The 144179-nt window shown below is 40.5% G+C and overlaps 1 protein-coding gene across 3 annotated transcripts; it reads left to right on the forward strand.

Annotated features, from left to right (window-relative positions):
* Positions 1–21723: 21723 nt before the first annotated feature.
* Positions 21724–68235, forward strand: LOC132824532 (SWI/SNF-related matrix-associated actin-dependent regulator of chromatin subfamily E member 1-related-like). 3 transcript variants are annotated; one of them, XR_009645671.1, is made up of 11 exons: positions 21724–21826; positions 24504–24585; positions 27145–27268; positions 32697–32906; positions 36512–36632; positions 36877–36914; positions 44020–44101; positions 49199–49414; positions 58008–58143; positions 61711–61837; positions 65250–68235. XR_009645671.1 is itself a non-coding variant. In XM_060839169.1 (10 exons), the coding sequence occupies exons 2-10, from the start codon at positions 24563–24565 to the stop codon at positions 61721–61723; spliced, it is 963 nt and encodes a 320-aa protein (XP_060695152.1). In that variant the 5' UTR covers positions 21724–21826; positions 24504–24562; the 3' UTR covers positions 61724–62364. The 3 variants fall into 3 exon arrangements, 2 of the variants coding, with proteins under 2 accessions (XP_060695152.1, XP_060695161.1); XM_060839169.1 differs by lacking the exon at positions 65250–68235 and having other exon boundaries at positions 61711–62364; XM_060839178.1 differs by lacking the exon at positions 65250–68235 and having other exon boundaries at positions 32700–32906; positions 61711–62364.
* The last annotated feature ends 75944 nt before the right edge of the window (positions 68236–144179 follow it).

The following is a 144179-nucleotide window of genomic DNA, read 5'->3' on the forward strand; positions in this document are numbered from 1 at the left end:
CCCCTTTAATTGTACAAGATTGCTCCTCAGTCTGCTTACAGCAGAAGGGTATGCAACTCCAGGCATAGTTAAAAGGCTACCTCTGATCTGCACATCTCTCAAAAGTCTGATTTTTGGAAAGCAATTTATGTTTCACCTATGATTTGAAGTACTTCCCAGGTTACAACTATTACAAACTCAAATGCATCCGAGCTGCGGTGAAAGGGAACTCTACACAGACCCAACTGAAAGAAACTCAACTATCATTGACTTACTGTACACTTTAACTAATGTGAACTAATGCTGATAAATGTAATTTTAATGATTTTTTTTCAGTTGCATGTGTGTGAATTTGTATTGCAAAGCATTTCCCCAGGATTTTAATGAAATAGTAAACCTACTTTGTTTTCTCTCAAGTAATTTACTGTTTGTAAGTTAACTTCAAATAGGGTTTGGTGATGCACACCATCATTTATTTTTAAAGTAGAAAAGAATGTAAGAAAAAAACTTCATCAAGAGGAGTGGACAAGTTAAGGAACCTGTGACAGACAGTCAGCCAGCAGCACTGTAATATCAAGCCAGGTGTTGGTGGGGGGCAGCCATGTGACAGGTGGTCAGAATCACTGAGAGGAGTGGGAAGGGTAAGGACCTTCCAAAAGGCAGTCAATATTATTCAGCTGGAACTGTATAAAATGCTGCTTGGGCCATAACAGGAGCACTGTGTGTAGTTCTAGTCATCAAATTATAGGAAAGATGCAATTGCACTGGAGAAGGGTCAAAGGAGATTTACCAGGTGACTACCTGGACTGGAGAATCTGAACTATGTGGAAAGATCAGATATATCATCTTTCATGACCTATTAATATCTCAAAGGGTTTTACAGCCAATAAAACCTTTCTAAAGTTTCAGCACTAAAGTAAAGGAAATGGGGCTGGGTTTAAGTTTGAGTACACTGGTCCATTTGGTCAGCGAGAACAACAAAGACTTCAGTGGTTAGAGCATGCATCTGAAAAGGAATCTGCTGGATGCAGAGAAAATGGGGCAGCTTCCTTTACAGTCTACACCTGATATTAAACTTCTCGTCCTCATTTTGAAATCCCTTCATGGTGTTGACCCTTTTTCTGTATAATCTTTCGTACAATCAATGTGTCCTTCAGTAATACTGATTGCTTGGATGTTTTGATTTTGAATGTTCCACATTTGTGATTTTGCCTTTATGTGTCAAGGTTCTAAAGACTTTAAGTACCACTCAACATTGCCCCATAAAATTACATTTATCAGCATTACTTCACTTTAGTTAAAGCGTCTCCGGGACACCCGCAGCAATCAACCCCACCACTCCGTGGCCGAACATTTCAACTCCCCTCCCAGTCTGCCGAGGACATACAGACCCTGAGCCTCCTTCACCCCCACTCCCTCACCACTCGATGCCTCATCTTCTACCCCGGAACACTTCAACCCCAGGGCATCAATGTGGACTTCACCAGTTTCCTCATTTCCCCTCCCCTCACCTTACCCCACTTCCAACCTGCCAACTCATGACCTGTCCTACCTGCCAATCTTCCATCCCACCTATCCATTCCACTGTCCTCTCTGACCTATCACCTTCATCCCCACCTCCATCCAACTATTGCACTCTTGGCTACCTTCTCCCCAGCCACACTCCCCTCCCATTTATCTCTCCACCCCGGAAGCTCCCTGCCTCATTCTTGCTGAAGGGCTCTTGCCTGAAATGTCAATTTTTCTGCTCCTCGGATGCTGTTTGATCTGCTATGCATTTCCAGTACCACCCTAATCTAGACTCATCACCCCTTAAACCCTCAGGCACAAATATGTTTTAGATATCATATTGTGTTGATGGTGCTTTTCTAACGTTTCTGATTTCACAAAACTCACTATGCCCAGGTAATCCAGTGATGAAGCACAAAGTAGAAACATCTCTTTTACTTAATTAACAAAGTGGCAGCTAAACCCCATGACAGCTGTGAAGTGATAAATAGAACAAAAGGTATTTTCACACAACTATGACTAGAATGGTGTGGCAGTGCCTTTGTTGGATTTGGGCAAAAAATATAATCACTAGCTGCCACCTGTTGAAATTCCATAAAACTAGCAGCCCATGCCGAGAAGCTGCATGCCTTTTTATCTACGTGTTTGTTTCAAAACGTTGAAGCTTGCTTCAGACTATTCCTATGTTTTATGCAACCAGAATTTTCTGTGGTAATTTACATGGTCAACAAATTAAAAGGTGTTGCATGCATTTCCAGAACAAATAAAGATTGGAACTAAAAGCAATTTTGCAATAGTTTTTCATCAGTTTTTGGACAAACCTTGATTCAGTATTTGCTGATATGGGGGATCACTAAGCATGTGTCATTTGTTGGATCTTTCTTCTTCACCTTTCAGTTTAGGATATATTTGCTCCTCAAATTTCCAGAAGTGTTGCCTGGTAATGAGGTGGCCATGGAAACAGGGCATCACACTTTGCTGCATTAAATTTGAACACCCACTTGTTTACCCATTCCACCAACCCGTCTTAGCCCTTTTTGAAGTTTACCGCTATCCTACTCATAGTTCACAACACTTCCAAATTTTGTGTCATCCAAAATGTTTGTAATAGTGCCCTAAATACCATTTTGTTCAGAATAATGCTTCAAGAGACAAAGCCAGACTTAACAGAGAAGTATATATTTGCTTCCGAACAAAGAGAGGTTTCATCAAGATGTGACAATTGGAATGTTCCAAAAGCAGAGAGGATTCTGCCATGATATTTCTGTTTGTCAGAAGTTGAAGATTCTGACCCATACTGGGGGGGGGGGGGGGGGGGGGCAATGCAGCTCATTGTAAATGGATTCTCTGAAATATCAAATCCTTTTGCTTTATCATTAGCCTAAAGAATACAGGAAGTACTGTAGTAACAATGACAGTGAGGAAAATACAATCCATTGCAGGTCAGAAAATGCTCGAGATCACAGTGGGTCAGGCTGCATCCATGGAGAGAAAACAAACTAATGTTTCAAGACAAAAACAGAAGCTGCTAGAGAAGTTGAGTAGGTCTGGCAGTATCTGTGAAGAGAACTCAAGCTTAACGTTTTGGGTCCCGTGACCTTCAGCCTGAAGACCTGAAATGTTAATGTTGATTTCTCTGCAAAGATGCTGCCAGACCTGTTGAGCTTTTCCAACAACTTCTGTTTTTGTTTATGATTTACAGCACCTGCAGTTCTTTTGGTTTTTAATCTAATCTTTTGACTTTAGATGACTCCTCATCAGAGCTGACATGAAGTGTAGGGGAGAGGCAGCAATTTTGCAATAGTGGGGATGGGAGGGGAGGGAGGTATAGTGCTGTGGGAGAAATGATGTTGATCGTTCAGATTAAGTGATTCTCCCTCCCAGGACCCTCCCATTATTATATGAATGCTGCCCCCTTCACACTTCACATCAGCTGTAATGAAGAGTCGTCCAGACCCAAAACATTACCTTGCTTTCTCTCCATGGATGCTGCCTGGCCCATTGTGATCTCTAGCATTTTTTGTTTTTAGTACAGATTCCAGCACCTGCTCAATTTGCTCTTCCACTGCAGATCAGTGCACATCAGAGGCATCAAAGATGCTAATGCAAATAAAGGAAGAAAGATTGTAAAAAGGGGGAGAAAACAGCCTTGACTAAGCAAGTAAGTTAAAAGCAATGTAAAGACAAAAACTAGGGCATATAATATTGCAAAGGCAAGCTGGAAGATTGGGAAACTTATAAAGAATGATGAAGGGTTGCTAAAAAAGTCATAAAAATAGCAAATGTAAATGATGACACAAATAACACAAATTATACCAGTGGATAGCAAAAGTGGTAAACAGTATACATAACAGGGAAAAGAGTAGTTAAAGTGAATGATGATCCTTTGGAGGATGAGACTGGGGATTTAATCGTGAAGAACACAGAAATGATGGAATCACTAATTCAATATGTTGCTTCAGTTCACACAGTGGAGGACACTAGTACCATCCCAATAGTAACAGGTTTTGCAGAGGTTATAGAAAGGGAGGAGCTTAGAAGAGTCTTCGTCTCTAGGGGAAATGTATTGAGCAAACTATTCGGATTGAAGGTAGACAGGTACCTGGACCTGATGGCCTACATCCTAGGATCTTAATGGAAGTGAAGCAGAGATAGTGAATCCATTGGTTATAATATTTCAAACTTCTCTGAATGCGGGCCAGTGGATTGGAAAAATGCTAACATAACACCCTTAATCAAAAAGGGTGGGAGGTAGAAAGTAGGAAACTATAGGCCAGTTAATTTAACATAGATAGTTATATTCCATTAGTAAGGAAGTAATAACAGGACATTTGGAAAGTCAAAATACAATCCATCAGAGTCAGCATGGTTTTACAAAATGTAGAACACGTTTGGCTAATCTTGTAGAATTCTTTGATAAATGGGTCTTTTTCCAGTTAGCAAGATGCAACTAGTGGGGTGCCACAGGGTTCAGGCCTTACATACCAATTATTTACAATCTATCTTAATGACTTGGATGAGAGGATAGAAAGTATTACACAAAATTTGCAGGTGACGCCAAAATAGTTGGGTAAGTAAGTTGCAATGAATAAATAAGTCATTTACAAATAGATATAGATAGATTAGGTGAATGAGCAAACAAGTGGTAGATGAAGTTTAACACGGATAATTGTGAGATTATCCATTTTGGTCAGAAAAATAGAATGACAACTCAGTATCTAAATGCAGAGAAATAAAATAAAAGGAATAGAGTATAAAAGTTGGGAAATAGTTGCAACTGTACAAGGCATTTGTGAGACTAAACCTGGATTATTGTGCATAGTTTTGGTCCTCTTACTGGAGAAAGGATGTAGTTGTATTGGAGGCAGTTGAATGAAAGTTCATTAGATTGGTTCTGGAGATGAGTGTTTGTCTTTTAAAGAGAGGTTGAGCAGATTAGGCCTATATTCTCTGGAATTCAAGAGATTGAGAGGAGATCTATTTAAGATATATAAAATGTTGAAAAGGATTGATGACGTAGACTTGGAAAGGATGTTTACTTATGTGGAACAATCTAGAATGAGAAGTCAAAGTTTTAGGATAGAGGTTAGCAGATTTAAAACAGAGAAGAGGAGAAATTACTTTTCTTAAAGGGTTATAAATCTGTGGAATTGCTGAGACATTAAACAAACGTGAGGAAATGGCCAGTCTTTTAATTAGCAGTGGGTTGAAAGGTTATGAAGAGTGGATAGTAAAGTTGAAGCTTGAGCTGACATGAGATCATCCATGATCATCTAGAGTTCTAATGTTCCTAAGTTCTTATGCATTTAGCATTTCACTATTTGAGGCATGGCAATACATGCAGATTCAACACAGATAGGTCTGTCTGTCTGTGGATGTATAGAGTCATGCTGTCATATAGCATGGAAACAGACCCTTTCGTCCAACCAGTTCAACTTTGTACCCGCATCGACCACTTTCCCTGGAAGTTCAATCCACACACGAACCACTGTCTGAGGAAAAAAAATTGCCCTCATGTCTTTTTAAAATCTTTCTCCTCTCACCTTAAAATTATACTGACAGGCCATGAAATCTCCAATCCTAGGAAAAAGACACCTGCCATTCACTTCATCTATACCCCTCATGATTAAGTCCCAGCCTATCCAGTCTCTTCTTAAAGCACCCTCCATCCCAGAAACATCCTGGTAAATCTCTTTTGAACCCTCTCCAGCTTAATAATAGCCTTCCTATAACAGGGAGATCAGGCCTGGACACAGCACTCCAGAACAGGCCTCACCAATGTCCTTTACAACCTCAACATAACATGCCAACTCCTGTACTCAAAGGTCTGAGCATTGAAGGCAAGCATGCTAAATGACTTCTTCACCCACTCTATCTTATGTGATGCAAACTTCAAAGAATTATGTACCTGAGGTCCTGGGTCTCTGTTCAACTGCACTACCCAAGGCCCTGTTGGGATGTTTTTCTTCTTGCTTGTCCCAGTCTGTTGACTCATCATGTCCATTGAGATTTTAGCTTTGTCAATTTAACTTTAACATATACAAAACTTGTTTGTAGCTTTAAGTCTTCAACTCCAATGGACCCTTTTATAGCCCCCAACTTTCCAGCCTACCTTAACTGCTGAAGCCACATGGGTTACAGCTCCTTTACACTTTCCTTCTGTTCCCTCCTTTAGTTGAGACAGATTTCACTTTATTCTCTCTGAAGGCAATTACTTTAGCCGTAATATTGGATCTCTAAGATTTAACTCCATTTTGGATTCTTACAGCATTTCTCAGTCTATTTAAGTTGCTACTTGATTCTTGTAGCAAAATATAACAATAATAGTCACTGAGGCAACCATCCAGGTTTCCCATAAAATAAAAAAATCACTATTACTTCCACTACCTCATATCCCAGGTACTCCAGAATACCATATCACTACAATTACACAGTGATATTTCACACCCATCCATATACTAAACAAAATCACTTACTTCAGTTTCTCCTTACAATACCACACCATATCTTTTGCAGAACCTCAGAAATGTTACAGCATGGTAAAAGGTCATTCAGCCAATCATATCTGCACTGGCTCCCAAATGAGTATTACTACTTTTTGTCATTCTCCTGCCTTTTTCCCCACATTCCTATACATTGTTGTTCTTCAAATAATCATCTTATGTTCCCTTGAATGTCTCAATTTATCTTAGCTCCATCACAAATTATTTTCAATTTCTGCTTTCAGTTTCTTGATCCTTGAGAAGAATGAGAACCATTTCAAATATTGCACTCAGTCATTGATGTCAGTCATTTTCCATACTACACCCCAACAGATCGACCCAAACGTGATCCTTCCATTACACTGGAGATATTTAAAAATAGTTTAGACCAAATTAAACAATATTTTTTGTCTTGACCTTTAGAAGCACATATTCAGAGATTCAATCTTGAATAAGGCAGAAAATGATGTATGAATTGCTAACATCTGACAAGTATGGAGAATAAAAACTGGAACTTTTCATTGAGAAGGTCATGTCTGAAGGTTCTTCATCAGTGACACAGAGGGAATAGCAGCATGCAAGTCGTGTGGATTCCACTACTACTGCCTGTTCCTCTCATGTTTTTTATTCAGCCAAAGAAAATAACTAAGCAATTATGGAAGCTTGCTTAGTAGAATTAATTGCATGTGTCAGTTTAATTTTGGCAGTTGAGCATAAAATATTCCCACTGGGATTGTGCTCAGCAGTTATGCATTTATGGTTTTAATACTTCAGACAGACGATGCTGAAGGTTCCAGAGAGTTACAAAAATGTTTGAACTTACAGTTACTTAGTTTGCAAACAGTGGCTTTGGCCTGGCATGTAGTGTAAGTTTAATTTTGTATTTTTTTTATAACACTTAATCAAACCATGAAATAATACAATGTTGGTAATTTAAAATTTCATATAAAGAATAGTTTTGAAGGGTACTGGAATTGACATCATCATCTTCTATACTCAGTAACTGTTAAAGGAACTAATTTTGGCTAAGGGAAAGAATTTGAGAACATTGTTTGCTGAGGTAATTGTTTTATAAGAAAGTTGCTGAGGGGTTAATTGAATCATAAGATAGGCTCCACCCATCATGATATGAAGAACTGTTTGTTGAAGGAAATAATCAGTTCCAGCACCAGAACTGGAATTATTCATTTGTCTCTCAATTATCTACGAGAATGTATCAGCAGCAGTAATGAAGTTTTATTCTCAAGTTGAACCTTTTGTCTCAATAGACAATAGGTGCAGGAGTAGGCCATTCTGCCCTTTGAGCCAGCACCACCATTCATTATGATCATGGCTGATCATGCTCAATTAGTATCCTGTTCCTGCCTTATCCCCATAACCATTGATTCCACTATCCTTAAGAGCTCTACCTAACTCTTTCTTGCAAGTATCCAGAGACTTGGCCTCCACAGCCTTCTGGGGCAGAGCATTCCATACACCCACCACTCTCTGGGTGAAGAAGTTTCTCCTCAACTCTGTTTTAACTGGCCTACCCCTTATTTTTAAACTGTGTCCTCTGGTTCGGGACTCACCCATCAGCGGAAACATGCTTCCTGTCTCCAGAGTGTCCAATCCTTTAATAATCTTATATGTCTCAATCAGATCCCCTTTCAGCCTTCTAAACTCAAGCCCAGTCGCTCCAATCTTTCAGCATAAGATAGTCCCGCCATTCTGGAAATTAACCTTGTGAACCTATGCTGCACTCCCTCAATAGCCAGAATGTCTTTCCTCAAATTTGGAGATCAAAACTGTGCACAATATTCCAGGTGCAGCCTCACCAGGGCCCTGTACGGCTGCCGAAGGACCTCTTTGCTTCTATACTCAATTCCTCTTGTTATGAAGGCCAGCATGTTATTAGCTTTCTTCACTGCCTGCTGTACTTGCATGCTTGCTTTCATTGACTGATGTACAAGAATACCTAGGTCTCATTGTACTGCCTCTTTACATAACTTGACTCCATTTAGGTAGTAGCTGAAAATGTGTTGCTGGTTAAAGCGCAGCAGGTCAGGCAGCATCCACGGAACAGGAAATTCGACATTTCGGGCAAAAGCCCTTCATTCCTGAAGCCATTTCACCCTGCCACCCAGCTTTATGTCATCAGCAAATTTGCTAATATTACTTTTAATACCTTCATCTATATCATTAATGTATATTGTAAAAAGCTGCGGTCCCAGCACTGATCCCTGCGACACACCACTGGTCACCACCTGCCATTCCGAAAGGGAGCCGTTTATCAATACTCTTATTTTCCTGTCAGCCAACCAATTTTCAATTCATATCAGTATTTTGCCCCTAATACCATGTGCCCTAATTTTGCTCACTAACCTCCTAGTAGGACTTTATCAAAAGCTTTCTGAAAGTCCAGGTACACTACATCCACTGGATCTCCCTTGTCTCCCTTCAGAGTTACATCCTCAAAAAATTCCAGAAGATTAGTCAAGCATGATTTTCCCTTCATAAGTCCATGCTGACTCTGACATATCCTGTTACTGCTATCCAGATGTGTCATAATTTTGTCATTTATAATTAAATCCAGCATTTTTCCCATCACTGAGGTCAGACTAACTCGTCTATAATTCTCTATTTTCTCTCTCCCTCCTTTCTTAAAAAGTGAGACAACAGTAGCCACCCTCCAATCCGCAGGAACTGATTCTGAATCTACAGAACATTGGAAAATGATCACGAATGCATCCACGATTTCTCGAGCCACCTCCTTCAGTACCCTGGGATGTAAACCATCAGGCCCCGGGGACTTATCAGCCTTCAGACCCAACAGTCTCTCCAACACCATTTCTTGCCTAATATAAATTCCCTTCAGTTCAGGTCCTTCAGCCACTATTACATCTGGGAGATTGCTTGTGTCTTCCACATTGAAGACAGATCTAAAGTACCAATTCAACTCTTCTGCCATTTCTCTGTTCCCCATAATAAATTCACCCATTTCTGTCTTCAAGGGCCTAATTTTAGTCTTAACTTTTTTCCTTTTCACATACCTAAAAAAGCCTATACTATCCTCCTTTATAGTTTTGGCCAGTTTACCTTTGTACCTTATTTTTTCTTTGAGTATTTCCTTTTTAGTTGTCCTCTGTTGTTCTTTAAAAGCTTCCCAGTCCTCCGATTTACCACTCATCTTTACTATGTTATACTTTTTCCCTTTTGTCTTTATATAGTCCTTAACTTCCCTTATCAGCCACGGCTACCCCTGCCTCCCCTTAGGATCTTTCTTCCTTTTTGGAATGAACTTATCCTGCATCTTCTGCATTATACCCAGAAATATCTGCCATTGTTCCTCCACTGTCATCCCTGCTAGGGTATTGCACCATTGAACTTTGGCCAGATCCTCTATCATAGCTCCATAGTTCCCCTTATTCAACTGAAATATTGTCACCTCCAAATCTACCCTCTCCTTTTCAAACTGCAGATTAAAGCTTATTGTGTTGTAGTCATTACCTCCTAATGGCTCCTTTACTTCGAGATCCCTGATTAAATCCAGTTTGTTGCACAACACTAGATCCAGAATTGCATTCTCCCTGGTAGGCTCCAGCACAAGCTGTACTAAGAATCCATCTCGGAGGCAGTCCACAAACTCTCTTTCTTGAGGTCCAGTACCATCCTGATTCACCTAGTCTACCTGCATGTTGAAATCCCCTATAACAACTGTAGTAATATCTTTGCGACAGGCCAATTTCAGCTCCTTATTCAACTTACACACTACATCCAGGCTACTATTTGGGGACCTGTAGATAACTCCTATTAGGATATTTCTACCCTTAGAATTTCTCAGCTCTATCCATACTGACTCTACATCCCCTGATTCTAGGTTCCCCAGCGCAAGGGACTGAATATGATTCCTTACCAACAGGGCCACTCCACCCCCTCTGCCAGTCAGTCTGTCCTTACGATAGCACATATAACCTTGAATATTCATTTCCCAAGCCCTGTCCACTTGAAGCCACATCTCAGTTATTCCCACAACATCGTAACTGCCAATTTCCAAATGAGCCTCAAGCTCATCCACCTTATTTCTAATGCTTCATGCATTCACATATAATATTCTTAATTGTTACTCCCCTCACCCTTCCTATCAATCCCTATTCCACGACTGCCCTTACGGCATCATCCTTTTTTGCGTTTTCTGCTCCATTGATTCCGTTGTCTTTCTTGAATTCTCTTGTTCTAGCTTTCCCTTTAACTTCTTTCTTAAACTTCCAGTTTGTCCCCTTCCCCCTGCTATTTAGTTTAAATGCAGCTGTGTTGTAGTGGCAAACCTACCTGCCAGAATGCTGGTCCCCCACCTATTAAGGTGCAACCCGTCCCTCTTGTATAATTTATCCTTACCGCTAAACATACCCGAATGATCCAGGATTTTAAATCCTTGCTTCCTGCACCAGTTCCCCAGACACACATTAAACTCCATAATCTCCCTGTTCCTGTCCTCTCCAGCCAGAGGAACTGGAAGCACACCAGAGATAACCACCCAAGCCTTCTTCCAAGTTCTCTGAAGTCCCGCTGTAGAATGTCCTTCTTCTTCTTCCTAACAAAATTTGTGCCGACACGCACCACCACCTCTGGCTCTTCACCTTCGCCATTGAGGATTTCCTGCACTCATGTCTGTGCTGTCCTTAATCTTGTCACCAGGAAGGCAACACACCATCCTCAAATCCCACCTGTTGCCGCAGAAACCCCTTTCAGTCCCTCTCACTATGGAGTCCCCTGTTACCACGGCTCTATGTGATGTCTGACTCATCGGCTCTGCCTCCAATCCAATTTCTGATTGGCAGACCTGACCACCTCTTGGACTGACAGTGACGTCTGTCTCTATGGTTTCCAAGAGATTCAACCTGTTCCTGACAGGTACTTGCCCCGAGGTCTCTTGCACTGGTCTCATCTCTGCCTTCCTCATCGTCTTCTCCCTTCTACTCTCTTCTGGTATGCTTGGTGTAATAACCTCGCTGAAGGTCCTGTCTAGAAAGATCTCGTTCTCTCGGATGAGCCTGAGGTCATCTACTTCTTTCTTCAGTGCTGCAATATGCTCTGTCAGAAGCTCTACGTGTACACACTTTCCACAGTTATACGAGCCAGCTACACCAGAGTCCCTGAACGTCCCACATCATGCACGCAGTACACTGAATCAGCTTGGCAGTCATGTCTTCACCCTCTTCAACTGTAGCGTAATCACTTCTCTCAACTTCTTTGTCAAAGACTCCTGAGTCAAAGACTCGCTCTTTTCTCAACAGAAACTTCCCTCGACCCCCGTGTTTTGTTGCAAGTCTGTGGACTTTTAATTGTGTAGGACCTGGGGCCTAGAACACACCTACTTAAATAACACTCACCCACCTTCCCAACAGCCTCTGTGCTCCGACTTCACTTCCGCCCAGCTCCCGCTGCTCTCTGCTGCAAAAAGTCTCACAGGAAGCCATCATATATTGCCGATTTGATGTAACTAATTATTAAGTATTGTTAGTCCTTAGACTAAAGTGTCAACTGATGTGGTGGACAAAGAGACACCCAAACTAGTGATTAGTACAATGTAACATTTATTAGTATTTAAATCACTTATAACATACATGTGTCCCATTAGTTCTTAACAACTTCATATTCAACTCACTACTCTAGTTTGCTGCTAGCTACACTGTAAGCATTATGACTTGACCTTTAGATCTATCCATGCATGATGAACTGGCCAGGTTCATTCCTCCAAGTTGTAGTCTTTTTCTCAATTCTGATCTAAGGGTTTCCTTTCCATTATGGTGAGTTCTTGAGTTGTCACTCCCAATGTCCCCTTTTTGTGTGTTTTCTTCCATGCTTTCAGAATGTTTGATGACATATATCTTGGTTAGAAATCCCATGACTCTAAGATTCCAAGGGTCATGTAAACAGGAGATATCTGCTTCCATGGTTCCTCTGGTAAGTCTTATTTTATCCCTTTTTGCAATCAGAGAGGTTGAATAATATTTAGCACCAGTCATTTCCCCAATCATGTGTCTAGTCTTACTACTTCCTTTCAGAGCAAGCTGCTCTAGCATTTATGTAAAGTTAGTATCATTTTCCACCATGCCTGTTAGGCTTCACTGCTACTAGCTACAGGGTAACAATATTATGAAATAAACTTGTTTACTATTCATCAAGGTTGACCCTAGATTCTGCCTAAGACTTCATCAGAAAAGCAATGAAGATAATTCCAAATGGTAATAATTTACAAGAGCAGAAAAGTCAAGGAATTTCACTTTCTTCCTTGAAGAAATCCACCTGGAAGTAAACAGATCATGAAATTTTTGAAGATCGTACCATTCAAGGCCAACTTCAAGATGGCGGCAGCGGCAAGATAGGAAGTGTTTAGGCTCAAAGTTTGTGCGAAGATTTGTAGCTCGGGTGCTTGTTGTAGTGGTTCTGTTCGCCGAGCTGGAAGTTTTTGTTGCAGACATTTCGTCCCCTGGCTAGGAGACATCATCAGTGCTCTGGAGCCTCCTGCGAAGCGCTTCTTTGATGTTTCTTCCGGTATTTATAGTGGTCTGTCCTTGCCGCTTCCGGGTGTCAGTTTCAGCTGTCCGCTGTAGTGGTTGGTATATTGGGTCCAGGTCGATGTGTTTGTTGATGGAGTTTGTGGATGAATGCCATGCCTCTAGGAATTCCCTGGCTGTTGTCTGTCTGGCTTGCCCTATAATAGTAGTGTTTTCCCAGTCAAATTCATGTTGCTTGTTGTCTGAGTGTGTGGCTACTAGGGATAGCTGGTCGTGTCGTTTCGTGGCTAGTTGGTGTTCATGTATGCGGATTGTTATCTGTCTTCCTGTTTGTCCTATATAGTGTTTTGTGCAGTCCTTGCATGGTATTTTATAAACTACATTAGTTTTGCTCATGTTGGGTATTGGCTCCTTTGTTCTAGTAAGTTGTTGTCTGAGCGTGGCTGTTGGTTTGTGTGCCGTTATGAGTCCTAAGGGTCGCAGTAGTCTGGCTGTCAGTTCTGAAACACTCCTGATGTATGGTAGTGTAGCTAGTCCTTTTGGTTGTGGCATGTCCTCGTTCCATGGTCTATCTCTTAGGCATCTGTTGGTAAAGTTGCGTGGGTATCCGTTTTTGGCGAATACCTTGTATAGGTGTTCCTCTTCCTCTTTTCGCAGTTCTGGTGTACTGCAGTGTATTGTAGCTCTTTTGAATAGTGTCCTGATGCAGCTTCGTTTGTGTGCGTTGGGGTGGTTACTTTCATAGTTTAGGACTTGGTCTGTGTGTGTTGTTTTTCTGTGTACCCTTGTGGTGAATTCTCCGTTCGGTGTTCTCTGTACTATCACGTCTAGGAATGGGAGTTGGCTATCCTTTTCTACTTCTCTCGTGAATCGGATTCCTGTAAGTGTGGCGTTGATGATCCGGTGTGTTTTTTCTATTTCCGTGTTTTTGATGATTACGAACGTGTCATCGACATATCTGACCGAGAGTTTGGGTTGAATTTGTGGTAGGGCTGTTTGTTCTAACCTTTGCATAACTGCCTCTGCTATGAGTCCCGAGATTGGTGATCCCATGGGTGTTCCGTTGATTTGTTCGTATATCTGATTGTTGAATGTAAAGTGTGTAGTGAGGCACAAGTCCAGTAGTTTAAGTATGCCATCTTTGTTGATAGGTTCCGCCTCCTGTTTTCTGTTCTGTATGTCCAGTGGGTTGGCTATTGTTTCTCTGGCTAGGGTTTTGTCAATCGAAGTGAACAGTGCCGTCACGTCGAATGAGATCATGGTTTCATCTTTGTCTATGTGTGTATTCCTGATGGCGTCCAAGAATTCCTGTGCTGATTGTATGGTGTGTTTGGATCCGCTGACCAGGTGTTTCAGTTTCTGTTGTAGTTCTTTGGCCAGTTTGTATGCTGGCGTCCCTGGTAGTGATACTATGGGTCTGAGTGGGATAGTAGCCACACACTCAGTCAACAAGCAACATGAATTCGACTGGGAAAACACTACTATCATAGGGCAAGCCAGACAGAGAACAGCCAGGGAATTCCTAGAGGCATGGCATTCATCCACAAACTCCATCAACAAACACATCGACCTGGACCCAATATACCAACCACTACAGCGGACAGCTGAAACTGACACCCGGAAGCGGCAAGGACAGACCACTATAAATACCGGAAGAAACATCAAAGAAGCGCTTTGCAGGAGGCTCCAGAGCACTGATGATGTCTCCTAGCCAGGGGACGAAACGTTTGCAACAAAAACTTCCAGCTCGGCGAACAGAACCACTACAACAGTGTTTAGGCTCTATATCCGTATGCTTCTGCTCACCTAGCTGACCATATTCTTTTTTTTTTGTTTTGTTTCTTCATTTGTTCATTTCTCTTTTGTATAAAAGTTCACCTTCTCTTCTTTTCTGTGACTGTGGTGGAGGAAGGGGATTATGAGGGCCTGCAGCAGTGTGGTGGGTCTGGATGTCCATTCCTTGTGGGCCATAGTGGTCGTGGCTTTAGCGAAGGCTTCATCTTCGGTGGGTCTGGTCCGTTCCTCCTGGCAGTGGTGCAGCGGTTTCAACAGTGGCAACATGGTGGTTCCAGTTTGTTCCCTATTTCCTCATGGCTATGGCAGCATTGGAATGGCTTCAGACAGCCACTGAATTGCTGATGCTTGAACATTGGTGACTTGCTGGGTCCAGTCTGACTCTCCTTGCTATGACAGCGATGTGATGGTTTCAGTGCCAGCTTTGGCAGTGGCAGTGTGGTGGGTCCGGTCCAGAAATCCTTGCTTTGAGCAGCTTCAGCAGTAGTGCCCCATTGCCATTCTAGAAACCCAGGTGCCATGGAGGGAACAAAAGATGAACTTTGTTCTAACTTTGTCTCAATTATTTCTTTTCATAATTTATGTGATCAAAATGGTGCCGAATTGGGGTGACTTATACACATCTCACTGTATTTTCATAAATACAAATGACAATAAATTGCTTTCTTTCTAGACATCCTTCCCACAAGGCATCAGTAGATAAGACTAATACCAGCAAGTATGATTGGTGGCAGTTAATCTATTCTAAATGGCTCAATGATTAGCATTGCTGCCTCACAGGGTGAGGGACCTCGGTTCAATTCCACCCTTGAGTGACTATCTGTGTGGGGTTTACATGTTTTCCTTGTGTCTGAGTGGGTTTCATCTGGGTGCTCCAGTTTTCTTCCACAGTTTAAAGTGGTGCAGGTTAGGTGGATTGGTCAATCCAAAGTGTCCAGGGATGTGCAAGTTAGGTAAATTAGTAATGGGAAGGGTAGGGAGTTTGGGTTAGTGTGGACTTGGTGGGCCAATTGGCCTGCTTCCACATCTATGAAAAACACAGGTGCACCAGTGTAATAGTATTAACTTATTTTGATTTATAAAAAGTGCAGGTTGTTTTTGTCAGCAATTCATAATTCATTAGTCAAATCAGAGACAGTCTGGAAGACTGACGGGAAAAAAAATCAAACTCACCAAAAACTGACTAGGGGAAGAATACTTAATTTTGATCAAATTTAGTTTATGAGACTGACTGAAGAGTTCACAAGATTGACCAAACGATCCCGAAGACTATAATGCGGGACATTTGTATAAAATTAATTTCTTGGTCTCCTGAAGGACAAAAACTGCCACTTCTGTGTTTCAAATTGTATGAATATCTTTCCACAAAATTTGCTATATTTTTCTATTAATAAGCCCAATGGATTAGAAGAGTTTGTGTTTTGACTGATTTTACCTTTGTTTATCCTAAAGAGAGTTGCTAGAGAAACCATACAGAAAACAGTACATCTACAGAAAATCGGGGTAACACTGTTAAGGGCACAGATACTGTGTATACAATAGTTTAATGAAAATCATGAAATTTGGATTGTGAATGTTCTGACCACATTTCTATAAGAATTTTACTATTTCCCTATAATAAATGCTAATTTTGTTCTATTTCACTTTTTCCTTATTGTCATTCAAATCCAAATAAGTATTTTTTAAAATTCTTTCATGGTTTGAGGGCATTGCTGGCTAGGCCAGTATTTATTGTCCATCTCAGAGAGGGCAGTTAAGAGTCAACCACATTGCTGTGGGTCTGGAGTCACATGTAAGCCAGAACAGTTAAGCATGGTAGTGTCCTCCGCTAAAGGATATTAGTGAACCAATTGACAATGGATTCGTGGTCTTCATTGGTCTCCTAATTCCAGATGAGTTGAACGCAGATTGCCAAAAATAAACCTCGATCCATGGATTGATATTGGGCCATGATCTACCTTCGATATATTAAAATTAATGTGAATATTTGCCTGAACTTTTGAATGAATAGCTCTCAATATTCAATGTTGATGACGTTCTCCGCAGATTTTTCACATGGGCTTTTGAACCACAACCTAAAGGAGATAGACATCTTTCACACCACTGTTCCTTGTACAAAAACTACGCATTGAATGTGAAAGGACAAGCATCAGTGTATTTCTTGAACTAGTCACATTGAGCAATATTCATTGGGACATGCTAGAGGTTAAACCAGGAAATATAATCTGGAATATACGGGATTTAATTCTTTGTAAAATTATATTTGGAAGGTGAACTGAGCAGAGGGAAAAATGAATTGAAGAGAGATAAATGCATTATTAATAAAAAAAACTTTTAAAATGTCTGACAATAATTATTTTCTGAAGGAATGAGGCTCCACTCGTGTAAAATTATCATTTTTCAATGTCAGAGAGGTTGTTCAAAAATAATCATGCCTTAGCACACCCTTGAAGAAATCACATGAAATTGAATGGATAAATCTTACTTTTTCCTCCAGGGTGTACTCAGTGGGTAACAGTTGGGCAGATACAGAAGCTTCACAGCTTTACAACTGCAAATTTGTTCATGTGATACCGATGTAGTGAAGCTTATAGAGTAGCAAAATAACTGAGATCACGATATCCAAATTCTCACATCTAACTGTATATGCATGGATTCTGGATGTTGTTGTCTGTTTTATTCCGCAAGGACGGTTAACCCCAAAAACCTCAACCTTATTTTTAAAATCCGAGCCATTAATACAATCTTTTAAAAGCAGATGTGCAAACAAAATCATTGGTTAGAAGTGCAAAAATGTTGTGATTGCACAAAGAATTGTACAACATATTTTTAATTTTATTTTGTTAAACTTTGACAAGTTATTCCTCTCTTTTTGGAACTTCACTAAGTCACTTTATGATCCAGCTCCTCAACAATATTCCATTTCAAGTTAATGGCATGTACAAAATGATAATGTCTGCTTATTGCTAATGGTAACTTTTCAGTATACCCTCTAGGATTTCAACATAAACTCACCAACCCAACATTCTGACAATGAGAGGTATTGCCAATTTTACACAAAGTGAAAACTTACACCTTTGGGCAATAAGGCATTATTTGCTTTGAAAAGCATGAAATAAATGTACTGGGATCATTTTCACTTGAGTAGAGAAGTCTAAGAAGAGTGTTAATAGCGAATTCCTAATTTATCAAAGGGTGTGATTGTAGTATTTAGGCCTGAGTAACACAAGGATCTCAAATTTAGATGATCACTTCAAAAATGAGGAGAAATGTTAGGAGAACGGTAATTGAAGCCTGAACTGCTTTGTCACAGGGAATAGTAGAGAGAAAGGTCACTTCACCTTCTAAACAAAGAATAGGTTAGCATTTGATATTGACAAATACACAATGTTTTAGAGGGATAAAAAATAAGGCACTAATGCAGAAACACTCAGCTGAATTGGAGAACATCAGGATAGAGGACATGAGTTAATATTTCAGATGTAATTACTTCATTAATAATATAAGCAGAAAGATAGGCAATGGAATAAGCTATGTCTCTCTCTCTCTCTAATAGACAGAAGTATAGACAGAATAGATAACTTGTGACCTGCTACACTCTAAACTTTAATGGTTGGCTAGTGTTGCTATGACAATACTGAAAACGTCGGATCCCGGTGTGAGACTTGATGTCACTTTTTTGGTTGGCTGCTGTGGTGGTCGGTCACTGAAACATATTCCTACAAACTAGTAGATGTTTTTGCAACAGAAGATACTTTTTTATACAAAAAACCCCAAATAAACAGAGCCTTATATCTAAGATAATTACAAAGATGTCGGTGTTGGACTGGGGTGTACAAAGTTAAAAATCACACAACACCAGGTTATAGTCCAACAGGTTTAATTGGAAGCACTAGCTTTCAGGGCGCTGATGAAGGAGCTGTGTTCCGAAAGCTAGTGCTTCCAATTAAACCTATAAGCAAATAAATGTTGATCCATTTCTCAATACTGTTGCTTTACATCATTCAATTCAAAAGCCATTTTGTTTCAATTTCTATTCTTTAACTTTTTACCTAACTGACTCCTCCCTTTTGTCTTGGGCCTGCAGAGACAGTTTAATGATTTTTTTCCAAGTCTGCAGTTGTGAAGCTTAACTCTTCTGCTAGAATAAATCCCTTCAGATCTAAACTCCTGGTGCTGCTAATTGAACTCAAAGTTAAAACTAATGACTTTCTGGTCTGTTTTAAAGTCAGCAGAATAAACATTTTACCAATTAATACCGCAGGGTTTTTACCAGGAACTTAATTTCAATCACATGTTTTCTTGGAATTGGTGCATTTAGATCACTGATTCAAATTACTTTCTTACTTATATTTTTAAAAAATCACAGAACATAGCATAGGGATGTCCCCTTCAGCCCAATATGTTGTGCCAAATATGACGCCAAATTAAACCGATCCCTTCTGCCTGCCCTTTGTCCAAATCCCTCCATTCCTTGCATAGTCATGTGCTTATCTAGAAGTGCCTTAAACACCCCTATCCCTCTCCAACACTACCTCTGGCAGTGTATTCCAGACTCCTATCATTCTCAGTGTAAACCATGTCCCTCACATCTCCTTTGAACTTTCCCCCTCTCACCCTAAATGCATGCCCCCGAGTATTAGGCATATCAACGCTGAGAAAAAAAATCTGACCGTTAACCCTTTTTATGCATCACATAATTTTATAGACTTCTATCAAGTCTTCCCTCAGCCTGTGCTGCTCCAGAGTTTTTCTGGCCTCTCCTTACAGTTTATACCCTCTAATCCAGGCAGCATCCTGGTAAAATAACTAACCCACATCTATCTGCCTCTACATTGAAATCCAAGTCCTAAAATCTAATATATATTGGATACCTTATATCAGAGTAATATTTAATGTTGATTAAATGGTGTCAAAAAGATCTGCCATTAGAGCCAGAAGTCTACTTCTTCTAAATATCTTTTTTTACATTATGCCACATTATGCCAGAATTAAGGCTGAAAAAGCAAAACAAATGCACGTTATCCAATTACTACAAGCCTACATTAATCAAATAAAGGTGTTGGTATAAATCATCTACAGTGCTGGAAAGATCAACAATACCCTGTTCCCTCTGGGTTACACCAAAGACCACTTGACCCCAGACCTCATTACAGACTTGATGCAAATGTGGATTTAAAAGCAAAACATGACGAGTGGTGGAAAACTGAATTAACAGAACATGAAATACTTAGCTGTATATGGTAACACCTGTGGAGACAGAAAAAGGAGTTAATGTGACCTGCTATTTCATGGACAGAAGAGTTGAATTCCAATGATCAGGTACAAGTGATCACCCTTAATACTTAGGGATAATTTGACTGACAGTAAACCAAGGAAATTTAGTAAAACAAAACCAAATGGAAATTAGAGAACAAAAACTATTCAAGAGTTGGAGTCATATCTACCCACAAAAGTTGTGATTGTTGGTGTTTAATCATATCAGCTTCAGGACATTGCTGCAGAGTTCCAGTTGTCACTGTTCCAAGGCTATTTCATTTTATATTGTTATAACAAATTGTTCAGTCACCTAAGTTAAGTATTTTTTCCATAATGTTTAATTCAGCGTCTTTCTCAATAATGACACAGGACGAAACCACAAAGCTCTCACTGATTGTCATAAAATCCATCTGATTCACTAATATCCTTTAGAGAAGGAAATTATCTGCACCACATATAGATTCACAGAAATGGCTGAGCATTCAGTTCAAGAGCATGTGATAGTTGCATCCCAACAAAGAACTAAATAAAATGTAAGCTCAAGGTCAGAATTCCATACAAATTAAGGTCCTGCCTGTCTTCTCTTGGGGACACATACTTCAAGCCATTGTTTTGTAGAAGATTTAAGGGAGTCATCCCTTGGTACTCTGGGCAACTTTATTCCTAAATCACTAGAATCTTTTGCTCTACATTCTGTGTCCTACGATTCTACTACACTAGCTACCTGATGAAGGGGCAATGCTCTGAAAGCTTGCACTTCCGAATAAACCTGTTGGACTATAACCTGGTATTGTGCAATTTTTAACTTTGTCCACACCAGTCCAACACCAGCACCGCCACATCATAAATCAACATTACACAAGTTATCATCTTTTAATTTCTGTTTGTCAATTTTGCTGTGTGCAAATTGCCTATTGTGTTTCATAGTAAAAAGTGAGGTCTGCAGATGCTGGAGATCAGAGCTGAAAATGTGTTGCTGGTTAAAGCGCAGCAGGTCAGGCAGCATCCAAGGAACAGGTAATTCGACGTTTCGGGCACAAGCCCTTCATCAGGAATTCCTGATGAAGGGCTTGTGCCCGAAACGTCGAATTTCCTGTTCCTTGGATGCTGCCTGACCTGCTGCGCTTTAACCAGCAACACATTTTCAGCTATTGTGTTTCATACCATAGTAAAAAGTTCAATCATACTTCATTGGCTGTAAAACACTTTGAGACATCTGGTGGTCATAGAAAGCAGATGCATGTGTTTCTAATTTGTTCTGGAACTTGAAGGAAATTTCTAGTCAGAGTTTGAGTGGTGTTTAAACTTTGGGAGACAGGACAAATGTTAAAATTTAGATCATTCAGTTTTTTGTTAATGGGAAGGTTTCTACATTTGGGGAAAGGGAACTTTTATCGTTTCTGTCTTTGTCTCTGCCCAACATGTAAAGTCAACATAAATGCTTTGTAAGTAACTGCAAAATCTGTGTGATTGTGCAATGTGTTGCAAACACTGGTGGGAGGGGAGGCTTTATGATCCGGAGTTACTCTCTCAGGCATTGCAATACAGCCCAGAGGCTGAGGCTTTACTGCATTGTTGGAGTCCTCCAGCCGCCGGTGGCGCACGTAAGCCGCACTGCACCGGCCCGGACAAACAGCGTGCGTGACCTTGTGGCGCCCGCCTTCCGGTTCGGCGGAAGTAAAACACTCGGCTCGGGTTGCGACGTCGTTGTGTTGTTTACGAATGGATTTAAACAGAAAAGACCGGTAAAAAAATAACATCAACAGCGCCGCACAGGCTGGCCTGGGGACTCGGAGAGTCACTGTGAGTAACAGGCACAAGACTGAAGTATGTGTAGCGCAGGGAGGTGCATTAAAATAGTGCATTATAGTGAATGTAACACAACATGTGCAGTTATGGTGTAAATAGCACAACAGCACTTAAAACATGCCCCAACTTATAGGGCATCTAACATTGCAATGTATGCAAATGCATAAATGTGTTGTGTATAATAGTAATACGTACATTAAATATATAGAATGTACCTAAACCCTCTTTATCACAACAAAACTTACAAGGATGCAGCTTTCCTGTATAAATCATTGCAATCTACATTATATTAAAACTGTATTAGCGCGAATATGACTATAATTACATGTAACTATATAAACATGCTTAATCTATACAGTAGCATACAGAAGAGCACCTGCTAAAGTATGGGTTAACGGTGGTGTAAATGTAATGATGTACACATTACAGTATGTGAAATAGGAACATAAGAATGTTTAGTGTGCAGTGTATTGTAAAACAGTTAATAGAGTTATCATGGCAAGATATTAATCTTGTGTTAGTGCATGAAGTACTGCTTCAAATGTATAAGCTTTGGTGTATATGCCAATGCTATAATGGTATATTACCATAACATGTGTAAGACATGGTGAAATGTATGTAAAGACAACTCTTGAATGAATAGTAATATAATATTGCAACTTTCAAAAAGCATAGTTATAGTCCATGCATCAGCAATATAGCCAAATGTATATTTTGAATATATCAAGAGACCCTTCCAAAGGAAACACTGCCATCTATGAGTAGTCATTAGGTATACAATGATCATGCCTTCGAAAAAGTATTACTTGGTACTATATATGGTTGTTTAACTTTTCAATATATTTAGCAAGAGAATTACTTAGATCATATTGATAAATGATACAATCTATGGTGTCATCTCTCAAGGCATTGTGTATTAAAGTATTAACTCATTGTTCTTTGTGGATGCTTGTTATTTATCAATTTGCTGCCATGTTTCCTATATTATAACAATGTCTACACACAGTGTATTGTCTGCAAGTTTTTTTTAGGATATCCTGGGATTGTGAAAGGTTCTTTTAAAAAAAAGTTAAGACTCTTTAAGTTTATCAGCATCTTTTGATGCTTCTTATTAAACAGACAATACATCAAAGCCAAATAAAGATCGAAAGAACTGTGAATGCTATAAATCAGAGACAAAAATAGAAATTGCTAGAAAAGCTGAGCAGGTCTGGCACCATCTGTGGAGAGAAATCAGAGTTAACTTTTCAGGTTGATGCATCAAAACCAATCAATCAAATTGCCCTTTTTTTGTACTCACTACATTTGAGTAGTCGTGTTTGTTCACACAATTAAAATCTGTAAGAACCACATTATTTGGTTAGGGATAGAACTTAACTTAGCTGTTATGTGTTAGAAAGATTTTTTTCTTGCATCCCCTTCGAACTTCCTGCAGCCTGATAATTGGATTTTGATTTGTTAGCTGATATTAATCACCCATCCTGAATTACCCTTGAGAAGCTGGTGGTGGATCACCTTGAGCTACTTATAGTCTGTGAGGTGTAGGTGCACTTACGTTACAGCTAGCCAATAAATTCCTGGCAATTGATCTAGCCATGAGGAAAGAATGGCAATAAATTTTTAAAGGTGGTGTAGAATGTGGAAGGGGATTGGTCATGCTCCAGCTGTCTATGTTCATCTGGGGAGTAGAGTTGAGGATTTGGAAGGTTCTATTAATCATATTTGTTTTGAGAGAGATGCACATGCACCTCTACAGCTTTCTAAACACTAGAGAGCTATGCAGAAAAGAATTCTACTCTTGTCACTGGAAGTTATTTTTTTCCACTGACAAATTGTTTATGGATTTGCAGCCAATATGTTGATAACAGTCTTGTACAGGAATTTTTTTTTCAGAGAATTTAGCATGAATTTCATAAACAAACATGTTGCATACCCTGACATTTTAAAAAGACCAATCCTAACCAGTTATTTTGAAATCTATTTTGCCTTCTCTTGATGTTAACACCCATTTCCACATTTTTTACTGAGGTTGACTGGTTTTAGTTGTTTGGCAAACAGGAAGACCAGAAGGTTTGATTATGTGAAAATGCAAGCATTTTGTCAAAAACTGGAAGCAACTTTTCATCCAAGCAGCATAGGTACCTGGTTGTACATTAGCGTAAGCAGTGAGGGAATAAGCTGGCCACGGACCCAGAGTAAAGCCTTTAAGGTGTATAGATCTATACCTAAGGGCAGCCTTAAAAAGAGTGAACAGTTCATCAAACAGGTTGCATACCCTGAAAGAAAACTAAAGGGAGCATTGTACATCAAATAGAGTTATAGAATGATACAGCTTGGACTTAGACCTTTTGGTCCAACCTGTCCAATACAACCAAGTTTCCCAAACTAGTCCCATTTGGCCCATATCCTTCTAAACCTTTCCTATTCATGTAACTGTCCAAAGGTCTAGTAAATTTACTTTTTTTTTAAGTGCCAATGAAAGATTGTGTTAAAATATTAAGTTGTGAACCTTAAGATTTGTAAGGATCCTCTTGTGGGTCTTTTCCATGTACTTAAAAAGAGTGACCCAAACCTGATGGTTTGGACTTGCATACTTGACAGGATTGAATTTTAACTTGAAAATTTAACCATCAAGTAATAACAAAGTTTGTTTTTTGAATTCTCCTTCTAGACATTTTATTGTAATTCCTGCTATTCCAGATCCTGCTCAATTGAGTGTGTTCTCAAGTGATGGACGGTACACCAGATACTGGGTATGTTCAATAGTTAGTGGAAATATCAGGGCAATTGCAAGTCAAATTATGTGTAAAATCTTACTGCACTGGCTTATCATTTGAATATTGAGAAGATGGATGCAATTGTTTACAGTGATATCATAAAGTCCACCTCTTTGGGCAATTATCTGAGGCAAAACTAATCACAGACTTGGTGTTTTATTCACAATTGTGCCATCACTAAGACCATCTCTCTGTAATGTAACATAACTCTGCCCTTACTCAGCTTCTTTGTTGCTGAAACTATGGGCTATGCCCTTCTTACCTCCAGATTTAACTATTTCATGTGTTCTTGGTCAGTCGCAGTTTCTACTCTCCACAAGCTTGAGGTTGTTCAAAACATTGCTCTCTGTACCTTAACTTGCACTGAGTCCTGCTCCCCTGCTCACTGACTTGCACTGATTACTAATTAAGCAAAGTCTCCGTTTTGAAGTATTCATCTTTGTTTTCAGGTTCCTCCATGCGTTGCTATCTCTGTAACCCTCAGCCCTACTGCATCTTTTTCTACCTGTCTCCACCTGTGCTTCACCATATGCCTGTTGACAAATCTGATTTTTAATTCCTCCAGCATTGTTAACCATAGCTACTTCATGCCTAATTCTGGAATTCCTTCTCTAAATTCCAGCACTTTTTTGTCCGCTTCAGAGTTCTTATTGAAAATCTATCTATTTGACTAAGCAAACAGTCAATTTAGTCTGACCAAACCTCTCCTTAAATGGCACAGTGTCACATTTTGTTTTGTTACAATCTGTTTCACCTTGATGTTTCATGACATTAAAACACTATAGATGCCAGTTACTATTATTATCAGTAATGGTTATATATTTTGATTTTCTATTTCATAACTTTTGCTGTGTGTTCTCGCAATAACCTTGTTTTAGTGATTCTATATCAGACCTATTTATTAAACAAACAATTCTTCTTTGAAAAATGACTTGGAAATCTACTTCATTGGCCAAGATTTTTGTCACCCCCTCCTAAGACCCTTCTTTATCTGTCAGTTTTATGATCTGCTTATATAAATTATTGTTGACTCATAATGCCTAATCTGGTTTAATACTTTCTGATACTTTGTAAATAGCCTGATTTGAAAGTTAATTTGTTTTCATGTAAGCCAGTAAGCTGTTTCTTGGAACAGTTGCTCCATTAATTTGTTTGTTTGACCTCAAATAAACAAGAGTATAGGTTTTCTCAAGCATGGCAGATTTTCCTTAATTTACTGTTCATGAATTACTGATCACCCTGTGAAAATGAGTAGCCTGAAAATTAACTACTTGTCCTCTTTAGTCTTCCAGGGATTTAAATGACAAGAATGCTTTTGTTATTGTTGTCAAACTTTGTAAGTGCTTCACAGCATTCGATTTTTGTTTTAATGAGGAATCTGTCAGTGTCCTAGTGGTATCTTTCTAGTAATTCACATTAAGTTAATTTTAAAAGAAACATTGAATTGACCATGCCTATGTTTGAAATTCACAATCATTTTTTAGAAGTATTCAAACTTCAGGAGTCAATATGGCAAGTGGGCGGCACGGTGGCACAGTGGTTAGCACTGCTGCCTCACAGCGCCAGAGACCCGGGTTCAATTCCCGACTCAGGCGACTGACTGTGTGGAGTTTGCACGTTCTCCCGTGTCTGCGTGGGTTTCCTCCGGGTGCTCCGGTTTCCTCCCACAGTCCAAAGATGTGCGGGTCAGGTGAATTGGCCATGCTAAATTGCCCGTAGTGTTAGGTAAGGGGTAAATGTAGGGGTATGGGTGGGTTGCGCTTCGGAGGGCCGGTGTGGACTTGTTGGACAGAAGGGCCTGTTTCCACACTGTAAGTAATCTAATCTAATCTAATCTAAAAAAGTGATACTAAATTGATTGCATGATTGAATTAGTGTCTTGATGTTACATTTGCTACCACAGCAGCCAGATGTTGCTGTTCGGGAAGTGCAGGAGCTGAAAAGTGAAACAGTGTCAAGATCAGGAAATGAGTACAATTTGTGTGAACACTTCATTGTTTGGATTCAACTGTCTGCCTTTTTACTTATGGATATTTTCTAATGATCCTGTTCAGAGATATTGAAACACATTTCTGGATTTCAGCTATTACTATTGCACTATAGGTAGGTAGCTATGTACCCCTCAGCCCAGCAACATTGCAGATTTTGACTATAGCAGTCATTGAGTAACGACTTTGCTTTTTCTGAAAGAAACTTTGGTATATTGATAATAAAATACCAATAGTGAATTGAGAATTGGACTGCTTAACTTTATGATACTACCATTTTCTTATCCATTTATACCCTTGACTTGTCATTTCTTGAGGTATGTGGTCATTGCATTCCTTTGCAATTTTTATCCCTTTTCTAAATAATGTGTAAAATATGTTTTTATGACATAGATAAACAATTTTAAATAGGCCATTTATGGTCCGCATAAGCAAAAGCAGACTGTTATGACATGGAGCTTATTTCAAGTTGACAGTGCAACATTGTTTTAATGTGGTACTACATTTCTTAATCATTCACTGAATTTGAAACATACTTTTTTTGTAGATGCTCAACTACTCCAGGATCACCACAAGGAGTAAAACAGGATGAAGGTGAATCACCCAAAAGCCATAATACCTACAATGGATCACAGAAAAATGAGAAGCGGGGTGAAAAGAAAACTGAGGAGGCAAGTCATTCTATTTGTAGGACAGCTCTTTTGGTATAAGCTTGCTTGCTTGTTTTTGGTTCCCTTGCAAACCCCCATTTTGTAGCTTTTGACCCCATCTCTGTCCTGGCAATGGTCTGTTTCTACCTTTTTCATCACATTGATCTGAAGGTGAACACCTGACCACTTATACTTACCATCACTAAGGTTACCTATGTGTAATCTGTAACATTTCTTGACTTCACTCCTAGCTCAGTTCAACTGTTACAGAAATCACCACTCATGTCTTCATATGATCTGGATTTGACATATATTTGGAAAGGCAAGGACAAATTAAGGATAGTCAACATGGCTTTGTGCCACATGTGGGAAATTGTGTCTCTAACTTGATTCAGTCTTTTGAAGAAGTAATGAAGAGGATTGTTAAGGGTAGACTAGTGGACATGATCTGTATGGACTTCAGTAAGGTGTTTGAAAAGGTTCTTCGTACTAGACTGGTTAGACAACATGGAATATAGTGAGCACTAGCCTTTTGGATACAGAACTAACTTGAAGCTAGGAGATAGAGCAGTGGAGGGTTGCTTTTCAGACTAGAAGCCTGTGACCGGTAGTGTGTCACAGGATTGGTGCTGGATCTTAGGGAGTGTTGCTGAATAAAGAGACCTTGGAATGCAGGTTCATAGCTCCTTGAGAATGGAATCGCAAGTTATCACAATAATGAAGAAGGCGTTTGGTAAGCCTGCCTTTATTGGTCAGTGTGTTGAGTCTAGGAGTTGGGAGGTCATAGTGTGGCTCTACAGGACGTTAGTTAGGCCACTTTTGGAATACTGCGTTCAATTCTGGTCTCTGTGCTATAGGAAGGATGTTCTGAAACTTGAAAGAATTCCGAAAAAAATTACTTGGATGTTGTCAGGGTTGCATAGTTTGAGGTCTGGGGCTATTTTCCCTGGAGTTTTGGAGGCTGAGAGGTTATAAAATCATGAGGACCATGGATAGGGTAAATACACAAGGTCTTTTCCCTGGGTTGGGCAAGTCCAGAGGGCATAGGTCTAAGGTGAGAGGGATAGATTTAAAAGCGACCTAAGGGGCAATGTTTTCCTACAGAGGGTGGTGCAAGTGTGGAACATGCTGCTAGAGGCAGTAGTGGAGGCTGGTACAAATACAAATTTAAAAGGCATCTGGAAGGGTTTAGAGGGATATGGCCAAATGTTGGTAAATGGGACTAGATTTATTTAAGTTATCTAGTCAGCATGGATGAGTTGGATCGAAGGGTCTGATCCCATGCTGTCCAGCTCTGACTATTCCAATGTGCTTCCAGCTGATTTCCTGAACTCCACCTGTCATAAATCTCTTGCTGTCTTGTTCTGTCACTCTCAGTCTTCAACTACTCCATCCTCACAATCCTCATGAATTCTGAATTGTAATTGCTCCACCCTTTGGTACCTATTCTCAACTTTCGCAATTCCTTATACTTGCCCTCCTCTTTATCTTACCTTCCTCATTTAAGACATTCCTTGAACAGTACTTGCTTTAAGCTTTTTGTCATCTAACCTAATAACGTCTTATGTGACTTGGTCTTGGACTTTCTTTTTATAATGTTTTTGTGACTTGGGATTTTTCGTCAACTTAAGAGTGTTGTATGAATATAAGGTTTTTTTCTTTAATTTGCTCTTGCACGCTTGCATTTCCAGCTCTGTTCACCAACTAGAGAGTCAGGATGTTTACTTCAACCCTTTAGCACATTGGATTACACAGTGATGATGTTTTCAGGCTCAACCAAATGGGTTAACAGTTAACCGTTAACTCATCACATGGATTCAGCCTCAGCAGACAAGGATGACAGCCCATCAGGCCATTGTGCTGGATTTGTTTAGCAAAAGGCCAGTTGTTCCGAACTGTGGATAAAATTGAGAATCAAACTTGTAAGGAAATCTCAGCTATCTGTAAGAATAATAGGTGGTTATGGTAGGGGATTTTAACTTTCCAAACATAGACTGGGACTGCCATAGTGTTAAGGGTTTAGATGGAGAGGAATTTGTTATGTACAACACAATTTTCTGATTCAGTATGTGGATGTACCTACAAGAGAAGGTGCAAAACTTGACCTACTCTTGGGAAATAAGGCAGGGCAGGTGACTGAGGTGTCAGTGGGGGAGCACTTTGGGGCTAGTGGCCATAATTCTGTTAGATTTAAAATAATGATGGAAAAGGATAGACCAGATCTAAAAGTTGAAGTTCTGAATTGGAGAAAGGCCAATTTTGACGGTATTAGACAAGAACTTTCAAAAGCTGATTGGAGGCAGATGTTTGCAGGTAAAGGGATGGCTGGAAAATGGGAAACCTTCAGAAATAAGATAACAAGAATCCAGAGAAAGTATATTCCTGTCTGGGTGAAAAGAAAAGTAGGTATAGGAAATGCTAGATAACTAAAGATTTTGAGGGTTTGCTTAAGAAAAAGAAGGAAGCATATGTAAAGTGCAGACAGACAGATCAAGTGAATCCTTAGTAGAGTATAAAGGAAGTAAGAGTATACTTAAGAGGGAAATCAGGAGGGCAAAAAGGGGACATGAGATAGCTTTGGGAAATAGAATTAAGGGGAATCCAAAGAGTTTTTACAAATACATTAAGGACAAAAGGGTAACTAGGGAGGTAATAAGGCCCCTTGGAGATCAGCAAGGTGGCCTTTGTGTGGAGCTGCAGAAAATGGGGGATATACTAAATGAGTATTTTTGCATCAATATTTACGGTGGAAAAGGATATGGAAGATGTAGACTGTAGGGAAATAGATGGTGACATCTTGCAAAATGTCCAGATTACAGAGGAGGAAGTGCTGGATGTTTTAAACGGGTAAAGGTGGATAAATCCCCAGGACCTGATCAGGTGTATCCTAGGACTCTGGGAAGCTAGAGAAGTAATTGCCTCTAGCTGAGATATTTGCATCATAGATAGTCACAGGTGAGGTGCCGGAAGACTGGAGATTGGCTAACGTGGTGCTACTGTTTAAGAAGGCTGATAAGGACAAGTCAAGGAACTATAGAGCAGTGAGCCTGACATTGGTGGTGGGCAAGTTGTTGGAGGGACTCCTGAGGGACAGGATGTGCATTATTCGGAAAGGCAAAGATTGATTAGGGATAGTCAACATGGTTTTGTGCATGGGAAATCATGTCTCTCAAACTTGGTTGAGTTCTTTGAGGAAGTAACAAAGTGGATTGATGAGGTCAGAGCAGTAAATGTGATCTATATGGACTTCAGTAAGGCATTCAACAAGGTTCCCCATGGGCGACTGATTAGCAAGGTTAGATCTCATGGAATACAGGAAGAACTAGCCATTTGGATACAGAACTGGCTGAAAGGTAGAAGACAGAGGGTGGTAGTGGAGGGTTGTTTTTCAGACTGGAGGCCTGTGATTAGTCGAGTGCCACAAGGATCGGTACGGGGTTCTCTACTTTTTGTCATTTACATAAATGATTTGGATGCGAGCATAAGAGGGACAGTTAGTAAGTTTGCAGGTGACACCAAAATTGGAGGTGTAGTGGGCAGCGAAGAGGATTACCTCCGATTACAACAGGATCTTGACCAGATGGGCCAATGGTGAAAATGTGTTGCTGGAAATGCGCAGCAGGTCAGGCAGCATCCAAGGAACAGGAGAATCGATGTTTCGGGCATAAGCCCTTCTTCAGGAATTCTTCAGATTCCTGAAGAAGGGCTTATGCCTGAAACGTCGATTCTCCTGTTCCTTGGATGCTGCCTGACCTGCTGCGCATTTCCAGCAACACATTTTCAGCTCTGATCTCCAGCATCTGCAGTCCTCACTTTCTCCTCCCAGATGGGCCAGTGGACTGAGAAGTGGCTGATGGAGTTTAATTCGGCTAAATGCGAGGTGCTGCATTTTGGGAAAGCAAATCTTAACAGGACTTATGGACTTAATGGTAAGGTCCGAGGGAGTGTTACTGAACAAAGAGACCTTGGAGTGCAGGTTCATAGTTCCTTGAAAGTGGAGTTTCAAGGACAGTGAAGCAGGTGTTTCATATAGGATAGTGAAGAAGGCGTTTGGTATGCTTTCTTTTATTGGTCAGAGTATTGAGTACAGGAGTTGGGAGGTCATATTACAGCTGTATAGGACATTGATTAGGCCACTATTGGAATATTGCATGCAATTCTAGTCTCCTTCCTATCGGAAAGATGTTATGATACTTGAAAGGGTTCAGAAAAGATTTACAAGGATGTTGCCAGGGTTGGAGGATTTGAGCTATAGGGAAAGGCTGAACAGGCTGGGGCTGTTTTCCCTGGTGCATCCAAGGCTGAGGGGAGACCTTATGGAAATTTACAAAATTATGAGGGGCATGGATAAGATAAATAGGCAAAGTCTTTCTCCTGGGGTGGGGGAGCCTAGAACTAGAGGGCATAGGTTTAGGGTGAGAGGGGAAAAATATAAAAGAGACCTACGGGGCAACATTTTCACGCAAAGAGTTGTGTCTTTATGGAATGAGCTGCCAGAGGAAATGCTGGAGGTTGGTACAATTGCAACATTTAAGAGGCATTTGGATGGGTATATGAATAGGAAGGTTATGGAGGGATATGGGCCAGGTGCTAGCAGGTGGGACTAGATTGGGTTGGGATATCTGGTCAGCATGGACGGGTTGGACCAAAGGGTCTGTTTCCATGCTATACATCTCTATGATTCTAAATTTAAATCTCTTGATTTTGACAACCTAGAGCCAGTCCGATTTGTAAAAATATTAACAGGTTATCAAAGGTATAAAAGAGCATTTGGAAAATCGGGAGAGACGCAACTGCCATCTGCTAAGAGATAACAGCTCTCATTGCTTAGAGAAAGCACCATCTATTTACCATGGCACACCATCTATTTACCATGGCACACCATCTAAATTCCTGACAGAAGAATCTACAGAGAAACATTCCAACAGAAGGATCAGCAGAGAAGATAGAAAGTTCTGGAAGACACAAACCTGGCTGTAATTTCGAGAGACTAAATTCTATTGTTATATAAATGGGATTTGTATTGATTGGAACAGCTTACCATTAGAATCTTGTGTTGTTCGGGAATAGTTAGTAGCTAGAGGGAAGTTGTTAGGTCTGTTAATAGTTTAGTTTTGTTCATTGTTAGATAAATTGTTACTTGTGGATTGTAAAGTGCACACCAGGGATTTATTTTACTTAAACTATAGAAGTTGCTGAAATAATGCATTGCACCCTCTCAAACATTCCTTTTAACAGATTATTGAGCAAGGCACTTCCCTTTAATTAAATGGTTGTGGTTCTCAGCGGGGGATCAACCTCCATTTTATAAGTTTTCATCATACAACTTTTATCGAAAGTTTGTACAGTTATTTGTAGAATTCCATCTTAAGCATAAAATACAAAAGGAGCAAATACTTAAGCCATATTTTAAGCTGACAATTCAAGCATGTTTTTCCATTCTTGGCAGCAGCGTGTGACTAAGAAGAGAGGCTGGCCAAAGGGCAAAAAACGTAAAAAGAATATACCCAATGGTCCCAAAGCTCCACTGACAGGCTATATGCGATTTTTGAATGAACGGCGTGAGCAGTTGCGGGCACAGCAACCAGATTTACCTTTTCCTGAAATCACCAAAACTTTGGGCAGTGAATGGAGCAAACTTCCACCTGAGGATAAACAGGTTTGTGGCATTTAATGTATTATTTGGACTGTAATACCATTAATAGGGAACAATCAGCTTGGAAATGTTAAAGGCAAGCCATGCTTGACGAAACTTGAGTAAATTCTTTGAACAAGTAACAGAAAGGGTTGATGAAGCATGTAGAAGGTATGGACTTCCAAGAAGCTTTCGGTAAAATTCTTCATAACAACAGATTTGTAAAATAGATGAACAATCTATTGAATTAACAGTGGTAATTTGGGTATGTAGATAGGAGGTAGACAGTAGTATCAACTAATGTTTATTTGAATGGCAAGTTGAAATGCATCTAATCTATATGTTTTTTTTAATGGTTTTGGCTTCTGATGAAGTTACAACACTTGTTCTTTTTCTAAATCCCTTTGCCTTAACATCAGAGTGGTTTCCTAATTATTTCATAGATCATTTCACAAATGTTGAAACAAGACTTGGCAATGCCAGCATTTATAACTGATCCTTAGTTGAACCACCTGATGAAGGAGCAATGCTTCAAAAGCTAGTGCTTCCAAATAAACCAGTTGGACTATAGCCTGGTGTTGTGTAAATCTTAATTTTGTACACCCCAGTCCAACACGGGCACCTCCAAATCATTATTCAAATGAATTCCGAAAAAAAAAGTTGTACAGCTTTGAAGTGCTGTGCATCGTCAGCAGTAGAATTGTATACCACCATAAGTCTGTTAGCTTAGATTTCCATCTACCATGATTATTAAGATAGAAACCAATCCTCTTTCAGTAAAGTGTGCAGCAGAGCTTGACCGGAACAGCATCCATTGTATGCTAAAAATGAACTGAAGCTACAACACAGGGCTGTGTGCATATGAAACAGCAAAACAACATGCTGTAGAGCGAAGTGACTCCACAGCAAATGGATCGGACTGATCCTTAGTTGAACCACCTGATGAAGGAGCAATGCTTCAATGACTCCACAGCAACTGGGTTCAGCTCTATTGAGTTGGTGGATAATTCAAATTATGAACTGGAGGAGGGACCCCCAGCATATATCTAATCTCAATGATGTGGTAGTGAAAAAGAAAAGGAAATTTATTTGCAACCATTTTCAACTATAAGTATTGAATGGGTGATCCATCTTTACCTTTAGATTAGAGTAGACTTACAGTGTGGAAACAGGCCCTTCGGCCCAACAAGTCCACACCGACCCGCCGAAGCGAAACCCACCCATACCCCTACATTTACCCCTTACCTAACACTACGGCAATTTAGCATGGCCAATTCACCTGACCCGCACATCTTTGGACTGTGGGAGGAAACCGGAGCACCTGGAGGAAACCCACGCAGACACGGGGAGAACGTGCAAACTCCACACAGTCAGTCGCCTGAGTCGGGAATTGAACCCGGGTCTCAGGCGCTGTGAGGCAGCAGTGCTAACCACTGTGCCACCGTGCCGCCCACTGCCACCGTGCCGCCCACTGCCACCTTCTCCTGAGGTCTTCAGTATTACAGATACTCTACCTTCAGCCAACTCAGTTCACTCCACGTGATATCAAAGAATGGTTAAAATGATAAGGTAGAGCAAAAACTATGGTCTCTGATGTAGTAATGCAGCAGATCTAGTTACTGCACAGCTATAACACTGGCATTGACCCAGAAATGTGGAAAATTACATCCTTCATCCAAGCATAGACAAAAAAAATCTCAAAGATGAGGAGAGAATGATTGTTAATGATATCAAGGCAATACTTATCCAAGTGTGGCATTAAGGAGCCCTTATAACATTTGAAGTAAATGGGAAAAACTTTCTTCCGTTGCTCTAGCACAAAGGAAAATAATTGTGGTTGGAGAACAATCATTTTATTCCAGAATATCATGGAGCTCCTCAGGTGTGTCCTAGCTTAAATTACCTTAATCAATGACCTTCTTCCATTATAATATCTGAGGTGAGAATGTTTGCTAACGATTGCACAATGTGCAGGATATTTGCGACTCAGACAGTGAAGGCATTGCCTGTGCCTAGGGCTGATTAAATGATAATAACATTGTTACAGAAGTACCAGACATTGATCTTCTCCAACTACACAGAATCTAGTCACAGCTACTTGCAGTTGAGTGATACCATCTCTGAATATTACATCACCAAAATGCTGAGTCTTCCCATTGGCTAAACAGATAACTGGACAGCTACCTGAGCAGGTCATAGGCTGGGAATTCTTTGCAAGTGACCCACCTCCTTCCTCCCTCAACCCTAGCTACATTCTGTAGCACACAAGTCAGGAATGTGATAGAATAGTCTCCTTTTGCCTGAATATGTACACTTCCAACACTTGACCAGCTTAATATCATCCAGAACAAAGCAATCCATTTGATTGACACTAGGCCCACAATTTTAATATTTTCCCCTCCATTGCTGGTCGACAGTCACAGCAGTGTGTTCCATGTATAAGATGCACTGCAGCAATTTGCTTCACCTCCTTTTGACAACATTTTCCAAACCTGCAGCCTATACCACCAAGAAGAACAAGGTCAATGGATCCTTGAAAGCACCAACACCTGCAAATTCCCCTCCAATTCACACTGCATCCCTACTTGGAACTATATTGCTGTTTCTTCAATGTCACTAGTTCATAAATCTGGATCCCTTTCCAAAAATGGTGTAAAATGAACTTAAGTCACTGGCTCAGAAAGTTACCTTCCACTTTTGCAAGGGCAGTTAAAGATGGGCAATAAATTCTCACATTGCCAGCAATAGCGAAACTCTGAATTTAAAAGAATTATCATCTGAAAGCAAGATGTCTTGATCCACATGTATGGTATTGACTCTTTGCTCTGTGTCATTTTCACTGTCCCTGTGAGGTTACGTTGCTTTTTGCTGCTTACATAGGGCTGGATGTCCATTTGCTTCAATTGAAATCATAAATTACATCCCCCTTTCTGACCATCAACTTGGGCATTGCAAGACTGTTGGCAAGTTCAGCATAAGATTTAATTCTGAGTGTAGTTGCTAATCTTTGAAAATCTTCCATCAAAAAGATAGCCCACTTCTACATCCATCTCCTTGCTTTTCTCCACCCTACCTCCACTTGCTACTGGAAATTTCATTGCTTTCATTGCCCTTACATTTGAACACCGCTGTTCTGGCCATCCTGTCATTTTCCACTGTACGTGAATTTGAGGATGTCCAAAAATCTGCTGTCCCTATCCTTACTTGCACTCAGTCCCATTCATTCATTCTTTGCACTGGTTGACCTATATTGCTTATTGTCCATCATGAATGAATTTTAAAATTCTTAATTTTGTGTTTAATTATTTTTTAGCTTTGCTTTTTTTTAACCTACATTAGCCCTGCTCTGCTTCAATCCTTGCTTTATGTGACAGTGTGCGTGGCTCTGTTGCTCGCTCTCCCTCCCCCTTTGTCGCTGTTTCTCACTTTATTGTAATATAGCTTGCATTCAGTTTGTTTTTAGCTGATTTATTTTTCTGAGTTTAATTCTCAACCTATGCATCCAATAACTTTACAAACCGCTTTAATGTTTTTCTGTTACCTGCGGGTTAAAAGCAGCAATTCCCAGACATGAGATCATTGGAACTCTTAAATGTATGTTTTAAAATCTTTTAATTTTTATTTTTAAGTGCTACCTTGATGAAGCTGAACGGGCAAAACAGCAATACATAAAAGAACTGCAGGAGTATCAGAAAACTGAAGCTTATAAAATGAGCACAATTGCTGTCCAGGAAAAGAAATTGAGGAAAGGTATCACTTTTTTTTTTCTTATGTCATCGTTATTATATACTAACTGTAAAATATTTGTTTGCTGAAGAACTGGATTGTGAGTAGAATACCAAAAATAGATTTTTACTGATGCATATCTTTTCATTGTATGTCAGATTGCAAAGAAAAAAACCCTAAGGTACAATACGAATGTTGGTGGAAATTTTATGGATCACTTTTTTTTTCATCCTTGTGTGTTTCTCAATTAGCTTGTTTTTTTTCCCAGAATCTGCTCATTCAATGTCAAATGGCATGCATACTGAGGTAAGAGCTTTTTAAAATTTATTTCTTTATTATGATAAATGTCTCATTTGGATTACTTTAAAAAGATTTAACTTTATTTTAAAATGTTTTAGTCAACAGAGGGTTGCTTATGGTATCTATACTCTGTTGAAAAACAACTCCCTGAATGATCTCCAGGAATTATCACTGCCTGCCAATGTGGTGGAGTACACTAAAAGCTGCTCTTATTTTTGACAAGCTATCACCAGTTATAGCGGGGATAGGCAGTTGCTTTAAGTGTGCCATAATTGGCTTAATGTACTGCAGAAACCTGACTCCAGATGGCTCTGTAACACAAGTTACATTACCCAAAAATGAAAGGTCCACATGAAAAAAAGTTCAAGTATTTTCATGAGTTGCATAAATGTAACCTTTCTTTAACCTGAACATACACAATGGTGGCTATGAAATAAACTGATTTAATTTTCATTAAGGGTGAGGGATCTCCAGCTTAGCCAAAATAGTGCCAGGGTCCCAATTCCAGAAGTGCTGTTCCTGCCAAGTTTGGAAGCCGCTATTTTTGCTGGTCAGCTTTACATATGCAAAAATGCAGGTGCCTTGAAACAGACTCAGTTTTTGTCAGTGGGTTGTGCATTACACTTGAAAAAATATTTAAACTTAATGAAGATATTTGGAGAGAAAGGATACCCTTTTGGAGAAGTCTAGGGCTACATGGAAGCGTCCATTGGAGTGTTCATATCAGATGTGAATGTGAGTAAAATGTGGATAAACCTACTGGAGATGTCAAGCACAGAGATGTAAATCTTTTTACACTTTAAAAAAAAAACATCAGGTGGTAAATAAATCCACAGACCTAATCAGGTTTTTTTAGATTAGACTTACAGTGTGGAAACAGGCCCTTCGGCCCAACAAGTCCACACCGACCCGCCGAAGCGAAACCCCACCCATACCCCTACATTACCCCTTACCTAACACTACGGGCAATTTAGCATGGCCAATTCACCTGACCCGCACATCTTTGGACTGTGGGAGGAAACCGGAGCACCCGGAGGAAACCCACGCAGACACGGGGAGAACGTGCAAACTCCACACAGTCAGTCGCCTGAGTCGGGAATTGAACCCGGGTCTTCAGGCGCTGTGAGGCAGCAGTGCTAACCACTGTGCCACCGTGCCGCCCGTGCCGTTCCTGAAAATTTTGTGGGAAGGAAGGGAAGAGGCTGCTGGGTCCCTTGCTGTGATATTCCTGTCATCGATAGCCATTGGTGAGGTGCCAGAAGACTGGGGGTTGGAAAATGTGATGTCATTATTTAATGAAGACTGTAAGGAAGAGCCAGGGAACTACTATAGAACGATGAGCCTTATATCAGTGGTGGATAAGTTGTTGGAGGGGATTCCGAGGGACAAAATGTACATGCATTTGAAAAAGAAAGGACTAATCAGGGATAGTCAGCATGGCTTTGTGGGAAATCATGTCTCACTAACTTGTTTGAATTTTTTTTTGAAGATGTGACAAAGAAGGTTGATGAAGGCAGAGCAGTAAACGCAGTCTGTGTGGACTTCAGCAAAGCTTTTGTCAAGGTTCTGCATGGTAAACTAATTAGTAGGGTTGGATCACGTAGGATCCAAGGAGGGTAGCCATTTAGATACAAAATTGACTTGAAGATAGAAAAGAAAGAGAGTGGTGGTAGAAAGTTATTTTTCAGACTGGAGCCCAATGACCAGTGATGTGCCTCCAGGATCAGTGCTGGGTCAGCTGGTTTTTGTCATTTTATATAAGTGATTTGGAAGTGAATATAGGTGGTATGGTAAGTCAGTTTTCAGTTGACACTAAAATTGGTGCTGTAGTGGATAGTGAAGAAGGTTACCTCAGAGTACAATGGGACCTTTATTAGATGGACCAGCGGACCAAAGGCTGAGGAGTGGCAGATAGAGTTTAATTTTGTTAAATGTGAGTTGTTGTATTTTGGTAAGGCAAACCAGGGCAAGATTTACACAATGTTTGGGCCCTGGGGACTTCTGTCAAATAAGGAGACTGAGGGATGGAGGTGCATTGTTTCTTGAAAGTGGAATTGTAGGGAGACAGGATGATGACGAAGGCATTTGGCACGCTTGCCTTCAATGGTCACTTCAATAAGTACAGGAGTTAGAAAGCCCTGTATGTTGTGACTGTGCAGGACATTGGTGAGGCCTGTTTTGAAATACTATTTTTGGATATTGTTAAACTTGATAGGATACAGGAAGGATTAAAGGATGTTGACGGTACTGGAGGGTTTGAGCTATAGGGACAGGCTGAATAGGCTCGGGCATTTTAATGTAGGAGTGTCTGAGACTGAAGGGCTGAACTTGTAGAGGTTTATAAAATCATGAGGGGTATGGATAGGGTGAGTAGCCAAGATCTTTTTCCTAGGGTGATGGAGTCCAAAACTAGAGGGCATAGAAGAGAAAGGTGAGAAGGGAAAGACTTAAAAAGGACATGCCAGGAAACTTTTTTTACACCGAGTGTGCTTGGTGAATGGAATGAGCTGTCAAAAGATGTGGTGGAAGCAGGTATAATTACATTTCAAAAGCATCTGGATGGGTATCTGAATAGGAAGGGTTTCGAGGGATATGGGCCGGCTACTGGCAAATGAGACTAGGTCAGATTGGGATGTCTGGTCAGCACAGATGAGTTGGACTGAAAGATCTGTTTCTGTGCTGTATGATTCACCTGACTCTGAAATAATTGCAATTTTAAGAAATATAGTATTTGCTATTTCACTCTATATTGACATAAGCCTGAGGGCTATTATTGTGGGATTTATGATTAGATTAGATTCCCTTCAGTGTGGGAACAGGCCCTTCAACCCAACAACTCCACGCCGACCGTCCAAAGAGTAACCAACCCAGACCCATTTTTCTCTGACTAACGCACCTAACAGTATGGGCAATTTAACGTGGCCAATTCACCTGAAATGCACATCTTTGAACTGTGGGAGGAAACCGAAGCACCCGGAGGAAACCCACGCAGACATTGGGAGAACGTGTAAACTCCACACAGACAATCACTGAGGCTGGAATCAAACCTGGGACCGGTGCTGTGAGGCAACCGTACTAACCACTGAGCCACTGCGCTGTATGGAATGTTCCAACAATCTTTTCATAGTGGACTTCTGGTCAGCTCAAACTATTTATGAAGTCTTTGATGTGAAGCTGTGAATATATTGCTTGTTTTTTTTGTTTTGAAGTGATTTAAATATTGAAGGAATTCAAATGCCCAGAATGGGCTCTTAACAGTAACAGTTAATTTTTATTTCATCTCAGCATGGGTCCTGAAGTTTGCCCTATCTTACTGAATAACATAGCATTGAGGGTCAAAGCAAAGGTTGGAGTGTGAGGATCATGCATTGGCATCAGTTGATATAGAAAAAAGAAGAGGGCTTGACATGGAAGGTTTGGGCAACCATATAAGTTGAGTTGGCATGGATGAGTCAAGGGGTTCATGACGAGGGCTCAAGTGCTCTTTCTTTGTTCTGACCTTTGTACAGTCAGAATGAAATCTTAGACCACCAAGGTCAGCGTTTCAGACATCCAGTCTTGGTCCTTTCCTCTTAATACCATTGTCTTCGTCCCCCACTCAGCTGAGCTAGAACTGGATCAACCGGAGCACTTTTTCCCAAATTGGGCTTGTAGAGTTGGATGGTGCATGAAATTACAGCTTCATATTTTACAGCTGTAGCACATGTTTGGTTCAGAAGAAGTCAGCATCTAACTAATATGATTTTACAAGAAGCACTGGAAGATTGAAAGTGTGGTACAGTCATCAGCTTGAAGATTGTCTTGCCTGGCATTATGCATCAGGTAGAGTAATATACAGGATCATTCCAAAGGAATTGGATTTATATGAATTTAAGAAAGGATAAGAGTTGGGGGCAGGAACAAACTATTTGATCCATCATTCCCATTCCATCAATCAATAAGATCATGAGCAGTCAAATTGCATGACATTATTCTAAATTGCAGTGCAAACCAACCGAATCTGTTCAAGTATTTTTTTGTAAGCCAACCCCTCATCCAAGGTATCAGTCAAATAAACTTGCTCTGAACTGTGTCTCATGCACTTGTCTCCTTCTTTAAGAAAAGGATATAACACCAAATACAGTACACACTTAGAGCTTTACCAATGCTTCTGTACACCTGCAGGAAAACATCTTTTTATATTCCACTTCTCTTGCAATAAATGACAACATTCCACTTGCCTTCCTAATCATTTGTTGTACCTACATACTAATCTTTTGTAATTTATTTACCAGGACACCTAAATCATTCAATGCTTCAGTGTTTTGCAATCTTTCATTTTAAAATGATGCCTCTTCCTCCTCTTCTGTCATACAGAACAAGTACACATTTTCCCACATGATACTCCATATGCCACATTTTTGTCCATTTAACTTCTGTGTAGACTACTTCCGTCCTCTTGACAAATTGCTTTCCTAGCTATCGTTGTGTCATTGGCACACTTAGCAGCTACTTATTAGATTGCTTTGTCTAACTCATTGAGATGGGTTATAAATAGCTGAAGGTCCAGCACTGATCCCTGTAGCATTCCATTAGATATATTTTACCGGCCTGAGAATGATTCATATATGCCATCTCTCTGTTTGTTTACTAGTCCTCTGTGCTAATATATTTCATGCTACACCATGAACTCTTATTTTGTGCAGTGCAGATAATTCTCATGTAAAGTGTGTTTGAGCAGCACGATTTGGCTATAACATCACTGAAGAATTAGGGAATGGTATTTTCGAGAATGCTTACCTCTGTTTACAATTGCGCGATTCCGGCAGTGATCGTTTCGCATGCTTCATTCTGCGCACGCACTGAAGTCTCTGCACCGTTCTGCATATGCGCTGATGTAAGCTGCCGTCACAGAATGAGAGAGGTATAGAACTATATATTGAGCAGCTTCATTTCAAAAATTAAACTCATAAATGTTCATTACTCTCCCTGTGAGATAAGAGTATTCTTCTATAACTCCTGTATGAGCCCTGCATGACTGCATTACTCTTAAACATACCACTTTCCTTTCTAATTTGTTCTTGTACCTGCAATTCACACAATCTAAACCAATCCCCAAGCAACATCAACTACAGCCATCCACTGCTGCAGTCACAATTGCACCTAAAGGTGGTGTGATGACCTTCCTGTCTCTGCATTAATAATGCCTCAATGCAGTTTGTTAAATTTACCTCTGCTTTGTTAAGAAGTATGATTTATGCATTCATTCAGGTTGTGCAATACTTTGTGTTAGGCTTTTGGGTGATTTTTTGAGTGATCATGAATGTTATCTTTTGTTGGTCTGCCCCAACCCTGCTTTTCCCATCGGCCCCATTATTTCTATAAAGTGATTTAACTATTAAGTGAGATTTCGTTGGAAGCAACTATGGCATTATAGGAGAACTAACTGTAACCTGTTATGTGGAACCTTGGCAAATTTGCTTCTGAAAGTCCAAGTACACCAAATCACAAGTTCCCCTTAATCTATATTGCTTGCACAACATGAGATTTGAACACAGAAGGCCAAAGATTATGAATCTGGGATCCTTTTTTCTCCACTGGTATGTAGTCATTACAAAAATGAGGGGAAATAAAGGTTAAACAAGGAAAAGTTTACTGCAAGTGCAGCCTGTGCTTAATATTGGGATGAGGAATCTGTTTATCTTCCCCTCAAGCTCCACCTCCCCCCCCCCCCCCCCACACACACACACACCCACACACACACACACACAATTCAGGTTCTTTCTCAATAAACTTTAGCTAAGATGTTAAACATGTCGATCTACCTCCTTTCTTGAAAGGGGAATTACATTTGGTATTTTCAAATCTGAGGAGTCCTTTTGGGATTTTTGGAAGACTTGATGCATCTAGTATCTCAGCAGCTACTTATTTTGAAAATCTATGATCAGTCCACCATGACATAGGAATGTCAAAACTTTTTGTTTTAATAATTTTTTTTCAGCTCCCTTTTCCGGTAATGGTGGTAGTTTTGAGTTTCTTCTTCCAGCACGATTCTTGTGATGTGGTTTGTATTGTCTCTCGTGAGGGCGTGCAGGATAACTACTCATTTTGTTATTTTCTATTATTAATTTCCCAGGCATAATTTAGAAGATCAGTGGTCACTTCAGTTACTAATTTTCTTTTTAAGCACCTGTAGAAAATCATCCCATCTTTTTTTGTTATTCTGGCTAACTTAAAAAATAACAGAGAGTGACAAAAATAAGAACTTTATATGGAACATTAATCTTTTAGCCAGCTGCTATTTTTAAACTTTTGTATCTTAAAGTTTAGCCAGGGATAGTGTGAATTTTCCCTTCTTTCTCTCAGCCTTTATGGAATGTATCCTGAAATGTTTGTCACTGCATTTATACTAGCGAACTATTTTTCCAGTTCACTTTAGTCAGCTCTGTATTGATATATGCATATATGTCCATATTTAGGTTTATAGCACGAATCTTAGACGTTGTCTTCCCTCTCAAAGCGATTATGAAATTCACTCCTATTACCTGCACATTTATTGTTACCTGGGAGTACTGTCATGATAAGATTATTGATTTTAAGCTTGTCCCATTGCTCATAGTCAGGTATTTATCAAACTTTTATCTAGTTGGCACTGCTGTTCTCAAACTGTTATGAAAATACTCAAGGAACTCATTTTCCTAGTTATATTTCCAAATCTGATCTTTTTTTATTCTACATAAAATTTACATATAGATCTGTTATCGCTGTACCTTTCTTACACATCCCCATTATTTTTTCCTGTGTACCATGTTTTTCTGTGTGGTTAATACTGTTAGTGATTAATGCTTATAAATTCTCCCACCATTGACATCTTACCATTTTTTAACTTCCCTTATTTTTTAACCAAGCTTACTTTACGCCTTGATCTTTAGAACTTAAGTAATGTCTCTCTCTGTTGTACTATGCCATTCTTAATTACCATAGCTACTGCATCCTTTCCTTGTTTCCTAACCTTCTGAAATTTCCATCTGAGCTAACTTTCAAATTGAATAGCAAGATGGGATGTAAAAATCATTAAAGTTATTCAGTATAATAAACTCTTCAAATTAATTTATTCATTCTTTCTCTTTAGAAGATCGACAGTGAGCAGCAAGGAAGAATGTCCATGTTTAATATTCCAATATTTACAGAAGAATTTCTTGATCATAACAAAGGTATGGAGGATTGACTGAGTTAAAATTATTCTTAGATTATGCTCAAATGTTCAAATACTTGAAGTTAAAAACAATTTGCATTTCAACAGTTCCATGGATGTCAAAAACTACCATGAAATTGTACGACCATGAGATATAGGAACAGCATTAGGCTATTTGCCCATCGAGTCTGCTGCATCATTCGATCATGGCTGATATATTTTCAGTCCCATTTTCCTGCCTTCTCCTCATAACCTTTTGATCCTCTCACTAATCAAAAACTTATTGATCTCTGTCTTAAATACACTTAGTGACTTGGCTCTCCCAGCACGTCTGGCAATAAGTTCCGCCGCTTCACCATCCTCTGGCTGAAGAAATTCCTCCTAATCTCAGTTCTAAAGAATCATCCCTTCATTCTGAGGCAGTACCCTCCGGTCCTAGGCTCTCCATGTTCACTCTGTCCAGGTCTTTCCGTATTGTGTAACTGACAGTGAGACACCTCCCCCCCCCTTGCCAAATATCCTTCTAAACTCCACTGAGTACAGACAGAGTCCTCAACCATTCCTCATGACAAGCTCTACATTCTGGAAGCATTCTTGTAAACCTGCTCTACATTCCCTCCAAGGCCCGCACGTCTTTTCTTTAGACCTGGAGCCAAAGCTACTGTCAACTTCCAAATGTAGTCTGACCAGAGCCTTTACAGCATCAGCAGTATATCCCTGCTATTATACATTCGACCTTGCAAAATGAATGCAAACATTGCATTTGCAGTCTTTAAGGAAAATGGATGTTGAGCCAAAGGACAAATTATTTAAAGAGCTCATATTATCTGTAGTTTTAACTGAGAGTTGGAGATGGAATCCTGGGGCATCAGATCTCAATGGTTGAAGGTATCTCAACAAATAGGGTAAAAAGGACTGAAATATGAGAGTGAAAACAGAGGATCTGAGAATTAGAGGAGGGACAGTTGTAAAACTAGAGGAGTTAGTGATGGAGACCAGTGAAGCACTAAAAGGATTTATGCACAAGAGTAAAGATCTATCCAGGGGTTGGTATTGGGATCCTTACTTTTCCTCATATATTCCACTTCAAATTATCCCCAGCCAAAGCTTTGCTGTTGGAACTGCTGAGAAAGGTTTGTGCTGAATGGAATTAATCAGCACAAACTGCTGCCTCGCTGTTGTGTCAGTTTAACATTTCTCATTGTTTAAATTTGTAGCAGCTTCAATACTGAAAAATCATGACATAAAAGAAGTTGTTTCTTTAAGGAAATAAAGACAATCTAGATCTGGGTCCACAATGGACAATTTCAAAATTTGCAGATGAGAAAAAACTTATGTGAATTGTACATTGGACAGGAGGACAGTGTCGAATTTCAGAAAGACATAGATAAATCAGCAGAGTGAGCAGGTAGGTAGCAAATGAATTTTAGTGCCGAGGAATGTGTGGTGATGTATTTTGGAAGGAAGAACTTTGAAATGCAATATATAATGGGGGTATAGTTCTAAGGGGGATGCAGCAGCAGACAGGCCTTGGTGGTATATGTGTGCAGATCATTGAAAGTTGCAGGGCAGGTAGAGAGCAGTTAGTAAAGCATACCATATCCTCTATTTTAATAGGGGCATAAAGTGAGGAAATTAGAGTAAATGTTAACAAGACACTTGTTAGACCTTAGCTGGAATATTGTATACAGTTAGGGGTGTCACATTATAGGAAGGATGTAAATATTTTAGAAAGCGTGTAGAAATGGTTTTACAAGAATAGTTTCAGGGATGAGGAACTTTAGACATGAGGAGAGATTGACTGGTAAGACTCTTCTCCTTAGAGAGAAAAAGGCTAAAAGGAGAAATGATGGGGGTTTTCAAAATTATGAGTAGGCTGTATAGAGTTGATAGGGAGAAACTGTTCATGCTCATAACGGAACAAGAGGGCATAGATTTAAATTGATCTGCAACAGAAGCTCAGGTAAAGTCAGTAAAAGTTTTTCAGTCAGTGACTAATTAAGTTAGGAAATGCCCTGCATGGAAATGTAGTGAAGGTGGGCTCAATTGAGGTGCTTAAGAGGATATTGGAGATTATTTAGATTAAAGTAGTGTGCAGGAGTCTCGGAATAGGCAATTTGCATGAGGTAGTGATGCTTGCATAATGAGCCACTAGGCATGAATGACCGAATGGCCTCTGTTTGCCAATTTTGTTACGTTGCTAACACTATTGGTTTGATTTAAGTCAGTACCACTGCTAACTTAGCTCTAGCAGGTGCTACATTTGTTCAGGTCGGGTACTTTACTCTATCCTTTCCTTCTGTTCTGCAGATTCTAGTAGGTGTTAATAATCTCTCAAAGAAGACAGATCAGGAGAACGTTTTATGCTCTTCTCTCAAAATAACTTTAACACAATAAAGTAAATGAATGATTACTTTACGCTGCAACGTGACCTCCCAACTGCTATACTCAGTGCACTGTCCCATAAAGGCAAGCATACCAAATGTTGTCTTCACTATCCTATCAATCTGTGACTCTACTTTCAAGGAACTATGAACCTGCCTTTCCAAAATGCAGCGCCTCACATTTATCTCAATTAAACTCCGTCTGCCTCTCCTCGGCCCATTGACCTATCTGATCAAGGTCCCATTGTACCTTGAGGGAACCTTTGCTATCCACTGCACCAGAAATTTTGTTGTCATCTATAAACTTGCTAACCATTACCTTCTATGTTCGCATCCAAATAATTTATATACATGGTAAAAAACAGTGGACCCAGCGCTGATCCTTGTGGCACACCGCTGGTCACAGGCCTCCAGTCTGTAAGGCAACCCTCCATCACTATGATCTGTCTCTTACCTTTGAGCTAGTTCTGTATCCAAATGGCTAGTTCTCCCTCTGTTACATAAGATCTAACGTTGCTAACCAGTCTACAATGCTGAACCTTGTCACTGAAGTCCATATAGATCATGTCTACTGCTCTTCCTTCAGCAATCGTCTTCATTACTTCCTCAAAAATACAATATATTGGATAGTAACATAAAGATACTGTAAAATTTCAGGTGAGTTTTTTTGAGTAATATTATTGGGAATTGCATAAAACTGTATTATAAATCTTGTATTTAATAGATAACCTTAATTGTGAAGAAATCCTTATGGCATAAGATGCCTTGAGACCTTAATCTGCTGGAAGTTCTTGTCCCATAGCATGTTTAACTGAGTTTCTTTATAAATTAAAATCTGACATAGGCAAAGTGCAGGTTGTTCTAGCAGTGTATTTGCAAGTCATTTTGAGATCACTTCAAGTGTATCTTCAGCTGTTAACAGTGGATCTGTGTAAAACATGTCTCTCAGATTTGTGATTGTATAATTTCATAAAATCATTCAAATTATCATCACCAGTAGTGTGTTCCATGCAATTTCATTCACAGATTTTGATATTCAAAGACCGATGGGACAGATGGTTTTGGAAAGTTAACATGTTTGAGTACTACCATTGTGTTTAGACTTGTCATTTATTAAAACCGCTATTGTTAGTAAGAAGAAGGATGCAAAAAAAAGCAGTTGATGCGCATTCATAAAACTCAGGCACAGAAGTAGGTCATTGAATCCAGTGAGGCCACTCTGTCATTCAGTAAGATTGTGGCTAATCTGATCATTGTCAACTCCACTTTCCTGATATTTCTGCATAACCTTTTGATTTCTTTGCTGATTAAAAATCTGTCTTCATCCTTGGATTCAGCCTCAAAAGCTCTCTCTGAAAGAATTCCACAAATTCACCACCCACTGAAAACAACTCCTTTCTCTAAGATTATGCCCTCTGACTGTTGCACAAGGAGAAGTAACCACTCTGCAACTACCCTGTAACGATCCTAAGAATATTTCAATAAGATCTCTTTTCAATCTTGATTAATGTCAAATGTTTTATATAAAGTGGGGAATAGAGCCTCTTTTGAAGAAAACAAAGAAATGGGGATACTAGAGATCTGAAACAAAGATCTGAGGGGCGGAAAGCAGAGATGACATTTTGTGTCTGGTGACTCTTCATCAAATTAGCTAGGAAAATGTGCTATTTATACTGAAGGTGAGGTTGAGGAGATGGGGTGAGAGGATAGGTGAAGACAGAGCCCAGAGAAACTGAGTAGTAGGCAGATGAGGGGATTGTCGATAGGCCAAGCCAGAAGAGAAGGTGAATAAATGAAAGTGAGAGCTGACAGTAGAAGAGAATGAGTAGTCTGTGCTTAAAGCAATTCATCTAATGTGGTAATAGCCTGAGTGTGGATGAGAATGGGTTGGCACTGCAAGATGGAGCCCATGTCATACCAGACCCAGTGTGTGGGGTGAAGGACGGAATCGGGCTCTGGAGGTATTGAACTCCATGTTGAGTCCGAGAGGTTCTCCAAGTGGAAAACAAGATTCTGTTCTTTGAGCTTACACTGAAGCTAACTGGAACACTGTGCAAGCAGGCTCCACTTGTCCATCCCTTCCCACTTACATTTGCGATTCTTCTGATGCCTTACATTGGTTTTAAACTTTTCCCGTTTGTCGGCAGCAACTACCTCCTCTTAACACAGATGCGCAATCTGTTTACACGTCCATCCCCCGTCAGGATGGTCTTAGGGCTGACCACTCCTTCGTGGGAAGAAGACCTGATCCACCCGCATTACCACCACCCTTCTCTGCTTGACTGAATGTGTCCCTAATTTGAACAACTTTTCCTTTAACTCCTCTCACTTTGTGTGTGGCCATGGGTACCTGATGTCATTAATGTACCAGAAAAAGAGTTGTGGGTAGGTGCCTGAGTAGGACTGGAGCAAGGAGTGTTCCATGAACCCTACAAGAGATAGCCTTAACTGGGGGACATGAGATTAATGACTACAGAATTCTGAAAGCATGTGTTGTAACAAGTGAGGTAATTTGGGATGCCAAAGACTGATAGGTCAGGTTGAGATTGCAAGGGCTGGGTAAGGAGAATGATGTGATGAACCACAAAGAATCACATTTATGTGTGGATTGAATGGATATGTTTGTGGGCGTGTTTCTTTTCTGATTCTGCATTTGGCCTTCATGAAGGAGATCACTGTATGTGGATCGTATGAAATGCACTGGGAATTTGCTGAATGATTTTGTTTTTCAGCTCGAGAAGCAGAGTTGAGAAAATTGCGCAAGACTAATATTGAATATGAGGAGCAGAACGCAGTCTTGCAGAAGCACATTGACAACATGAGAAGTGCCAAAGAGAAACTGGAAGAGGAGCTGGCTGAAGAACAGAACCAGAATGTAACTCTACACAAACATCTCGAGAATTTGCGGCAGACGTTAACCAATAGCTTCAGTAATGTGTCTTTACCAGGTCAGAGTCAAATATGCTAATACAGTCAGTAATCCATTCAAATCATCACACGTTTGCAACGTATTTTAAAAGAAAGACTTCATCCAACTTGAGTTTTGAGAACCTCTTTAGCTACAAAAGCATTTTTATGTCTCACCAGGTGAATGGATGCTTGATTCAAGGATACTGTCATCCAGGTTTTTTTTATTAATAACGGTCAAAGTTGTTGCCTACAACCTCAAAGTGGATAACAGGATAAAGTAAATACATTTATCTGAGAGTTTTTTAAAGCATATTCAAATTTAAAACTTAATTTATATGTGACGCACACGTGTTTTGATATTTTAAGAGAACAGAATGCAAAGTACAATGCTGAAATGTTAAACCTTTGCTATTAGAACTCTATTATAAGTAGTATTCGGTTTGTAATGCTGGATGATAGTGTCCGACAAGTTACCTCACCTCCTTCCTGCTCGTTTCAACTATTGATGCAAGTTTTCCTACACCAAGGTTTTAGCTTTAGTTAATGAAACGTCAGAGCGACTGGAAATTAATTGACTGTGATTAAATAATCTCATAGAGCAATGGTAGCAAATAATGCATTTGCTGTCTTGTAACCTTAAGACATAACTGCACTTGTATATTTTAGCAACTATTGTCAATAGACAAGGTAAGAGCATGTTCTAAATTTTTCCTGTAACCTACTTCATATAGGTCCTTGAGTGTCTCAGAGGTAAAGACAATTATGAAGTAGGTTACTTGTTCTAGTCCACATTTTACCTGGTATTAACCATTGCCTAAATTAGATGATAAGGTACCTTGCAATGAAATAAAAATTTGCTTTTATAGAGCATTTAACAATCCCATCATAAAACCTTCCTAAGTGCTTCAAAGGAACAGAATAAGACAAAAATATACTTTAGGCCAAGCAGGGGACAATTTGATAAAAATGAGTTTTCTTTCCGTGTGATCTTAAAGGAACAGAGTTCAAAGTTTTGAGGGAAGAAAACATTTTAGGGAGGGATTTCCAGGCCATCAGATCAAGATGGCTGACGGTACAGCTGAGGATCTCAGTTTTTGGAAGGGTGTGTGGTTTTCTGGAGAGAAAAGTGAGGCCATGTAAGGATTTGAATGATAATGAATATTTTAAAAGAAATGATCATAATGGACATGGAGTGAGTGTAGAGATAATTGATTGACCAGGGCTTTGTGTGAATTAGAATATAGACAGCAGATTATTGGATGAACTAAAATTTAGAAAGTCAAAGATTGAGGCTTTCTGGAAGAGCATTGGAACACAGTAAACTTTGTTTTAACTAGCACTTTATGAACTCTCAATAAACTGGCAAAACGTATATGCCTCAAATACCTGTATTATTGCAATCTGAGGTAGTCATTTTGAGGGTGTGACTGAGAAGACTGTCTGAGGTAAGTTTTTTGTTTAAGGCAGAATTCCATTATTATTTGTGACCAATGATATAAATAAGGTATAATGGAGGTGTGTATACCCCTACATCATGTTTTCATTACTTAGTGTGTTTTTACATTGTGTAGACCTCTGTTTTGTCAACTGGTACACTCTTGGCCCCATTCTGTAGGAACCAAAAGCATAGATTGAGCTGAAGCTTAAAGAAGAGACATGTACCATTACAGGCTCCTGATTAGGCGATCTTTGTGAGAGGATCTGGGTCCTGTTCCAGACGTATTACTCTGATTTTCATGTCAAATAGCATGCAACAATCTACTTGCCTCTTGGATAGTGACCAGGGGAATACATGTAGTTGTGACGGGAAGCAGACTTAGCAGTTTGAGCCTGAAGATAACGGCTGTGACTTTCCCAAACTTTAATTGGACAAAATCTTGTTTCAACTGAGACTGTAAAGAAAAGGAATCTAACACTACAGATGCAGGGATGAAATGGTTAAGTAGAGCCAGGTATCACCACTGTACATGAAATTGAATGCTATTACTTATAGTACCAGCCTTGTTGAAATCAATACCAATAAGTATTTTCCTCCACTTGTCCATTTTTGTGCCACTCATGCTTGAATTTAAAAGCAATGACAATAGAGACTCAGCAGTGCCTTGATTTATGGAGCTGTATTTGAAGAAATGTGAATTTCTTCATTCTCCTTCTTCTTCATTCTTTTATTTTCCTCAGCACTGGGGTCCTTGCAGAGCACAGTGCAAGCCATTTGCACATTAATGCCAAAGTGTCAGTTTAGCATGCAACAACAAATTGCTGTAAGCAATCTTAATCCTTCTTTCGAAACAATAAAAAGGTGTAGTGTAGGAAGTTAGCTTGTTATTTTTGCAATTCATGTTTCTCAAACTCAAAAAATTCTGATGAGTCCTTCACTTTTATGCAGTCAATTATGTGAAATTCTGCCCCTAAGTCATCCATACGTGATTTAGGCTCTGACACAATGCACTGATGGGACCACTAGACATTAACATTCTGCACAAGAAAATAATTATTTTAAGTATTTATCAAAATGGAAAACTAATTTTCATGAAGAATGAAGCAAACGTTTAACTTCTAAATGAAAACAAAAAAACAATTTGGTAATAGAATGTAATTGTTTGCTTTTTAAATATTATTCATGGAAGCAAACAAATGTTTTTTTTTCTCTAATTACTGCAGCTGTAGAAATGAAATTAGCAGCAATTGCTTATCTTTTGATCAGGGTAAATTGGCTTTTCTGTGAAAAATGCCTGTTCAGCAAGCAACTGTCAACAAGACTGCTTGTCTTTCCCTTAATATCTTTCTAATGCCAATCAAACTCCTGAAATTTAGTTTTATGGGCTGAGTTCCCCACTGAAGATCTTCACCTCCAATGGCTATTTGAGTTGCGTTTCTATTTTGGGTGTAAAAAAACAATGTCCATTTTGGCAGTTCATTTCAGATAAGCTTGTGATGTGACAGTGGTACAGGTAGCATTATGGTAGTGTTTTTAATTTCTTTGTTCTTTTGGTGGGTGCTCTGATTTGCTAATAAACTGTTTTTTTTAATTTAAAAAATTAATAAACAAGTTGTTTTACTTTATTTACCTTTTTTAATGCTGTTGAATTAGACCATAAGACAAGAAGAAATATGAACAGGAGTAGGCTGTTTGGCCCTGTCTGCCATTCAGTAGAATCATAGCTGATGGAAAACTCATGTCCAATTTCCTGCCCTTTCCTCAAGCCTTGATTCCCCGACCAGTCAAGAATCTGTCGATCTCAGCTTTAAATATACATGAGGACTCTGCTCGAAGCTCCTCTTTTGCAAGGAATTCCAAAGGCATTCAATCCTATGAGACTAGAAATTACTCCTCATCACGTTTGGTGTCCCTTTGTTCTGAAACTGTGTCTACTGATCTCTCAGGCAGAGAAACATGATCTCAGTAGTTACCCTGTCAAGCCTATTAAGAATCCTATATTTAAATGCGATTACCCCTCATATTCTAAATTTCAATGAGTAGAGTTTAACCTGTTCAACCTTTTGATTATAAGACAGTCCCTCTGTACTCGAGATTATCCTACTGAACTTTCTCCGAACTGTCTTGTATGCAGTAATATGTTTCCTTAAGTATGGGGACCAAAACAGCTCTCAGTACTGCAGATGTATTCTCGCCAGTGCCTTGTACAGTTGCAGCAAGACTTCCCTACTTCAATTAGCCTACTTCAATACTTTCTATTAGACTTCCTGTTCACCTGCTGACCTGTATGCTAGAAATCAGATAAGACATCACGTTTAATGTGGAATTAGCACATTGCTTGCTTAAGGTTTATTGCTGTATTTGCTGCAATGCATTCTAAACAGAGAGGTAATAAACATTGCACTATGTGATTAATAGTGCCATAGACATAGCAATGAAAAAGGTTTGCTGTCTCCATTGTAAGGAAATTGAGGGTACAGTATGAATCTAAAAGAGAACCCTTACATGAAGACAAGTGAAACTCAAGTAAATTGGGAGAGCTATAAAAGCGACAGTAGTTTACAAAGAAAGTAGCATGGAATGCTAAGATAGATTCCAAGGTTATCAAAAGTTAATGCAAAACTTTATAAAACTAAATTTAGAGACAGTAAATGGGAATATGCTCCATTGAAGGAAAAAAAAAGTGTTTATGCAACTCAATATGTGACCTCAGGACTTTTCAAAGTACTTGACAGCTAATGAAGTATTCTTGAAGCATTGTCACAGGTGTAATGTAACATGGCTGTCAATTTAGTTACAGCAATATGAAAATGAACAGACAGCTTGTATTTGTGATGTTGACTGAGGGATAACAACTATTGGTCGAGATGTCAGGGACAACTCCTCTGCTCCTCTTCAAAAGCTTTGGAAGCTTTTACATTCCGTGAGAAGGTGCCTTACCTGAAAGACGACAATTACTCTCCAGTGCTCCTCTTCATTACTCCATTGGGTTGTTTGAATTTTTTTTGCTCATGTCCTAAATGGAATTTGAATTTACAGCCTTCTGCCTCAGACTGTCCTAATGAAGCAACAGTAATGAAGTGGTTTATGTTATATTGGTTCCCCCCCAATATATTGATGCCACCTCAGAGTGGAGATGGGTTCTACTTTAACTTCCTAAGGGATTAGACATAGCTGTTCTAGCTCCCTCCGGTCCTGATAATTATGCTTGACCAAATGTTGTACTTGCTGCTATTATGCAACAAACCTTCTTATCTAAGAACAATGCCTTTTCTGTGGATAATCTACATTTACCTTCTATCTTTTAATAACAAGGGGGGGCAGCGAACAGCCTCAAACAAAGCTTCCTCAGTATCACAAACTGGTAGAAGTGGCAAATGCCATAAGGTACTAGGAATTGACATCTGGGAAAAGAAAATGTGGTTATAGTAGTATGGATTTGACCCTATCCATGAGAAGAAACTCTGAAGACCGAGAAAAAAAATTAAAAGTTTGAGCAAGTGAACTTACCACATTAAGAGCATTATGTTTTACAAAGACACACAACCTCAATCTGCAACTGAAATATGAACACTGGTGGAGAGCAATAGGAGTTGTGGAAACAGCAAAATGACAAGTTCAACTCTCAATGTATTACTTAATTCAGAAGCTTGTAGTACTGGGGCAGGATTGTGGTCAAAGAAAGAAGATAAACCAGCTACAGAAAATGCAGAGACCTAAGACAAGGAGATGCTCAGTCTTACAGACTTGAGGAAAGTCGTAGATCATGGTATAAAAGATATGGTTACAATATGGATGCACAATTGGCTGTGATCGACAACAGATTTTTTTTCATGCTTGAGGAAGTGGAGTTCTCCAGTGGCCTGTGATTGGACCTTTGCTTTTCCTGATTATATGTTAATAATTGTATCTGGATACATAGGGACAATTTCAAACTTGGCAGATTACACAGATTTAAAAGGAATTGTAAACTGAGGTCAAGTGTGGAATTCCAAAGAAGATTTTGGTATGGTGATGGTGTGGCGATATAGGTAGCAGATGCAGTTCAATACAGAGCAATATGGTGATACACTTTGATAGGATGAATATTGAAAGTATAAATCTCAATACATTTGTAAAAGGGGTGGAGAAACAGAGGGACCTGGATTTACATGTACACTTTGAAAGTGACAGGTCAGGTGGCGAAGGTAGTCAATAAAGCACACTTTTTTGTTGGCTTTCTTAGTAGGAGCATACAGTGCAAGAGCAAAGGGGTGATATTGAACTTGTACAAGATACTTGTTAAGCTTTAGTTAGGGTATTGTGGAAACCACATTATAGCAAAGATATGAATGCATTGGAAATATTGCAGAACGTACAAGAGTGGTCCCAGAAATGAGAAACTTCAGTTATGAGGATAGATTTAAGAAGTTGGGTCTGTTCTCTTTTTGGAGAGAAAGTGTCTGAGAAGAGATTTGATAGAGGTTTTCAAAATCATGAGCAGTCTAGGTAAAGTACACAGGGGAAGCCGTTCCTGCTCATAAAAGAAACAAAAGGAATGAGAGGGAATTGATTTAAATTATGTGCAAACAAAGTAAGAGTGACGGGAGAAAAATCTTTTCAAACAGCAGCTAGTTAAATTATGGAATGCCCTGTCTCGAATGTGGTAGAGTATGTTGAGTTGAGGTATTTAAAAGGATGATTATTTGGATAGAAATGGTCTGCAGGGATATGGAAAAATTCGGGAGAATAGTACCAGGTACTAGAACTGATACAGGCATAGTGAGCTGAATGGCAGTCTCCTAGACTACAACAATTTTGTGACATTGTGATGAGAAGCAACTGCAGACTGCAGGAAGTAACATTGGAAATCCCAAAGGTAAAGGCAATAACTTTGTGGAAAAGGTCACAAAGGCAAGGAGTGCAGCAGCATCTTGCTCCCTAATGTTTTTTGTTTCACTCACTTGGCTTCTGCCTTCGTTACAGCCTTGATCTAAACATAAACAAAATAACTGTTCTCAGGAGATAGGCCAGAATAGCATGTGATGAAGTGCAATATCAAAGGGCCCTGGCAAAATTCAATTTAGTGGGAATTGGGGCAACTCTCCATAAATTAGAATTAAGCCTAGCAATCATCTCAGTCCCAGGACATCAACGTTTCTTAGCGTAGTATCCCATGTCCATGTACCTTCAGGTCCTTTTAAGCTCATTGAAATTCAATGGTAATGAAATTCATACAGCTCCTCAGATACCAAAGCAGTCAATATATGTATGTAGCAGGATGTGGCTAAACTAGGGATTTGGGCTGATAAGTGACATCTAATATTGATGCCAGATAAATGTCAGCAATATTCTGAATAACAGGTTGTAACAAGATTGTACTCCCCGCTGATTTGCTCTTGGAAATATCTTTCAACATAGACATTACTATTTTGGCTACTGCAATGGAAAGTTATGAGTTGACACTGAAAAGATGCAACTTTCATAGATGGAAGTAGGAAATTACAACAGATTATAGATTGACTAAGGTTCATTTGTCACATCTTTTGACCAAAATGAGATAATGAGGTCATCCACTTTGGATGCGGGAAAGATAAAATGAACTTGTGTTTAACTGCAAACAAATGAGGAAGCAATTGGATATTCTTGTACACAAATTACAAACTGACAGCAGAGCTATAAAAACGTAATAGAAAAGATCTTTATTGTAATGGATTTAGAGTACAGAAATGAGGTGAAGCTTTAGTATTTTAGATCATTGTTCAAGGGTCAGAACAATGTTCAATTTTGGGCTGTGAATCTCAGGAAAGCAATTGTCTCTGGAGATAGTCTGCACTGCATGGCTTAAAGTGGTATAATAAGAGGACATTCTTTATTAACCTTGTACATACTGTATTCTCTTAAGGTTAGAAGGATGACCTAATTTAGGCCTTTCAAATTATTTGATCGATTGGATACAATGAACCTATTTCTTTTGGTGGTTGAATCTAGTCAAAGGGTATTTTAACTGTGTGAGATTGGAAATGTCCATAATTGATGTTTTGTGAAGATAGGTATCATGCTTTGTCTGGGAATACTGCGGAATGGTATCTGAGATTGTCAAAGACAGGCAAATAAACATCTACATAAGGTAGTTGTCTGTTAAATTGTCCATCTTTGCTTGCCTTGCAAACCTTGACTCAGCATAAAAGGGAAGTTAAAACCATTTCTGGTAATGGGACACATCTTCCAGTTGTAGAAAGGTTCAAAGATATCTCGACATGCCTGGTTAAATAGCCTTGAATTCTTTGTGGGAAATAAATTAACCTATGTTTGACATGTGAGAGAAGTTCTCATTTGAAAACATTTAGAGTTACTAAACATCAGAATAAAAAGGCCATGATGAAACAATGTTACTTGCTTGTCTCTTCTTGATTAATGTCTTAGTCAGGTTGGACAAATTTCTGCAAAACTTAATTTTTACTGTACATGCCTTGATCAACAGATAGCAATCAATACATAAAATTCATCAAAAATAATTGGTGAGTTTTCATTGCGAAATGATTTTCACGGCATGTATTATCTGTCAACCAGTTACCACGCACTGCTATCCTACAAATCCTGCAAATTTGCAATATTCTACTGAATTCGACCAAAAACCATAGTTTTTAATCTGACTGAAATTTCTTCTTTTGTTCAGAGATATTAATTATTTAATATAAGCATGTTAATAATAATAATTATTTTTATACTAGACATGCCACAAGAAGAGTCTGGGAAATAACAACGCAAAATGCAATGTATGTTTAACCCTGCGTTTAAACCTACCTCCAATAGTGTCTGTAGGGTAAGAAACTGAATGTTTTGGATTAAAGATCTTTCATCAGGGCTGGGAAGAATAGTGATGAAATAGATTTTAAGTTGCAAGGGTAGTGAAAGAACAAGAAGAAATATCTTTTAACAGGGCAGAATGCATGAGAGATTAACTTATGAAACTGATGATGTTACAAGTTGAAAGAGATGCTCCCAGATTGCTGAATATTTCCAACATTTCAGTTTTTACATTTGAGAAATACTATATGGTTCAATGGAAATATACTTGTAGTTTTTAAGGTAAGTATAGTAGATAAAGATCTATGCGCTATTCTTCAGGAATCATTATTGATATTTGTTTATTGTTTTTCAGCTTCAGCAGTTCAACATGACTTGTTTTCGTGTCTTTCCTCAATCCTTAGGAAGTGGAGAAAGTGTGACATTAGACACAGTTGATTCCTTTATGACGAAACTTCACAGTATTATAGACGAAGACCCTCAACAGAATGAGAAGCTTGTGAGAAAGGTGCAAGAGATCGTAAGCAATTTAGGCAACAGGTAAATGTATCCAATTAATTAAGCTAGTCGCTGTTCAAATTTGTTTCAATTTCCACAGGATTGTCAGCCGTGTTGGAGTTGTTAATCATCTATGTTTCTTTGTACAGAGCTCCTCTTGGGGATGGTTCACAAGTGTGTTGTTTGTATTTTTATGTAATGTTGATGTGATTCCACACCTTTCAGTGAAATAATTTAGTAATAAAAAATCTCAGAAAATTACTAAGTTCCTAGCTATATTTTGTTTTCATCAGACACAATTTAGCATATTGTAAAAGGTACAAATTGTACTCCTTAATCAGTGAGTTCCTAACTGTATCACTGCAACAGTGTGGCCTGAGGGAAAAATCAATTCTCATAACTTTGGTTGTGGACCTACTTTGCAAGTCACTCTCTGAAAACTTGACATTATTGTGTATGAGTATTAATCTGTGAACAGCGATGAAAATGTGTTGCTGGAAAAGCGCAGGAGGTCAGGCAGCATCCAAGGAACAGGAAATTCGACGTTTCGGGCATAAGCCTTCCTGATGAAGGGCTTATGCCCGAAACGTCGAATTTCCTGTTCCTTGGATGCTGCCTGACCTCCTGCGCTTTTCCAGCAACACATTTTCAGCTCTGATCTCCAGAATCTGCAGACCTCACTTTCTCCTCCTTAATCTGTGAACAGTATGAATTTGAAATTGAATAAGGGCTGTGCTCTTAGAGGAAACTTAATTAAGTGTATCTTAAACAGCATTAGAGTTAGAAGTAAGTTGCTGCTTTAATTACTGTTTAAGGCACCCTCAAATTCCAATTACTAGGTGGAAATATTTTCTGAAAGAGTGAAGTTGTTGAAAGAATTATAACCATTGGTGCATTGTATGGAAACAGATATACCTGATAGAACAGCATTTCTAATATTGTGTAATATTATAGCATTTGATAATGATCTTTTGTACAAAACTGTTACAACATGAAATAACTTTATGCGCCTGTATATGAAGTGTATATTGAGATCTTATGACAGTTATGATGCAGTAACATTGTGGGAATTCTCCAGGATGGTTGTACTTCCATGGGCAATTCCCCTTTTCCCTGGAACCTCCACAACAGTCTCCAACTCTGATTTAGAGTCAGGCAATTAGACAATCCTGATGTACTTCAATACATATCCAGGAAAAAGTTTAAAAATCACACCACATCAGGTTATTGATATTATTGTGTTTATTTGGAAGTGCTGCTTCTTCCATAGGTGGTTGTGGAACAGAATCATAAAACACAGACTTTATAGCAACAGGTTTGCAGTGTCACGGAATGCAGTATTAAGCAAATTTAGCTTAAATCTTTCGTCTTTTAGAATGACCATGTTAGTTTTGGTTCCTTCGTATGTAAATCCCAGAACATTTTTAAAGTTACATTCTCAAGATAGCTTTTAACAGTGGGTGTCATCTCAGCTCAGATAATGCATTGAAGATGTGAAGTTGAAGTCTGTCTGTGTCCCAATGTTAGATCAGACTGATTCGATTTCCAGAGGGGGAGTTATGGAATCTTATATGGGTGCAAGACCTCAGGAAAATATCTACTAAATTCCACTGATCCAGACAGCTTATAGGGGAGAGGTTAGGGGATTAATAAAAAAAATGTCCTGTACTCTGGCAATTATATCTCCCTGCTGTAGTGATTGTAACAAGATCAGCCAGGTGAACCTTGCAGAATGAGTTCCCTGATTGGGCCAGATTCCCAATCATGGAGCCTGACTGACCGATATAAGCAGGCGTGTCCGAGATTGTGCTCACTTTGAGAGCTGGCTCTGAGGAAGTTGATCAGTGACGAAGACTTTCTACACGTTGATAAAAGGTGACCTGGTGATGGGATACCAGCCTCCGTGGAGCTATTTCAACCTCCACCTTCTTGTTTCTTTCTTCCTTTACCACCTTTTGACCTCATTATAACATGGTTTAAGAAGAAATATTGAAAGTGACTACAAACACATGAATGATAGTAAATGAGCTCTGATGCTGGTACAAATCTGACAGTTGCCCATTCTGATATGCAATGATGGCTAAAATGTCCAGGAATTCATATTCTCAGCGGGTGGCCAAGTCTGATAAGACTAATTGACTATTAAAGTTGACAGCTTGATATATTGCACTATTAGTTGTGCTATTTAATTTATTCTGTTTTAGGTTTAATTAAGTGTGCTGGTCAGATAGTCTAGATACAAAATAAGTTCTGAATGTCTATTAAAGCTGGTAATGAGAAAGGAGAAATCTGATCTAAGGACAAATAGTCAAGAAGGGGCAAACATATAATGAGGCTTTATAGTGAGGCAGCCTGAGCAGGGATCTTTTGCAGTGAATAGCTTGTAGATTATATGCATTTCCTTTTTTAGACTGCCTGTGGCATGTTTATTCTGATGCTACATTGAGGATGGTTGGCCCATGTAGAAAGTTTTGAGTAATAATTTGTTATGATGGCTGTTTCCCACCATCACCCCTCCCTTGGATTATGTTGACTATTTTGAATCATCCATTGGATTGTTATTTTACAACCTGGAACATTTTAATCGTTTATTTCATGCAGCAAAGTAAAAACTCAATCAACATATAATATTTCTATTATTGCGTGGCTAATGAGAAGATTTTGTCTCCTTACTCAATAATTTCATGTTCAAACTGTATAGGGATCCTTTTTTCCCCACTTCACTGATATACTTGGAACACTTTTTTAAAAATCTTACTCATCAGATTATGGCAGCTAGTGTCTTTAAAAGTTGGACATGGATTCTCTTCATTGATATCTCTTAGTTTCCTGTGCTGAGTTCAGTAGATTGAAAGTCTGGAATTCTGAAAGTCTGAACAGAATAATCAGATGAAACTAAATGGGTAGTTTGATATATGCGAGTAAAAAGTGAGATCTGCAGATGCTGGAGATCAGAGCTGAAAATGTGTTGCTGGTTAAAGCACAGCAGGTCAGGCAGCATCCAAGGAACAGGAAATTCGACGTTTCAGGCATAAGCCTAATGAATGGCTTATGCCCGAAACGTCGATTTCCTGTTCCTTGGATGCTGCCTGACCTGCTGCGTTTTAGCCAGCAACACATTTTCACTTTGATATATGACCAACTTAAGATTAACAGGTTGCAATGCTGACTGATTTAGTTCAATAAAGTTTGAGGGAGGTGATTTGGTTCATGTAAATGATCCTACATCTGAAAATTCTCTGATTACCTTCTGATTTCCAAATGTGCTTATTGAATATCCTCACTTTCGATGCAGAAAATTTTGCAGGTATTAATCTCCACTTGTACTTTGAAATACTGAAATCTTTGCCTTTTTCTCAAGTGTTTAATTTGAAATGTTGTACCAGATAAATGCTGCTTACACCATTTTGTGACTTGCGTTAGAGTTCCTTGAGGATAATGCCAAATTTGGTAGAATAACTGCTGTATTTAAAACATCAAACATCAGTGTTTCTTTACCCTCTGCTGTATCTAGGAATTAAGAATATCTTGCTCTAAATTAGTTTAAGTTTTGATTAATTTCTAGGCATATGTTAACAAAACACCTGAAGCTTTATTTTCTTCTTTTAGCGATGGGCCTTAAAACAGCATGATTTTAATCAGAGAAGATGGTTCACAGATGTCCATGTTGGCTGCAATCCCAGCTCCTTATCTTCTTAGAATTTAATGAAGAGATTGCTGCAGCTCCATGAAGAAGGTGCAGTTATTCTTTTGTACTAGAGACTAATTATACAGACCTACAAGCTTACAAATCCTTCAAGATCAAAGCAAGGGGATTTGAATGGAATAACAGACTAAACACTAAATGTTTTTAAGAAGAAATTGTATTGGAAGAAACAAGTCGGGGTATTGGTTAATGATTTAGTGACTAGGCTACTGAAAGCAATTTATTGTTACATTTACAACTTCTTTGTCAACTGTGGCATCATGCAGGTTGTGACCTCCAAGTTGATTTTGTAGTTTTTACTAACTTTTATAATTAGTGTACCATTGTTCTTGCACATTCTATAGGTTTAGAAACTGCATTATCTGTTATCATTTTGTTAGTTACATTTGTATTAACATTTTGTAGCTAATCCTGAAACTTTTATTGGGTAAGGAAAAGAGTGCCAGATTTACAAACAGCATAAGTTATATGAAAGGAGAGATGTAGCCAGTGCCATCTCCAGATTAATATAGTCATGTTTCTAACTAGTAAATATAAGCTAATGATCTTTTACTACTTGTAGACCACATTAGAAAAGATTCTGGTGAAGTGAAATCCATGATAAATTCACTTCTTTTTAAATTTAGAATTTATACTTGTTCATTTTCTTTCAAGTTACAACTCTAAACAGATTAAATTATTGTTGAGAATAAATTTTTCTTTAGTAAAATAGAGTTGATTGTTTTACAAACATTCTGGATGTCCAGTAGCAGTTGTTGCATGCATGGGGTCTATTTAGGAAAAATTATAGTCTGAATTATTTTGCAAAGTGATATACATTGATGTCCATAACACCATAAGGAATGATGGTGAATATAGAATCGTCTTCCAACTTTACCAAATTGTGACATATTGCTATCTTGAGAGCAATCCTTTCAAGTATTCTATTGTAGTAAAATACCTATTTTCTAAAAGCCAGCAGCACAGTTCACTGATCAGTTTCTAGACAGCAAGGTCCTTCAAATAACACTTTTACCATGTACTATATGAAGCATTAATTAGATTTTCTTTGAATGACTGTGACAGGGTAGTAATGTTCCTTCAAATGTGTTACACTTTGAGATGGTTCTCAAGTAAAGGGAGACCAAAATGCAAATCAGCTCACTGAGACAATCTTATAGTTGCATCTGCTAATCGCTTCTCTTCTTTGGTTGAAGAAGCTGAATTTTTTTTGTAAAATTGCACCTGTTCCAGCCTTTGCTTTGTACCTTTCTCTCACGCTCTCGCACGCTCTCTCTCGCGCTCTCTCTCGCACACGCTCTTGCGCTCTCTCGCACGCTCTTGCGCTCTCTCGCACGCTCTTGCGCTCTCTCGCACACTCTTGCGCTCTCTCGCACGCTCTCGCTCTTGCTCTCTCACACTCTCGCTCTCACACTCTCTCTACTGTCTATCCTCATGCCCTTTTGGGCCATTTCTTGTTTATAAGATCTACCTCTGTGTGTTTGAATTCCCTCCTGTCAGATTTCAATAATATCAAAATTGTTCTTATGGGAATTATGCATAACCTTCTGAGTGACTGAGAGAAGTAAACTATTCATTTTTGACCATCTGCAGCTTTTCGCACATTAGCCACACCATCCTCAAGGAGCTGCTCTTTATTATTGAGCTGGGTGGGAATCGATTCCCCTGGTTTCAGACTTAGTTCATAAGCAGCAACCTGAGAATCACCTGCATTATCATTGTTTCGCCTCTCACTCAGACCATTATGTTTGAAAACAAGACTGCATTCTCCGTGATAACACCCATTTCTGCTTCCCTTGACCTTTCCTTCCACTATTTGTTCATTGAGTTCTGGATGTCTGACAAGTGGTTTGACAATGGGTAGAAATGCCATTGTTTTTACTCCCCTTCACAAACTCCCATTTCCTTTATTGAAACTCAACTGGGATATCACAAACCTGATCCCGGGGGTGAGCTTCCCATCATACATCCATGCCATCATGTAGACCACCTTTTCCATCTCCATAGCATTGCATGACTCAAGCCCTGTCTTCGTTCAGCTATTGCAGAAATGCTGTTCCTTGCTCTTATTACCTATAGCTAAGATTGACTATGTTAATATACTGTTGGCAGACTGCCCATGTTCAATTACTAGTAAACTTGAGGCCATCCAAAACTCACTTGACCTTGTCCTTGTGCAAGGTCCTTTTCACCTAATCTATATTGGTTTTCATTTACACAATGCCTTCATTTTTAAAATTTTCATTTTTGGGACTGAAGCACTCTGTGATTTTGCCTTGACCTATCATGTAGCCTTTTGCAGCCTACAATCCTCCGAGATCTTTGTTCTCCTCAATTGTGATCTGTTAACTATTGCACCACTGGCAACTGTGCCTTCAGCTGCCTGGTCCCCAGGCTTTGGAATTCCCTCTGTAAATGTCACTTTTTGTTTTGATATACACTACTTAAAACCTACCTCTTTGACCAGATTTTGGTCATCTTCCCTAATGTTTCCATATGTGGATTGATGTCAAAATATTATATTCCTGTGCAGTGCCTTGAGATAGTTTACTCCGATTTTGTTAATTACTGTCAGGTCGCTGAAATGTGCATAACTTAAACAACTGGGTTCAGGGAATTTTCTGAGCCCAGCTGAGACATCGCTAGGATGGTTACTTTGAGTTGTGTGTTTAATAACTGTGCAATTAACCAGTGCCGTCGTGAATGTCTCACAGAATCATGATAGGGAGTTTTATAGCCACTTGTTCAGACATTCTGAAGTACAATTCCTTGATTGAATAACTATCTGAATTTTGACTAAGTGCACATTCTCTCTGTTACAGATATAACCGAGTTATTCAAATATGGGACTCCCATCCAAGCTTAATTCTGTTTTTCTCTCCTGACATAAATGCATGTATACATTCTAGCAAAAGTTGATGGATAGTTTCTGAAAGCAGAACTCTGAATTGTTTATTGGCTATCCACTCTCTAGCTCAAGGACACACGCCAGTTTTAATTAGCCTGCTTTTTTCATGAGAATTGGCAAACTCTGCAAAGGCAAGACATCAGTTGTGTCAGTCGGGCGGCAGGGTAGCTCAGTGGCTTGCACTGCTACCTCACAGCACCAGGGACACTGGTTCAATTCCAGCCTCGGGCAACTGTCTGATTAGAGTTTGCACATTGTCCCCAGGTCTGCGTGGGTTTCTTCCCATAATTCAAATATGTGCAGGTTAGGTGAATTGGCAGTGCTAAATTGCCCATAGTGTTCAGGGGTGTGTAGGTAAATGTACAGTAATGGGATAGGGGAATGGGTCTGGGTGGGTTGCTCTTTGGAGGGTTGGTGTGGACTTGTTGGGCCGCAGGGCCTGTATCCATACTGTAGGGATTCTATAGCAATTCTATAAAATTAAATGAAAGGGTCACCGGACCCAAAACGTTAACTCTTGATTTCTCTTCACAGGTGCTGCCGGACCTGCTGAGCTTTTTCAGCAACTTCTGTTTTTGTATCAGCTGTATTAACTTGCTGTTATAGTGGTGAAAAGAAATAGGAGCCTATGGGAGAGGGAGACAGACTAGCTTGCCTGTTGGCTGTCTGATTCTGTGAGGCTTCTCCCCATTGTCCAGAGAGCAGAGGTCTGGGGGCAAACCAAACATTTTCACCTCACTCGGATATTGGGAGCTACAGATTTCATTTTAGGGGTGAAATATTGTCTCATAATATTGTTCTTAAATGATGTATTAATATTTTAATGAAAATTACTATTCTTTCTGGAAAACCAGCATTGTAGTCAGGCACTTATGAAGTTGTATCACTGATCCTCTTTCATTAATCTTCCTTTTTTCCAAGTGACTGCAAGGCGAACAGTTCATTAAACAAATGATTCAGAATTTTTTTAAATTCATAAAGCAGGGTAACTTTTACTGTTGGAAGTGGACCCTTGAATTTGTTTTAAAATGACACATGAAGAGGAACAAGACAAATCACTCTTGTGTTAATGGGGAGAATTAAAACTTAAGTTAATTTGATTAAGACTACTTATATGATAAAATATATAGGAAAAGTCCAAAATATTTTACTTAGCATCCTGTGTTCTCATGCAATGTATGAGTGAGGGTGCTGATATTTAATTTCTGTTGAGCAGTATGTTGTTTTGTGTTTTAATATTGCAGAGAATATATGCAGTTTGGATTCATTTACTTTGCCTGTTGCAAGGTTTTGCCATTTCAGTTATCTATGGTGATATAAGGTGTTTAAAACAACGTCAGATAAATTCCAGCAGTGTGTCAGCCCATTGTGTCTCTTGCTGCTTGCTATGTTGCTTTATTTTTTCTGTACCCCTTTAATTTGCTTCAGTCTTAAATTACAATCCCAAGTCTCCTGTGAGTGGTGATCCCTGTCTCAGCAGTCACACTTTCTGAAACATTAATTACTTGTATTAATGATTCTACATGCAGCAAAAGTTATACTTTACTATTAATTGTCTCAAAACCTTAATTTTGAAAATGTATAATGGATCCCTCCACTTGTGTTTGTAGGAGTGGTGAGTGGGGATGTCACCGTTTTCAGTCATAACTAACATCATTCCTAAAGAAATCGTGTATATTTTTCCTACCCTTTGTATAATATCCTTCCATTAATGAGAAGTATACAGCTTTGTGCCAGGTAATCTAATTGACGCTAACGTCATTTGCAAGCTTCTACATTTAAATTCTCCATGCCTTACTTCAAGCTGACAATCTCATTAATCTGTTTAATGTTTTCATTTCTACTAACAATCTATGAATCATTCTGTGGGGTGTCATGTGATACATTTTCCTCTTTACTGCTTTGGTGTAAAGCAGTCCAACTGTTTGGCACTGGGGCCACGTTTCAATTTTGGTCTCACTAGGGCCGGTGAGCATGTTTCAGAAACATGAGGCTTGCATCAATTGTAAGCATCAATTTCAGGAAAAAAGAATTACAAGCAATAAAGTGTCAAACCATGGAGCTAACTAAAGTTTGTTTTTCTTTGCCTTTTTGTTTGAGAAGCAGATGAAAGGGTGAAAAATCTGGATTTCAATTGCTGATGGCCAGGAAGGGGATCAGGACCTGGGCTGATTGTAACTAATACTGACCTTGGTTTGTGGTTGGCAGAGCACATTTCCAAGTCAACCTTTGCAGAATTCATGTGAAAGTGGAGATCAGAAGCAGGTTGCTTTTCTGTCCCAGGTTTTCCTCCTCTCTCCACCTCACCCATTCACACATGCTCATTCTCTCACACACTTAACCCCCGAGCATAGTTTTCATAGTAATTGTAAGTAGTAGTCCAAATTGAAGGCTAATGTTCCGGAAACTTGGATTCAAATACCTCCACGGCAGATGGCAAAGGTAAATCTGAGGTTAAAGCTGGTTATGTGGCATTTGTGTAACTATTGTAAAAACCGATTGGGTTCACTAATGTCCTTCAGCAAAAGAAATCCGTGTTCCTATCTGGTCTGACCTGCATGCGAGTCCACTTTAATGTAATTGACTCTTAACTTGCCTCTGAAGTACCTAGACAGTCACTCAGTTCAAGGATAACTAGAAATCGGCAACAAACTCTAGCCATACCAGCAATGCCCATTTCTCATACAAGAATAAAAAAACCACCCACTCTTGACTCACCCAAAACCATTGATCCATCCACTTGTTACCATTCACTCAGTCACCCATTTGCGCACACTCACCAGTGGTGCCACAATGTTGCCTATATGACATTTTTACCCATTGTAGTTGAAACAATAAATGCTTCCTTTTGTAGGTTTTTGATCCACACAATATGGTTTTTCACTCTGCCCAGGTAAAAATTCCTGCTGAATTGCTGGAAAGAAACACAAGCTGCTGTTTAGACACCTTCCCTTTCTATTATTTCCCAAACGTATTGCTTTACATTTTTTTCATTTTAACTACAACTGCCATCTGTCTGCCCAATTTGCCTTTGCGGTGTCTTGACTCTCAACGTGACAGTTTATCTTGTCCCTAATTTGACATGATGACGAATCTCTGTCATTCTTGTGCCTATTTCCAGATCCTTTAGGTATGTGCAGCTTCAGATCTTTGCTTAAAAGAGGGATAGTTTGAACATAGTGGTGAAATCCTCTAAATGTACCTCGATTACATAATGGAAATAGAGTGCAAAGAGACTGATTTTATTACATTACTTTTCAACAGGTATAAACACTGCTGTATATGCTGTAGTGCATACATGACGAGTAAAAGATGTGGCTACATAGCAAGTGATTTTTGATTGTGACAGCAGTGTAATCTTTGGGATCAGTTGTATGATTACAAAGATTCTTTTTTTATTAAGTGAGAACACCATTCAGTCTTGTGATTGATGTACTGTTCAAGGAATGTAGTGTGTTTCATTAATTCCAGTTAAGTGAATTTCTTTTGCTTCATCAAGTTTACTGGTGTTTTTATTAACAGGCTGTTTTATCAGCTATATTTGTTGAATAATTTTCTAATGTAGTTCTGTGTGTTGGTAAAAATGTAGCAGTTGGTTGTACAACATGCAATAAACATCTGACATAGAGCTGTTTGTTTCATTATGTCAGGATTGTTGATTGGAATGAATTTCACTCCAGTCCAATTATGCATTTAGAAAAAAATGCACCTAGAGCAACAACAATGATCATTTCTGATTAGATGTTGGTGGGAGGATTTAGGCAAAATTTCAAATGGAATTAAGAATGTATATTCCTTAACTTGACATTATAACAAATGCACCAGACAAACTAAATTATCTTTTCTTCAAATTTTGATGTGTCTAATCTCCTGATCGTAATATGCGTTCCAGGTGGGGGTAGAGTTGAGGGAGAAGGTCATCGCAATCTTATTGAATAACATAGCAGGCTTTAAAGGATGTATGACCATTGCCTCCTCTATATTTTGTTTTCTTCTGCCAAATTGAATTAGTAGGTGAGTCAACATGAGTTCGAGTTCCACTGCAGACACTTAAGCACATAATCCAGATTAAAGTTTCAGCACAGCGTTAAGCTGAAGTGGACATCTAGGCAATTGCAAGAAGAAATTGACGAGTGTCTGAAAGTATCAGAGGAAGAAGGCCTTTTCATCTGTGTAAACAAAACTTCAAATCATTAATTCGGCCCATAATTCAAGATTGCAAATGTCCGAGTTGAAGTGTTACTCCAGAAGGGATCGTCTTCAGGACTGTGAGGCAACGTCTCAAAAGCTAATGCTTCCAAATAAACCTGTTGGCCTCTCACCTGGTGTTATGTGATTTTCAACTTTGTCCAACACTGGCACCTCCAAATCATCAGGACTGTGGTAAGGAGTTCGTCATTTATTTAAATAGTCCAGAGAGAGCAATGTGAAAACAGCTAGTAATGGGTTTCATACAGGAGTCTGTTCTGGAGACATCAAACTCAAATGTTGAAGTGGATGATTGGATTGCTTTAGCAGCATGGTTTATATTTAAGGAAGTCATTACCAAAGTGAAGGAAAGTGACTAATGCATGTCTGCCTGGATGTTTTTCCATCTCCTATAAAGTATCAATCCAGGAAACATTTATAATGTTCATGAAATTGAATTTTTTTTTCATCACAATAAACTCCGGCCACAGCTGTTGCATAGTGACGAGAGATACTTGAAATGAATGGAGCAGATCAATAGAAGAGTGCTGTGTGTACACTGTAAAGTGTAGCTACTTATTAACAGTGCCCTTGCTTGCATATTTGAAAGTCAAGACTCCAAAGTAGTCAGTGCATTTTCTACACCCAATTCAACCACTTAGAGTCATAGAGATGTACAGCATGGAAACAGACCCTTCGGTCCAACCCATCCACACCGATCAGATATCCCAACCCAATCTAGTCCTACTGCCAGCACCTGGCCCATATCCCTCCAAACCCTTCCTATTGTCATGGACCGGGTGTGTTCAGTTTCTTTAAAAAAGATCATGGCATGGGAAGGTGTTATAAGAAAAAGATCTGTATTTATATAGCATATGTCACAACCTTAATCCCAAAGGGTTTTAAAGCCAGTGGGATACATTTGAAATGTGATCACTATTATAATGTAGGCAATGCTGTAGCCAATTTGCACACAGGGAAGTTCCACAAACAACAAAGTGGTAATACCCAGATACTCTGTTTTATGATATTGAATGTGGGATAATTATTGGTCAGAACACCAGCGATCATTCATTTGCTGTCCTTCAAAATGGTACTGCGGAATCTTGTAAGGAACGTGAGAAAGAATATGGGGGGAGGGGAAATGGTTTAATGTCTCATTGAAAGTTCAGTATCTTTGGCAGGGCTGCAGTGGAGTGGCTAAGTTGCTACTGAGGGAAATGGCTGAGTGCATATATGAAGTCAAGACTAATTTCTGTACACAGATTGGGAGCAATTATCAAAAACCTGCTTTGTGAAATTCTTTCCATTTCATGGATAGCTAAAATGTTGGAGTGGGGAAATACAGTTTTGTGAAACACTCGGGTTTTCAGGAAATAGTATGACAGTAAATTGTATGAGAAGAAATTTAGGTCTGGGTAACTATGTAATGGAAATATGTTTTAAGCAATATTTCCAGAGGGTTGAGAGATGTTCTGGTGGTCTGGACAGTCCCAAACAACAAGGTTTTAATCATTACCTGGAACTGTGGGATCTTTTGAACTCTATATATTAGCATACCAGAAATAGCATGAAGCAATTCTGAATTTCTGTGACCCAAATAAGCATAAGGCATTGACTAAAGCAGCAACAGTGTTACATTTTGAAAGGAAAAAGGTGCTCAGATCAATCTATCAGTCTAGGAACTTTCAATGATGGCACATAACCAACTTATGGATAAGAGTAAAGATATTAATGGACTAAGTGAATGGCGGAAAAAAAGACTGTGATGGATGGAGTTCATTGTAAGAAAGTGTGAGAGATTATCTATTTTCAACTGAAAAAAATATTTCAGGATATAAAAAGTTGATGTGAAATTAAATATACAGGTAGTTCTCCTGCAATAGTGTAGTTGCATTCCAACAAGATCTCGCTTAATAGACAATCACTTAATAGAAATAATGGTGCCTATGGGAAAACTGGGGTAGGGGCAGACCAACAGAATATATCACTCATGATTGCTCAGAAATCACTCCAGTTTAACACTCAGTAGAGCACAGCCTGAATGAAGGTTGAAATCTTATTTATTAATGAAACAAAAGTAAATTTAATACAGTACATTTAAAAAAATGTAAGGAAGCTGCTCTCTGTACAGTACCTCTCACAGCTGCTCTTTTGGCAGTTGACATCAGTGCATGTGCAGACTGGTGCTGACACGTACATGTAACGGTGTGGAGACATGGCACGCGGAGAACAGAATGAGGCCGGGCACAGAAATCGCGCATGCGTGGAATGACACAGTCGTGCGCAGAATGGCATGGAGGTTTCACCGCAGACATGAGCACATGTACAGAACGAAGCGTGTGAACCAATCGCTGCTGGAATAGCGCTATTGTGAACAGAGGTATGGATTCTTGAAAATACTATTCCCTAATTCTTCAGCAACGTTATTGCCAAATGCTGAAATGTGCGTTATCCTAAAACTACCTGTAGTGGATGTCCAAAGAGACTTGGAGTTCAGGTGCATAGATCTTTTGAAATATCAGGAACAGGTGCAGAAAATAATCAAAAAAGCTAATGGAATGCTAGTCTTTTTACCTAGAGGACTGGATTATAAGGATGCAGAAGTTATGCTGGAGTAATACATAAACCCTCATTAGACCCTTCTTGGAGTACTTTGAGCATATCTGGACATCACCCTTTTGGAAGAATATGTTGTTCTTGCAGGGAGTAAACCATAGGTTTCCATGAATGATATCTGGACTTCAGGCGCTAAATTACAAGCAGAAGTTATACAAATTAGGCTTGTTTTCTCAAGAATTAAAGAAAATAGGGAAACAGAGGGTAATCTATTTCTACTGGGTTGTGAATTCTAGAACTAGGGTGCACCGAGGAGGAATGTGAGGAAGCTCTTTTTTTTACACAAATGCAGGGTGAGTTGTAAATTTTAAATCTGAGATAGATACACTTTTGTTAAACAAAGGCATTATGGGATATGGGCCAGAGGCAGGTTTCAAAAGTTAGACCACAGATCAGCCATAGTCTTATTGAATGATGGAATAGGCTCGGAGGGGCTGAATGGCCTACTCCTGTTTCTATGTATTGCATTTTGAACAGTGACAGCAGGGACTTGTCTGAGGAGCAACAGCTTTTTTTCTCCCTCGTGCTCTCTTGCTCCCACTTGCATAAGAGAAGTTTAAGAAAAAATGTGAGATGAAAATGAAGGCCATTAGAAGGCCATTTCACCACTTACAGAATTCCTGAAGAAGGTTTCAATTTCAACTCTGTTTCTCGAAAAAATAATCAACTAACCTGATTTGGGAAGATGGGTTCCAGCAGTAATGAGGGATTAGGTCACGTCTGGTGGAGGGTGAAGTGGTGAACAATATGGTGTTGGGTCCAGCCCATTGTGAGAGGGGTGTGGTGAGGGGTTCCGTTTGGTCTAGCAGTTTTGAGGTATGGTGGCAGGTGAGTTTGATTGGGAGGGGGTCAATTATGTAGAGAGTCTGTTCCAGAGGTGAACGGACGGAGTTTGGCAGAGGTTTTAGGATGGCTTAGCAGTGGTCACTGTCGGGTGATTGGGAGGGCATATCTGAATTTTTGGGGGGCACAGTGGTTAGCACTGCTGCCTCACAGCGCCTGAGACCCGGGTTCAAATCCCGACTCGGGCGACAGACTGTGTGGAGTTTGCACGTTCTCCCCGTGTCTGCGTGGGTTTCCTCCGGGTGCTCCGGTTTCTTCCCACAGTCCAAAGATGTGCGGGTCAGGTGAATTGGCCATGCTAAATTGCCCGTAGTGTTAGGTAAGGGGTAAATGTAGGGGTATAGGTGGGTTGCGCTTCGGCGGGTCGGTGTGGACTTGTTGGACCGAAGGGCCTGTTTCCACACTGTAAGTAATCTAAAAAAAAATGCTTGGAAGGCGAGGTAGGATTTGTGTGATGAGGTAGGAGTAAGTTAAGTATGGGATTATGAAAAGTTATTCAGGAGTTGCACAATGCTTTTAAAAGTCTAACTTCTCCTGAGTAATTATTTCCCTTGATTTTATCAGAACCCACTGCATTGAGTTAAATGGAGACTTTTTGGAAGATTCCAGGCCTAGAAGAGTTGCTCAGGAGAATCTTCAATTTCCCAGGAAATTCCTTTTGGAGTCTGCTTTCGGTGGGGATTCCGCAGGGTTGCCATATACAGTGCCTGTCTCCCCAGTGGAAAATCTGGACGAACGCTATTTGTTGGTCCTGACTGTATTTGTTGTGGTGAAGCTCAACTGTTTGTATGCATCACATATTCTATTCACTGGAACATGTGGATATATCAAAAGCAGGGGAAATAATGATATTCTGATGAATATCTGTCTTGTATTGCAGAAATAAATTGATACATGGGGAAGTAGCTCTTATAGCAGCAAGACTACTGTCTCATCTGCTTGCACATTGTCATGGTAGGCAGTTAGGAGTTCTTCAGCTTATTCACATGTCTGGAAAATTGATACCATATTTGATTTTCTCCACTTGAAACTGCTTCTGAAAAAAAAAGGTACAGTAAGTACCAAGTTTAGGCTACCTACTCCAAACATTTACTCCAAACAGACTTTTGCTTCTCTGCTGGAACAAATTTGTATTCATATTGGAGAAATAAAAGTATAATGCTTGTGTTGACCAGAGATGGAGCCTGTGTATTTTAACTGGATTTATCAGCAGACAAGTGCATTTAATCAGACATAGTTTGGTGGAGAATCTGTCATCTTCCTGCCTCTACCCAATTTAAGTCTGGTGAAAAGACTTGTGGATGTCCTTCCCATTCCAACATCGTTTGAGGCCCATTTAAGGATCTAAGCCCACCACTGCTGATTGAATACCAGAAGCAGTTGGATGAGGGGTTGGAGGTTGACTTGAGGGGAGGCCAGAAAGCTCAAGGGGGTAGTCCTTGTTTAAAGGCAATTGGTATCTGACCAAGGATCTTGGCATTCAGAAAGAGTGGCCTACTGAGAGTTTTCCCGCTCGTACTGCACTTAGCCTGCCTCTGCTGAAATCCACATTCTGCTTACCTTCACACATCTGTAGCCCTTTTGGCCTGTGGCAGAGGCATTGGCAGCAGCCTTTGCCCCATTCCCCCCAGCCTGGCTAGTGCTGTTTATTTCTGTTCAGCTGGTAGCTCAATAAATTATTGTAGCTACATCACATGAGCAATCAGCTTATCATGTGTTTATGGGAGTCAGAGTCTGATCGCTGTTCCACCCTAACTGTAAAACATATCTAATTATCTCACAGCACTCTTTGAATCTGCTGACAATAAATTGCATTGATTTCATCATTAAAGCTCTGGAGCAAAAGAATTGCTAAGTAAGCATTCACACAGAATAGCATATACCATTCAGAAACAAATATTCAGCTGTGAGTTATTATCTTTATGAATGTAAAGCAAAGATGTAGAAAAGATATTTAAAAAATAAAAAATATGATAGATCTATTTTCTATCTGGCAGTAGCATGTTCTTGGTGGGTATACTGAGGAGATTCATCCTTCATTTTATTTAGTTGATCCATGCGGCTAAATATGCTGCTTAAATACCAAAGTAAAAATAGCCATGTTAATCCCATTCTAAGGAACGAAAATTATAGGAACAAAATTGAAACAGCAATGGCTCGGTTAATGCTCTGGCCAAGACTTGATTTTGAAGAGTGAATTTTCAGGTCTTAGTTGTTTGAAGGAAAATATTGATTTCTTTAGAAGCCAGAGCTGAAAATTTAATCACAGAGAAGGGCCTGTTCCTGGGCTGTAAATTTTCTCTGTTCTTTGTTCTTTATTCCCAGTAGTACTGTGTAATGAGGACCTCTCAAAACTGGGCAGCTCTCCTCTGGTTAGTATTGTATGTAGTACAGGAAATCAGAATTGGTACAGTGTAGAAGGAGGCCACTCAGTCCATTGTGCCTGCCCCAGTTCTATTACCTCGTATTAATCCTACATTTTCCCTCATATTCCTATGCCGTTTCTATCCAAATAATTATCCAGTACCTCCTTGGATGTTTCAATTGACCCTGCCTCCATGGAGGAAAGGAAGATGCTTGCATATTTAGAGACCTCAGGACATTATTGGCTAAAAGAGGAAGTCAGAGACTAGGGTTTCTGTGACAAGTAACTCGCTTGATTCCTTAAAGTCTTTTCACCATCTGCAATGCAAAAGTCTGGACTACCTTTCACTTTTCTGCTTGATTCCACAACATTTGCAAAACACCCATTCAGGACACAGCTCACTTGATTGGCATCTCATCCCAGCATAGCACTCCTGCCTAACTAACACAACATATTGCACCATCTTTCGTATTCACAGCTTTCGTATTCAATGCCTTGACTAATAAAGGCATAGATCCTATATACCTCCATAACTACCTTGTCTACCTGGCCTGTTGCCTTCAAGGAGCTGCGTATATGTACGCCAAAATCCCTATGATCCTCTGTGTCTTCTTAGGGTCCTACCATTCATCATGTGTTCCCTTGTTCGGTCCTCTCAATTTGCATCATCTTGCACTTTTTGGGATTAAATTCCATTTGTTGTTCTGCCCATCTGTGACAAACCATTTATGTTGCCTTGTAGTCTAAAGGCTTTCCTGATGACAAACTTAGAAAGGCAAGTGATGAGGATGACACAGAGTAATAGATTAAGCGAGTGGGCAAAAATGTGGCATGCAATATCGGGTGAGGATATTCACTTTAGCAGAAAGACTAGAAGACCTAAACGTTCTTTTGAATGGAGAAAGATTGCAGAAAATTATGGAACAAAAGGATTTGGAGCCCTTGTTCATGAATGTTGATTCGCTTCATTGTCAGAGTGCAATATTCATCCCTCATCCTTTTAAGGGGATGGGACACCTGGAGAGACGTCGAGGGCCCTCTCACCTGACTTGTACAGTGGAGGTCCTCACCCATATCCAGCAGATACTATTGTTCCACTGGACCAATCTCTGCCCAATGTGATGTGTGGTATGCCAAATAGACCACTGCCAGGACCTAAACCCTTTCCAACTTATGAAAATGACTTGACTGAAGAGACCAAAGATATGGGTTATGTTTATTCATGATGCATAGGTAGGTTAGTTGTGAAGAGGACATAAGGAAGCTGCATAGGGATATGGATGTATAATATGGATAAATGTGAAATTATTTATTTTGACAACAAGTTTGAAAAAGAAGGTTATGTAAATAGTGAGAGATTGCAGAGCTTTGACATATGAATACGTCTTGGTGTCCTGCATGTGAATTGCAAAAATGATAATATGCAAGTACAGGAAGTATTTAGGGAATCTAATAGAATATTATCATTTATTGTGAGGGGAATTGATACAAGTGTTGGAGAGGTTGTGCTTCATTTATATAGGGCTCTGGTGAAACCACATTGGGAGCGCTGTGTAGAATATTGATCTCCTTATTTAAGGATTGGAAGCATTCATGGAATGTTTACTCAGCCAATATCAGGCGTAAATAGGTTATCAAAGGTGGAAAGGCTGGACAGACTAGAATGTATCTGCTGGAGTTTAGAAAAGTAAGTTGCAAGTTGATTGAAACATAAGATCCTGGATGAACGTTGAAAAGACGATTCCTCTTGTGGGAGAATTTGGAACTTGACTTGCTATTTAAAACTGAGGGATTGGGAGAAAGTGAGGACTGCAGATGTTGGAGATCAGAGTCAAGCGTGTAGTGCTGGAAAAGCACGACATGTCAGGCAGCATCCGAGGAGTCCGAGAATCAACGTTTTGGGCATAAGCCTCCTGATGAAGCCTGCTCCTCGGATGCTGCCTGACCTGCTGTGCTTTTCCAGCACTACACTTTCGAAACTGAGGGATTGCCAAGTAAGCCAGAAATGAAGAGATGAAGACATTTTCTTCCATAGCATTATGTGTTTTTACTCCTACAAAATTATCAGGCAGTTCCAGAGTCCTTGAAAATTTTGAAGACAGACATAGATAAATTCTTGATAAGTAAGAGTTTGCAAACTTGTCAGTGATATACAGATAAGCCATGATCTTATTGAATGGCAGCTCAGGCGTAAGGGGTTGCATAATCTAATATACACAGTGTACTTGCAGCTCTGTGCTTGTTTGCTGCATCTCACATAACCTAGCTCAGTGCTGGTGAGGATTTGGAATAGGGCAAGATAGACCAAACACTCAACTCCTCAGATGAATAAGAGGGGATGTTTGAAAAGTTGCTGATGGAAGCAATGCTGTTGATGTGAATGCTGAAGGATCCATGGCAGTAGTGAGATGAGGAAGTCAGGCCTGAGACAACCTGATATTGAGTAGTTATTAGGGCAACTGGCCTTGTACAGAAGAACCTCGATTATCAGAACGAGATGGGCAGGCACTATTTTGTTCAGATAACTGGTTATTTGGATAATAGGTTTGACCTTAAACAGGGGAAGCCATGCTGATTTAACGCTGTACTCTACTGGAGAATTTGCTTAAATCTATAATTTTAATGTATTGAGCACAAGAGGACACAGACTTCACATGATGAATAAATAAAGCAATGATAACCTGAGAAAACCTTTTAAAAATGCAGCAGTTGTTAGGATTTGGCAAGGAGTGGTGAAGACAGCATTAAACAAGGTCCAGAACAGTTTCTACAATTGCAAGAGCATTTGTCAGTTTCTGGGAACTCTGTCTTGCGATAGAAAGACAGAAGCACCATCTCACGTGTGCATTTACGTTCTCAGCCATTTTTATCGTGAACGGCCCCGTAAAGTGATGGGAATACTGTAAAATACTTACTTCTGTAAAGGGCTGTGTACCAACCCTTACCTTAAAATAATCCAGTCACTGATGCTTGAACTGCCTATGTTTCTTTGTTTTTGCCAGTGTTTTCACATGTTCTTCATTATAGGTAAATTGAATACACTTACCTCTTTGATGTAATATTTTTGCTGGACCTTGAGATCTTCTTCGGATAATCCAAAATTCGGATAATCGAGGTCCCTCTATATAGAGCAGTAAGTGTTTTTGTCCTCAAGTATGATTTATGTAGATTGACTTTTGAAACCCAACCAGGGACCTGAGGTTTCTGCTTTCCAAAGGTTATGCTTCTCCCAGGGGACTGCAGTGAATGACGGCCCTTGTTCTCTTTGCAATGTTACAGATGATATGCATGTGAGCATCTAGTATGATCGTGGATCCACAAAATTACTTAGAGGGGTCTAAGCTGTTGGGAGTCTCCTGCATAGGTACCAATTCAAAGTCCATGAGCTGGCGGGGGGATGCAGAGCATGGTATGACAGGGCATCACTGAGTGCAAAGAATGTGGTAGTAGTTATCACATAAATGTGATGTGGTCGTGTGCACGCGCACACATGTTTTTGAAGGATTCACCTCATATGCAATGAGAAAGGGCAGGCTGTGGTACAGATTAAGGCTGCATAATAGGTCTAAATAATCATACCCCTTTACTCTTCCTCATGGCTTTGCAATGTTCTTTCCTTCAAGTATTTATCCAATTCCCCGTGAGAGTTATTTTTGAATTTGCTTCCATTGCCACACTATCAAGCAATCCATTTCAAATCATCAGAACTCATTCTGGAAATGAAACATTCTCAAGTTGCATCTGTTATGGACCAAGCCAGACCCCCTCAAAACATTTCAAGAAAATAGCCAGACCCTAACTTTGCCAGTTGTTTTAAGCAGGTGTCAAGTGGATATTCCTGGAGTGATGCAATTGGTCAACCCACTTAGTTTTAAACAAACAATTTATTTACAAGGTTATGGAATGAAACAAATTGAAAAGAGAATTGAATGTAGAATATCATAACCTATCTGAAAACCCAACAGGTTATCCCAATTTAATGATGCTGTTCCAACTACTTGCGACAATCCCCATAAACACCCCTTGGCAAGAAAGGAAAAATCAAACGCAGGATCTTGCAAGAGAGAGAGATGGCAGAGAGATTCAGCATGGAATACATTGCTCCATGTGGCTCTTCCATTGACCAGCAGCCTCAAACTGACAACTCCTTTCAGTGAACAGCCAGACTGCTAAAACCAAAACCAGAGAAAATCTGAACTGGGAGAACTGGCCACTCCCCTTTCATTGTACAAGTATATATTTTTTAAAACTTTGAAGCCTTTTACCTGAGGCAGTACCTGTTAGCTATAATTAAACTGACCCTAAAACCTTCAAACCTCGACTTTTTGGAATCACTGCTTTTATGACCTCTCTAAAAAAGAAACCAAGGACAGCATAATCTTGTTAAAGGAGTAGCATCATCACACATCTACTCCTTTTACCAATTCAACTAAATATTTGACATATTAGGGTAGTGTTCACTTTTTCTTCTTTCCAATTTGCATCTTTTTCTTTTCCACATTTTCTATTTGCATAGAGTATTATGCACTTTTTCATTAACAATTTTTGTTGCAGTAACTGGCATTTCATGTCAGGTAGCAAATGCTGTGTGTTAAAATTACACTGGTGGATTTATATGTTGCCTAGTTGCACCGATTATCTGTAATCTTTTATATAACTCATACTAAGTTACAGAATATACTGTTTTCTAATAATAAAGCTGTTATACACACCATTATCATGGCCACTGATTTCTACTTACTGAGTATTAAAAGTAAAGGTGAACCTGCCATAATCTTACGAGACCACAGGGCTGCTCTCTCATTAGAGAGAGATGACAACTGGCTGTTTAAGTTGAGAGTGTGTTGCTGTAAAGGCAGCATCGGAGGAGCAGGAAAAAGGCCATGATAATGGTGTGCATAACAGCTTTATCATTACAAAATAACAATATTCTATAGCTGACTGTAGTTTAAACTGAGGGTCACCATGCCTCAGGCAAGGGAAAAGGTTTGGAAGGAGAGTCCTTCATGGTAATCCTCAGCCAGAGTGAGAATTGAACTCATTCTGTTACATCATTCTGAGTTACGTACCAGCCATTTAGTCAACTGAGCTAACCAACTCCCTGACTACTATTGTGAGTAGATCCAAAATAATAGCCTATTAATATTGACTTGACATCCAATGGAGCACTTGCACCCAATGGATTGAGCATATAAAGCCCTTGCCCCATTTTATCTCAGCAGGTGCTCTGGATGGTCATTGGGAATCAGGCTAACTACCTGCACATCTGAAAGCATCTCTGTTATGAAAACAATGTGGAGTGCAATCGTTGCTGGGTGTAAAAGTAATTGAAAATGTGGTTGTCTTCAGAAGAATGTCATGATGATCAATATTTTAGTTGAAGATTTTGTTTTTTTTTGTTTCCAATTTCTGGTGCAAATGTCTGTCTTATATTCATAAATAAATGGAGTGTGTGCTTCAAAATTACTTTAATCTCCTTTTAAATACCTGCAGTCCCCAAAAATAGCCCTTCTTTCACAATCAACTACTATCACAATCTGAAACTCCGTTTCCTCTCTGCTGTCATTGCCTCATCATGCTCCTCTCATTATTTCCCATTTCTGAACTTAGTTGTTCTACACTTTTGTTTTAAATCTCACCAGTTATGATTTGTACTCCTCTCACAGCAGTTCAGCAGCACTGATGGAAATTGTCGTGTACATTCTCTTAGATCAGACACCATGTACATAATCAATGTTGATACTGCTTAAAATGTCATTGGTATGCATGGAATCATTCCAGTCTTAAGTATCTGAAAGCAGGTCTTTTCCTCTCCCACAGTGTAACCTCCAGAATCTTCAAAACACCTTTTATATGCGGCTTCTTGGCACCAGGAATGCCATACATTCAGCCTCTGTGTGAAGACCAATACCACGGATTCAATCATCTTAATACCTCTTCAATTTCCCAACTACCTCTCACAGTTAGTTGTCTTGTCCGACTTTTAGTCTCACCATCCTCTGCACGCATCTAACCCTATTTCATTTAGTCCAACTCCACCTCACCCAACTTTGACTTATTTTGGCATCCTTTCTCCCAAAAAACATCAAGTCTGATCTTCCCTGCATGATAGTATTTCACTGTATCTCTGCTCTCAATTACACATGATATATATCTGTAACTATGTCCATTTTGCCTGAAACGTCGAATTTCCTGTTCCTTGGATGCTGCCTGACCTGCTGCGCTTTAACCAGCAACACATTTTCAGCTCTGATCTCCAGCATCTGCAGACCTCACTTTTTACTATGGCCATTTACAGTCTCTCTTATCTTTTCTCCAGACATAGCATCCAGGCAACTAAAGACTCATGTCTGGATTTCAGTCTCTCAAATCTCACCTTTTTCTAAAAGGAACTGAAGGAAGCCAATCTCTTTGACCCAAGCTTTTGATAATCTATCCTGTTTTCTTCCTTGCTTTGCTTTTCCTTTCCATCATGCCTAGCCATGAAGTGTAAACTGCAAGCAATTTGAAGAGAAGAGAGAGAAAGTTGCAGAAAGTCAGCATCTGCAGAGAAAAAGAATTGAGATTTCAGGTCAATGACCTTTTGTCAAATTTTATGAATGATAGTAATGTGTGAGTTTCTGAGCAAGTGGGAGGGAGAAGTTGTCCAGAAGAATAACAGAGATGTTCTATGATAGGGTGCTGGTCAGAGGAGGTTAAACAGCAAAAAAAATCATCTAACAGCTAGAGTGAGTGCCAGTGGACTATGCCAAAGAAATAAACGTTACTTCTAAATAAGTCAACAAATGCTACATAAAGGCATTTGAATGTAACATTAAATCTTAAAGCAAGAAATAAAATGAATATCAATACAGAATATCAAACAAGAAAAATTGCTTAGAACAAGATGAAGAGAGAAGTGCAGGAATGGAAGGAAAAAATCAAATGTGGATCAGGTGAGGGAAGGTTGGCATTGGAAATGAAGTTACTGTGGTAGTCCAGTTCGTGATGTGAACAGAAATAGCACCGATACTCAAGACTTCAGTGTACCAGAAAGAGAGATAAGGAACAATCCTGAGTAGGATACTAGAATGTACTAACAGTAATGTTACACCTGATGTCACATTAGTGGCTAATTGTTTCTGGAAATGAGGTGATCTGTCACTGACTTTAGAGGGGTTTAGCACAGGATAATATCTTTGGAGTTGTTTGTGACCCAGCTATTGCTGGTCAATTGCAGTAAAGAGATGTTGGTTCATTATTGAAGGTCTGACTAGAGTGGGCTGCTGGGATCAAAGTGGTTGCTGAGGCACTAATAATTCAACAGGATGACTTTCAGAAATTATTTACTGGAGCAAAGCACATGCCTGTAATAAAGTTGCTTTGCTGTTTTTGTACTTTCTAAGCTTAGTACCTTATAATTCCTGTTCAGTTCAAAAGTACCACTTGACAACAATTGTGGACATTTCCGTTCCAGAGTGGCACTGCACTCTGGCTTGGTGCTTCCATCTGAGTAAAACCCTTGATTTCTGAGAACTATTTTCAATGAAGACCACTTGCTGTTTTATGGCTTTTGCCCTCCTAACTCTGAACTGCCACCACTTGAGGTATTCTGGAAATTGCTAAACTCCAGCATTTTAGTAATCATAATCTTATAAATGTAATCTTCCCAAAAGTATATTACCTCTAAAATATTAATATGAATCATGAACTAAATCAGTGCTTCCCAAATGTTTTCCTACTTTGACCTCATCTCGAGTCTCAAATCATAAGGACCTCTCAGTGAGAGTGGACTGTTAGGGGTCTGAGAGAAAGGGCATATTAGAACAGGAGCACAGTGTGATAACTGGGTTGGAGCAGTCAGTGCTGCCTTAGAGCCCAACTCCACTATATTTTAGCTCGCTGCCCACTTTCAGAAGCCCCGAACAAAGCCATCGCATCAAAGCTTGCTTAAGTTAAAACAACAAAAAATATTGAAGTATTTGTAAGCTAAACAAGCAGATGTTTAAGTCATGTAATATTTTGTAGATTTATATAACCACCTCATACATTAATTGGACAAAATCATAGCAATTGCAACTGAAGTTAAACAGAAAAAAAAGAGTCTCTGAGAAGAGCTAAGTTTAATCACGTATTATGTCAGCCCTAATGGAACTCTCAATCATTTTTCTTCATCATCTTTAAAAGGAAAGAGGTAAAGGAGGAGGAACATATTGGAAAGAGCTGGAATTTAAAAGGCTGAAACCACCTTCTGCTGTGTAAGTTTCTATGATTCAATATTATTTGACATTATGACCTTACCTAGTAACACATGCCACAGTTTCATTGTTCTTTGTTAAAACAAAAACTTATTTATTTCTGCTTTCGACTTTTAAATTGTATTGTTTTTCTCAATGGTTGTTTGAACAGTTACGTGCGGCAACTGTTGTGCTTATATCTGCCATTTATGTCCTCGCTTTGGTTATTTTATTATCATTCATAATGGTGAACAACATTGGTCACAGACCCATGCGATGTACAGCTCCCTGGTTATCATTGAAGAATAATAGGGTGGTTATTGGTAGGGGATTTTAACTTTCCTAACAGAGACTGGGACTACCATAGCGTTAAGGGTTTAGATGGAGAGAAATTTGTTAAGTATGTACAAGAAAATTTTCTGATTCGGTATGTGGATGTATTTACTAGAGAAGGTTGAAAACTTGACCTACTCTTGGGAAATAAGACAGGGCAGATGACTGAGGTGTCTGTGGGGGAGCACTTTGGGGCCAACAACCATAATTCTTTTAGTTTAAAATAGTAATGGAGAGGGATAGACCTGATCTAAAAGTTGAAGTTTTAAATTGGAGGAAGGCCAATTTTGATGGTATAAGACAAGAGCTTTCAAAAGCTGATTGGGTGCAGATGTTTGCAGGTAAAGGGATAGCTGGAAAATGGGAAGCCTTCTGAAATGAGATAACGAGGATCCAGAGAAAGTATATTCCTGTTAGGGTGAAAGGAAAGGCTGGTAGGTGTACAGAATGCTGGATTACTAGAGAAATTGAAGGTTTGGTTAAGAAAAAGAAGGAAGCATATGTCAGGCATAGACAGATGGAGTGAATCCTTAGAAGAGTATAAAGGCAGTACGTGTATACTTAAGAGAGAAATCAGGAGGGAAAAAAGGGGACATGAGATAGCTTTGGCAAATAGAGTTAAGGAGAATCCAAAGGATTTTACAAATACATTAAGGACAAAAGGGTTATTATTGGAGAGAATAGGGCCCCTCAAAGATCAGCAAGGCGGCCTTTATGTGGAGATGGCGGAGATGCTAAACAAGTATTTTGCATCAGTATTTACTGTGGAAAAGAACATGGAAGATAATAGCAAGTAGGGAAATGGTGATATCTTGAAAAATGCCCATATTATAGAGGAGGAAGTGCTGCATGTCTTGAAACGCATAAAAGTGGATAAATCCCCAGGAACTGATCAGGTGCATCCTAGATCTCTGTAGGAAGCTAGGGAAGTGATTGCTGGGCATCTTACTGAGATATTTATATCATCGATAGTCATACGTGAGGTGCTGGAAGACTGGAGGTTGGCTAATGTCGTGCCACTGTTCAAAAAAGTTGGTAAGGACAAGCCAAGGAACTATAGACCGGTAAGCCTGATGTTGGAGGTGGGCAAGTTGTTGGAAGGAATCCTGAGGGACAGGATGTACATGTATTTGGAAAGGCAAGGACTGATGAGAGATAGTGAACATGGCTTCATGCATGGGAAAATCCTGTCTCACAAACTTGATTTTATTACTTCTTCAAAAAACTCAGAGGATTGATGAGGGCAGAGCAGAGACGTGATCCAAAGGGACTTCAGTAAGACATTCGACAAGGTTTCCCAGGGGAGACTGGTTAGCAAGGTTAGATCTCATGGAATACAGGGAGAAATAGCTATCTGAATACAGAACTGGCTCAAAGGTAGAAGACAGAGGGTGGTGGTGGAGAGCTGTTTTTCAAACTGGATGCCTGTGACCAATGGAATGCCACAAGGATCGGTGCTGGGTCCACTACTTTTCTTCAATTATATAAATGATTTGGATGTGAGCATAAGAGGTATAAGTTAGTAAGTTTGTAGATGAGACCAAAATTGGAGGTGTAATGGACAGTGAAGAAGATTACCTCAGATTACAACAGGATCTTGATCAGATGGGCCAATGGTCTGAGAAATGGCAGATGGAGTTTAATTTAGATAAATGTGAGGTGCTGCATTTTGGAAAAGCAAATCTTAGCAGGACTTATGGACTTAATGGTAAGGTCCTCGGGAGTGCAGGTTTATAGCTCCTTGAAGGTGAAGTTGCAGGAAGATAGGATAATGAAGGTGGCGAATGATATGCTTTCCTTTTTGGTCAGAATATTGAGTACAGGAGTTGGGAGGTCATATTGCGGCTGTACAGGACATTGGTAGGCCACTGTTGGAATATTATGTGCAATTCTGGTCTCCTTTCATTCGGAGGGATGTTGTGAAATGTGAAAGGGTTTAGAAAAAATTCACAAGGATGTTGCAAGGTTGGAGGATTTGAGGTATTGGGAGACGTTGAATAGGCTAGGGCTGTTTTCCCTGGAGCATTGGAGGCTGAAGGGTGACCTTATAGAGGTTTGCAAAATTATGAGGGGCATGGATAGGATACATAGACAAAGTCTTTTCCCTGGGTGGGGGAGTTCAGAACCAGAGGGCATAGGTTTAGGGTGAGAGGGGAAATTTACAAAAGAGATCTAAGGGGCAGCGTTTTCACACAGAGGGTGGTACATGTATGGAATGAGCTGCCAGAGGAAGTGGTGGAGGTTGGTACAATTGCAACATTTAAAAGGCATTTGGATGGGTATATGAATAGGAAGGGTTTGAAGAGATATGGGCTAGGTGCTGGCAGGTTGGACTAGATTGGGATATCTGGTCGGCATGGACGAATTGGACCAAAGGGTCTGTTTCCGTGCTGTATATCTCTATGACCATCTACTGCAGCAACTCCTGCACAACTCTTTGATGCTGTAACAACTTTAACACACTGTCATAGAGTCATAGAATTGTACAGCATAGAAACAGATCCTTTGTCCAACTGGTTCATGCTGATCAGATGTCTTAAGTTAATCTAGTCCCATTTTCTAGCTTTGGCCCATGCCTCTCTAAACCCTTCCTATTCATATACCCACCTGGCTGCCCTTTTAAATGTAATTGTATCAGCCTCCACCATTTCCTCTGGCAGCTCATTCCTTACACGTACCACCCTCTGTGTGAAAACACAGAAAGGTCCCTTTTAATCTTTCCCCTTGTAACTTAAACCTTTGCCCTGTAGTTTTGGACACCCCTACCCTGAAGAGCAAGCCTGGTCTATGTACCTGATTCGGGCCCCTCATGATTTTATAAACCTCTACAAGGTCAACTCTCAACCTTCGACACTACAGTGAAATAGCCCCAGTCTATTTAACCTCTCCCTATAGCTCAAACTCTCCAAATCAGGCAATCTCCTTGTGAATCTTTTCTAACCCTTTCCAGTTTCATAACAGCACAACTGAATTTCTTGTGCCCTGCAATAACCTTTGGAATTACAAATGAAAAGAAAGAAAGCTGTTCTTATATGACATCTTACACGACCAAAGGACAAACCAGGGCACTTTACTAATTAAATACCTTTTAGCTGTTGTAATATGGAGACAGAAAAAAAAAGCCAAATTGTTCACAGCAGACAATAATGTCACAATGTTTACCAAGTTAAAAATCACACAACACCAGGTTATAGTCCAACAGATTTATTTGGAACCACTAGCTTTCAGAGTGCTGCAAGAGCAGTGCTCTGAAAGGTAGTGGTTCCAAATAAACCTTTTGGACTATAATCTGGTATTGTGTGATCTTTAACTTTGTCCACCCCAGTCGAACACTGGCTCCTCCACATAAGGCAACATACGGGCACACTTCCTCCGCTCTTTTTCAAATTAGTGTACGTAAATGTCTTACACATATCAGAGGCCTCAGTTCTACATCTAATCAACAATAGCAGTATTGCACTTCCTCAGTATTGTCACTCCCTTATTGTTGTCCGAGACATTGCCCTTAGGTTTTTGGGCCAGCATGCAGCACTTCAGGCTGTGATGGCGATGATAATATGTCAAGACCTGCCCAAGCAAGTGAGCAGAGAAGAGTGAGGCCTTCGATCTCATCTACTTTGTTGAGACAAACAGATAACACTATGCATTCATCTAAACCATGTTTTATGAGAGAAATGAATATTTCTGGCAGTTGACTTTGGCAAAGTTCTGGATGGGAGAGGTTGATAGGGTAATGTAAGGTTTCAAACATCAGGATTGTGGAGTTGGGAGTGGGATGAGACCCTCTTGGCTCTGTAGAAACATGTTTGCTTTAAAAGCAATCTTTTGATAAATTGCTGTCTTAAGAATATTTCACAGGGTATATAGTGGTCCTCCAATGGGTGTGAGGCTGCCTACTTACATATTTGACGTACTCTATGCTTGCCTGTTTCAAGATGCCTAATAAATGATCATCATGAATTTATTGGTGAGAATAATGTCCTTGTATATGGTGTGCTTTGAACTCATTTATATGTTTGAAAATGGATTCAACATACACCAATTTCTTTTCCTTTGGTTTGGAGTGCTGAAACCCTCGAGGGTAATTACTTTGAATAATAAGTACGAACATGACAGCAGTCCCAATAAAATGAAGTGCTATGGATTTTATTAAATTGTGTCCTTCTTTAATAGTGTCTCATTTTGTTGTGAATTTGATTTGCACTTCACTGAACTTTTTAGTTGTCTTGCCTTTCCTTTGATTGACTAAAAAGGCTCACTTTGTGCTTTGCCTGTCCTCATAGTTTGTTTTCTTTGTTTATTTCCTTGTATCGTTCCTGATTTTAGCCATTAGCTGCTGCAGCTTCAATTGCCTGCAGAGCCCTAAGCTCAAGAACTCTTTCTCTGATCCTGTTCAGTTCTTTCTTGGCCTCTGTCTCTCCCTTGAAGATGCTGCGTCTGGTGTCAGAGCTTTTTTGGAAAATATACCATTGAAATGCTGTATGATGTACTAACTATATGGGCAGACATTTTTGAATGGAAGGGTTTCCCATCATGTAGAATCAGTGGGGAATGCATCCATGCCAATTACAGCAACCCCACAACCATTGAGTGCATACTTAGGGAGTGTCAGCTATTCTCGTTTGAATGTGAGGAAGTCCCATCTCATAAAGGTGCTTGTACCTTGACTTACTTGCAGTTCTGTCATCTCAACAGTGCAGTGTCCGGGGCTGGAACTACAAGCAGTCCGCAAGTTACAAATCTCATTGTTTGCACTGGCTAAGCGTGGGGGGTGAGGCCAGGGAGGTAGGGCAGGAGGGAGTGTGCATCTAATGAAGAGACAGAAGATGAGTGTGTGGAGAATGAGTCACCCATGGGAGAGTGGATATTTAAGTGAATCACCTAGTGTTAGAAGGAGGTTTTTGCCACCCGCTTTTCCTGCAGAGAAACCTGAGAAGGATGAGCTGTTAGGCTTTCCATGCTCCTGAATACCACCTATCAGCTTCAAAATTGAGACGCTGCAGCAAGTGGGCCTCAACTGGGCCAAGGATGGAGAGGCCTCCCTTGGCATTACGGACAGGTCAGAGGCACTGGGAGGGTGTGAGATTTAACTGGGGAATTTTACTAGTGTTCCCACCTGCAAATCTATTCGTAGAAGGCCTTAGAGTTCTGCCCGACATTTAAACTGCCCTATAAATATAGATTCTGTTTTGTTTTGGCTATCCTGTCCTGCACATTAATTTGTGTACTCCATCTCTCTGGAATTTTCCATTTTTGTTAATAATCAAAGTTCCTGTTGTGATGCTGTGCTCCAAACAGCCATTTCACCTTATTTGGTTGACTGCTTTGTAATCGGCAGCCTGTTGCCTACAGCACTCTTAATCATAGTCTTTTGCCTTCCTGTGATTTGCTAACTTTAATCTGATAAACTATTCCCTAAATTTGATTTTATAAATGGTCTATCAAACAGTCCCACAATGAAAATTTAAAACTGTGTTACAGTATGTGTAATGTTTATCAGCAGCTATCAATCACTTCTTGTATCCCCGATACAGCTTTAGTAAATATACTAAGTACGTCAAGAATTAACCAAAACTATCCAGCTCAGATTGAGATTTGAAACAAATGTTTTGTGCAACTGCTCCCAGTATTGCCAGGAGGGGTATGATGATATTTCTGAATCAGACGAATACTGATCAAATAAAAGCATAACACTGTAGATGCTGGAAATTTGAAACAAACACAGAGTACTGGAGAAACTCAAGGGATTTGGCAGCATCTATGTGGAGAGAAAGAAAATTAATGTTTTGAGTCTCATAACTCTGAAAATGGAGGGATTCTGAAAAAAAGTCATATTAGACTTGAAACATTGAACTCTTTGTTTCTTTCACTACATATATTGCAAGACTTACTGAATTTCTCCAGAATTCCCTGTATGTTTGTCTTAAATGCTGATCACACACTTCATAAAACTGCTAGAATAACATAGAAAAAACAAATCCTAGATGCTGGAGATCTGAAATAAGCAGAAACAGAAATTGTTGGAGAAACTCAGCAGGTCTGGCAGGATCTGTGAAGAAACACATCAACATTTTGAGTCCAATGACCCTTCTTCAGAATTGATAGCAGCTAGAAAAAGGTGGCATTTTTGAGAATGACAGGGGTGTATGGGTGTAAAGAATAGGTGGATAAGTGAAGAGGGAGCCCAGAGAGAGGGGGAAACAAAGGTGGACAAACAAAGGGATTGTTGATAGTAAGCCAGAAAAGAGGAAAAGCTCAATGGGTGATATTGGAGGCTATAAGTAAGTGAAAATGAGGTGGCTGTGCTGAAAGCAGTCCAGGATGTGGGGATAGATAATTGACATGGAAGGAGGTGGTCATGCCCTAAAATTGTTAAACTTGATGTTAAGTCCTGAAGGTTGTAGTGTCTCCACATGGAAAACGAAGTATTATTCTTCCAACTTGCATTTATCTTTGCTGGAACACTTTAGCAACTGTTTGCTACTTTTTGTCATTTGAACTTACCATTTCACTTCCGTTATTCCTCTCTCTCCTCCTTGGTTCCTATCTTTCTTCAATTGGTCAGAAGTCACATGACACCAGGTTATAATCCAGCAGGTTGATTTGAAATCACAACCATTCTGAATGCTGCTTCTTTGTCAGGTGAAGAACATAAGCCTGTTGGACTATAACCTGGTGTTGTGTGACTTCTGACTTTGTCCAGCCCAATCCAACACTAGGTCCTCCTGATCATTTCTTCACTTGAATCACTCCTTTCTCTTTCTTCCAGTCCTTCATTTTTGATTGGAGCATTTTGCTTCACTTCTATCATCCCCTACTGTGTTTGGTTTGATCTCCTGCTTCTTTCATTTTTCTCATCTTAATCCTTCCTCCTTATCCTGTCAATTTTATTTCTCATTCTGCAATTAGTCTACAAATCTCTCAGGGAGAGAGGCAACAGCATCTGAATCTGTGGTGCTGCAGTGGCTATACCACCAGGAGTCAGCTGGTTTAGAGGTAGAAGTAATGGGAGAAGTTTGTTATAGCCATTGACTTCACGACTGGTTAGAGACAATGATATGTATTGGATACTAGACCCAGAACTCAATCGGGAAAGGATGAGTCTCGTAGCAGGCTGACCTCATGTTTGATTGTATTCTATTGTTGTGGAGTGGTACTTAGGTTCATCACCCCCTCACTGTTGTTATCTTAATGCCGAGCTGCATGCTATAAGTAACCAGGGTTGTCCTAACTTTCCAATTGTTGCTAAAGTGGGTGGAGTTCGAGTTAAGCTAGTCTTTAATGTTGTCTAGCTGCTTCTTTCACTTTCAGCCTCTTGGTCTTTCACCCATTTATCGATCTAATTGTCTGTCTCTGTTCAGCATCAAAAGATCCATCAACCAAGTTTAATTACTCTGGCAAAACTATTGATTTATTATGAGCCAAGACTTATTTAATGATTATCCAAAGCAGATTAACACACACAGCTTGAAAAATGAGGTGCTGGTGTTGGACTGGGGTGGACAAAGTTAAAAATCATACAACACCAGGTTATAGGAGAAAGTGAGGACTGCTGATGCTGGAGATCAGAGCTGAAAGTGTGTTGCTGGAAAAGCGCAGCAGGTCAGGCAGCATCCAAGGAGCAGGAGAATCGATGTTTCGGGCATGAGCCCTTCTTCAGGAATGAGGAGAATGTGCCAAGCAGGCTAAGATAAAAGGTAGGGAGGAGGGACTTGGGGGAGGGGCGTTGGAAATGCGATAGGTGGAAGGAGGTTAAGGTGAGAGTGATAGGTGGGGGTGGGGGCGGAGAGGTCAGGAAGAAGATGGCAGGTTAGGAAGGTGGTGCTGAGTTTGAGGGATTTGACTCAGACAAGTTGGGGGGAGGGGAACCAACAAAATTTGGACCCAACCAGGACAACCAGTACCTACAACAAATCCGAAGCCTCCAGCAACAGACCTCCCTCCGGATCCTCCGCTCCAACCTTGCAGCCATGTGCCGCTACCTACATTCCCTGCAATTAGCCCTACCCCAGCTCAGGACAACACTCTCACAGACTTGCAAAGGACCTCTACTGTTCTTCATCCACAGAAGAATCCATACACTAAACAAACAGTTCTTCCTAGCTGTATCAGAAATTAAAGACAGTAATTACCAAAAACTTTCAGGTACTTACCCCCACATTCTGGGTTCCTCAACTGTTCCAGAATCTTCCATCGGCCTCCGGAATCACTCTGGTGCCATTAACCACGCGGCCGCTACAGCGCCTGCGGCAGCAACCGCCGCCACGATCCATGACGTCACTTCTGCCCCCACCAACCTTGCAGCGTCCGCGATTGCCGCCCAGACAACCGCCTCCACAATCGCCAGGAAGACCATCGACAGATTTGCGGCCTCCACGGGGCCCACGGCTGTCGGGAACAACACCATTTCTGCCATCGCCACAGCCACTTCCGCCCTCTGGGTTGCCATCGCCGCAGCCACTTCTGCCCCCAGTGACATCATTCACCTGCACGACCACGCTGCATGCGACTTCGTCCCCACGACGATCTCCATCACCACGCCTAACCCCGCCCCCACACCGATCTCCATCCCCGCCCTGATTCCCACCCCCACGCCTAACCCTGCCTCCACTCCCAGCTCCAGCCCCACACCAGGTCCAAGCTCCCAGCCCTGCTGTGTTTTCACCATCCCTCCAGACCTCTCCCTCTCTGAGGATGAAAGATCAGTCCTCGGCAGAGGCCTCACCTTCATCCCCCTACGCTCTCGCATTAACGAGTTCAACATGTGGCGAACAATTCTTCTGCCGCCTTCGCCTCTGCACCTACTTCTTCAACCAGGATTCTCGCCCACCCTCTGACGACCTCTTCTCCCACCTCCAACCCACCCTATCCACCTGGACACCCCGTGCTGGCCTCTTAGCTGCCCTCGATCTCTTCATAGCCAACTGCCGCTGCGACATTAACCGCCTCAACCTGTCCACCCCTGTCACCCACTCCAACCTCTCACCTTCAGAACGTGTAGCCCTCCACTCCCTCCGTTCCAACCTCAACCTTACTATCAAACCTGCAGACAAGGGAGATGCGGTAGTAGTTTGCCGCACCGACCTTTACACCGCTGAGGCTAAACGCCAGCTCGCAGACACCTCCTCCTACTGTCCCCTTGACCATGACCCCACTTCCCACCACCAAACCATCATCTCCCAGACCATTCATTACCTCATCACCTCAGGATCTCCCATCCACTGCCTCTAACCTCATAGTCCCACAACCCCGCACCGCTGTTTCTACCTCCTGCCCAAAATCCACAAATCTGACTGCCCCAGCTGACCCATTGTCTCAGCCTGCTCCTGCCCCACTGAACTCATCTCTGCATACTTCGACACGGTCCTGTCTCCCTTAGTCCAAGAACTCCTCACCTATGTTTGGGACACCACCACCACCTCCATGATTTTCGCTTCCCTGGTCCCCAACGCCTTATCTTCACCATGGACATCCAGTCCAAGTACACTTCCATCCCACGTCACGAAGGACTCAAAGCCCTCCGCTTCCTCCTTTCCCGCCATACCAACCAATATCCTTCCACTGATACCCTCCTTCGATTGACTGAACTGGTCCTCACTCTGAACAACTTCACTTTCCAATATTCCCACTTCCTCCAAACCAAAGGAGTAGCCATGGACACCCGCATGTGCCCCAGCTATGCCTGCCTCTTCGTAGGATATGTGGAATAGTTCATCTTCCACAGCTACACTGGCACCACCCCCATCTTTTCCTCCGCTACGTCGATGACTGTATCGGCGCTGCCTCATGCTCCCACGAGGAGGTTGAACAGTTCATCCACTTTAACAACACCTTCCACCCCGACCTCAAATTTACCTGGACCGTCTCAGACTCCTCCCTCCCCTTCCTAGACCTCTCCATTTCTATCTCGGGCGACCGAATCAACACGGACATTTACTCTAAACCGACCGACTCCCACAGCTACCTAGACTACATCTCCTCCCACCCTACCTCCTGTAAAAATGCCTTCCCACATTCCCAATTCCTTCGTCTCCGCCGCATCTGCTCCCAGGAGGACCAGTTCCAATATCTTACAACCCAGATGGCCTCCTTCTTCAAAGACCATAATTTCCCCCCAGATGTGATCGACGATGCTCTCCACCGCATCTCCTTCTCTTCCCGCTCCTCTGCCCTTGAGCCCTGCCCCTCCAATCGCCACCAGGATAGAACCCCACTGGTCCTCACCTTCCACCCCACCAACCTCCATATACATCGCATTATCCGTTGTCATTTCTGCACTTCCAAAGGGACCCCACCACCAGGGATATATTTCCCTCCCCTCCCCTATTAGCATTCTGAAAAGACCACTCCCTCTGTGACTCCCTTGTCAGGTCCACACCCCCCACCAACCCAACCTCCACTCCCGGCACCTTCCCCTCCAACCGCAAGAAATGCAAAACTTGTGCCCACACCTCCTCCCTTACTTCCCTTCACGGCCCCAAGGGATCCTTCCATATCCACCACAAATTCACCTGCACCTCCACACACATCATTTACTGCATCCACTGCACCCGATGTGGCCTCCTCTATATTGGAGAGACAAGCCGCCTACTTGCGGAAGGTTTCAGAGAACACCTCTGGGACACCCGGACCAACCAACCCAACCACCCCGTGGCTCAACACTTCAACTCCCCCTTCCACTCCACCAAAGACATGCAGATCCTTGGACTCCTTCATCACCAGACCATAACAACACGACAGCTGGAGGAAGAGTGCCTCATCTTCCGTCTAGGAACCCTCCAACCACAAGGGATGAACTCAGATTTCTCCAGTTTCCTCATTTCCCCTCACCCCACCTCGTCTCAGTCCCAACCCTCGAACTCAGCACCACCTTCCTAACCTGCAATCTTCTTCCTGACCTCTCTGCCCCCAACCCCACTTTGGCCTATCACCCTCACCTTAACCTCCTTCCACCTATCGCATTTCCAACACCCTCCCCCAAGTCCCTCCTCCCTACCTTTTATCTTAGCCTGCTTGGCACACTCTCCTCCTTCCTGAAGAATGGCTCATGCCCGAAACGTCGATTCTCCTGCTCCTTGGATGCTGCCTGACCTGCTGCACTTTTCCAGCAACACATTTTCAACACCAGGTTATAGTCCAACAGGTTTATTTGGAAGCACTGGCTTTCAGAGTGCTATTCCTTCATCAGGTGGTTGTGGAGGTTAAGATCGTGCTCACAGAATTTATAGTCAAAGGAGTCCAGTGTCATGGAAATGTTATACAGTAAACAATCTTAGGTTAAAACCTTCATCTTTTATAGTGGGATATGCTGGTTTCTGTTGCATGTGAGCATGCTTTTAAACTGTGAGCATTCTGTGAGCATGATCTTAACCTCCACAACTACCTGACAAAGGAGCGATGTTCTGAATGCTAGTGCTTCCAAATGAGCTTGAAAAATGGAAGGGTAAATACTTATTGATCTAATAAGCTAACACATCCAAATACACCAAGTATTGGCAAGTAACAGTGTTCATTTCAGGGAATAACTTTGAGGAAAACACGTTAGCCAATAATTGTTAGTTCTCCAAAGGAAAAGGAATAAAATAAATATTCAAGGTGACTTTCAGTCAGGATCCTGACATTCATATGGCACCCAACACTGTAATTGTCACTGGGACCTTTGCAGATGTTATTTTGGAGAAAAGTTGGTTAAAGATTTTAATTTCCACAGTAAACTCATGACAAGTGTTTCTCAGAAAGGCAGGGACTGAGCTGGATAGGTTCTTGTAGCAGGCTCTGATCCAACTGAAATCCAAACCATCTGCAAACAAAAAACAATTCCTAACAGTCATTAACCCAGTCAGATAATTGCTAGTAAATGGGTCCAACAAATTAGTGTAAACCATATGGTTTCAAAGAGTGTCTTTTTTTCATACAAAAAAATCCCAAAACGTCCAAAGTTGCATTTCACTGGTTTCTTCATATTAAAAAATATCCAAGTATAGTTCTCGCTATAGAAATTCAAATGGAGACACAACTGTCCACAATCCTTTCATCACAAATCCTCAAAGAAATTAATAATGAAATGTCTTAATAAAAATTTTTTTCCTGTGGTAATTAGATACTTTGATCTTTCCGTCTGGGGAACATGTCTGAAGAACTTCATTTGTCTTATTTTGATGGTATTTAATAGTTCTATTGTTCTTCCAGCTTCATTTGGTACATCTTCATTACTTCTTTTCTCCATCTAGTTTGTTATCCTTAAGCATTACACTTCAAAACTCTTAATTTTTTTTTCCTCTTTGCTTACACACCAAGCTTCATGAGCCTTGAATTCATGTTTAAATAACCCCTTTTAAGGAGTCTGTGAAATCCTGAGGCAATTTTCAGTTTTCACCATTTTCTGTTCCATCTGCAGCCTGTGCCCCACCAAGTATAATGACATGACAAGAACACGCTCTGTAAGCAGTCTTTGACACTACAAAATTTTCAAAGTTCTGCATTTTGTATAAGGTAATAGACAAAGAAACACAAATATTTACGTTTTTTTAATGAAACAATTGAAGTGGGAAGGTATTTTAGGCAAAACCCAAAGTCAATTTCACAAGACTATGATTTCCTTTCCTGCCTTCTATGAGGTTTGTATTACTTTGCTCTATCAGAGACACATTTACTCAAGTCAAATGCCCCACAGGAGAGTCTGACACCTGTTGAACACATGACTGATGTTGTGATGGTGCCCAATGCCGAGTTACAAGGAACCTAAGTAGATATTGAGGGTTGCCATCCTTACTACTGACAAAGACCTTGTTGCAGAATTTCACAATGGGAACCAATCTGTGCATGCACAGCTCTTCCGCCAGTGCCTTGAATGAAATTTACTTTCCGTATGTTCTCAGCAAAGGCTGGGGTAATAATCAGTTAGGTGCAGACTCTGGCCATGCTGGTTCATGCCCTCTCATCCTTCTGAAATGCATAGAAGTGAGGTGAGAGACCGGGAAAGTATCACCTTCAGTCATTTGCAGGCCTCTGGATAGCAATGCTGACAAAAAGCTAGGAGACATGGAAAAATGCATTTTCAAACAATTTTCACATGGCAGACATGAGGTGTTATAGCTTCAGTCATATTACTGTTGAGTTCCAATACTGGAGAGCCATGTGTAGAAGAGACATCAGATCTCTGGTGTTATTATTACTTAATCTCACTAGCTTTACCAGGATGCACAGTTATCTTATAAGGTGACTTCCTTTCCCAACTATGATACTGATCTTGGTGTTGATTAGCTACATTGTGATTTATTAGTTTAAGACATTCTTTCATGCACTTTCGTCTTGAATCCCAGCTCCACATCAACTTAATGATAAAGTGGGAGGTGGCAGTTTCTGAGTAATTTGCCTATTTCTCAAATCAATGGGCAGGATGTTTTGATAATATTACAAAGAAATCTTGGAGCTTAGCCTTCTCTAAAATTGGTGCGTTTCGTTGAGAATTTCTTTCCTTAAGACCTGATAGGTTTTCTCACTCTATCTTCACAAACTCACCTCATTAGTTATGTAAGACAGCCCAGTGACACCTCACTTATCCTAATTTTCCACTCGCTACTCATCACTGCCAGGACCTCCCAGGAATACCTGGCCATGACACCATCTTTAAAGCAAAACCGTAGATTTGGTCAAGTCCTGTATACTTTGTTTCATTTGCCTTGAACATAGCAGACTGAGGGTAATAGGCACCCTCTTTACCAATGGGGACCTGGAAATCCTGCTGGATGAGGAGTGCATGCAGCCACTGCCCAAGTAGCATACCCTGAAATCTTAGTGGCTGGATGAGGTCTGGAGGAGCAAGCAATGAGCTGCAGTTTCCAGGTAATCATTCTGAATGTCATGTTAGGAATTTTCATTGTTTAGACTCTATATAGCAGGTGCAAGAATGGGAATTAGCATACTGATGAGATGGGATTATCTAATAATGAGGACATTAATGCATACTAATGCAAGTAAATAAATCTCTTGCTGCTCATGAGTGAGAATTTCATTCTGTTGTTCAACACTTAGTTGGAAAATGGAGCTTGCTTCTCACCAGTGCCAACATTATTAACAGACTTGGAAGATTCCACCCTTAATGTCCAATCAGTGGTTCCTCTAATTTGCTGTCCTCAAGCAAAAAAATACAAGCAGCAGTGTGGGGTACCTGTGTGAGAACTACAAGCGCCGCATTTCTAGCATGACATAATGCTCCTCTCTTATTGCTAACTACTCCCTTATTACTAACTCCATACTTTGGATAAATATGAATCTCCTACCACAAATTCTGTGGACATTGAGACCATGAGCGTTTTCAAGGCTACAAGCGAAAGATCTTATTTGGTGAGTATTAAAGTATAAGGAGTGTTACAATGCTTAATGGGAGGAGTGGGCTTGTAATCAAACTATCTTTCACAGGCCATGCCAAAGTGTGAATGTCTTATTTAATCATCAATTTGATCAATCTGTTCATCTTTCTCCATTGCCCACAGAACAGAAGAGACTTTCACCAATTTTCTTCAATAAAATTAAAAATAGCTCCAATTATGAAGGAAGATATTCTTACAGTAAGTGGAAAAACTGGTAATTGACTAAGCTGCTCCTTGGATATCAGCTATTTTGTTCATGGGATACACTGGCTTGACCAGCATTGAATTATCTAACTCATCCTGAACTTTCCAAAGGGCATTAATCAGCCAGGTGTGTTCTTAGCACAATCAAAGGTGTCGTCATTAGGCCAGCTCTAAATTTTATTGAATTTAAATTTCATCATCTTCCATGCTGTGATTTGAATATTGGCCTAGATTTCTGGAGTATTAGTCTAGTGACATTACCACAATGCCACCATCTCCCATTAATCTTAAATACCCACTGAATCACATTTCAGACAAAGGAGTGAATCTTTAGGAGGTGACTTTTTCACCAAAAAGAGCTAAACGGGAAAACACATCAGTGAGATCAAGGGCCAAACTTAAAGCATAAAAAAGGGGAAGATATTTTAGAGTCTAGTTGCCTTCACAACAAAGAGATCACAATAGTGCTAGCTATAGAATAAATGAGATCTTCAAATCAGACTGTCACTGAAATTCTCATCCAAACATTTCCCTTTTACCCCTTCATTCTGTTCTTTCATGGGACATGGGTGTTGTTTACAAGGCCAGCTTTTGTTGTGCATTCCTAATTGCTTTGAACTGATTGGCTTCAGAGTATTCCGGTTCAGAGTCAACCGCATTCTTATGGTGCTGGAGACACATGCAGGGCTGATCACATAAGGACAGCCATTTTCCATCGTAAACAGCCTTTTGAACCAGATTGATTTTTATGAACATTGATGGTAGCTCCTTGGTGGCTATAAATGTTCTTTCTAGGTTGCATAGTGCTCTGATGTTCTTTGCATGGTGTTTGGCATTAGCACACCCATCACGATATTGACTTCCAAATCTGAGCCTCAGGCCCACACAACAGCTAAGAAAATTCCAAGGAACATGGTTCACTATTAGTGAGAATTCTTTGAACTGCAGCTTGTATTAATTTATATTCTACTGACTGCCACAACGAGACTTGAACTCACATGCCACCAAGTCTTAGCTTGGACTTCTGGGTTTTGTCTAGTGACAGTACCAATATATCATTGCGTCCTAATCAAGCCCTTTTCTCGATTTATCTTCTGTAGTTTTTAACCTATCCTTCACCTTCTGTCAACTCTAACGTCAACCAATCCAAACAAACCACTAATGAGCTGTGCTGTGTCTAATCTTATATGACCAGTACCCACGACCATGCCGACCTACTCTGGCCCACAGTCATCCAGCTTATTCGATTTTTAAATCCATGTCAACAAGGACTCAGACCGCTGTTCGTAGGTGCTTCAGGAGCATAACGTGTAACTTCCTGCAGCCATTTGTCAGCAATTTGGACTTGTTGCATTCTTTACCTGCTTCCACCATTTTCATTTTCTCCTTTGCCTTCAATGGTCTCATCATCACTCGCTCACCCTCCAGTGGAACTACATTCTAAAAACCTTGCACTCTTTTTTTTTGTCGAAGTTTCGCAGAGCCCAGTATGCTGAATAAAATTTTAGAAACTTTTTCTAATTACTCCCTGAAAGGCTTACCACCTTCATTCATCTTCTTTTGTTCTGACCTTGAGTCATTTTACTGGTAAAAGTACAATATAAATACAGGTTGTAGCTATCATGAGATTTCCCATGTATACATTTAATATAAAAGAGCAACTTAGCAAGCTTCAGTTTTGTTTCAAGACAGGCAATCGATATGCAGATGTCTTGCCCGATTCTATAAATAATTGCCGAAAGCATTGAAGTGATCCATCGGTCATCCATATTTTAATAACTTGCCTGAAGTGAGCATTGGAAGCAGAAATTGAAAGAAAGCGCTTTCAGATGATCTGAAACCCAACACAGGAAATGCTGGAAGTAATCAGATCAGACAGCAACTGTGCAGGGAACGGAGGAGAAGATGTGTTAAGCTAGAAGATCAACTCTTCTGTTTTTCTAGCCTACCAAATATTTTGAGAATTTTCTATTTGTATTTGAATTGTATGTGCTCTTTTGTATGTAAACAGCCAGCTCCACATCTTGTTTCATTGTTTTTGTAGGAACAGGCATTTGGTAGTTAAAGGCTTTAAGTCTGTGAACAGCATTTTAAAAATATTCTGTGCCCTCTGGTACACTATTAAGAGTATTACACCTTTATATTGATTGATTTATTTTGTCATGTGTACCAAGAAACAATAAAAAGTGTTGTTTTGCAGCTGTACAGGCAGATTGTACCATGTAAAGTGTATCGGGGCTGCAGAACAGAGTGCCAAATGCAGTGTTACAGCCACAGAGAAGGTGCAGATAGAGAGAGAGAGAGATCAGAATTAACATTTGAGAGAACTGAAAAGGGAAGAAGCTGTTGTTGAATCTATTCGTACTTGTGTTCAAATCTTTATATCTTCTGTCCAATGGAAGAGGCTGGAAGAGAGTATAACCAGGGTGGGAGGGGTCTTTGATTGTGTTGGCTGCTTTCCCAAAATCTAGGTGGAGTCAGTGGATTGGAGGATGGTTTGCATGATGGACTGGGCTGTGTTCACGGCTTGCCCAGAAGCTCTGGCAGTGTTATTCACTGTGTGGAATTCAGTAGTGTTAGCTAGTGACTGAATGCATACTACAGCTTTGCTTAGGTTCTTGTGGCTAGGAATCAAGTATTACCCTTGTTCAGTGGAACACATTTCAGTGCCTGCAAAAAATTTAGACTTTCGTGCCAACCGAATTATTTTGATTGTAAGTGTCATTGTTCTGATTTCCCTTGGCCTGCAGCATGAGGGGGAGAATAAGTAATGGAAAGACCGAGGAAGATAAAAAAGAGAGAAGCATCGGATAAATGCCTCACAAAGCGAAGCCCTATTTACCACATCCTTCAGGATCAATTCATTACCTGGACCTCAGAGAGGGAAAGTATTCACTAAGGAAGTTCTTACTGAAGTCTGCTATTTTGCTTTGGTTGTGAATGTTGAATCTAAGTTTAGAGATGGAACTCCCAATCTTCAGCGATTATGTGACTATAAAAACAGAGTGCTGGAGCAACTCGGAATATCAGGCAGCATATGGAGAGGGAAAGCAGGGTTGAACACTTTGAGTCTGATATGGCTCTCTTGAAGCTTGACTTCTAACCTTATGGTTTGTAATCTATTTCTGCTAAAATATATTTCTTTAGCAGCACAATGACAAACAGCATAATTGTTTCGCCACTGGATGGCATCAATGTACAAGGCACAGTCAAGAATAAGTCTTTCCTGATTTGCCTGTCTCCAGATTAAGAATATATGAAAACAATCCTGAAAAATTAATAGGCAGAATTGAGAGTATATGATGGAAACTACCTAGATTAAAGTTGAAAAAGGGTACCTCTAACCCTGCATCTTCACTGCAATTCCTGCTTGCAAAAGGAATAACTAAAACTTAACAAAAACACAACTGGGACGTATGGATTGATAGAGAAATATTTAACTTGCAAAGTATTAGACAGATTGACGATTGAGGAGATGAAATAGGAACAGATTCTGTTAAAGTGATAATATTGCAAGTGTTAAGATTATTACCCACTGTTATTGTTGAAGACAACATTTATCCAATGAGAATTTTATGAATTTAATTTCATAAAATGCCTTAATTTACAACAGGTGAGTGATAAAACAAGATTTGATAATGACCCATATAGAAAGGCATTAAGTCAGGTGGTCAAAGGTTTGGCTTAAGAGGTAGGAATTAGTGAATGTCTTAAAGAGGGAAGAGAGATGCAGAGATGTTTATAGAGTGACTATGTTGTGAGACCATGCTGTAATGGAGGCCAGAATTATAAGCATGCATCGATTGTGGAGGGCTGGAGGAAGTTACAGGAATCAGGAAAAATGAGGATATCTGGGAATTTGAAAATAAAGAAAAGGTGTTTTAAAAATTGAAATGCTGTTTCACTGAAATCCAGTGTTTGCAAAAGAAAATATTACAATAACAGCCCTTTTAAATGCAGGAATGAGATAATTATAAAACGTATGAAATAGGGTAACACAACTCATTCTAAATGCTGTCTTGTTATTGGAAGCTGGAGTTCACTGTAGTGCCCATGCCAAGGGTAATCCTGGAAATGAAGATGGATTGTTTGATAGAACCATCATAGATTTCTGTATGAAGCACTGTGCTATTTGTTCTTGACAACCACATTTTATTATTCTCAAATAAAGACTTTCAGAAGGCCAAGTAAGCAAATGAGAGTAACTGGAGTCAATCCTTGAAGGCATCATTAAAAAACAATCAATCTCACTTCCCAGGTAAAAGACAATCTCCCGCGCCAGGAAAGCAGTAAGGATAATGTAAAACTGGGAGTAATACGCCCTCAGATAGCTTGGCTAACTTTGACAGAGAGAGTGGTGATAGATTTGTGAGAGAGGCTCCAAATTTCCTGGAATCGCTTTATATAACGAAAAAGTAAGAACATAACTGTGTCATCTAATTCGATGAGTGCACAATAACATTCAGGTTATTTAGTCATTTTGGGGTTATATCCCATAATTTGGCAAAAGAAAATCCCCATCAGCGCAGAAACATATTATTAGGAGTAATTTCTGTAACAGTTTTGATCCAAGAAATTGAAAGTCTTTGAATTAACATCAGCGTACAATTTATGAAAAATTTAAATCTGTGTTTTTACTTCCGCATAAAAATTAATAACAACATTGGGGGAGGGATGATTGGGGGTGAGGAGAAGAAAAACTGTTACAGGCCAATCTGCACAGTCCTAGAGTTTCCAATTTCACAAGTCTTTTGACCTCATCAGTTTTTGCATGAAAGGCTCTTTATCATTGAGTTATTGACAATATTTTAAAAAAATGAACTCGGCTTTGCTCACCTTCAACAACACCCTACTTCCTGTACCTGTTCACTGCATGTATGGCAATATACTTGGCCTTTTATCCTGGTGAGGTTATTTTGCCTGAAAGATCTCAGGTGGATCATTTTCACTTGACTGGTTAAATTTTGTTCAAATATCTTTTTTTCTCCTATACATCTGCTTATTCATTCCTAATTCTTTGAATTTCTTCCTGGTATTCCCTCATGGCTACCAGTTTTGTTTCCTAAGTCACTGTCCATGGTAGATCACATTGTCTATACCTGTCTTTCTGTTTCGCTAATGCCTTCCCCAGATCTCATGCAGTATTTGATCCACCACCATTCAAGCTAAACATGTCTGTTTGCTGCAGATTTATGTGTTCATGAAGAGTACATGGCGAGTTAGTTTGATGACCTGAAGCAATGCCATCACTTACTAGCTCTCTCTGACCAGATCTCTCTATTTTTCAGGGATCATTGTGGAGGTAGAATAACAACTTAGATTGGAATTTCTGCTGAAATTCCGCAATTATCAGGTGGCTTGTGTGCTGTGAATTGAACAGAGCCAGGCTGTACTTCCTCCCACTTTAGAAGGTATTGGATTAGGATATCACTTAAAATATTCATTCCATAAAGAAAAATTCCTCCTCACCAACTTTTCAAATCAAGAAAAAAAAACTATCTCTCAGTGGTTCAGAAGGCTAGAGGCTTTTGAAGAAACATATCAATTAATGGCTGAAAACTAGTCCTCCAACACCATTATAAGAGTCATTGTCTGTTCCAGTTATCTTGGAAAGTCTTGATGCTCCAATTAGAACAGTTATTACATCTATAGCCTTCCTAATTGAATGAGAGGAAGATCTCTACATGTTTATACCCCTGTCCAATTGCAATAATGACCAACATGCCATTTGCCTTCATATGTGTTTGTTGTGCCTACATGTTAACTTAGTATTCTTTGTAAGAGTGCATCCAGGTCTTTCTGATCATCAACATGTAAGCGTTTTATGCCTTTGAAATAATATTCTGTGATTCTACACTTACTATCAATGAGAATATCCTCATACGTTGCTACATTGTTCTTCTTCTGTCAGCTTGTCCATTCATTGTGTAAGACCTGTTGACCCTCTTGGTATCCTCTCCATAGTTTACATTCCCACCGAGGTTTATATCATTCTCATGTATCATACACTTAAATATATTGCTCTTCGTCTCTTCATTAATATATATATTAGTACAGTTTGCAAGTATTTGAGGCCTCAACATGAATCCATGCAGCACTCCACTATTCACAGCCTGCCAACTTGAAAATGCCCTGTTTGTCCCTTCTCTTGGCTACTTATCTGTTAACCAAACCTCCCCCCCCCCATGCCAATGTATTGTCACCAAGTCTATGAGCCATATCTCACCTCTTTACATTTCATGTGACACCTTATTGAACTGAATTCAGCAGATCTGCCACAAATTACATATCCTACCCAGTTTTCATTTTCACTGTAATTCAAGGTCAATTCTACTCAATGCCATTCTATCCAGGTGTGGCAAAGAAGATAGGGACATAGGATATGGAATAAACCATATAACCCCTAGACCTATACTGCCATGTATGCAATAACCTTATAGATTACTTAGAGCCTGCATATATAGATGATCAGAGAGACCTGGGTGCACTCTTACAAAGAATGCAAACTTAACATTTTTATTTCACACATGATTTTCAATCTCATATTTAGAATTAATTGAGCATTGATCTAATACTTGACCTATCATAATTGGTGTTGTCAGAGAGAGTTCCAAACTGCTGCCATCCTTTGTATGTAGACATTTTGCCAATTGCACTTCTGCAATATCTGGATCTAATTTTAACTTTTATACCATATGGTCCGAGAACTCCTAACCATGAGAAATAGTTTCTCTATCTACCCTGTTACTCTGATTGCTGACAAAACTTGGGGTGGTACATGCTTCACTGTTAATGATTATACAGTGAGGTCAGGAGTCATGGTTGCAAGGCTAAGGCTATGAGCAGTTGCTGAAGTCCCCTCCCTTAAATAGGCTTGAGAATATTGGATTTTGCATGGTGAATCTTAGAGATAATAAATTTCTGAATCCTAAAATGGTGGACACTTGTCATTTACTCATGAAGACTGTGTAAGTTCCCTTGGATTACATTGCTGAATAGGACTGAATAGCTCTATAGCCATGTTAATGCATGTTATTCTCTGAATCCCTGAGGGCAGTTGAATCTCCTGTGAATGGGACAAATACCAACTGAGCAACTAACCTGCTTGGCAATAGCTGTGATGAGATTAATTTCAAATGGATATTCCTTAACATGCTGCTTCTCAACAAGCAATCTGAAAGAGCCAGGAAGGAGATGGGAAATGGCATATGGACATTAACTATCCATAAACAGAAGAGCATAAGAACTTATGTATTAGGAACATGACAATGCCATTCAGCCCTTCATGCCTGTTCTGCTATCTATCAGAATCATGGCTGATCTGATTTTGGCCATTACTTACATATGTAGCCCCTATATGGTTTAACTCACTCGACAGTTAGGAATGAACTTCATTGTCAAAGGAGAAGGGCAAAGGAAACATAGGAATGCTCCTCAGAGCCACAGATTGATGCTCCTTCACTGTTGATGAGCCAAAATTCAGGAGCTCCTTTCCAACGTTGTCAATGTCCCTACTCAACATGGAATATAGCGAATGTAGAAGACAGCTTGCCACCACTTTCTTCAGGGCAATTAGGGATGGACAATAAACATTGGCCTAGTTACAATACTTGCATCCTGCAAATTATTTTTAAAATTTTGAATGCTTCATAAATTAGTGCTTTTCTCAATAAAGTGTAATTTTCAGTATAGAAATTTGAATAATAGGCTTGTATTATTTCTTCTGTGTGCATGAGGATTTGTGGATTTAAAAAGAAATGTAATATGGATATTGTGAGCGAGACTAACATCAATTGCTCATTTCTACCCACCATTGAAAAGGTAATGGTGAGATCTGTCTTCTGAACTCTGCAGTCCTTGGGGTATAGTGCTTTGAGAAGCATTTGCAAATGGTCTTGTTCCAAGTAAGAATTGCTCTTGTCCTTTTAGGTGGTTGAGGTTTTGCATTTGGAAAGTGTTGTCTAAGAGCCTTGATGAGTTCTTGCAGAGTATCCTGAGGTACATGATGAGTGAACGTCTCAGTTGATAGGATACAAATCAAGCAGATTTGTTTAATCCAAGATAGTGTTGAACTTACCTGAGTGTCGTTGGAGCTGTATATGTGATATAGCAGTATGAGAGATGGGTAGAAAACATTAGGTTGCTGAGGTTGGCATGAAGATTGCATTGGCGTGAGGGGATGTGAGTGGTGAGTGATGGAGGAATACTTTGTTTCTCCTTTTTAAAGAGGTAATGCACACCTTTGGTGATGGTAGGTACTTTTGCAAAATTGTGAAAAAACAAGTCCAAATGAATTGTTCAGTTTTTTTTTAAAAAGGACTCAATTTGAAATGCTTGTTTACATAAAGGATTTTTCTTGTGGGTGTATTGTATTGGATGTTTGTTTTGTATCAGTGAATGTGTATTTTATTTTTAAGAAGTGACAAACAATGACTAGTAATTGTATTTTCTCTCATGATGCCACCTGATTAATGTTATAGGTGGATCATGAATAAGTTTAAACATAGAATGGAGGACATCATGAACAATGGGTGAGAGATTAATTGGCATACGTGCTAAAAGAACCATGGAAATGACTGGGCAAATGGAATGGGAGGAGGTATGAGAGGTAGGTATCAGGTGAGGCAGGATGTTTCAATGCCATGGGGGATGATTCGCTGGGCATTAGTTAGGATTGGGGATATGACAGGTTATAGAGGGCAGGTGTACATAGATTGGTGTAGGTGATAGGGGCCATATAGCTATTTGTCAATCTGCTCAGACATACTATATCATATATCTGGGCAGGTGGGACTTGAATCTGGTTGTTCTGAACCATGTTAGGGGCACTGTCACTGCACCACAAGATACTAAAGGATCATGTATGACTGTACGAGCATAGAGTCTAGAGTAGAGTTGTGCTGGAAAAGCGCAGCAGTTCTGGCAGCATCCGAGGAGCAGTAAAATCGACGTTTCGGGCAAAAACCCTTCATCAGGAATACAAGCAGAGAGCCTGAAGGATGGAGAGATAAATAAGAGGAAGGTGGGGGTGGGGAGAAAGTAGCGTAAAGTACAATAGATGAGTGGGGGAGGGGATGAAGGTGATAGGTTGGGGGGAGGGTGGAGTGGACAGGTGGGAAAGAAGATAGGTAGGACAAGTCATGGGAACAGTGCTGAGCTGGAAGTTTGGAACTGGGGTGAGGTTGGGGAAGGAGAAATGAGGAAACTGTTGAAGTCCACATTGATGCCCTGAGGTTGAAGTGTTCTGAGGTGGAAGATGAGGCGTTCTTCCTCTAGGTGTCTGGTGGTGAGGGAACGGTGATGACGGAGGCCCAGGACCTCCATGTCCTTGGCAGAGTGGGAGGGGGAGTTGAACTGTTGGGCCACAGGGCGGTGTGGTTGATTGGTGCGGATGTCCCAGAGATGTTCCCTAAAGCGCTCTGCCAGGAGGTTTCCAGTCTCCCCAATGTAGAGGAGACCACATTGGGAGCAATGGACACAACAAATGATATTGGTGGATGTGCAGGTAAAACTTTGATAAATGTGGAAGGCTTCTTTAGGGCCTTGGATGGAGGTGAGGAGGAGGTGTAGGCGCAGGTTTTGCAATTCCTGCGGTGGCAGGGGAAGGTGCCAGGATGGGAGGGTGGGCTAGATTGGGAGTTGGGTCAGGCAACCCTAAGGGACAGTCTGAAACTTGAGGCATAGAGAAAAAGCTGACTTTGGACTTTGATATTGTATAGGTAATCAAAGTTTGGGAGAAGATTTGTAGGTCGGGTGCTCGTTGTTGTGGTTCTGTTCGCCAAGCTGGGAATTTGTGTTGCAGACATTTCGTCCCCTGTCTAGGTGACATCCTCAGTGCTTGGGAGCCTCCTGTGAAGTGCTTCTGTGATGTTTCCTCCGGCATTTATAGTGGTTTGTCTCTGCTGCTTCCGGTTGTCAGTTCCAGCTGTCCACTGCAGTGGCCGGTATATTGGGTCCAGGTCGATGTGTTTGTTGATAGAATCTGTGGATGAGTGCCATGCCTCTAGGAATTCCCTGGCTGTTCTCTGTTTGGCTTGTCCTATAATAGTAGTGTTGTCCCAGTCTTATTCATGTTGCTTGTCATGTGCGTGCGTGTTCCTCTTTTTGCAGTTCTGGTGTGCTGCAGTGTGTTGTGGCCCAATGAATTTAATACACGCCGTGACGTCGAACAATTCTTCCGCCGCCTCCGCCTCCGAGCTTACTTTTACAATCAGGACTCAAATAATTGCCACTTCTCCACTGATCTTGCCTCAGGTTTAAATAGCAGCTTGGGTCTGAAGCCTTCATGATGTTTATAATTTTAGCAGGGCAGATCTAGGATGGTGCAGGATGGCTAAGTCTCTGTTTTTCTATAAAAATTTTATGCCATCACTACACAATCTGCACAACTGTTGGTAACTAATAGTTAAACTATACTGATTGGCAAAACCCTTCCTGCTTTTCATAGGGATTGACCCCTGCTAAAAGCTGAAGTATAGGGTGGAACACTACTTCAAACATGTTAGTGCAAACAGTGTTACATTTCAGTCCTGTGATCTCCACTTTGGAGCCTAAAACCTGTCAAGGGCATAAATGTACCACATGGTCAGGTTTGGTGATTGGCACAGAGCAGGAAGAAATTCCCTGTATATTCCCAGTTTCTGCATCTGGCTGACTTTTATTAGGAACATTTAACTGTTTATTGGAATGTACACATGTTTCCATGGATTGTAGATTGTGTTTTGTTTTATGAAACATTTTCCATTTTCCCATAATCCTTTAATTTAATTTCTGTCTTGTGGCAGAAATTGAATGAAAAGGCATTTCATTTGTATGGGGACCACAAGTGGGTACGTCAGCAAGGCTTTTGCTGACTTTGTTCTCTGACGCTCATTTGACATGAGCTCAGGTCCTTTACAGAAAATGTTCTCACAGTCTGCTTGCCAAGCTCACTGATATGACTTATTATGCAAGGTTATGCTTCACAAGGGTTAATGGTCCTGTTACATTGACTTTACCCAATCTGCTGATGTCTCGTGCAGTCTGTAGTGAAGACAGAGTATTTTACTCCTGCTTACAGAGGGAACAAATGCATCTGATCCAGCTGACTAAGGTTCTATTAATTATGACCAAGTGTAGTTGTATTCATTGCTATCATCAAACAAACCTCCTTGTTATCTAAGAACAGAATTTTTTCTGACAAGCCTGTCCAGGGATGTGTTTTCTATCACTCATCACGAGGTGTGTCCAAGAGAAAACACTAGCAAACTATCTCAAACAAATTATCCCGTACAGGTACCGCATACTGGTAAAGATGACAAATATCACATCAGAAAATCCTATGTTTCCAGCAGTCAAGATTAGGCCCCATCATTAGGCGAAGACTTTAAAAACGCAGAAGGAAAGAAAATGTTTCAAACAAGTGAGTTTATCATTTTAAGAGCATTACTGCTTTCAGAATGCAGATAGTCAGTTGTCAGCTGAAGCACAACTGACAAAGTAAGAGCCCATGCAATCCAAGGCAAAGTGGCATGTTGGATTCAGAGTTAGCTTGAGACTGGATGACAGAGGGATATCTCTGTGACCAGTAGTCTGTTTCCAAAAGGGTTCTGCAGGGTTTGGTGCTGAGACACTTGCTGTTTGTGGTGTACATTAATAATTTGGTTTTAAATGTAGGTGATATATTTAAATGGCTTGTGGAGGCTATGAAAATTGGTTGCTTGGTAAGTAATGATGAGGATGGCCATCAACTTTAGGTGGATATCAACAAACTGGTCAAGTGGGCACAGCAGCAACATATGGAATTTAACTCCGAGAAGTGGGAGGTAATGCATTTGGGGAAGACTAAGAAGACCAGAAGTACACAATGAATTGTTGATCCCTGGAAAATACTGATGATCGGAAGGACTTTTGTATGAAGGCAGCTGGGTAGGTAGGTAAGATGGCTAGGATGGTAAATATATTAGCCAAGGAATAGAATGCAGCAGCAGGAAAGATATGCTGGAAGTATTTAAAATGATGGTTCAGCCACAACTGGAATACTGTTCTGGTCACCACATTATAAGAAGGATGTGATTGCACTTGAGAATATAGAAAGGAGATTTATCAGGATTAGGAAGCTTTGAATTATAAGGAAAAATTGGATTGGATGGTCTTGTTTCTTTGGAGCAACAAAGTTGAGAGAAGACTTGAAAGAAGTGCATAAGATTGAGGGACATGGAGAGTGGAGACAAGAAGGATATTTTCCATTAGGAAAGGAGTCAATAACCAAGTGACATAGGTTTGATGCAAGAGGAATGATACTAAAGAGGAGTGCTTGAAGCAGAGTGGTAGTGCATCTACCTTGGGCCTCAAAGCCTGGATTCAAGTCCTACCTGCTCCAGAGGTGTGTTATAACAAGTCTGACCAGGTTGATTAGAAAATATCTAGAAAACTCAGAAAAGAGGTGGTAATATTTTTTCACTCAGGGATCTTGTACTCATTACCTGAAAGGGTGTTTGAGTCTGAGATTCTTATAATATATAAGCAGTATTTAGAGTTTCACTCCTGTTGCAATGGCTGGGATGTGGACCAAAACGAGAAAATAAATTTTGTCAGACCTTTGACTAGCACAATCATGACTGGCCAAATTGTTGGTCTCCTATGTTGTCAACATCTATGAAGCTTAGACACAGCAGCAGCAGTCGAAGCAGGAAAATGTCAAGCTTAGCTCTTCAAATATAAAACTTAATTCAGAAGCCAGTTAAAAGTATGAGGGCAAGAGTGTGGACTAAAAAATGAGAGGAAAAAACAGCAATTATCAGAAAAGTCAGAGAATTTAACAAAGGAGGCTCTGTAAGGGCAACTGAAAGCTTTAGATTGTAAAGTTGAGATACCTAACAGAAGGAGAAAAACTTCTTTGCACTGAGACAGGAAGTTAAGAAGAGGGAGCATTTACCTCCCAATAACAAGCGTTGTCACTACCACGATTAAGCTTCATTAGGCACAGCTATAAGTAACTATAAGGCCAGAAAAAAAGAATTTAGAACCAGGCTAGAAAATCATGAAGGTGTCAGAATTTATTTAAGCTAAAAATGAATAAGTATTTTAAAACAATCTAGTGAAAGAATCTGACAGAAAAAAAGTCAGGAAAAATTAACAATTTAAAAGGACCAGAACTCAATTATTAAACACCCCTCTAGTGCGCTCACATCCTTCCTAAAATGTTCTGAAGGGAAGTGTACACAGCATATGGTCTAATAAGCATTTTATATAACTCCTGCATAACCTTCCTGCTGTTACATTCTGTTCTATTATTGGCAGGAAAAATGTCAAAAGTCACAGCTTGAGTGTTTTATTCAAAAAAATGTATCGTAGAAATTGCTTTGATGTTTTAAAATGTGAAACTGTAGAAAACATCTATTTCACCTCAGAACTAGCATTGGCTGTAGTAGATGAGGATACTCTATAAGGTGTGATAGTCACCAAATTTATCATTGAAATGATAGGGAAATCCTGAGAAAGGTGGGAAAAATTCAGATTTTATGTACCCAAGAATCAGATATAAAAAGCTTAAAGATATAAATTATGACAGAATGGATAGAAATACAACTGAAAGCTTTATTGCACAAAAAGTTACAATTTTCCAGAAACAGTTGATAAGACTGGCGAATAGAGCAAATACTGCAGCATTGCTGTGGTACAGCAAAACCTCTACAGTCATTCAATTTAAAACAGCATGAGTGAGTGCAAGAATACAAGCTTAAAGAGCAGCAAATTTAAAGCAACATTTTCCAGATTTAAAATATCTTTGCAATAATAAGATTAATAAGCATTTTGAGAAGAAGTGGGAGAACAAGTGACACTTTCTGGCAGATACAAGGTCAGAAAAGGACCACACAGTGCATAAGATTAGATCTCCATGAAGGTAACATTTCTTAATGTACAACATTACCTCCAAATTAAACACTGAAACTGAAGCTGAACAAGTCAATGCAGTATCATATTTAATAACTCCAATTGCAAATGTTGTTGTTAATGGACAAAAATATCAAAGTATACAGACACTTTTTAAAAAGATTTTGCAAAATCTTTGGTAAAAACATAAATTTTATAACAAACAAAATTCTTAAATGAGCATGACTTAACAGATCATTGAGCTTCCTGGAGAATCTATAGAAAAATTAAGTAGTGATCTCTACAGATGCATAGAAAAATATTCATATGGGAGTTATGAAATCAGACAAGTTTTTTGCTGCAATTCTTGAGTCTTTGTTAGATTCCTTATGTTCCAAAGAAGATTTGATTACAGTTGAGAACAAAGGTGAGTCAAACGGGCAGGCAGGGACAAAGCAGAGAACAAGGTAGGACTGATAAATTAAACTGCATTTATTTCAATGCAAGAGGTCTAACAGAAAAGGCAAATGAACTCAGGGCACGGTTAGGAACATGGGACTGGGATATCATAGCAATTACAGAAACATGGCTCAGGGATGGACGGGACTGGCAGCTTAATGTTCCAGGATACAAATACTACAGGAAGGACAGAAGGGAGGCAAGAGAGGAGGGGGAGTGGTGTTTTTGATGAGGGATAGCATTACAGCTATACTGAGGAAGGATATTCCCAGAAATACATCCAGGGAAGTTATTTGTGTTGAACTGAGAAATAAGAAAGGGATGATCACCTTATTGGGATTGTATTGTAGATTCCCTAATAGTCAGAGGAAAATTGAGAACCAAATTTGTAATGAGATCTCTATTATCTGTAAGAATAATAGGGTGGTTATGGTCGGGGATTTTAACTTTCCAAACATAGACTGGGACTGCTATAGTGTTAAGGGTTTAGATGGAAAGGAATTTGTTAAGTGTGTACAAGAAAATTTTCTGATTCAGTATGTGGATGTACCTACTAGAGAAGGTGCAAAACTTGACCTACTCTTGGGAAATAAGGCAGGGCAGGTGACTGAGATGTCAGTGGGGGAGCATTTTGGGGCCAGCAACCACAATTCTATTAGTTTTAAAATAGTAATGGAAAAGGATAGACCAGATCTAAAAGTTGAAGATCTAAATTGGAGAAAGGCCAATTTTGACGGTATTAGGCAAGAACTTTCAAAAGCTGATTGGGGGAAGATGTTTGTAGGTAAAGGGATGGCTGGAAAATGGGAAGCCTTCATAAATGAGATAACAAGAGTCCAGAGATAGTATATTCCTGCTAGGGTGAGAGGATAGGCTGGTAAGTACAAGGAATGCTGGATGACTAAAGAAATTGAGGGCTTGATTAAGAAAAATAAGGAAGCATATGTCAGGTAAAAGATAGGATAGATCAAGAGAATCCTCAGAAGATATAAAGGCAGTAGCAGTATACTTAAAGGGGAAATCAGGAGGGTAAAAAGGGGACATGAGAAAGCTTTGCCAAATTGAGTTAAGGAGAATCCAAAGGGGTTTTGCAAATGCAAGAAGGACAAAAGGATAACTAGTGAGAGAATAGGGCCCCTCAAAGATCAACAAGGTGGCCTTTATATGGAGCCACAGGAGATGGGGCAGATACTAAATGAATATTTTGCAATAATGTTTACTGTGGAAAGTGACATGGAAGGGAAAGAATGTATGAAAATAGTTGTGGCACCTTGCAAAATGTCCATATTACTGAGGAGGAAATGCTGGATGTCTTGAAACGGGTGAAGGTGGATAAATTCCCAGGACCTGATCAGGTGTACCTTTGAACTCTGTGGGAAGCTAGGGAAGTGATTGTTGGGCTTCTTGCTGAGATATTTGTATCATTGGTAGTCGCAGGTGAGGTGCTGAAAGACTGGAGGTTGGGTAATGTGGAGCCACTGTTTAAGAAGGGTGGTAAGGACAAGCTGGGAACTATAGACCAGTGAATCTGACATCGTTGGTGGGCAAGTTGGAGGGAATCTTGAGGGACAGGATGTACCTGTATTTGGAAAGGCAAGGACTGATTAGGGATAGTCAACATGGCTTTGTGCGTGGGAAGTCATGTCTCACAAACTTGATTGAGTTTTTTGAAGAAGTAACGAGGATTGATGAGGGCACAGCAGTGGATGTGATCTATATGGACTTCAGTAAGGCTTTCGACAAGGTTCCCAATGGGAGACTGATTAGCAAGGTTAGATCTCATGGAATACAGGGAGAACTAGCCATTTGGATACAGAACTGGCTCAAAGGTAGAAGACAGAGGGTGGTGGTGGAGGGTTGTATTTCAGATTGGAGGCCTGTGACCAGTGGAGTGCCACAAGGATCAGTTTTATGTCCATTACTTTTCATCATTTAAATAAACATAAGAGGTATAGTTAGTAAGTTTGCAGATGACACCAAAATTGGAGGTGTAGTGGACAGTGAAGAACATTACCTCAGATTACAACAGATATTGATCAGATGGGTCAGTGGGCTGAGAAGTGGCAGATGGAGTTGAATTTAGATAAACGTGAGGTGCTGCATTTTGGGAAAGCAAATCTTAGCAGGACTTATACACTTAATGGTAAGGTCCTAGGGAGTGTTGCTGAACAAAGAGATCTTGGAGTGCAGGTTCATAACTCCTTGAAAGTGGAATCGCAGGTAGATAGGCTAGTGAAGAAGTGTTTGGTATGCTTTCCTTTATTGGTCAGAGTATTGGGTACAGGAGTTGGGAGGTCATATTGCGGTTATACAGGACATTGGTTAGGCCACTGTTGGAATACGGTGTTAAATTCTGGTCTCCTTCTGATTGGAAAGATGTTGTGAAACTTGAAAGGGTTCAGAAAACATTTACAAGGATGTTGCAAGGGTTGGAGGATTTGAGCTATAGGGAGAGGTTGAATAGGCTGTGGCTATTTTCCCTGGAGCTTCAGAGGTTGAGGGGTGACCTTGTAGAGGTTTATAAAATCATGAGGGGCATGGATAGGGAAAATAGACAAAGTCCTTTCCCTGGGGTGGTGGAGTCTCGAACTAGAGAACATAGGTTTAGGGTGAGAGAGGAAAGATATGAAAGAGACCTAAGGGGCAGCTTTTTCCACACAGAGGGTGGTACATGTATGGAATGAGCTACCAGAGGAAGTGGTGGAGGCTGGTACAATTGCAACATTTAAAAGGCATCTGTGTGGGTATATGAGTAGGAAGGGTTTGGAGGGATATGGACCAGGTGCTGGCAGGTGGGACTAGATTGGGTTGGGGTGTCTGTTCGGCATGGACGAGTTGGACCGAAGTGTCTGTTTCCATGCTGTACATCTCTATGACTGTGCTGGAAGCAGAAACCAGAAAGGTACACAGACAGAGCCCGAGAAGGGAAGACCAACACTATCTTAATGGGGCAACAAAGTCAATTATTGCTTTCCAAAGAGGTGCATGTCAAGTCTACACAGAGAAAGAAGCAAACAGTGCTAAAAATCAGCCTCAGATCAGTTGGATAGCAAGAATGCACAAGCTTAGTCAGTTTCCAGTCATCTCCAAGGAATCCTACATTTGTAAAACTGTGGATCATTTCCAAAAATAGTGTAGAAATAAGACAGTTTCAGACAGTGGAAATATTGGTGATGACAAATATAAAAAGATCTACAAAATAGAACACCCAGTGGGGTAATCAAAGATAACTGTATTTGCTGAGATGCTTCCATCGGAGAAGACACCCAAGACAACCCTAGGGAAACTAACTAGTTCAACGAGCCAAGAGAAACAACACTTTTCTATATCAATGGACATTCAGTTGATACTGTGCTTAATTTAAAAGTTAGTGTTACTGACCTATCAGACCAGTTTATGGATGCAGAGACTGTAATTACAGCCCATCGTGATAGGTCTACATTGTACAATATGAATAGCTGTCAGAAATGTAGGAATGTAATAACTGATCACACCAATAAGAGTTGAAAATATGTATGTTGTTTGCAATTAGATAACTTCACACTTGATCTGTACACATACCTCGACCTTAACTTCAGAAGAGTTGGAGAAAATTGAGAAACTCCCAGAGAACGACGGTACAAGAGCGAGCAACTGTGTAAACACTGGCCCACAAATAAACATTGGTCAACAATCAAAAGACAACAAATCGGCAACCTTGTTAGGCTTCTCTGACTTATTGCCTGAACTCAAACAGAATAAAAAGAATGAGATATGTATGTTAGTATAAGGGGCCTTTTAATATTGTCAGCGCATAGGAAATCACAGGTTTCACAAAACTGGTAGGAATGTTCAATCTTCTTTCTTCTACAAGTGTGTGTGTGTGTGTGTGTGTGTGTGTGTGTGTGTGTGTGTGTGTGTGTGTGTGTGTGTGTGTGTGTGTGTGTGTGTGTGTGTGGTGATCTTTCGGTAACATGACTGCGAACCTGAGGAATTTTACCAGTCATACAACCAGAAATGTACAACTACATTTGATTAATTGTAATTACTAGGAGCTTAGGGAGCTGGTCCAGATACATCCCCTTCCTCTGAAAGCTACAGTAAATCTCTGTATTGCGACCCACTGACGGTGGTTGTCATTGGTAGGGTATGTAAAGACAATGTAGCATAATGAATAATCTGTTCAGAGATATTATCTTATAAAATATTCAGGACATCCAACCTGATTAACAACTTGAAGGAAATGATCTCCATTGGAGCCAGACCAGTGTCCACAGATCCAGGGCATGTTGAAGAAGAAGCTACCCAGTCTAAACTTCTGGGAAATGGCAAAAAAAGAATCTGTCTCTTTCAATCAGAAAGCAATTGCCTCCAGGATATTTGTGGAAGGAAGTAATTTATTTCAACAAGGCAACTGTCTTCAAGGAAGAAGATTCAGGAGATTAAATGTCCTCCAAATAATGGATTAACAAAATTGGTTGCAAAGAACAGCATCTTTGGTGAAGGATATGTGAGAGATAAAAGATCCTACTGCAGAGACACGATTAACAGACCGGAACCGGTGTCAATTGTTTTCAAACAAGAAGCTACCATTCTTTCACATACAGAGTGCATTCTGGGAAATGTGTGAAGGTCAAGATTGCCTACATTTGTGAAGTCGGACACTTCTGTTTTGAGGGGAGTTAGACTACTAGTGAAAATCATATGGCTATATACATAAGTGATTATTAATAGGTTAACAATGGGAAGAAATGTTTAGGGGAGATATTATATAAAATAATGTCTCATTAGGAGTTAATGGTCATGCAGCATTAACTTTACCTATTCTACTGATGCCACTACTCTGTGGATCAAGACACAGAGTTCTACTTTAGCTTTCAGAGGAAAGAGATGTATCTTAGGTTCTAGTAATTATATCTGATCAAATGATTGTACTTCTTGGTCTTAGACAATAAACCTTCTTGGTATTCATGATCATGCTTGTTCTGTAGGCACTGTATGGTAGTGTATGCTCTGCAACTAATCACTAGGTAGGTCTGTGCCAAAGGTGGATTGGCTGCAGTGAACTATCACAAACATACAGATGGCTCTGTGGTTAGCACTGCTGTCCCACAGCTCCAGAGACCCGGGTTTAATTCCAGCCTTGGGTGACTGTGTGGAATTTGCGCATCCTTCCTGTGTCTGCATGGATTTCTGGCAGGTTCAGACCAAAGATGTGCAGATTAGGTTGATTGGCCATGCTAAATTGACATAGTGGACAGGCTGGGTGGATTAGCCATGGGAAAAGTAGGGTTACAGGGGTAGGGGTGGGTCTCAGTGGGATACTCTTTGGAGGGTTGGTGTGGACTTGATGGGCTGAATTACCTGGTCCATGCTGTAGAGATTCGATACAGATGATATTGGGCGGCACGGTGGCTTGGTGGTTAGCACTGCTGCCTCACAGCACCAGAGATCCGGATTTGATTCCCGCCTCGGGAGACTGTACAAACTCCACACATTCTCCCCATGTCTGCATTGGTTTCCTCAGGGTACTCTGGTTTCCTCCCAGAATCCAAAAGATGTGCAGGTCAGGTGAGTTGGCAATGCTAAATTGCCCATAGTGTTAGGTGCATTAGTCAGGGGGTAAATATAGAGTAGGGGAATGGGAATGGGACTGGGTGGGTTACTCTTCGGAGGGTCCATATGGACTTGTTGGGCCAAAGGGCCTGTTCCCATACTGTTGGGACTCTAATCTCTTATCTCTCAACCCTTAGCTAACACCACATTTTGGTAGAGGCAGCAAATACTACCCAGTGCTAGCTGTGGTCGTCTAGAAACTACTGGAGCAGGTGGGACTTTTGATCCAGATCTTCTGGTCTAGAGGTAGGGTCACTATCACAGCACTACAAAGGTTTAGTAGATACTTTAGAATTAACCAGTTCTGAGCTTTTGGAACAGTTGAGACTTGAACCCAGGCCTTCTGACCCATAGGTAGGGCCACTATCACTGTGCTACAAGAACCCTCTCAATGTAAAGATATGTTTAACTTAATTGAAAAGTCATTGGAGGGTTATAAGTGAAATAAGTTGTTGGAGGGTGATGAAAAAGAAACATTTCAGAGGAATATTGACGATAAAACCATCAACAAATCAGGTATGGTGTTTGCAAGACGATGTTGAGGAAAGGATCGCCTCTAGATAGTTTTTTACGAAACAACCTCTTCAGATACATATGGAGCAGGTGGAACTTGAACTCAGCCTTTCTGGCTCAGACATAGGGATATGACCATTGTGTCACAAGTGCCTGAGGTATCACCTGTATAATTAGCTATTTCATGTCTATTATTTGATGGCGGAAGAATTTCTTCAAATATGGTATTAGTACCACAGACTTGAGCAACCTCCCTACCTCTCTATCTTCCTCTCCTCTTCTAAGATATTCCTTAAAACCTGCCTGTTTGATCAAGCTTTTGGCCATCTCCCCCAATATCTGCTTATGTACCTTTAATGTCAAATTCTGATTGATAACACTCCTGTGAAGCACCTTAGGATGTTTTACCATGCTAAATCAATGCAAGTTGTTGTTATGAGCATTGAGAGCATTTGGTCTGAAGGACATTGATCAATATTGAACAGACTGGCAAAAGAGTGGAAAGGATTAGCTGATGGCTGGAGCAGCTTATTGATATAGAGCGGGAACTGAGTGACAGCATAACCCTCAGGGACTTATTTAGTTGATGGAGAAAGAGTCAAAGGATGAACCATCATTTATAGCAGAGTTAGAGGGACTTGACAGCAACCTAAACAGCCCTGAAGATAGTTGAATTTAACTGAAATTGATTGTCTTCTCAGTTACACCAGTTACTTTCAGCTCACTTTGTCTCTGAAAAACGATAAACTGAATTTCATACTCGCTAAGTAAACTGCTGTATTTTTTTTCTATTCTGACTTTTAAATGTAAGTCCAACTAGTCACTTGTCACTCTGTGAATAATTAGCAATGTTAGATAGAGGGGGAAAGAGTGGATTTGTTGTTTTGGATGTGTTCAAGCATCATGGGGAAATGGCGGCTGTTTAAATTTGACCCTATCTATGACACTTTCATTGTTGCTATCAATAATTACCAATGTGTGCAATCAATTAATTTAAGTTTCAAAAACTAAACAATGTTAATACTGCAGTTTAAACAGGGCAATTATTTCAGTAAATAATTTATTAATATATCAAAATAAAGAAATCTAGGAAATTTACAGCCAGAGGGAGACCATCACCCATTGTGTCTATGCTGAAAAAAAAGGAACTCTCCAACCTCCATCCTGTTTTTCAGCTTTTAGTTTATTGCCCTGTGTTTCAGGAGAATATTCGCTATTCTTTAAATGGGATAAAGGTTTCTGCCTCTACTACTATTTAGGCAGTGAATTCCAGATCACCATTATATATTACATCCCTTCTCAACTCCCCTCGAACTCTTCCACCAATTACTTTAAATTTGTGCTCCTATTTCTCTGCCAAAGGAAATAGGGCTTAATTATTCAGTCTGACAATTTTGGTTGCCTCACTAAATATCCCCTCAGACTCTTTTGTTGAAAAAAAACTACCCTAGTCTATCCACTTTCGAAGCTAAAATTCCCTATTTCTGACAACAGACTCATGAATTTCTTTTCTTTACCTTCTCTAGTTTGATCACATCCTTCCTATTTTTTTTTCTGTACTTGCAGTATGCAATAAACATGGGTATAAATGCCAGCCTTGCCCACATTCCATTCATTTAAAAACACTAAAAATATCTCAGCTCTCAAACAAATCATGAGAAAAGCATGATAGACAAATTTCAAATAGCTGTACATAGAAACGGAACTTTAAACAAGGCACCAGGCATTCCTCTATTTTGTTACAATATGTATTTTTGTTCTTAGAATTAGTACATTTGAGAGATTATTGATAATAGAATACCCCAAAATAACTAGAAAAATCCTAATTTCAAAATTACCTTAGGTGGTTGTTGTCACAATGGCTTAGTGGTTAGCGCTGCTGCCTCAAAGCATCAGGGACCCAGGTCTGTTTCCAACCTCTGGTGACTATCTGTGTGGACTTTGTTTATTCTCCTCCATCTGCTTGGGTTTCCTGCCACAGTCCAAAGATGTACAGGTCAGCTGAAATGGCCATGCTAAATTGTCCATAGTGTTCAGGGATGTGTAGGCTAGATGCATTAGTTATTGGAAATGTAGGGTTTTCGTGTAGGGGAATGGGTCTGGATGGGATACTCTGAGGGTCAGTGTGGGCCAAGTGGCCTATTTCCACACTGTAGGGGTTTTATGGTATTTTATGGTATAATATGGTGACCAGAACAATATGTAATACACATGTGTCATCTAATAAGTGTTCTGTACTGCTCAAGCCAAATCTGCCTGGTCTTATACTCAATGGACAGAGTCTTATAGGGGTAAAAAATGAGGTCTGCAGATGCTGGAGATCACAGCTGCAAATGTGTTGCTGGTCAAAGCACAGCAGGCCAGGCAGCATCTCAGGAATAGAGAATTCGACGTTTCGAGCATAAGCCCTTCATCAGGAATAAGACAGAGAGAGCCAAGCAGGCTAAGATAAAAGGTAGGGAGGAGGGACTAGGGGGAGGGGCGATGGAGGTGGGATAGGTGGAAGGAGGTCAAGGTGAGGGTGATAGGCTGGAGTGGGGTGGGGGCGGAGAGGTCAGGAAGAGGATTGCAGGTTAGGAAGGCGGTGCTGAGTTGAGGGAACCGACTGAGACAAGGTGGGGGGAGGGGAAATGAGGAAACTGGAGAAATCTGAATTCATACCTTATGGTTGGAGGGTTCCCAGGCGGAAGATGAGGCGCTCCTCCTCCAGCCGTCGTGTTGTTGTGTTCTGCCGGTGGAGGAGTCCAAGGACCTGCATGTCCTCGGTGGAGTGGGAGGGAGAGTTAAAGTGTTGAGCCACGGGGTGATTGGGTTGGTTGGTTCGGGCGGCCCGGAGGTGTTCTCTGAAGCGTTCCGCAAGTAAGCGGCCTGTCTCACCAATATAGAGGAGGCCACATCGGGTGCAGCGGATGCAATAGATGATGTGTGTGGAGGTACAGGTGAACTTGTGGCGGATATGGAAGGATCCCTTGGGGCCTTGGAGGGAAGTGAGTGTGGAGGTGTGGGCGCAAGTTTTACATTTCCTGCGGTTGCAGGGGAAGGTGCCGGGGGTGGAGGTTGGGTTGGTGGGGGGTGTGGATCTGACGAGGGAGTCATGAAGGGAGTGGTCCTTGCGGAACGCTGATAGGGGAGGGGAGGGAAATATATCCTTGGTGGTGGGGTCTGTTTGGAGGTGGCGCAAATGGCGGCGGATGATACGTTGTATGCGGAGGTTGGTGGGGTGGTAGGTGAGAACCAGTGGGGTTCTGTCTTGGTGGCGGTTGGAGGAGCGGGGCTCAAGGGCGGAGGAGCGGGAAGTGGAGGAGATGCGGTGGAGGGCATCGTCGATCACGTCTGGGGGGAATCTGCGGTCCTTGAAGAAGGAGGCCATCTGGGCTGTGCGGTGTTGGAATTGGTCCTCCTGGGAGCAGATGCGGCGGAGACGAAGGAATTGGGAATATGGGATGGCGTTTTTACAGGGGGCAGGGTGGGAGGAGGTGTAGTCCAGGTAGCTGTGGGAGTCAGTCGGTTTATAATAGATGTCTGTGTTCAGTCGGTCGCCCGAGATAGAAATGGAAAGGTCTAGGAAGGGGAGGGAGGAGTCTGAGACAGTCCAGGTGAATTTCAGGTCGGGATGGAAGGTGTTAGTAAAGTTGATGAACTGTTCAACCTCCTCATGGGAGCACGAGGCAGCGCCGATACAGTCATCGATGTAGCGGAGGAAAAGGTGGGGGGTGGTGCCAGTGTAGTTGCGGAAGATGGACTGTTCCACATATCCTACGAAGAGGCAGGCATAGCTGGGGCCCATGGCAACTCCTTTAGTTTGGAGGAAGTGGGAGGATTGAAAAGAGAAGTTATTCAGGGTGAGGACCAGTTCAGTCAGTCGAACGAGGGTGTCAGTGGAAGGGTACTGGTTGATGCGGCGGGAAAGGAAGAAGCGGAGGGCTTTGAGTCCTTCGTGATGGGGGATGGAGGTGTACAGGGACTGGATGTCCATAGTGAAAATAAGGCGTTGGGGACCGGGGAAGCGAAAATCCTGGAGGAGGTGGAGGGCGTGGGTGGTGTCCCGAACGTAGGTGGGGAGTTCTTGGACTAAAGGGGACAGGACCGTGTCGAGGTATTGGGAGATGAGTTCGGTGGGGCAGGAGCAGGCTGAGACAATGGGTCGGCCGGGGCAGGCAGGTTTGTGGATTTTGGGCAGGAGGTAGAAATGGACGGTGCGGGGTTGTGGGACTATGAGGTTGGAGGCGGTGGATGGGAGATCCCCTGAGGTGATGAGGTCCTGGATGGTCTGGGAGATGATGGTTTGGTGGTGGGAGGTGGGGTCGTGGTCAAGGGGGCGATAAGAGGAGGCGTCCGCGAGCTGGCGTTTGGCTTCAGCGGTATACAGGTCAGTGCGCCAAACTACCACCGCGCCTCCCTTGTCTGCGGGTTTGATGGTGAGGTTGGGATTGGAGCGGAGGGAGTGGAGGGCTGCACGTTCTGAGGGTGAGAGGTTGGAGTGGGTGAGAGGGGTGGACAGGTTGAGTCGGTTAATGTCACGGCGGCAGTTGGCTATAAAGAGGTCGAGGGCAGGTAGGAGGCCAGCACGGGGTGTCCAGGTGGATGGGGTGCGTTGGAGGCCGGAGAAGGGGTCGTTAGAGGGTGGGCGGGAGTCTTGGTTGTGAAAGTAAGCACAGAGGCGAAGGCGGCGGAAGAATTGTTCAATATCTCGCCGCGTGTTGAACTCATTAATCCGAGGGCGTAGGGGAATGAAGGTGAGGCCCCTGCTGAGGACTGATCTTTCATCCTCAGAGAGGGGGAGATCTGGAGGGATGGTGAATATCCGGCATGGCTGGGAGCTAGGACCTGGTGTGGGACTGGAGCTGGGGCTGGGGGCGGGGTTAGGGGCGGGGACAGAGATCGAAGTAGGGGCGGAGTTAGACGTGGTGACGTTGCTCGATGTGGGGGCGGGGTCATGCGTCGTGACGGAAATAAGCGTGGGGCGGGATTACGTGAAGTGACGAAAGACGGCGTGGGGGCGGGGTTATGTGTGGTGACGAAGTTTTGCGTGGGGGCGGGGTTACGCGTAGTGACGAAAGACGGCGTGGGGGCGGGGAAACCTGAGGATTTGTGCTCCTGCAGGTTAGTGATGTCAGTGGGGGCGGAAGTGGCTGCGCCGACGGCAACCGGAGGGGCGGAAATGGTTGCGGCGACGGAGGAATGGTGGCCATTCCCGGTGGCCGCGTGGGTCGCGGGTCCGTCGGCGATCGTGGAAGCGGTTGTGTGTGTGGTGGTCACCGGGGCAGTTGTTGAGGCGGCGATTGCGGGGGCTCCGAGGTCGGTGGGGGCGGAAGTGACGTCACGGTCGGCGGCGGCCTTGGGTGCCGCGGGCGCTGTGGAGGCCACATGTGTAATGGCGTCCGACAGGCCTATAGAAGATTCTGGAATAGTTGAGGAGCCACGAGTGTGGGGGTAAGTACATGAAAGTTTTTGGTACTTACTGTCTTTAATCTCTGATAGGGCTAGGAAGAACTGTTTGTTGAGTTTGTGGATTCTTCTGTAGATGAAGAACAGCAGGGGTCCTTTGCAGGTCTGTGAGAGTGTTGTCCTGAGCTGGGGTAGGGCTGATTGCAGGGAATGTAGGTAGCGACGCATAGCTGCAAGGGTGGAGCGGAGGATCCGGAAGGAGGTCTGTTGCTGGAGGCTTCGGATTTGTTGTAGGTACAGGTTGTCCTGGTTGGATCCAAATTTTGTTGGTCGGAACGTAGTTCGGAGTCCGTGTGGGATCAGTCGGTTCCGTAGACAGGTGCTGAGGAAGGAGATGTGGCTGTGGTAACGAGTCTGTTTGAGAACGTGGCTGAAGAGCTTCTGTGCAGAGGAGATGACCTGGGGGGTGCAGTGAGAGAGGGACTTATAGGGGTCTGAGTGATATGGGCTATGGTGGGATGTGTGGCAGAATAGGCTTATAAGTCTGGTGAGGCCCATCTTAAAATCAGGAGCAAATCACACTTTTTTTGCTTTTCAGAAGTGATGTGTTGAGATTTTTTGGCAACAGTAATATGCCAATTGTTGGGGATTAATGCTTGTTAAATACCCAGTTTACACCACAAGCAGGAACCTTGGCTGCCCTTGATTTACTGTGCCAGGACCCCTGACCAATGTTGCCTCTGTGGACTTCAGTAAGGACCACTGCCCTTAGAGTTGGAGTCATGGCTGCCTGCTTGGTACATAATGCACTGTATTTGTCAGGTAAGTGCATGGAACAGGTACACCGTCTAATCTAAAGACATCTTAGCAGCAAGACTAGCAGCTTGTTTTTATGACTGCACTAATTGGCAATGACAAGGCAAGGCACAGATGCTGTGAGCATACAGTTGGGTATTAAGTATGTGAGTGCTAAGAGCGCATCTGTGAGCTAGCTGCCTGTTTCTGTACACAGTGTCCTTGTACTGGCTTTTCAATGTTAGATGTCATTCTGCCCAAAGCACAAGTTTGTGCTTGCATGGTGACTCAGTGGTTAACACTGCTGCCTCAAAGTGCCCGAGTTTGATTCCAGACTCAGGTGATTGTGCAGAGTTTGCATATTCTCCCTGTGTTTGAGTGGGTATCCTCCAGGTGTTTCGGGCTGTGTGGATTAATCATAGTAAATGTGAAGATACTGGAATAGGCTGGGAGCGAGGTCTGAATGAGATATTCTTTGGAAACTCGATGGGCTGAATGGCCTCTTTCCATTTGTATTTTCTATAAACAAAAATGATGCCCCTCATTAACATTCAGTTAATTCAAAGTGAGTCTCTCTCTCACTGCAACTCCCAGGTCATCTCCTCTGCCCTGAAGCTCTCCAACCATGTCCTGAAACAGACTCACTACTACAGCCACACTTGCTTTCTCAGTGCCTGCCTTCGTAACCAACACATCCCACACGGACTCCGGACCACCTTTAAATCAGCAGAGTTCGGAACCGAACAGGACAAACAGTACAGACTACAGATTCAAAAACAACAGCAATGGTTCTCCTTCAAGATCCTTTGCTCCACACTTGCAGCAATGCGCAGGCACCTAACCTCTCTACAGTCAGCCCTGCCACAGCTGAGGGCTACATTCTCTCAGAATTGCAAAGGACCCCTTCTGTACTATATTCTCAGGAGAATTCATACTCTCAACAAACAGTATTTCAACACCATCCCCAACATCATAAACTGTAAGCACAACAAACATTTATATACCCACCTCCATCTGAAGCTGAATGAAATCTGAAACACAAAGGGACGAGGGAGTCCCAGATCAAGACTCTCTTAAGGCTAACATTCAGGTTCAGTTAAAGGGGAGGTGATGGTGTAATGATATTATCGCTGGGCTATTAATCCAGAGACCCAGATAATGTTATTGGGACCCAGATTTGCATCCTATCACAGCAGATGGTAGAATTTGAATTTAATAAAAGAAAAATCTGGAATTAAGAGTTTAATGATGACCACAAATCCATTGTCAATTGTTGGAAAAACCTGTCCGGTTCACTAATGTCCTTCAGAGAAGGAAACTGTCATCCTCACCTAGGCTGGCCTGCACATGAGTCCAATCCCACAGCATAGAGTTGACTTTCAACTACCCTCTGGGCAATTAGGGATGGGCAATAAATTCTGTCTTGCCAGTGACACCCTCATCCCATGAATGAATAAAGAAAAAACAAGCTGGCAATTAGGAAGGCAATTGCAATGTTAGCCTTCATTTTGAGATTGCAGAATATAAGTGCAGAGATGTACTACTGAGGCTGTATAAGGCTCTAGTCAGACTGCATTTAGAATATTTTGAGCAGTTTTGGGCCTTGTATCTAAATAAATATGCATTGGTCTTGGAAGGTGTCAAAAGAGGTTTACAAGAATGAATCTGGGATGAAGGGCTAGTTATATGAGACGTGGTTGAGGACTCTGAAATAGTATAGGATAGAATTTAGAATGATGTGGGGTAACTCATTGAAACTTACAAAATACTGAGAGGCCTGAGTACAGTGGATGTGGAGATGATGTTTCCATTAGTAGGAGTGACTACAGCCTCAGAATGAAGCCACAATCCTTTAGAACTGAGATGAGGAGGAATTTCTTCAGCCAGTGGTATTGAATTTGTGGAACTCATTGTTGCAGAACGTTGTGGAGGCTAAGTGACTGAGTGTATTTACGACAGGTAGATAGATTCTTGATTAGTAAGGGGATCAAATGTTACAGGAAGAAGGCAGGTGAATGAAGTTGAGAAACCTATTAGCCATGGTTGAATGCCAGAACAGACTTAATCATTCAAATGGCCTAATATTATGGTCTTACGGTCCTTCTCATCAGTCTCCTCATCTTCCTCATACACATCCTGCTAACCAACATTTTATCTGAACTGTGGATGGCATGATTATGGTCCTCTTGCTCTATTCTCCAAACTTGCCCCCTGACCTCATCCCTCACCTTCTGCTTTAATGTTTTCAAAAACCCAAGAATTTTGACCTAACAAGCCATAACACATTCAAGATTAAGAAGAATATTAACCATACAACAGTAACAAGGAAAGACCCAATCTGACACAGCTCTCAACATGGATATCAGCACCACACATTACCTGCATGCGGGTGAATTACAACCAGGTTAGTGGGCATGGAGTGCTCATGTGCCTGCTAACCAGATGGTTCAATTGCAGCTGAGTTCTGCTATAGGGAAATCAAGTGAGAACTTTGATAGGATGGCAGTTGATGACCTTTATAGACCGAACTCCTCTTTGTTCATCTTTGCAAAACTTTGCTTCTGCAATCCATTGAGTCCAACAGTTGGGTAGATTGGCCATGCTGAATTGTCCATCGTGTCCGGGGATGTGCTGGCTAGCTGGATTAGCCATGGCAAATGCAAGGTTACAGATGGGATGGGATACTCTTCAGAGGGTCAGATGTGCATCCAATAGGTCAAATGGCCTGCTTCCACATTATAGGGATTCTATGATTCTATGGTCACAGACCACATAACTCAATTTCAAACTTCCATTGTCCTTTCTGATTTAATGAAGCAGCACTCCAAAAATATACTCAGTACTTTAATGCTTCAGTAAATGATACTTTTGTTACTACCAGCAATTATTTAAGTAGAAGCATGTCAAAATCTGTAAGTTGGTTGCTGTCCCTGTGTATAATGTAGGTAGTGAAAACTAACAGTCCGACTGCTGAAAGTGATTAGCATGGGCGTTCTTTAGATATATGTGCAATCCAAATTCATTAAACAAGCATCAAATTAGATTGGCCAAAATAGAAAGGTCATGGAATCCCTACAGTGCAGAAAGAGGCCATTTGGCCCATTACAACTGCACTGACCCTCCAAAGGGCATCCCACCTGGACACATCTCCTCACCCTATTCTGATTACACGCATTTACTATGGTTAATCTACTTGGGCTATACACCCATGGACAATATGGGGCGACTTATCATGGCCAATCCACCGAACCTGCACATCTTTGTACTGTGGGAGGAAATCGGATCACTCATGAGAAACCTACGCTAACATGGGAGAATATACAAACTTCGTATAGACAGAGATCCAATGCTGCAATTGAATCCAGGTCCCTGGTGCTCTGAGGCAGCAATAATAACCACTGTCCGACCATGCTACCTGTCCTTATCATTCCCATTCCTGACACTTACAGCACGTGTATGGCCAACCACACGAGTTTCCTTCCCAGTAGAAGAAATCATGCAAACATTGTCAGCATCAGTGTAGGCCTTTCAATTTATGGGACTTATTATAATTTTAATATAATTGAATGTTGGGTTTCAATTTTTTAGTTTTGAAGTAGTGGCATATGGCTTTTGTCTGTGTGAAGAGGGTTAATTATAAACTTGTAAGTATTCCTGTAGCTATGGTGATTTATTTTAAAATACAGTATGAGGGAAAGAATTCCTGGAGAATAATGAGCTTTTGACTATTTTGGGAGAATTTTATAAGCATACAAAGTAAATAATTGTGCATTAGGCTCCAGTTTAGAAGGTCAGGGTTTTTTTCCTTTGGACTGGGGGGAGCCCCATAGTTTGGAAGAAAAGATTGTTTGTTTAATTTCATTTTCAACATTTCTTTTGGGTTTGAAGCTGGATGTGTGAAGTGATTGTTCCTGAGAAAACAAGCTAGTTTAAAATTGTTAAGAAGAGTTAAGTAAAAGTTACAGTCCGGAGGTTTTTGGTTAAAACTCTGAAGAGTTTATTAAAAGTTGAGAAATTTTATACTCCTTTGTACAAAGGCTCCAGGGAGAGCCTATCAGATTCTGAAGACTGGGAGTTGAAACTAAAATTAAATTAAGCTCCATAACCATGATAGAGAATGGAATTCTCTCTAGTGAGCAGACTATAACAGGATACCTTTAAGATTAATGGAATTATAATTTTACCATATGTTTCAAAATCTTTAAATTTGTCTTCTGTGTAAACATTTTGATTTATTCTATTTTATTTCCATTTATTTTATGTAATTAATAAAACAGATCAATTTAATCTGCTGTACTGTGCATTAGTGTCTGAATGAAAGACCTCCTTCCCATTAAGGCAAAAAACAAACAAAATACGATCCATCAAGCTAGGTTTCAGTCTGGGATCTGACTTGTCCAGTATTAACATAAGCACAACTCTGGTTGTGCTGTGGAGCCCAGTTTTGTGACTTTGGTTTTAAAAATCAACATTGAGGTGACAGTAAAATGCTGCAGATTAATCTAACATTGAGGCAGTAGAGGCTAATTTTCTGGTGACCATTCTAACATTAGGACTGCACAACCTTGATCTTTCTTTTAGGCTGCACTTGACTCTGGTATATCAGCATCTGTGTCCAACTTTAGATCATGCATATGGTGAAGGTTGCTGAGGCTTTACAGAGAATGTAGTGAAGGGTGACAAGATTGAAATCAAATCTTGCAGCTTTTAGTACAGACCATTGACTCTAAGATATTTACTTTTGATACACAGGCTTTGAGTGGATATGACTGAACTTTGTAAAATGATGAAGGGATTGGATACGGTCCATTGAGAAAAGTTATTTCAGTTGGATACAGATAGTGGGACTAGAAACATGCCTAGAAACCCCATAGGCTGGCAGTTAGGTTAGATGAACTGCAGAGGATATTGTATGAATGTAGTGTACGGTATATTGAATTAATAAATTACAGTATGCATAATTTTAAATAAATTGTAACATGTATCATCAAGTGGTCTTATGGCACAGTGGCAATGTTTTTACTGGGGTCAAGGCCCGCTTGGAGGCCCTAGGTGGTGCATGGACAAGAAGGTTGATTGTCAGCCTATAAATCCTTTCAATACACCTGATGACCTGTGGTAAGAGCAGAAGCTCAGCATCTTGCAAGTTAATGGAACAGCAATCTTAGATTCATAGAAACCCATACAGTGTGGAAGCAGGCTATTCGGCCCATTGCGTCCTCACTGACCCTCTGAGCAGCATCCTATCCAGACCCACTTCCCTACTCTATCCCTAAAATATTGCATTTCCTATGGCTAATTCACCTAGTCAGCACTACTGGATACTCTGGGCAATTTAATTGTGCAGGTTAAGTGGATTAGCACTTAGAGTTATACAGCACAAAGACAGACCCTTTGGTCTAACCATTCCATGCCGAACATAATCCCAAACTAAACTAGTCCCACCTGCCTGCTCTGGCCCATATCTCTCCAAACCTTTCCTGGTCATTTTTTAGATTAGATTACTTACAGTGTGGAAACAGGCCCTTCGGCCCAACAAGTCCACACCGACCCACCGAAGCGCAACCCACCCATACCCCTACATTTACCCCTTACCTAACACTACGGGCAATTTAGCATGGCCAATTCACCTGACCCACACATCTTTGTGACTGTGGGAGGAAACCGGAGCACCCGGAGGAAACCCACGCAGACACGGGAAGAACGTGCAAACTCCACACAGTCAGTCGCCTGAGTCGGGAATTGAACCCGGGTCTCTGGTGCTGTGAGGCAGCAGTGCTAACCACTGTGCCACCGTGCCGTCATGTACTTGCCTAAGTGTTTTTTAAACATTGTAACTGTGCCCATCTTTGGACAGTAGGAGGAAACCAAAGCATTTGGAAGAAACCCTGTGCAGACATAGGGAGAATGTGCAAAGTCCACACAGACAGTTGGCTGAGGGTGAAATCGAACCCAGGTCCCTTGTGGCTGTGAGGCAGCAATGCTAACATTTTGCCAAGCATAATCATAGACCAATCCAATATGAGTGTGTGGTCACCAATTACGATTTGGTGGCACAAGGAGAATATATCACACTCATGACCCTTTAGAGTGCATTGTCATAATTATATATTATTTTCTCTTCAATGTATCTGCACTATTTTTGTCATTGCCACTCATCATTGTCATTACAAGTTCCATATTCAAACCAAACTGTTGGGGAAAAAGACATTTCTCCTGATGTCGCTAATAGATTTATTAGTAGCTCCATACATTTATGTTTCTACTTATGATCTTTCCTGCAAGTGGCAACAGCTCTCTGCCTATCAGGTCAAACCTTTTCATAATGTTAAACATCATTTTCAGGTTATGACTCAGTCTTATTTTTGGAGAATTAAAAACATGTAGTATTTTTGTAAAATTATAACTTCCTAGTTCTCCCATAATCCTTTCAAACCCATCCCAATTGGAATGCTTTTATTTTATAATGTGGATACCTGACCTATTCACAGTACTCTATTTGTAGGCTAGCCATGGTTCTGTACAGTTTAACATCACTTATCAGCTTTTCCATTTGAACTCTGTTGGGTCTGCTTTTGTTTGTCTCTTCTGCCTGATTAACCTATGCATCTATTTTAAATGATTGTCTGTTTATAATCCCAGCTGCTTCTGCATCTCGACCTCCATTTAACATTTATTTTCCATGAAGCAGGTGGTCTCATTATTCTTCCTACCAAAGAGCACCATCTCATACTTAGCTGTATTTTTGTTCACTTATCAATTACACGGGCATTCTGCCAGTTGATTAGCATCTTGTAAATTGTTACAATCCCCTGCTGCATTAATTACAACCAATGATTCTTTGTCATCTACAAGTCTCGAAATTGTACATTTGGTGCCAGATACTATAGAGCTTAACAAGTTGTGAAGATTCTACCTCTTAGTTATTTGCCAGCTAGAGAGACCTAAACCATAAGACTATGAAACATAAGAGCAGAAGTAGGCCATTCAGCCCATATATTCTGTTCTGCCATTCAATAAGATCATGATGAACTGATCATCTTCAACTCCCCAATGCTGCCTTACTCCCATAGCCTGATTTCCTTATGTATTAAAAATCAGTCGATCTCAGCCCTCAATATAGTTAATGACCCAGTTTAATAGCCCTCTGTGATAAAGAATTGTTTAGATTCACTAACCTGTGAGAGAAAAATAATCCTCCTCCTCTCTGGTGTAAGAAGATGACACCTTACTCTGAGAGTATGATCTTTGGTCTAGACCCTGCTACAAATGGAAACAACCTCCTTACATCTGCCTAGTCAATGTCTCTAATAAGGCTTCCTCTCATTCTTCTAAACTCCAGTAGATCCTAACTATTCTCATTTGAGAATCTCTCCAAATCTGGGATCAAACTAGTGAATCTTTTCTGGACAGCCTTCAATGCCAATATTTCTTTTCTCAGACAAGGGGACCAAAATTATACAGAGGATTCCAACTGTGGTCTGACCATGCACTGTATAATTTGAACAAAATCTCCCTATTTTTATGCTACATTCCCTTTGAAATAAAGGTCAATATCCCATTTGTTTTCCCTATTATCCTCTGAATCTAGATGCTAACTTTCTATGATTCATACACGAAGACCCACAAATCACTCTGTGCTGCAGCTTTTAGCACCTTTCTCCATTTAAACAATAATTAGCTCTGCTATCATCATCCGAGATGCATAACCTCACATTTTTCTACATATTCTACCTGCCAAGTTCTTGCTTACTTTACCTGCCTATATGCCTCTGAAAATCCCTTGTGTCATCTCCACTACTCGTCCTCTCCCCAAATTTGTGTCATCTGCAAAATTGGTAATATTTCATTCAGTTTCCTCATCCAGTGTCATTGTTGCATTTCAGCAAAATCTCATTTAATAGAAAATCACTTAATAGAAATATTGGGGTCTATGGGTACAGACCAGCAATAAGCATCACTCACAACCGCTCAAAAATCACCCAAAAGTCTAACATAAAATACAGCACAGCCTAAATGAAGGTTGGAATAATATTTATTAACTAAACAGAAATAAATTTAACACAGTACATATAAAAAATGTAAGAAATCTGCTTTCTGTACAGAACCTCTCACCGAAAACTGTCTGTTAGCACCTGACATCAGCCCATGCGCACAATGGCATGAAGACAGGAGCTCATTGCGCATATACAGAACGGCACATAGTCTTCGGCGCACGTGCAGAATGGCACAGAGATTTTGGATGCACATCAGCGTATGAGCAGAACCAATCCCCGCTGAAATCGCACTTTTGCCAAATTACCGTTTGCTAATTCTTCAGCAACATAACAGCCAAATCGCATTACCAAAACGTATGTTATCGCAGAACTACTGGTAATTATATATTGTAAATAATTGTGACACTGATCCCTGCAGCACTCTACTGGTTGTAGGATGCCATTCTTCTGATCTATTTAATATGTTTGAAAGGTCAGGATTATCCCTAAAGAATAAAGTTAAAAATCACACAACACCAGGTTATAGTCCAACAGGTTTAATTGGAAGCACACTAGCTTTCGGAGCGATGCTCCTTCATCAGGTGATTGTGGAGGGCTCGATCGTAACACAGAATTTATAGCAAAAATTTGTAGTGTGATGTAACTGAAATTATACATTGAAAAATTGATTGTCTGTTAAGCCTTTCATCTGTTAGAATACAGTGATAGTTTCACTTCTTTCATGTGTAAATCACAAAACCCTTTTTCAAGTTGCATTCTCGGGTTAGCTGTTAACAATGGTGATAGCTAGACAATATGTTGAAGGTGTTAGTCCCCTGTGTTCTCTGTCTATGACCTGATGTTTAGATTGATTCTAACCTAACAAGTGCGATAACAGTGTTTTACATAAATTCGTGTAGTTTTTGAGCCAATGTTGTCTATCTTATACGTTGCAGGCAAGGATGCCCGGAGGCATGGTACATCGGGGAAACCAAGCAAAGGCTATGACAACGGATGAATGGGCACCGCACAACAATCAACAGGCAGGAGGGTTCCCTCCCAGTTGGGAACACTTCAGTGGTCCAGGACATTCAGCCTCGGACCTTCGGGTGACCATCCTCCAAGGTGGACTTCGGGACAGGCAGCAGAGGAAAATGGCCGAACAGAGGCTGATAGCTAAGTTCGGTACCCATAGGGAGGGCCTCAACCGGGACCTTGGGTTCATGTCACATTACAGGTGATCACCATTGCATTACACACACACACACACACGCACGCACGCACGCACGCACACACACACACACACTAATATTCCTACACACACACACACAGATATTCCTACACACACACACACTCTCACATACACACACGGACACAGGTACACACAGACGCGCACGCAGACACACACACACACACACACACACACACACATACTTTATCACACTCACAACCCCCACCCCAGACAGACACACACACACAGACAGACAGAGACCCAGATACACACATATATTTTGTGGGGTGAATTTGTATTGCAGAGTTACATTGCACTTTGCTCAAAAACTGCAAACATTCATGTAGAACTTTGAGCTCAAAAACTGCACAAATTTATGTAAAACACTGTTATCTCACTTATTAGATTAGAATCAATCTAAACATCAGGTCATAGACAGAAGACACAGGGGACTAACACCTTCAACATATTGTCTAGCTATCACCATTGTTAACAGCTAACCCGAGAATGCAACTTGAAAAAGGGTTCTGTGATTTACACATGAAAGAAATGAAACTATCACTGTATTCTAACAGATGAAAAGCTTAACAATCAATTTTTCAATGTATAATTTCAGTTACATCACTCTGCAAATTTTTGCTATAAATTCTGTGTTACGATCGAGCCCTCCACAATCACCTGATGAAGGAGCGTCGCTCCAAAAGCTAGTGTGCTTCCAATTAAACCTGTTGGACTATAACCTGGTGTTGTTTGATTTTTAACTTTGTACACCCCAGTCCAACACCAGCATCTCCAAATCATCCCTAAAGAATAAGCATTCATGACACTAAAATGAGACTAAAGTTATCTTTCTATTAGCTGGTGAAAATGAGATTGCTTTCACCAACCATTCATGTGATACATGTAAAAATGACATATAGGAAACTATCATGCTGACACCACACTCATTATACCATAGTAGATAATTTCTACAAAGGAGGAAATGGTGGATAAGGGCACAATTATAATGTTTAAAAGACACTGAGAGAAGTACATAAATGGGAAAGGTTGGGAGGGATATGGGCCAGAAGCAGGCAGGTGGGACTAGTTTAATTTGGGATTATGTTCAACATGGATTAGTTTGACGGAAGGGTCTGTTTCTGTGCTGTATGACTCAATGACCACTTCCTCCTCAACTCCACTAACTCAAACCATGCAATGTCCTGGAAGAGGTCAGTAATCAGAAAAAATGTAGGACTAATAAGGAAGAAATGGGAGGGTTGTTTGTGGAGAATACTGGAAAATTACTCTTAGATGATCAAATGATCAAAACTAATCTTGGAGATGAAATTGATCATGTATGCAAATGCTACCTGACACGCTGAACAGTTTTATTTCAAATTTCCACCATCCATAAAAGTTTCGCCCTGAATAGCTTATCTGTCAATTGACTTGATTTTTTTTGTTTGACATGATCTTTGCCTCTCAAACGTAAAGGTTTCTTAAAGTTCTTGACAGGGTACATGCTGAGAGGATGTTTCCCCTTATGGGAGAGTTTAGAACCAGAGAGTCTAGTCTCAGATGAAAGAGGTGTGAGTTTAAGACTGAGATGTCGAGGAATTTCTTGTCTCAGCAGGTTTTGTGTATTTGGAACTCCTTGCTAAAGAGACCCATGGGAGCAGAGTCTTTGTGTATAGTAAGGCTGAAATCTATGTATTCTTGAAATGCTGGAAAGTGGATCTGAGGAATGTTGGATCAGCCATGATCCCATTGAATATCAGAGCAGGCTGAAGGGGCCAAATGGCCTATTCCTGTTCATATTCTTGTGATCTTATGGCCTTAAGGTGATGCTCCTTCAGCGAGCTTGGTGTTCCTTCAAAGCTTCTCACATTCTGAGGTTTGTGAACTGCAAACAAAGCTGCTGAAAGTCCCCAACCATAAGATCTCCTGGCATCTACATGAAATGCCAGTATTCTAATTAAATCCATACAATGAATTTTATGATCCAATTAACCAGAGGACAATTTGGACACAAGATTGATGTGATGGTTTAAGGTTGAAGATGAGAATACAAGACCGCTTATGGCAATATACAACATGAGGTGATATATCAAAATGATTTATGTTGATTCCAGCAATTGAGAGGCAGTTTTTGAAGTTGGGAATGAGGGAAGGTCCATGCAAGTACTGTTGTCATCTTGCATTATATTCCTTAACACAGAACCACTATTTTTATTGTGGATGGGTAAGCAGCATGTGTTCAATTTAATTGAAAATCTTAACAAACAACTGATAACTTGCAATTACAGTGCAACTAACATATTAGATTAGATTAGATTAGACTTAGATTAGACTTAGTGTGGAAACAGGCCCTTCGGCCCAACAAGTCCACACCGACCCGCCGAAGCGCAACCCACCCATACCCCTACATTTATCCCTTACCTAACACTACGGGCAATTGGAATAGTACTACTTAAACTTGTCATGATTGCTGGTCATGTGGTGTTATCTTGGTCCTTGGCTCATTAGTATAGTCAGGAATTCAAGCAGAACCACTCATGCAATCCATGTTGAGACATTTTCCATGAAAAGTAACTTCAGGAAACTTCTGTGGAAGTGTTCTGGAAGGCCCCTGTGGTTAGTCAATCTTTTTTCAAACTAAATTAAGGGAATATAGACATTTCTTGGCAAGGGCAATAGTAATCTGGTTACCCTTGAGAAGGTGGTTGACAAGGTACCTTCTTGAATGGCTGCAGTCCATATGCTGTGAGTACACCCACATTTCCATTAGGGATGAGGGGAGTTCCAGAACTTTGACTTAGTGGCAATAAAGGAATGGCAATATAGTTCAAAGTTAGGATAACACTGGCTGGTACTGACCTATTTAGATCTTTGGAACCTTTGGAAGCCACCAGCAAATAAATTTAGGCTGATGGTAATGCGTGAATGTGGAAGAGAGTTGGCCTTCCTTTGTTCAGTGTGTGGGGAAGGTAGGGTGGAAGAGGTGAAGGGAGAAAGAACATCTGAAGTAAAAGATAGAGAAACTGAGTTAATTAATCCAGTTAGAGACATGCACTGAATTGGAAGAATCCTATTTTATCTTGGGTTGATAAAACTCCAAACAGAAAGGCGTTTTCATTTGCTTCAATCAAATCCAAGTGTTTCATGATCTGAGAGTCAACAGATTTCTGTAGTGCAGCCAAATGCAATACAACCATCTGGTGAAATGTACAGTTAACACATGATGTAATAGCATCCTACCAGGAAAGGTTAAAGAATAAAATGTTACTCCTGAGTTGAGATTAATTGGTTTGCTTTGATTGTTAACTCTGTTCTCCTACTTTGTCAACAGAAACCTTATTGTAAAGAAACCACCTTTTACTGGAATAGTGAGGTTGCCTGTGCAAAACATTTTCTTCATTTGCTGCATCTAGCAAACAAAAATATTACGGTGGAGTAACATCTCTGCCCTTACTTCCCCACTCCCAAGTATGCAGCATTTGACAATAAACAACATTTATATTTATTAGATTTCCTGAGTTGTTTGTTCTTCAATGTTGTTTTGGTAAAAACAATAATTTTTGAAATTAGTTTTGGGGAAGAAACTCTGAAATATTTTTTAAACCAAACTAAAAATGGCTACATGATCACACTGGAACAGGAATTTGAAAAGAGTGGATCATTTGTAACAGCAAAAAAAATGCTGTTTACTCTTCGTTGTTGTGGCCAAGTATCTGTTCTCTGTTAGTCACTTATTTGACTTAGTAAACAAGACTTAAGTAAGGAAATTATTTTATTGAGGAACGCAAGTACCAATTAAAGAGGCAAGTTCTCCCAAATGTCTGAAGTGCCAAAGGGCCTCTAAGGTGGGGAAGGTGCCAAGTTAAATTGAAAAACTAAACAAAGAATCGCAGTACCTGGAAAACAGAAATAGTTGGAGAAACTCAGCAGGTCTGTCAACATCTGTGGAGCGAAAGCATTGTCAATGTTTGGGGTCCAATTACCCTCCCATATATTGTTTACTCCTTCTGCATCAACCCCCACCCAGTCTTCATCATATATACTGACCTTTTCCTAGCTATAATCTGTTCTGAAGAAGGGTCCAAAATACTGACTGGTTTCTTTCCACAGAGTTTGTCCAGCAATTTCTGTTTTTGTCTTACATTAAAACACTGGTAGAGAATGCTCTTCTCACAGACTTCAACTTAGTATAGGAGTTTGAAACTTCTGCTCGACATGGTCATCCTAGGATTGGTAAGAGGCTGATTAACACTTTAGTATCCCATAGCACTCTATAAGAAGTCTGTGTGGCATTTGATGGCTAGCTATAAACCTAAAAAAGGTTTCCTAACAGCAATGAACTGATCGGGAGTAAAGTCAAATCGAAACATTTCAGTGCAAATCTGCTGATGATTTGCTGAAAAGCTTTAAACTAGGAGAAAGTGAGGACTGCAGATGCTCGAGATCAGAGTCAATGAGTGTGGTGCTGAAAAAGCACAGCCAGTCAGGCAGAATCTGAGGAACAGGAGAGTCAACGTTTTGGATCTGAAACATCGATTCTCCTGCTCCTCGGATGCTGCCTGACCAACTGTGCTCTTCTAGCACCACACTCATTGACTGAAAAACTTTAAAATAGCATTAACCCTTGAGCTACCTCTAATGCATCGATACATGTATATTTCCCTCCCCACCTCATTAGCTTGCCAGAAAAACTGTTCCTCTGTGATTCCGTCAGACCAACTCCCCACTCCCCACATCTGGCACCTTTCCCTGCCTCCGCTGGAAGTGCAAAACCTGCACCCACACCACTCCCCTCACCTCTGACCAGGGCCCCAAGGAATCCTTCCACATCCATCAGAGATTTATGTGTACCTCTACCAATGTCATCTACTGTATTCGTTGCACCCGGTGTGGTCTTCTCTACATCGGTAAGACCGGACGCCTTCTTGAGGATCGTTTCATAGAACATCTCTGGGACACCCGCACCCATCAACCCAACACGCCATGGCTGAACACTTCAACTCCCCCTCCCCCCCGTCAAGGATATGCAAGTTCTGGGTCTCTTCCACTGCCAAATCGTTACCACCCGAAGTATGGAGGAAGAATGCCTCATATTCCGACTTGGGACCCTGCAACCACATGGGACAAATGTGGATTTCAACAGCTTCCTCATTTCCTCTTCCCCCCCATTATCCCAGTCCCAAGCCTTCAACTTGGCACTGCCCTTCAGACCTGTCCAACACTCCCCCCTCTGACCTATTACCTTCATCCACATATCGCTTTCTCAGCTACACTTTCCCAAACCCCACTCCCTCCCATTTATCTCTCAGCCTTGACCCACAAGCCCCATTCTTGATGAAGGCCTTATGTCCAAAATGTTGATTTCTTCTGCTCCTTGGATGCTGCCTGACCTGCTGTGTTTTTCTAGCAACTCACTCTTGACTCTGATCTCCGGCATCTGCAGTCTTCACTTTCTCCCATACATGTATACATATCTTTGTAAATACTTTTAAAATATGTTTCTGCTTGGTAACAGACAAAAGTGCTTCATCTTTACTTCAATGAATATCTTTGCTGTGCATTCATTATGATGTAGTTGTCACCAAATACAGGACCCTTTAATTTGATAGTAAGGTACGAAAAATGAGTCATATAAACATTTCTTCTGAAAAATAATGTGGCTTCGAGTGCACTTTGATGGAATTGTCATGATTACAAAGAGAATTGGAAATACTGATCAAGCTGGAATGTAGTAGAGGATTCAAAGCTGGGACCTTAGTTGATGAAATGTAGGCAACATTTGGATAGAGTTTCCATTTGCCTGCTAGCCACTAATCCCAGTAGGTGGACCTATTGAGTGAGAGTGTTGGGTTTTATTCATACAAAACAATCATGCTACATACTGAGTCTGGGCAGTCTGTGACCCAGACCAATACACTAAAGCATAGTTAGGTGGATCCATTTTGAGGATGGTAGAGATAGCAGACAGTGTGAAAACCCAGTATGGGAGTGGCACACTTTCAGTTATGAAGTCCCAAGGAAAACAAAAAGGAAATAAGACTTATCATTTGTGTCCTTCTTGGATTAGGACACCAGCTGGAGTCATGCAGAGTATGCATAGCACAAGTTCCATCCGATTCAATCTTAAAATGATAATTAGGATCTTACCTGTACTGTAATACTCGGATTTGCATATTTGGAAGACCTACCTTTTGATATATACAGACCTTCCTTTTGAATTACGCGGGCCTTTTGATCATCCTATTATTAATGCTTATGAAGATGGGAATAGGCATGCTATTGATAAATCATGAATCACCATTCATGAATGCTAATGCTCCATTTCTGTCAGATAAGAGTTAACATTCGCAACCATATTATTGATTACAATTCTCTAGTTGAGTTGGAAAGGTGGTAAGAATTCCTCTAACTATCTATGCTTCAGTATGGATGTTGGTCTGACCACTTCAGAGTTGCGTGTAGTGAATTCATAGTACAATATCTTACAAAGCCATGTTTTATTGTTCCCAGATTGGAATGGTGGTTTCTATAAAAGTGAAGGCCATTATAGCTTATAATCCCACAGAACCTCTCCAGGAGATATCATCTGGATCAACTGTTCTGCAGTACACACAAATACAAGGAACGCAGCAGTCACTATACACTTTTTCCTGGGTAAGGGAGGCAGGAGTAAGACAGGGAGTATCATTTTCACACTTGACAGAATTCCATCCGATGCAGATTCTGAATTGTATTCCCTGCCTCCATGGAAACAGATATGAATCAATCGTAGATGAGCATCTCAACTTGGATTTGTAAAAAGTTACTATTTCTACTTGTGGTCATAGTTATAGTGGCTGATCTTTACTTTAAATGAAGTGTGCCTTAGAGTTTAGGCATACTCTAAACTATCTGTAAAAGGTCAATGATTGCCCGTTGTCCCTCAGGGGATATCTCAGATATTGCAACAGTTCCAGTTAGAAATATTACTCCTATTTCATGATACGACATACACTTCTTCCACATTGCAGCCACTTCCAAGGAAGCTTTTGACTGCAACAGCTCATTTGGAGATCTCACTCCATGATGGAAGTACAAATGCTTTTATTAGAGAAAAGTCCGGATCACAAATAAGGAGCTCCCCATTTCAGCAACTCCAAATAGCAACTACAAATTATGGCAATGCAGTAGCTCTTAAAAGACTGCAGCATATCATATAAAGGGAAACTTTTAGTCATGCAAAAAAGTTTTTTTGTTGCTCATTCATTGTTCACTCTACTCTCTGTTTTAGCATTTTAGTGTTGTCCTGTAGTCTGGTGCATTTGATTCCTTGCTTAAGTTTTTTTTTGAGTTCAAAACAAAATAACTCAGTGGAGAACTTAGTTAAAAATGAGAGAATCCAACATTTTTCTACCATTGCAGCATAACAAGCTCCAGGCACAAATACAAACACTATTATGCATGTTCACATAGATCAGCATATTTTCTTAGCAGTACATTTCAGCAGTGCTGCAGGACTTGGAGGATTGCAGGATAAACTGTAGGTTTGACCTTTCCATGGGCAAAAGAACAGAGTCTTCATAATATCATTTGAGTCATCTTGGAGCATATCCTATGCAAATTTCAAACTAATGCCATGCAAACTAATGTGCATTGTTTTGCATTTATCTCTAGACAAGTCAACAAAATTTACAATTCAGTCTTTCTTTCCCACTCATTTACCTCGCTGCATCACATCATCCAGAAAAATGAATTCTGCTACTCCAGAATTGTATTTACATATCTGTGTGCTTAGAATCCTAGGAAGTTATAGAGCCAGGAAAGGCCGATCAGCCCATTCTAGTGTGTACTGATACTTTGAAAGAGCTTCCCAATTAGTCCCATTCACTCTTTCCCCATATTTTCTACCCTACAATGTTTATTCATTTTGAAATGTATTGTTTGTTTCAACCAGCTTTTCAGTCAATGTGATCCAGAGGATGATAACTCTCTATTGAAAAATTAAATTCTCTTCATCTCATCCCTGCAACTTTTACCAATGAACCCTAAAATCTGTGTTCCCAGGTTACCGATCCTGCTGCTGGTGGAAATAGTTCATTCTTGTTTCTTCTTTCAAGCTTCATTGGTTATTTATTATTCAAAGAGGATCCTAAGCAGTGCCTTTTTTTATTATTCCCAAATAGCTTGAGGTAAGGAATAATGACCTACAAACCTTTGGACTACTTTTTACTGCTCTCAGAAAAGTGCTTGATTTTAGTGTCCAGCAACCCCACTCCAAATGAGCTACCAAAACAGATTTGAAGGTAAATAAAATCAGAAAGTACTGGAAATACTCAGTAGGTCAGTCGGCAACAGTGAAGAGAAGCAGACTGAACAGGCAGAATCTAATTCCTTGAACCCTTTGACCACCACAATTCAGACCTGATCCCCAACTTGGCCTCCAGCCTTAAAATTGAGACCTTTCAGAGACCACTCATTTTGCTGGCACTCATAGAAGGACAGGGTGTGAAAGTGAGGGATGTTATGTCACATGATCATATTATACCCAGCTAGCCTCACTTGTGGCCTAGTGTGAGGCAGCATTCTATTTGACATTGATAAAGATTATTAGAACATAGAACATTACAGCGCAGTACAGGCCCTTCGGCCCTCGATGTAACGCCGCCCTGTCGTACTAATCTAAAGCCCATCCCACCTACACTATTCCATGTACGTTCATATGCCTGTCCAGTAACGACTTAAATGCACTTAAACTTGGCGAATCTACTACCATTGCAGGCAAAGCATTTCATACCCTTACTAATCTCTGAGTAAAGAAACTACCTCTGATATCTACCTTATACCTATCTCCCCTCACTTTAAAGTTGTGTCCCTTAAGGTTGGCCGTCCCCATACTTGGAAAAAAGGCTCTCCCTGTCCACCCTATCTAACCCTCTGATTATCTTGTATGTCTCTATTAAGTCACCTTTCAACCTTCTTCTCTCTAATGAGAACAGCCTCAAGGCCCTCAGCCTTTCCTTGTAAGATATTCCTTCCATACCAGGCAACATCCTAGTAAATCTCCTCTGCACCTTTTCCAAAGCTTTCACATCTTTCTTATAATGCGGTGACCAGAACTGTACACAATACTCCAAGTATGGCCCTACTAGAGCTTTGTACAGCTGCAGCATAACCTCCTGTTTCCGGAACTCAATCCCTCTATTAATAAAGGCCAAAACACTGTATGCCTCCTTAACAACCCTATCAATCTGGGTGGCAACTTTCAGAGATCTGTGTACATGGACACTGAGATCTCTCTGCTCATCTGCATTCCTAAGAATCTTACCATTAGCCCAGTACTTTGCATTCCGGTCACTCCGTCCAAAGTTTATCACCTCACACTTGTCCACATTAAACCCCATTTGCCACCTCTCAGCCCAGCTCTGCATCCTGTCTATGTCTCTCTGCAACCTACTACATCCTTCGTCACTATCCACAACTCCACCGACCTTAGTATTGTCCGCAAATTTACTAACCCACCCTTCTAAGCCCTCATCCAGGTCATTTATGAAAATGTCGAACAGCAGTGGGCCCAACACCGACCCTTGCGGTACGCTACTAGTAACTGGACACCAAGATGAACATGTTCCATCAACTACAACCCTCTGTTTTCTTTCAGCAAGCCAATTACTGATCCAAACTGCTATGTCTCCCACAATCCCATTCTTTCGCATTTTGTATAATAACCTACTGTGGGGAACCTTATCGAATGCCTTGTTGAAATCCATATACACTACATCAACCGGTTTACTCTCATCTACCTGTTTGGTCACTTTGTCAAAAAACTCAATAAGATTCGTTAGGCACAACCTACCCTTCACAAAAATGTGCTGACTTTCCCTGATCAGATTATTCTTTTCTAGATGGCTATAAATCCTATCTCTTATAACCTTTTCCAACACCTCACCAACAACTGAAGTGAGACTCACTGGTCTGTAATTACCAGAGTTGTCTCTACTACCCTTTTTGAACAAGGGAACCACATTTGCTATTCTCCAGTCCTCAGGCACTATTCCTGTAGACAATGATGATTTGAAGATCAATGTCAAAGGCTCAGCAAACTCTTCCCTTGCTTCCCAGAGGATCCTAGGATAGATCCAATCCAGCCCAGGGACTTGTCTATTTTCACACACTGCAGTATTTCTAATACCTCTTCCTTGTGAACCTCAATCTCTTCTAGTCTAGATGCAAGTATCTCTGTTTCTTCCTCACCAACATTTTCATTTTCTATAGTGAACACTGTCGAAAAATATTTATTTAGTGCTTCCCCTATCTCCTCTGACTCCACACACAACTTCCTGCTACTATCCTTGATTGGCCCTAATTTAACTCTCGTCATTCTTTTATTCCTGACATACAAATGGAAAGCCTTAGGGTTAACCCTGATCCTATCTGCCAACAACTTCCTGACTCTTCTGAGCTCTCCTTTTAGATCTTTCCTGACTTACTTGTAACTCTCAAGCACCCTAACTGAGTTTTCACATTTTGTCCTAAC

This window comes from Hemiscyllium ocellatum, chromosome 2 (genome assembly GCF_020745735.1).
Source record: "Hemiscyllium ocellatum isolate sHemOce1 chromosome 2, sHemOce1.pat.X.cur, whole genome shotgun sequence".
Lineage (NCBI taxonomy): Eukaryota > Metazoa > Chordata > Chondrichthyes > Orectolobiformes > Hemiscylliidae > Hemiscyllium > Hemiscyllium ocellatum.

Excerpts from the sequence above, each read along its gene's own strand:
- LOC132824532 (XM_060839169.1), top strand. The coding sequence starts at position 24,563 with ATGGACGGTACACCAGATACTGG. Across the intron at positions 27,269-32,696 it reads GTGAAAAGAAAACTGAGGAG|CAGCGTGTGACTAAGAAGAG; the intron begins GCAAGTCATTCT and ends CATTCTTGGCAG. Across the intron at positions 32,907-36,511 it reads TTCCACCTGAGGATAAACAG|TGCTACCTTGATGAAGCTGA; the intron begins GTTTGTGGCATT and ends TTTATTTTTAAG.